This window comes from Vulpes vulpes, chromosome 4 (assembly GCF_048418805.1).
Source record: "Vulpes vulpes isolate BD-2025 chromosome 4, VulVul3, whole genome shotgun sequence".
Taxonomy (NCBI): Eukaryota; Metazoa; Chordata; class Mammalia; order Carnivora; family Canidae; genus Vulpes; species Vulpes vulpes.
In genome coordinates this window covers 97,993,674-98,115,569 of record NC_132783.1, presented here as the reverse complement: position 1 = coordinate 98,115,569, position 121,896 = coordinate 97,993,674, and the positions used below count along the sequence as shown (strand labels likewise).

At 45.9% G+C, this 121,896-nt stretch overlaps 2 protein-coding genes across 12 annotated transcripts; one reads left to right on the top strand and one right to left on the bottom strand.

Moving 5' to 3' along the window:
* The first annotated feature begins 347 nt into the window (after nt 1-347).
* BNIP1 (BCL2 interacting protein 1) lies at nt 348-53,192 on the top strand. 11 transcript variants are annotated; one of them, XR_003236257.2, is made up of 8 exons: nt 374-498; nt 2,491-2,583; nt 6,318-6,409; nt 9,205-9,306; nt 10,109-10,227; nt 25,047-25,157; nt 51,313-51,429; nt 52,888-53,052. XR_003236257.2 is itself a non-coding variant. In XM_072756577.1 (8 exons), the coding sequence occupies exons 1-7, from the start codon at nt 415-417 to the stop codon at nt 51,348-51,350; spliced, it is 639 nt and encodes a 212-aa protein (XP_072612678.1). In that variant the 5' UTR covers nt 374-414; the 3' UTR covers nt 51,351-51,397; nt 52,888-52,974. The 11 variants fall into 11 exon arrangements, 10 of the variants coding, with proteins under 10 accessions (XP_025862753.1, XP_072612678.1, XP_072612677.1 ...); XM_072756577.1 differs by having other exon boundaries at nt 51,313-51,397; nt 52,888-52,974; XM_072756576.1 differs by lacking the exon at nt 51,313-51,429 and having other exon boundaries at nt 52,888-53,148.
* Nucleotides 53,193-61,104: 7,912 nt separating this feature from the next.
* Nucleotides 61,105-66,747, bottom strand: NKX2-5 (NK2 homeobox 5). The gene is made up of 5 exons (XM_026010305.2): nt 66,490-66,747; nt 65,783-66,357; nt 64,708-64,793; nt 63,971-64,572; nt 61,105-62,200 (listed from the first exon to the last, which is right to left on the bottom strand). Exons 4-5 carry the CDS (start codon nt 64,299-64,301, stop codon nt 61,563-61,565), a joined length of 969 nt encoding a protein of 322 aa, XP_025866090.2. The 5' UTR covers nt 64,302-64,572; nt 64,708-64,793; nt 65,783-66,357; nt 66,490-66,747; the 3' UTR covers nt 61,105-61,562.
* Between the last annotated feature and the right edge of the window lie 55,149 nt (nt 66,748-121,896).

Sequence of the window (121,896 nt, the reverse complement as noted above, 5' to 3'; positions counted from 1 at the left end):
TCTCTCTGTGACTATCATAAATAAAAATTAAAAAAAAAAAAAAAGAATGCCTTTTAGGTAAAAGATGGGGAGAGGCCAATGTTAAAACGCTCTCTATACTCCCTCTCTTCTTCTTGTTTTCTTTTTTTTTTCAATTTTTTATTGGAGTTCAATTTGCCAACATCTAGCATAACCCCCAATGCTCATCCCATCCAGTGCCCCCCTCAGTGCCCGTCGCCCAGTCACCCCCACCCCCGCCCGCCTCCCCTTCCACCACCGCACCAGAGGCGAGTCCTCCGGCCTCCTCGCCTCGACCCTCGCTCGCCTCAGGTTGGTCCCTAGAGGGCGCTGCCGAAAGCCCCGACGCGGAAGGAAGGTGACGCAAAAACGAGTTTAATTTGGGCCCCGCCGCTGCCCGTAGCCGGCGTCCTCAACATGGCGGCTCCCCAAGATGTCCACGTCCGTATCTGTAACCAAGAGATCGTCAAGTTCGACCTGGAGGTGAAGGCGCTCATCCAGGTACTAATTCCCGGGACGGCTGCCGGGCCCTGTAGCCCTGAACCCAGGCTCCACTGGCCTCCTGTGAGCTCTGCGGTCTCAAGTCTGGGAGGTCGCTGGTCCCGCCCCACGGCCCGCTACCCCCTGGCGGCCCCCTCTGGTCCCGTCTCCTGGGCCGTTGGCGTTGATCCTCCCTCCGCGTGCTGTTGTCTTGCCCTCTGAACGCTCCCGCGTCCCCTCGTCCTTGGCCAGGCTTCCGGTCTGTGGCCGCACGGGTCGCTCCCGCACACTTGTCGACTCGGACGACCTGTCGCCCCGACGGGCCCCGCCTTCTCACGCCTCCCTCCTGCGCTTGTTGGCGCCCGGAGGGCCGCGAGCCCCGCCCTCCCCTGGCCGCCGCCCCGGCGGAGGTGCCCCAGGGCACCAAGGGCCCCCTCGTGCGGGAGGCCCCCGGCAACCTAGATTGTAGCTGCGACTTTGTAAATGAGGAAAAAGGCTAAAATGCCAAGGCCTGAATCAGAAGGCAGGGGGTGGCAAGACTGCGACCGGACAGGGAAAGTCAGCCTAGACGAGGGACTTAGGGGGTCTCTGAAACTTGGTTTAACAGAGGGGGTACCGGACACTCCTTGCCTTGAGCCACTTAAGGGTAGAAGGCAGCAGAGCAATAACCGCTTGGCCTAGGCAAGAGTTAGGAAAGTAGAAATGGTTCCTTGAATTTAGCAAAAAGAAACCAAGAGTTTTAAACTCTTTATTAGTAGTTTTATTTTTTTTAAGGTTTTATTTATTTATTCATGACAGACACACACACACACACACACACACACACAGAGAGAGGAGAGAGAGAGATACGGGCAGAGGGAGAAGCAGGCTCCTTGGGGGGATCCCGACGCGGGACTCGAGCCTGGGTCTCCCTGGGCCCAGGGCAGGCGCTAAATCGCTGAGCCACCCAGGGATCCCCTAAACCTTGGCTTTAGGCAAGTCATTTCCTCCGTTTCCAAAAATGTTGCTAAGCATTAGATGTAGACTCAGATTTTGCAACTAGCTGTGGCAAAAAGCGAAGGAAAGTAGGACTCTCCATGGAGACCAGATGCAGAATAAACCAAAGTAGTGCTTTATCGTGGTACAAGGAAGTGTGATTTAATGAGTAAGCCAGAGAACAGATGAGAAAACTTGATGCAAACTGTTAAACTTCTTCAACTACGCTTATTCATACACATTGCAAAACTTCTGGGCTGACTTTAAGAAAATAAATTTAGGATTCCTATAAAAAGATTGCCTTTTCACATAATCTAAATTGCTTAAGCCCTTCTGTACTCTCTACTATTGGGGTTCTCATGATATACCTAGATATACTGTGCTCTTAGTGTGTTCCAGCTCCTTTGCAACATACTTTGCATACGTACGTGGTCTATGTGGTAGGTAATGTGATGAGAAAAGTGAGGCACAGAGAACTCGAGTGACTTTTTGTTATCCAGCCAATAAATTGCAGCTGGAGTTTGCATCTACATATTTTGGCTCTAGAGCCTGCTCTAAAATCTGACCCCAGTAATTTTGAATGTCCAGAAACAAATTCTAATCTACCCTTGAACAGGTCTGTAAACACTGTGATTTGTAATAGATGATTGAAGTTAACCTTGCCATATGATGCCAGGAATTGAGCATCCTGATTTTCAAGTTGTATCACTTTTGGATGTCCATTCTTGTTGGACATATGATCTGCTTTAAGCCTTTTATACTGACTAGGTGGCATTTTGTTAAACTTTAGGAACTAATAGGACAGTTGTGTTTCTTTTTATGCTTTTATACTACCTGCTCAAAATTAAAGAGGTTATGAGAGAAATGTAAATGATAACGTTTTTGCTCGTGTTGCAGAGGTAAAGAGCAAAGATCAGGATGAATTACAGACAGTACGCCAGCCTAGTGGTGGTTCAAGCCAACTCCCCCTGTACAGGTGGTTTCATTTCATGTCATTTGCCTCAAGAAAGGCCCCTTCACCTCTTCACTGTCTCCTAGGATATTCGAGATTGTTCAGGACCATTAAGTGCACTTACTGAACTGAATACTAAAGTGAAAGAGAAGTTTCAGCAGTTGCGGCACAGAATACAGGTGAGTAGCTGTAGAAATGAGATGGGGAGAATGGGTGACAATGAGGAGGCTCTATCCTGGGAGCCTCTGCTTGAGAGCTGTCCAGGTTCTTTAGTAAGTGTTTTGACAGTGAGGGTAACTGTACTAACATGCTCTCAAGATAAAAGTGAGGGGGATCCCTGGGTGGCGCAGCTGTTTGGCGCCTGCCTTTGGCCCAGGGCGCGATCCTGGAGACCCGGGATCGAATCCCACATCGGGCTCCCGGTGCATGGAGCCTGCTTCTCCCTCTGCCTGTGTCTCTACCTCTCTCTCTCTCTGTGACTATCATAAATAAATAAAAATTAAAAAAAAAAAAAAGATAAAAGTGAGGAACTTTTGAATGTATCACCAGTGTCTCCTGGATTTTTTTTTTCATGCTATGCTTTGCCTAGTCTCTTCCTGTTTCTGAGGTCTCTAGTCACTTCATATGCACATATAACACTCCTGAAGCCAACTGTGGTATAGGTGCTATCTCAAAAACCACTGGAGTGAGAAGTACCCATTTGTATAGCCTGTTTCTGCTGCTGTGCCCTAGTGAGAATGAGATGGGTGCATGGATCTGCCCATCACTGGGTGGGTCCTGGGGCACCCCATCTCAACTGCTTATGATACTAGGATTTAAAGACCAGATGCCAACCAACAGCCCTATTTGTTGCTTAACAGAAGATGGTCTCTTTCAAAGCTGGAAGGAAAACTGGCCATTTGGACCCCCTGAGAAGTAGTATGTCTGTGTCCCATGTGTTGCCTTTCTAAGGGATTTTCAAGGGCAATTGTGAAAATAAGCAGTTCTTGTCATAGAAGTTCACTTTAGAATTTTAGCAATATCACTGAACCTAGCTGATCTTTTTGCCTTCATCTCTAGCACTGATTTAATCATTTAATTTTTTGAAAGGCTATTACGTTCATATATTACGTATTTATCATATCTATGTGTGTAAATATGGGCGCATAGTGAAAAGTCTCACGTACCAGTCTTATTGTGTTTCCCTCCTCCACACAAGTAACCACCTTTGTTACTTACGTATCTTTCTGTGGTATATATACTCAGATAATAGAAAAAATAAATATATTTTCCTATTTCCAATTTCTCATCTAAAAGGTAGCACACAAAACACCACTTTTTAAAACTTAATATCTATTGGAAATGCTTCCATATCAGTATTTCTTTTTAAGATTTTATTTATTTATTCATGAGAGACACAGGGAGAGAGGTAGAGACACAGGCAGAGAGAGAAGCAGGCTCCATGCAGGGAGCCCAATGTGGGACTTGATCCCGGGACTCCAGGATCAGGCCCTGGGCTGAAGGTGGTGCTAAACTGCTGAGCCACCTGGGCTGCTCCCATTTCAGTATTAGAGAGTTTCCTCATTCTTTTTTTATAGCCATAATTTTTTTTTTAGCCAGTTCTTTTTTTTTTTTTAATTTTTTTATTTATTTATGATAGTCATAGAGAGAGGGAGAGAGAGAGGCAGAGACATAGGCAGAGGGAGAAGCAGGCTCCATGCACCGGGAGCCCGACGTGGGATTCGATCCCGGGTCTCCAGGATCGCGCCCTGGGCCAAAGGCAGGCGCTAAACCGCTGCGCCACCCAGGGATCCCCTTTTTTAGCCAGTTCTGTATCAAAGGGCATTTTATTTGGATTGCTTCTCTGCTTTTTGACTTTTTTATTTTATTTTATTTTTTTTTGCTTTGCTTTTTAAAGCTAATGTATTCCCTAAAAGGTCTTTCTTCAACTCCCATGACTTCAACTCTCCAACCACACCCACCACCTTAAGTATTTACATGTTCTTTTTGTTTAAGTATCTAGGTGCTGACTCGGTGTTTATTTCCTTCACTAATTGAAATTACTCCACTGATATATTTACATATTAGGTCCCTCTCTCCCAATCATCACCTCCTTGAGCACCAGAATATCCCTGACACCAATTAAGGACCTAAAAACACATAATTAGTGAATGAATAACCCCATCCCAGTTTTAATCTGCATTTCCTTAACATTTATACCAGGAAATGTATACAAGATTTCTTTTTGATGTTTTTAGCTCTTTACGTGAATGACTTCTTTGTGTATTTGCAACGAGATTGTGTGGTACTCAGAGACTTGACTATGTATAAATACCTGTGTAAATGTCTTTGTGTATGTGGTGCTCCAACTGGAATTTGAGAACTATTTTACCCCTTTCTTTTCTTTTGGAACTATCTGGGTCTCTATGACAGAATTTCTAGGCAACCTTTTATGAGGAAACTATATACCTTTCTTCCTTCTTTCCTTCCTCCCTCCCTTCTAACCATACATCCATTCTTCTGTTCAATGGTTTGGTGCCTAATAATGTTCTAGGCACAAAGAATATGTATAGTGAACATGAGGTGTAAAATTCTACTTTCCTGGAGTTCACAATCTGGCAAGGAATCTAGATTTTAAATGAATAATTAAGCAAGTAATAAACTGACTACATTTGCAAAAATTTTTCCTTCATGTTTTTTTTCTGTCTCAGAATATCTGGGGCCATTAATTGGAAATCATCTCTGAGCTGCTGAAATGGTGGATACAGACACATGTTCCTGACCAGCCTGTGCAAATTAATATATAAATGAGTATATAAATAAATAAATTAGTATGTAAGTGAACTAATACATTGTTTTAGCATCAGCAGCTTGATTGAAACTGGAAATTGTTTTAATCTGCAAACAAAAAATACGACTTGATTCTTGAGGTATAATGACATCTTTAATTAGAGTCAATCTGATACTTGCATCATCTGAAGTTCTCAGGGGTCTCACATTGCTGAGCTTATGTCCATTGCCTGGTGTTTGGTTATTTGGGGCTGTGAGCACTCCTCTTTAGCAGACCTTATGTATGGGATTTTTGTGCAACCTGGACTGAAAGCAAGTCTCTTCAGAGGTTTTTGGATTTGCTTTTGCCATATCTCGTGGGATTATAAGTCTGGGAGCACATTTTATGTTAACTTCTCCTCATGGAGATTCTCAGACCTTTCTGAGAGAGTGAATTATAACTCCAGATCAGTTTGAGGGTAGCTCCATGGATATACATTACATTCTCAGGAAATATTTTGTATCCCTATAGCCAACAAAAAAGGACAAGCTTCCATTCTGTCTGTGCTGGCTGACAGGCATGTACGTGACAGGCATGGACACTGAAGGTGTATCCCTTTGTGAGTTCTGGATTTGTGGCTTCCAGCCTCAGATAGCTCAACACTTTTTATGCCACCCGTATGTGGGCTTTCAAACCTTCCAGCTGTTTGCTACCAGTCAATAATGAAATAGGTACAGAGATTGAGAGTGAGCATTTAGACATGTGTAGCAGTTTGATATTTCCATGATGTCTCAAAGTAGGACCAGGGGCTCCTATTTAGTGATTTTTATTCCCTTTTCATTCCAGGCAGACCCCCTAGATGACAGGAGTGAATCTCCCATTCCAGAGCAGCTGAGCATCAGTCACAGGCTGACTGCTCTGGCTCTCAGTTCACTTCTCACTTTGGGGCCCTGGAGATTATCCTTACTTTCTTGCACATCAGCTATATACTTATGGATGTTTGTTATATTTACCTGACATTCCTGAGTGTTCTCTGTTAGGAGGGTTTTCAAGTGCTATTGTATAACCTGCCTAGAAAGAGGAGTAGTTTGGTTTTTATATTGGCTTTTTTTTTTTTTTTTGGCTTTTAAAATCATTTTAATATAGAGCTCTTTTCCCCCAAAGGAGCTTGAGCAGTCAGCTAAAGAGCAAGACAAAGAGTCAGAGAAGCAAGTTTTGCTTCAGGAAGTGGAGAATCACAAAAAGCAGATGCTCAGGTAGGTGGGGCCTGCGCTGGGTCACCTGCTCCCTGGGCGGCTTGTATAAAGGTTTGCCTAACAAACCTAGCTTAATGATTTAATTGTGTCATTTCTACACAAACTGAATGTCCTCTCTAGATCAGTAGTTCTCAAAGCAGGGACAAGCACGGGTTGTTGGTAGGTCAAATTGTATATAGTTTACAAAAGCATATTTACCATTATACTATATTTTATATTTTTAGGACAAAACCAAAAAATGATTGCTTTTGTAATACAGCATCTTTTTCTGTAAGGAAATTGCTACCAGAAAAAGTTCCTACTTAAGATGGACCAAAATTTAGAAAGCTTTGAGTGGGACTTTATCTTAAAAAATGAAACAAAAAATGTAAATAAGATTATGCTATGTTAAATAAAGTGGTGGTTATCATTGTAGCAGTGGGCTAACCTTTGGTTATATAATTGAAGTATGCACTATTTCTGGATATTGGGGGGGCTTTTCCAACAAAATTATCTGATGGCATGAAATAGCACCTGTCCCTTCACATGTGACTTTTGTATCATAATCATAAAGAGTGTTGTTGTGACAAAAATATATAAGGGCTCAAAAAAAAAAAAAAATTTAAGGGCCCCATCAACTTTCACCATCGTCTGGTAGCCAGGTCATTCTCTTTTGAAGCCCCTGCTAGTCATCATCCTCCTAGGTGTTGCTCTTTCTCCTTATTAATTTGCTCTAATTCTGCTGGATCTCTATGTCTCTGGTTTTGCTTTCAATGTGAGTAATTCTCCAGCATCATCCTTGGCAGGCAGCTACTGTGTTTATGACACCCAGCCCTCAGGAGGTGACTGACAAACATGTGGGCATGGTAGAGGCTGGTATAAGTAGGGAGGGATGTGTGCGTGGTCACCAGTGTTAAAGTGCTTGGCTCAGTCGGAGTACTGGAGTACTTTGTGTCATGATGGCGTTCGCTTCCCTCAGCCACCAAGGATACATTACAAACACTGAGTAAAGAGGACCCCTTGTATAAAGTAGAGTAAGTTACACCAGATAAAATGGGCTTAGTTAGCATGGCTAGGAGTTGAGAATGGCCATTCATGATGTAGAGTTACAGGGGAGAGAGAAAGCAGTAGATGAATACTTTGGCAGTTGTGTGTGAAAACAGTAGTTGCGCTTGCCTGGATTCTCGTGCTTATCACACCATTCAGCAAATATTTGTTTGTTTGTCTTTCTCCCCAGTAAATGTGAGCCCCTTGAGGGCAGCCACTATGGCTCATTCATCTCTGTGTCACAGGGCCCAGCAGAACTTCCTTGCTAACAATTAAAATATGTAATTGATTCTTTTAAAATATCAGGTGTGAAATGGCATAGCAGATGCTGTTCTGGTGGCAGAGAGCTCGTTTTACATTTTAAGCACAGAGGTACTCTTAGAAAAATACCGCATCAGTTCACATTTGACTTTGGTAAACATCTCAGGGGTTAGCACAATTGATGTGAACCAGCTGCCTAAGAGCTCTAGTGCTTGAGTTTGATTCTCCTAGGGGCCCAATTAACATTTTTATAGTTCATTGACAAAGGCTGCACTGCTAACCCCAGGGAGCTGTTCATCAAATTTGAGTTGTCTCTCATGAGGGAGATCAGGTAAAGAATGTAAATAAATCACATCAAACTGCTAATACAGTGTGTTTATCTCGCTCATGATTGGTCTGAATATGTAAAGAACAGCAAATCTTAAAGAAATATGGAGCAAAACCAAAGTGTTAAGTTACTATATTGTACACCTGAAAGTAATATTACACTCACTGTATGTTAAGTAACTGGAATTTGTTTTTGGTTTTTTTTTAGATTTTATTTATTTATTCATGAGAGAGAGAGAGAGGCAGAGACATAGACAGAGGGAGAAGCAGGCTACATGCAGGAGCCTGATGTGGGACTCGGTCCCAGAACTCCAGGATCACGCCCTGAGCCAAAGGCAGACGCTTTAACCGCTGAGCCACTCAGGAGTCCCACTAACTAGAATTTAAATGAAAACTTAGGGGCACCTGGATGGCTCAGTAGGCTGAACATCCAACACTTGATTTTGGCTCAGGTCATGAGCTCAGGGTCCCGAGATCCAGCCCTGTGTTAGGTAGGCTCTGTGCTGAGCATGGAGCCTGCTTGAGATTTTTTCTCTCTCTCCCTGTGCCCCTCCTGTGCTCTCGCTCTCTCTCTCGTGCTCTCTCTCCAAAATAAACAAATAAATAAATAAATAAATAAATAAATAAATAAATAAATAAAATATTTTTTTAAATAAAAACTTAAATATTGAGGAAAACTGCCTTCCTATGATTTTTCTACTTCTCATAATATCTATTGATTGGCTAATGGGCCAGAGACTGTTGTTCTAGGTACTAGTGATCCAAAAATGAGTAAGACACGGTCCTCAAGAAATGGAACCAACTAGGACACAAGGTAGAATGTGGTAAAATGGTAAAACGTTAGTGGTAACTGGACAGAACAGGGCCTCAAGTGCCCAAGGCGAGTTTGAAGTCTGAAGCCCTTGCCCGGCTGTAAGCACAGAAGTACTGTGGCCAGACTGCTCCCTCTGGCTGCCCTGGAGGGAAAGGGACAGCTACAGGCTGCTGGGCAGGGTGAGACCAGAGGTGTAGCCTAAGCTGGAGCAGTTGCCGGGGCAACCAAGAGGAGGAAATGGTGGGAGGCAGAGATGGATGACCCTGTAGGCCACTCTGGGAGGCCTTTCCCATCACTCCCTTGCCAGAAGGAAGAACTTATGTTCTTTGATCTGACAGAAACTCATGCAAGACCCTTCTGATTCCAGCAATCAGACCTCATGGAGGAAGGCTAATCTCACTTGCAAAATTGCTATCGACAATCTAGAGAAAGCAGAACTTCTCCAGGGAGGAGACCTCTTAAGGCAAAGGTATCTGTCTTTTTGTCTTTCTGGGCCCTAATGATAGAACAGATAGCAATTGGCAAGGTGCAAAACCCGTGTAGGGAAGCCCTTCTTGTTTTCAGTGTAAAACTGGTACTTAATTTTATTATATAGGTAATATTTTTTAAAGTATGAAAGAAATACTGGCTTATTTGTAATAAATTGGTAAAATAAAGGTGTCGATGACAAAATGAACTATACTGTGATTGTGTTGCACACATTTTGATATATATTGTGTCCTCCCACCATTTTTTTTTTTTTACAAAGTCAGAGTCCTACCGTATATAAAACTTAGCGCCCTGCTCTTCACATAGTATTATAGCACAAAGACTTGCTTGTTTTAGAAAACTCTTTAAACAAAGGTTCAAGAGTACTTAGTATTCCCTTGTATTGGCTGATCCCCCGTTTGTGTGTGTTTGCATTTCTAGTTTGTCAGTATTGTAAACAATACACAAGGGCACACCTTAGGACATAAGGCCTTGTCCACATTTTGGGTATTTCCTTTGTAGAGATTCCCAGGGATGACATTATTGGGCCAAAGGCATGAATGTTTCTAAGGCTCCTAATACTATTTCCAGATTGCTTTATAGAAGGCAGTACCAGTTTGCATTTCTACTAGCAGTCTTTAGGAGTGTGGTGTCAGCATACCCTTGCTGGCATTGACTGTGATTGTTGATACTTAAATATATATGCTATTTTGATAGATTAAAAAAATGGGATCGCATTTGAAGACGGGAGTTGTCTTATAGCCAGCTTTTGTTGACATGCCTATCCCACTCTGGACTTTTAGGAAAACCACCAAAGAGAGCCTGGCCCAGACATCCAGTGCCATCACGGAGAGCCTCATGGGGATCAGCAGAATGATGTCCCAGCAGGTCCAGCAGAGCGAGGAAGCCATGCAGACGCTAGGTAAAGCCAGATCAGGAGTTAGAAACTTCTCCCAGAGACTCCAGTTCCAGAGCCCTTGTCCTGGCACCTGCCACCATGCTCTCCCACCTTTGTCCCCATCCCCACCCTCATCCCCAAGCTTACTGACTTGTGTGGCTTCTCACTTCTTCAACACTGTGGTATTGCCCGGGGTGGGGTATGTTGCTCTTATTTCTCTTTTTGGTTTTTATAGTTGTACTACAAGATCTGCACACCCCCGTCAAAATGTTTCCCCAGCAGAAGCACTCCCAAGGTCTCATGTGAAAAGCCGAGATCCCCAGGCCTTCTGGAGAGTAGGTGCTGGCAGGACTCGGGGAAGGGCCTGGGCATCTGTTTTTTTTTTTTCTCTGGAGTTCTGTGGACCCATGTGGCCAGGCAGGTTGGGGAATCATTGCTTGGGAAGATATTTTAGTGTATCGGCTGCTGGCTAGTCTGCAAGGGCCTCAGCTTATAATTAATACTCCCCAGTGTTATTTTTACTGTAAGCTCCTTTTAAAAGATGCAGTCAGAGGCCACAAAAGAAGGTGCTTGAGCATCTGGTTCTCTCCAGCAGCTTTCCCATGGTGTCTCCCTTGTGATACAGAAGAGAATTGGCCCTTTTCAGGGTCCTCTGCATAAGAAAACAGAAGAGAGTGTTTACTCTCTGAAATAGTTTTGGAAGATTTATAAAGAGACAAAAGTGTCATGGTACGCAGATTGCACGAACCCACCACCCAACTTCAGCAGTTGTCGTCAGTTCATGGCCAGTCTTGTTTCAGCTCCACCCATCCTGTGCCCCCATCTGGATTTCTTTGAAACAAATCACAGGCATCATCTATAAATATCTCAATATGTCTCTTTAAAAGATAAGAGACTCTTGAAACAAAAAACAAACAGAGCCAAACCACGATACCATTATCACCCCTAAAAAGAATCTATAATTTTGAGCCACTTTTTTTTTTTTTTTTCAGTGCACTATTCAAACAGGCGGAAGCAAAAGGAGAACAGGCAGCTTGTCCCTAAGGCCAGCCCCCGTGTGTGAAACTTAACTGGGCATTTAGGCTCAAAACCAGCCAGTCACCTCCTCTACATACGTGCTGGGGGCAGGACTCAAGCCTTGGGATAGGCCTTGGAGAATGTGCAAAATAGGAGGCCACCTAGCCTTTGAGTTGAGGACTTTTCTGCTTTGATGCTGGTGACAGGATACCCTCCCCCCCCCACATACACATACATACATATCAGAAATAGATGATACAATTAAGTGGTGAGAAGGGTGCACAGATGCTGATGGCTTCTGGGGTGTTGAGGGCTGTTCTTGAGGCCCATTTTGTAGGAGAGAAAGCTGTTAAAGAAGAATGCAGTTCTTAACCCTTTCCTTACAGCTCTCAAATTCAGCTTGATTTAAAAGCCTACTAGGACTACAGTTGTTTTTTTTTTTTAAAGCATATTAGGGATATGATATCTGGAATTTGCTGAATTGGGTGGACTAGTATGGGGACAGGAGTGCCAGGGAATTGGTGGTTCTTGGGTGTGGGTGTTGGGCACAAGGCATTTCACAATACTATTCTGTCTACTTTGGTGATGCTTTAAAATTCGCTATAATAGGAAGTTTAAAAAGAAAGACCTATTATATCTTTTTGAACAGGTTCTTAGGTTTTTGGAATGGCAATAGGCATGGAGAAAGGGCCAAGAAAGATTTTTGTTATCTGAGTGTTTATTTTTCCCCCTCATCTGTCTTTATATTATAGATGCTGCTCTGTTTCCTCTGATAATTTCTTTTTACTTACTTACTGACTTTCAATTTTGTGAAAAGGTAATATATATTACATGGTTAAGGAAAAAACCTCCAGGCCTGCATTGTCCAGTAGAAATATAATGTGAGCTACATACTTAACTTTAAATTTTCTAGTAGGCCCGTTAAAAAAGGTAAAAAGAAACCTATGAATTTATTTAATCTATTACATACAATATATTACCTTTTCAGTATGCAATTAATATTAAAGACTATTGAGATATTTTGCCTTCGTTTTTTCATACTAAGTCTTTGAAATCATGTGTGTATTTTAGACTTACAGACACCTCAGTTTGGTTTAGCCACATATTCTTGCTCAAGTGCCACGTGTGTTTAGGGGCTGTACAGCCCTGGACAGTACAAGAGAGAAATTGAAAGATAGCTCTCTCTTCAGACCTCCCCTTAACCCCTGGCCATCAGGTCTATTCCCCAGGGGCAATCACTGTTATCAGTTTCTTTTATGTCCTTTTGGGATCCTCCACAGATGTATAGCACAAAGCAAATTAAATATCATTTATCCCCCTCTTTCTTACATAAATGGAATTTTCAGTATGGGTTTTCACACCTCACTTTTCCACTTTTCCGCTTAACAGCACATTTTATTCTGTGGATGTTCTGATACTAGGCTTTGTGGGAGAATCTCGCCAGGTAGACCTACTTATTACCCAAGTGTCAGGCTCAGATACTCATACTCAGAAGTAAATTTGACTCCTTAAAGCACATGTACCTCCCCTTAGATTTCATACAGTGGCCAGAGCATAGATGTGATATCTTTAAAACTGCAACAGTATCCCAGGACTGAAGCACTGATATGTGTGAGGGCTTGTGGCAGGGCCCAGCCCAACTTGTTATGATCCCACGTAGAGCAGATCTGGCTCTCAGGTGTCCTGGCAGTGTACACCTCAGGTGGAAAATCTTGGTAACTCCTAGCTTCTGCCTTCAAAAAAACCTCATAGTGCCTGGCAATAATCACCCAGGTTCATTTTGGGGCTGGTGGTTCTTCTCACCTGCCTACTTTAGAAAACTGAGATTGATGGTCAGGAAAGGAACTCTGTTCTTTTTTCCCTAGTGATGTTCATGTTGGAGAATGCGTAGTAGTGGCCCTATGACATTGTATATAAACCACATCACACAAAAAAAAAAAACAAAAAAAAAAAACACATCACTCTGAGCTGGATGGGATGTAGGGAGGTGCTTTCCTTATAATATGCTTGTTCTTTGCTCCTCTGGATTATCTCTTTTTACATCTTTGCTTATGGCTGAGGGGAACTTGCTACAAATTGCAGTGTTTTTTGCTGGTAACCCAGGCAGCAGAGCAAAGTCTTTGGATTTGGTGCTCTACAGTCTCTGAGTCAGGCTCCCTCCCTCTTTTGTTCCAGCCAATTCTTCCCGGACTATCCTGGATGCAAATGAAGAGTTTAAGTCCATGTCAGGGACCATCCAGTTGGGACGGAAGCTTATCACAAAATATAATCGCCGAGAGCTGACGGACAAGCTTCTCATTTTCCTTGCCCTGGCCCTTTTCCTTGCTACAGTCCTCTATATTGTAAAAAAGCGGCTCTTTCCATTTTTGTAAGATCTGAATTTACCAGCTTTGGCCCTTTACACTCCAGAGTCAGGATCTGTCCATGCTCCTGAGCTCTCCCCCAGGCTGCCAAACTAGTATATACCTCTGTGGCCTGCTCCAGTTGCTCAGCAGGTTGATTGCAGACTCAGCCCTCCAGCTTTCTCCGGGCAGCTGGTTGGCCTGTAAAGGGCGAGTAGAACAAGGGGAGGGAGGCCTGTCATTGGGACACCTACACGACACAGGGACTCCAGGAGCCATCACAGTGCATATGGCTGTCACAAGGGGCACACAGAGGCCAGCCTTCAGGATTTAATCCCTCTCTACTTCTGCTGTAGCCTTAATGCTAGATCTGGTGGAAGAAGAAAGAAGTGGGGAGACGGTTAAGGAAAAATCATGTCCATTCCTTGAATAAACTTGACTATATTTAATAGAATGAAATGCATGTGGATTTATAAGGTATCCTCCTGGGAATTTGTGTCCTGTTTTTGATGTCCAGCTATCTAGGACATGAACTCAGATCATTTATTTGTTCATTCAACAAAGGATTATTAAGCAACAGCCACATGCAATGTATTATAGACACTGCTGACTGTTACAAATACTTGGTAAAGCAGCTGTGGTTCCGCCCTCAGGGAGCAAGAAGAACAAGATCTCATAGGCTCTAAAAAAGCAAATTACAAAAAACCCCCACTGGAGGTGGCTGACACCACATCTGAGAAAGCTCAGGAAGACATCCTTCTCATTCTATGTACAGTGATGGGCCTGGCCTGGGGATGTGCCATGTCTTGGGGGCTGGCCCATGTCTTTCTCTTTAGGTCCAGAGCTAAATATAACCATGAGAGTGAGGCTAGTGATAAGCTGAGGCCTGTCTGGGCCTGAGTTCTGTTGAGGCCTGCGGGATACTAGGGCTCAGGCTGGGAGATGTTAGTGTCTCCTTGTGCTATAGGCCTGGCTGGTCTCACACATGAAATCCCAGCCTCCCCACTATTTATAGCCCCAAAGGCCCTGGGAGGTATAATGTGGAGGCAGAGGGGAAAGCAGAAAGAACATGGAATTTGAACCTTGATTTTGAGTCTTGGCTCTACTAAGGGACCATGTGACCATGGGCAACTTCCTTTTGTTACTAAGCCTCAGTTTCCCCACCAGTAAAGTGGGGATGATAGTCCATATAGATATTTGTAGAGTCAACATGAGAATCAAACGAGAACGTAAAGGAAAAAGTACGGCTTCTGTGTGACTGAACAGTGGGCTTCCCAAATGGGGTCACCTCCAGGACTCTGGGCTCTGAGGTTCCCTGCAGCAAACAGGCTTCAGTGAAAGCTGGCCGGGCCATCAGTTCTGTTTAGATCTGTTTGAACAGAAGGTGTCCACAGTTAAGACTTTAGTTATGAAGTGCCAGATCACCATGGGACCAAGTTTGTAAGATATTGGCTGCATACTCAGACTGACTGGTTTCATGAGTAGAATATAAGTTAAAGTGTGTGTGTGTGTGTGTGTGTGTGTGTGCGCGCGCGCGCGCGCGCGCGCACACGCGCGCACACATACACACTTCTATATATACGTATATATATCATCCTTAAACAATTTCTGGCCTCAGAAGGCAATGTAAAATGTGCATGCATGTGTCTTATTTATAGTCAAATTAAAGCTGAGAATAAAGCACAGATGGGAAATTCCCACTCAGATTCCAGCTGTAAGCGCAGCAGATGGATGTTATCAATTTAGGATTTTCTTGTCTTAACATTTTTCTTTACTACTTCCCACTAATTGTCAACATCCTCCTTACAATATGGGAATGTGTGGGCTTTGTACTCCTTAAAACATCTCCCTTGACTATTCTTTAACTTGCTTCCTTCTGCAAATAGGTTGAATTTGAAATGTCATCAATAGCATTGTATTTTGCAACCCCAATCTGCCACCAGGATTCAGTCATCCCCTAGTGGGCTGACTGGGCAGAAAGCAGCCATCTCCATATTCAACCGTGAGGGGTCAGTGTTCACACTTGCTCTATGGTCTTGCTATGTTTAGGACTCTGTTAGTCTGTATGGAATGCTCTTAAGGATTTTTTTTTTCCCCAGTTACCAGACTTAAACAAACAAACATAACAAATGTACAAAGCTTACCTATATAGTCTCTGTAAGATGTTTCATAAATGATTTTAATTTTCACTGCTAACAGTAAGGCAAACTTGTATTCTACATTTTGCTTAGATGACAGTCAAGGAGTTAAAAGTATAAAGCAGCTGTCAAGACATCATTCATTCAAGTATTCACTGAACACCTACTTTGTACCAGGCACTGTGTTGGGTACACTCCGTGAAAAAAACAACGATCCTCTGTCATCTTGGAACTTACAATATGTGGGGGGAGGGTGGGCAGATGATAAACAATTAACATACTAAATAAGCCATTCATTCTGTTAGAACATAAATGTTTTTAGGGAAAAGTGAAACTGGCTAATAGAGACCCGGAATGTCGGTGTGGGGATAGGTTTGCTATATTAAGTAGGATGTCAGAGTTGGCCTCATTGAGGAGGTAAGGTCTGAGCAAAGTCGTGTTGGGGAGGAAGATACTTTAGCCATGTGGACTTCTGAGGGAGGAGGGTTCCATGCAGGGGCCAGCTAGAGCTAGTACAAAGGCCTATAGTGGGAGCATCTGTGATGCTGTGATTTAGAGTCAGAAATATATATTTCTTTTCCCCGGTCCTGGCACAGAGCTCCTAAGACCTTTGGACTTTCCTGCAATGAGAGTGATAAAGGTTTTTTTTTTTTGTTACATTCCTGAGGCAACTTTTGGAAAGCACCAAGATTGGGGCTGGTTGCCAGTGGATCTCAGAGGAGGGGAGAGGGGCTGGAGATTGAGTTCAGTCACCAATGGCTGGTGATTGCATCAGTCATGCCTGTGTAATGAAGCCTCCCAAAAACCTCCAAAAACCCTAAATCTTCCAGGTTGGTGAGCATGTGGAGATTGAGGGAGGGTGGCACACTTGGAGAGAGCAGGGAATTTCTGCGTCCTTTCCTCATACCTTGCCCTGACATCTCTTACATCTGGCTGTTCCTGAGTTATATCCTTTTGTAATAAACTGATAATATAGTAAATACAGTGTTTCCTTCATTTCTGTGAACCTCTCTAGTGAATTAATTAAACCCAGGGAATAGGTGCTCATGGGACCTCCCCCATCTATGGCCTGTTGGTCAGAAGCACCCGTGACAACCTAGACTTGTAAGGGTAGCTGAAGTGTGGATGGGGCCACAGTTTTGTGGGACTGAGCTCTTAACCTGTGGGATCTGATAACCAGGTAGACGGTGTCAGAATGGAGTTGAATTACAGGACACCCAGCTAGAATTGCTTGTTGATGTCGGGAATAAACCCATACATCAGAAATGCATGCATGCACTTGAGCATGACAGATGGGGGAATAGCAAGGAAGCTAGTGTGCTAGAGCAGAGTGTGAGGAGTGGTAGAGAAGTAGCCTGGGAGATCAGACAAAATTACAAAAAGTCTTGTAAGTCATTGGAATGATTGAGCTTGTTCTCTGAGGGACATGGGAGCTATTGGAGCAGAGGAGTGACTTGATATGACCTGTGTTGATAACTAAGTGAATGAGACAAGTGCAGAGCGGGGTGGCCAGTTGGGAGGACAGTGGCAGAGGTTGCAGATGATAGTGGCTTATACCTGACTGAGCTGTAGAGACGATGAGAAGTAGTCATATTCTAGATATATTTTGAAGCTAGAACCAATAGGGATAAGGTTTCTTGAAGGAATGAATATCATTCTTGAAGGAGTGAGAGTTAAAACTATGAAATTCCTTTTTAAAAAATTTATTTTTGAGTAATCTGTACACCCAGAATGAGGCTTGAACTCACAACCCTGAAATCGAGTCGCACGCTCTACCATCTAGTCAGAGCCATCTAGTCTCACTGGCTCTCCAGTGAGCCAGTCTGGTGCTCCAAAACTATGAAATTCTTGGCCTAAGTAACTAAAGGAGGAAGAGATCAAGAGTTGGGTTTTGGACATGTTGAGATGTCTGTTAGACCCCCTGGTCAAGATGCCAGGTATGTATGTGGTTATGTGTGAGTCTGGGGTTTGGAGAGCAGTCAGGGCTAGAAGTGTAAATTTGGAAGAGGGCACATAGATGGGATTTAAAGCCATGAAGTTGGATGAGATCACCCAGAGATCTGAGTATAGATAAAGAAGAAATAATGACAAAAATGAGGAACCTGCAAATGAGACTGAGGAGGAATGCCCAGAGACAAGAGGAGGCACTCTTACTGGTCAGACTTCTTAGGGAGTCTGTTCTTTTAATCCCCCAAACAGGAGACTTTTTGATCTACAAGAATCTGTGTTTTTCATTATTGTCTTCATCGTCATCATCACTGTCATCATCACCAAAAACATCTACTATTTGTCAAGTTCCCACTGTGTGTTAGATAACCGAGGACTACGCAGACATGTAGTCCCCTGCCCCCCTTGCCTTTAAGGACAGCACAGAATGAAAATTGTGCCTGTGCACTGGCTGCCATAGGGGACCTGTGGAGGGAAGGAGCACCTGGGACAGGACATGGAAGAGTGTGCCTTCCCCATTGAACCACAGCTCTGTCTTCTTTTTACTGCTCAACTTCTGTGACATGGTCTGTTTCCTCACCTCCCACTTCCCGGTACACTGCACCCTGATTTCTGCTACAGTCACTCTCCCATCAACAAGCACCACTGGGGGGCCTCATTTACCTCCAGGCTGCTCATCTGAAGGCTGTTTGCCCCCCTATCCCTACCCCATCCTTAGCAGTTGTTGACCATGGTGGGTATTGATTCCTTCCAGAAACCTCCTGCTTCTGTAAAACCATACTCTTAGTTTTCCTCTTATTCTCTGGCAAGTCTTGCTCACTCTTCTTTTTTAATCTTCAGCCTTAAGTGCTGGCTTATTAGAGCTTCTTCCCTCTTTTCTTTGTATATATTCTCTCACAGACAAGGTCATCTATATCCCCCACAGTTTAACAATCATCTAGATAATCACTGTCAATAATTCCAAAATTCTGTCTCCATTAAAGACTCTCAGGTGAGCTCCAGATCTCTATCATCGCCACCTTTTATCATCTCCATTCAGGTGTTTCTGTCTCTGAGACTCTTCAGGAGGGACCTCTCCCTCCCAGGTCTGGCTGAACTCTTTCCAACTTTCCTGTCTTCCCTGACACACCTCCCATTTCCCCTTCCCAGCTTCCTTTTCCCTTCCTCAAGCCCATCTGCTTGGATACCTCTTGCCACTAGCCCAGGAGAGGAGACTTCATTCAATATGGTTCTGAAGGAAGGCAGATACATTATGCTGGTGAATTTAGGAAGCCAGAAGTCTCTGTTGGAGGCAGTTTGGCAGGGTGACCCAGTTTGGATATTTTTCTAAGGAAAAACAATAGTTAAAAAAAAAAAAAAAAAAGATAGTAAAATGTAAAGTAAGCTTGCTTTTCTTCCTTAACTAATGGTGGTCTTCCCTGGGGCCCTGACTGAGGGCTTGCCCAAGCTTTGTTTCTTCCCTAAACAAGAACAGAGTAAAAATAGCTGGGGGCTAATCTAAGAGATACCAGTGTGGAGTCTCAGCAGTTGTCAGGAATGAAAGGCTGCAGGCTGGAGTGAGGGAGAGGTGGGGTGTTACCAACTCCCACCACTCCCACCCACCCCAGTCCCCAAGAGTAGAGCCTGAGGGCCTGAAGTATTGGTCAACTTGCATTTTCAATGGGCTATAATACACAGGGCCCCAGATCTGCCCTTTGGTGGCAGAGAGGCCTGGGTTCTAGTTGCAGTCTTCCTGGCCATATATCCCTGAGTGGGGATCACCCCTCTTGTTTTCTCATCTGGAACACAGGGACATTCAAGAGCATTGACCTCTTAGGTGTGCTGGGAGATTAAAGAACAAAACTCACCCAAGAGCTCACAGGTCACCCTGATGACCACTGCCTTCATTCCCAGAAGAACATGGAGTGACCTCATTCCCCTTTCTCTTTGGGGCTTTATTTTGGAGGAAATGGTGGTTAAGTAAAGATGTTGCTGGAATTGGCACGGAATCAGGCCCAAGGATAGAGTAAAGTTTCTCAAATGGCAGAAAGCTGAGTGGGGCAGAACAGGTGGTGGCAAATTGGTCATCTTTCCCAAACCATCCAGGGGGAAAAGAAAAAAAGTCAATGGGAAAAATTAGCTCAATATAAAATGTTTTTGCTATTATTAAATCTTTGTTTCCTGTCCCCACCCCACCCCCACCCCCCGCCCCAGGCAGTCTGGCTCACTGGCAAAAAATGCTCCTAGATAAAATGAATCAATAAAGTAGCAAATGGGGCAGCCTGGGTGGGTCAGCGGTTTAGCACCCCCTGATCCTGGAGACCTAGGATTGAGTCCTATGTCAGGCTCCCTGCATGGAGCCTGCTTCTCCCTCTGCCTGTATGTCTGCCTCTCTCTGTGTGTGTCTCTCATGAATAAATAAATAAAATCTTAAAAAAAAAAAAAAAGTAGCAAATGAGTATGGACTGGAAAATGAGGAAATGGTGAATCAATTTTAATCTGTTTGGTATGAAAAACAGGAGGGCTCCTGATAGAAATGTCATAGTTTCTAAGAAAGGAGTTCTTAGTTTGCAAGAGATGGCCCTGCCATTGCATTCTCTGCCATTACCTGAACAGATTTGTGAACCAGTGGATTCAAGGACCAAGGGGCGGTGTGTTGTTAGACTCTGCAAGCTCCCGGCTGCCTTGCTGAATGACCTCAATCCACTTCACCCCCAATCCATTCCAGAATTATGCTGCATAGGTGCTTCAGCTGCCCTCTGTGTTGGGCACTAACGACAGAAGAGTAAGATTCCACCTGTCTTGTGGAGCCCACAGCCTGTTGGAGACAGACCTGGAGCTAGATAGTTCCCCTAGAGGATGGTAAGTGTCCTAAAGAGAGCCCCAGGGGTCCTGGGGAGCACAAAGTGACTACTTTTTTAGACTGTTTAGAAGCAACAAAATGGTAGTCAAAATAAAATTAATAATCAATTATAATGAGGTCCAAAAGCAGCTCTTGGTGAGATTTCAGTAGGTGGTGATGTTAATTTACCGAGTGCTTACTGTGTGCCAGGCACTGTGCATTATTTCACTTAATTCATGAATTCTACCAATAGTTTTATTACAGCTGAGGCAGTTATGACCCAGAAAGGTCCAGAAATACACCCAAAGCCACACAGCTAGTAACTAGGGTTCAAACCCAGACCACTAGGCTCAAGAGTCTCTGGATTCTCCCAACAGTAAGAATAAGAGGCCAATAAAGTTCTGGGGACAGAGGTTCCTCAATGCAGACCCCACCCAGCAACTGTAATGATCTAAAGGGGAGGGTGGAGATGGTGGAGTTGAGGGTGCAAGGTTAGAAGATCCCTGTGTGAGGATGCCTGCTGAGCTTGGTCAGCACTGGGGCTTCAGGAACTACACAGCCACAGGAGCAAAAAGAAGGAATTCACTGTCACCTAGTGGTAAGGTCTTTAGACACAGCTGGATCTAGGTGCTCTAACAGAAATGTGAGGAACTGGTCTCCTTTGATCTCTCCCCTGTTTCCCTCCACGTACCTTTCTTCTGAGATGGACTCTGACCAGGTAGCAGGTTTCCCCCTTCCTCCATGGGCAACTTCAGATTTATATCCACTCAGCTTGGAGTCCCTGAAAAGCCTTTCCCCTAAGAGTTCCTGAAAATACCTCAGTGGGTCCCTGCACTAGTCCCTGTGGCCCAGGGAACCAGGATGTCCTGATTGGTCAGGCCCTGGTCACATGCCCAGCATGGGCATTGAGTCAGCCCTGCTTGAACCAACCACAGAGTCGAGGGTGGGAGGGGGTGGTTCCTGCAAGGAAATAAGGGCCCTTAGGCTGCCTTTTGCTAGGACAGTGGTGTGACCGCAGCAGGCTGTATGAAGGCCAGGGCTTACTTCCTTTGTAGGAAGGACCATACTTTTGCCAGTGGATTCTCTTATTGTGAAAACAATATATGTTCATTGCAGGGAATTTAGAAAACATAAACCGCACAAACACCTACTTCCAAAGATACACATTTATAATCTGATCTAGAGAGAATAGCCAGAAGCATTTGGGAGTGGATGCTGTATCTTTTTTTCCTTAATTTTCTACCTTCAACAAGTATGGGATCATGTTGTATATCCTGTCTTTTTAATTTAAAAAAATAGTTGATCGAGATATATTTTATAATAGACTTCACTATTAAATTGTACAGTTTGATTATGTTTGTCATGTGTACCACCACAGTGAAGGTAATGAGCACATCCATTACCCCCAAAAATGTCCAAGTGACCCTTTGTAATCTTTAGTATATGTGCTACTGAAATGAACACATGACCTTTTGTAATCTGTTTGCCACCACTGCTCCCCTACCACTCCTGTGCTTTCTCCAGGTGACCACTGATATGCTTTCTATCACTATAGACTAGATTGGACTTTTTAAATCACTTTATATAAATGGATCATATCATATATAGTATGTGGGGCATGTGGCTTTTTTCACTCAGTATAATTATTGGCCTTTTACCTCAGTATAATTATTTTGAGGTTTATTTGTGTTGTTAAATGTGTCAATAGTTCCTTTTTGTTGTTGAGTACTATCCTATTATTATGAATGTGTCGCAGTTTGTTTATCTGAGCTGGATAATGGACTTGCACACCCATGGTCATAGCGGCATTACTCACAGTAGCCTAGAGGTGGAAGGAACCCCAGTGTCCCATCAGTGGATGAATGGATAAACAAAATGTGGTTATACACACAGTGGAATATTACTAAGCCTTAAAAAGGAATGAAATTCTACCACATGCTACGTGGATGTCGTACTTTGATGACATTATACTGAGTGAAATAAGCCAGACACAAGAGGGCAAATATTGTATGATCTCCCCTATACAAGGCACCTTTTGTAATCAAATTCATAGAGACAAAGTAGAAGGGTGTGGCTGTTTGTGGAGCGGAGAGTAAGAAGGGACAATGAGGAGTTGCAATTTAAAACTTAATAGGGACAGAGTTTCAAGTTGGGATGACTCCGTTTAGGAAGAGTTCTGGAGATGGATGGTAGTGCTAAATGCCACTGATTGTATACTCAAAAAGGGCTAAAATGATAAATTTTGTGTTATGTATATTTTACCACACAAAAAGATTATTTTAAAGGAGAGAATAGATTTCCCAGCAACCCACTGAAGTGGCTCCAGATCTAAAGGAGAGCTGTTGGAGCCTGGGGCATTCTGAGACTGAGCCCTGAACAAGTCCTGACTCCAAACACTCATGGTCCTAGCACTGTGTCCCCCAACTCTGCTCTTCTCTGGGACATTTCATCCTCTCAACCTGTTCTTGGCAGGACACATGACCATTCACTGCTCTGGGATTTAAGAAGACAGAACTTTCCCACATTTAGTAAGAAAGATACTAGGGAAGGATTCGTGGAGCGCAGACACCAGAAACCTCAAAGTCATGTTCAAAACTCCCGTTTTCCTCTCCGTGTTATTACCTCCTAGAGTGTGGCCATTCTTTTCCAAAGTGAACTTTCCTTTGGCTCTCCCTTTTCCTACTGCCCCAACTGGACTTGGGCTGGCTTATTGCAATAACTTTCTTTTGGGGGCGGGGGTAGGGAGGGTAGAGGGAGAGAAAATCTTAAGCAGTCTCCATGCCCAGTGCAGAGCCTGACTCAGGGTTTGATCTCAATCTCATGACCCTGAGATCATAACCTGAGCCAAAATCAAGGGTCGGATGCTTAACCAACTGAGCCACCAAGGTGTCCCATGCAATAACTTTCTGAATGGCCTCCCTACCCTAGGCTGTAAGTGATGGGCTTATTTAAGGTGAAGAAACAGCACATTTCAAGAATGTGAGGATGAATGGAGAGGTAAGTAGGCAAGATCATGGAGGAGGTGAGGGGAGAGGGTTCACTTTGGGAACAGGATTCAGGTTCCCTTGAATGTAAGAACATTTCGAGAGAGTGTGTATATGTGTGGAGACATCTGCTATCTCTGGTTTCTCTTTCATGAGGGTTCAAGGTAAGGTTAGGGGTGCTGAGAAGATGGACAAGACAAGGTCTCTTAGGGTGGTGGGTAGGATGACTGGTAGTGTTGGAGCCTTGCAGAGTTTCTGGGAACTTTGGTTCAGGAAACCACTGTGCAATTGCTTTAAAAGATGTTTGCAAATTTCTTGACATTCTTCCCATCAAAATGTGTAATCTAAGTCCTCTCCCCTTGAATATGGGCTGACTTAAGTGATATGCTTCTAATAACAGACTGCAGTGGAAGTGATGCTGTGTGACATCTGAGACTAGATCATAAGACAATATAGCATCCATCTGGCTCTCCCTCAGGACACTCACCCTTATAATCCAGCCACCATGCTGTGAAGACACCCAGGCCATGGGCAGCTCAGGTGGCTCAGTGGTTTAGTGCTGCCTTCAGCCCAGGGTGTGATCCTGGAAATCTGGGATCAAGTCCCACGTCGGGCTCCCTGCGTGGAGCCTGCTTCTGCCTCTCCCTGTGTCTCTGCGTGCCTCTCTCTCTCTCTCTGTCTCATGAAGAAAGAAAGAAAGAAAGAAAGAAAGAAAGAAAGAAAGAAAGAAAGAAAGAAAGAAAGAAAGAAAGAAAGAAAGAAAGAAAGAAAGAAAAAGAAAGAAAGAAGGAAGGAAGGAAGGAAAGAAAGAAAGAAAGAAAGAAAGAAAGAAAGAAAGAAAGAAAGAAAGAAAGAAAGAAAGAAAAAGAAAAGGAAAGGAAAGAGGGAAGGAAGACGCCCAGGTCGAACAAGGAGGCCACCTGCTAGTGTTGGAGCCCACATGAGGTTTCCGCTGACAGCCAGCTTCAAATGCCGGGCATGTGAATGATGAGGGCTTCAAAATGACTCTGCACCAGCCGCCTTCTGACTGCAACCATGTGAGCATGAGAGGCCCCAAGGAAGAAATGCCTGGCTGTACCCCACAACACAAATAACAATGGCCAGGTTGTTGTTTGGCACCACTGTATTTGGGATGATTTGTTACACAGCAGTAGATAGTTGGAGCATGCTACCAGACTGCCCTCAGAACATCAGCTCCTGGGGTTGGCATTGTCCTTATTGAATGAAAATTCTTTTTTTTATGGTAAAGTGATTCATTTCATGGTAAAAGTGATAACAGGTTCCTGTGAGAAAATTTGGAAAACATTGGCAATTTCAAAGAAGAAAAGATGACCTGAAAACCCACTACCCAAGGTCATCCCTAGCACATAACAGGCACTCAATAAATATTTACTAAGGAAGTAAATGAACCTGATGACTTGCCCACTAACCCCCTCCATTTTTGGACATTTAGGTTGTTTGCAGGTTTTTGGAGTAGTAGGGTTTTTTTTACCTCTGGAGTTCACTGTGCTGAGCAATATGGAAGCAGGGCACAGAGAATAGGTTGGGCAAGCCATTCTCTAAGGTTTGTAATCTTAACATTTGTCTCTCCCAGGTAGAAAAGCATTTCCTGGAGCCTTCAGCTTCTTCCCATTTGGGGTATTGACTCACCCCAGCTCAGAGATCGTAAACTTCTTCCTTCTGGAAAATGGATTTACAGAGGAAGGTGAGCTTTTAGGGATAATATTTATATCCATTTTTCAGTTGTGCTGCTCATGTTACTTAGGGTCATGCTGACTTCAAACACTTCTGTCCAGCAAGTATAGGCATTGCCATCAGCTATTCTCAGGAACAAATGTGGTTGTGTAATCCCAGGGCCTACAGAGAATGTGGCAGCAACTGAAACCAAATTATTTCACCATTTTCTAAAACAAAAACTGGAAAGCAAATAGTAGAGGTACTTTTGAGCAGATAATATTAGTGACCCAGAATTTTATCAATCATCTGACCAAAATACATCTAGTTCCTTCTGACTTGAAAATGGCCACTCATAAGGTTGACTTTTTTCCTTCTGTATTTTAACACACTCAACATTGCTTTCTTCCCTAGTGTCCTGCAGTGATGTAACTGTTACAACCAGTGCTTGTAACTGGTACAAGCAGAGCAGAGTTTAAGGGGGAGGCCTCTCTGGCTAACCAGGAGCACTTCTCTCCTTTATTTAGGGATGGGAAGTAGGTGTAGCTTAGCACAGATGAAGTTATTTGGTTGTGGTAGGAAACCATCTGGAAGAAGGACCCATATTCCTTTCCCTTGGGCAAGGAAGGGATGTCCCTCTTGCCCAGCCTCAGGATTGAGAGGCAAAGACCCTGTGGTGGCCATCTGCTGTGTCTGCTTGTCCTACATCTATTCCCCTTCATTTTCATCTGGAAATACCCTGCCTCTGCCAGTTTTTCTTTGGAGGACCACCCTTCCCCACTCTTTAGTCCATATGGTTAGAGTGGAGCTCACTCAACCCTTGATCCCAGGGTTAGAGATGTGACCTGGACAATCAGGGTCAGATTAGCTCAGTGATTGGCCCATATAACCAAAGCTAGGCTATGAAGCAGTCCTAGGACATTTGCTGGAATTCTGCAGAAAGAAACATTCTCTTTTGCTGGGATTGCCAAACTCCTAGGAAGGATCCCGGAACTCCTATCTTCAGAGGAGCCTGTCTAGAAAGAGCCAAGAGACAGACAGCATCCTCCTGAGATAACTTAAGTCCCAGGATCGAGCTATGCCTAAAACCAGCCGTATCTCTGATCTTCCTATTTAGATCATCCCAAATTAACGTATTTACTTTGGGTTCTGTCACTTGCAACTCAAAAGGTCCTTAATCATAGAGCCCTTATGTATTGGAGGAGAGAGAAATTAAGAGGAAGGGAACTGGCAGGCAAATCCCTGTCCCCAGAAGGCCTCCAGACAGGGGCCCTCCACATCAGTATGGCCTAAAACATAACAGTTTTTGTCTAGAGCTTTCCCTATAAAGGCCCCTGGCCCCATTGGCCTTGTGGTTTACTTTGACCACCAGTTGTTCAGTTGACTGTGAACTGGTCTTAACCCATTGCTGGGATTAACATTGCCCCCAATGGGATTAACATTGCCCCAAAGTCTGGAATTTGGCCCTTGACGTTAAGCCTGACCCTTGGCTTATCACAGGGAATGAATGTGGGATGCCTGCTTGAATCTGACCACTGACCAAGGATAAAGAAATTGGATGTCAAAAGCTTTCCAGCTCCACTGGTGTTCCCTATTTGGGTTGCAACCTCATTACCTTCTCACAGCTTCCCTACCCTGTCACTGGCCAAGCTGGAAACTCAACGTCCTTCCCATCTCCTTTGTCTTTATTACCTCTGACTTGTCATGAGGCTCCTACTTCCACATAAATACTTGATATGGAGAAATTGTGACCATATTAAAAAATCCTATGAAGTTCTTACATTATAATTGCCAAATAAAAGAAAAAGGAGGTTCTTTAAATGTAGTTTTGACCACTGTAAATTTTTTGAGATGACAAAACAAAATTTTCCAAACCATCTTTTTCAAACTACTTGTGTTATAAAAGCAAAACTTCTTGGCAGTGATGACTATTAAGAATTTGAAGCACTCAGGATGCCTGGGGGGCTCAGCGGTTGAGTGCCTACCTTTGGCTCAGGGCATGATCCTGGTGTTCTAGGATCAAGTCCCACTTTGGGCTCCCCGTGGGGAGCCTGCTTCTCCCTCTGCCTGTATCTCTGTCTCTGTCTCTCTCTCTGTGTCTCTCATGAATAAATAAATAAAATATTTTTTAAAAATCTGAAGCACTCATCATTAAAGAAGAGATTGAAGGTGGACATCACCCTGCAGGCTGACATGAAAGGTACATTCATGGAAGGAAATTCTCATTCAGATTTTTGACAATATTTCATTCAAATTTCCTATTAAGTAAGTTTCCTCTTTTTTATAATTTATTTTAAAATCAGAATTATGTAATATGAAAGTGTGAATTTTTTCCCTAAGCCCATAGAGAAAGGTCTAAAACCCCCTTGTCTGCTGCAGCTTGCCATAGCAACATGGTAAAACTACTTTCTACCCTTTGGTTGTCTGATGTATCTCTTTAAAAAGTCTGACAACAAGGAATCCAGAAGCTTAGATCTAACATCCTTACTGTCATCATCTTTCTAATCCAGACCCAACACCCACTTGTATCTTCTCCTCTGTACTCATCTCAGGACCCTACTGAAAGCCTGCAGCTAGTCCACTAATAGAGTGAAAGACAAAACCAGTTTAATATCACTGTGTGAGGAATAGAGGTGTGATGCCTATCGTTTCTCTACTTTTCAAATTGGTTAGGAGAATAGCATGATTATCTCTTGAATAAAACTGACACGTAGAAATTCTCTCATATGCAAATTCTCTATGGAAGAAGACCCATCTCCAAAACGTATGTGAGAACAAGATGATGTCTCTTTAGAAAAGTGAGTCCACAGTGTGTTAAAACACAAAATCTGAAGTCTTTGCAGATTGTAACTCCTTGGCAGATGTTTGCCAGTTAACAGAAAAGCATAAAACCACATGTTCACTTGAGCATTTATCCCAGAGAAATGAAAGTTTACATCCTCACAGAAACCTGTAGACAAGTGTTCAGAGTGGCTTTAATAGCCCCAAACCAGAAACAACTCAAGTATCGTCCAGTGGGTGAACAACTAATCAAATTCTAGTACATCCTTACAATAGAATACTCCTCACAATAAGAAGGTTCAAACTGTCCATATGTACAGCAACCTGGAAGGGTGTCATGAGAATGATGCTTCATGAAGAAAGCTGATCTCAAAGGTCTATGTGCCTATGAGTCCATTTATATAACATTCTCAAAATGACAAAACTAAGCAGATGGAGAACAGATTAGAGACTGCCACAGGATGGGGGGGGGGGCTGTGGCTGTGAAGGGGTAGTATAAGGGACTTCCTATGTGGGCATGGAATGGGTCTGTCTTGATTGCAGTGGTGGTTATACCAGTCTATTCATGGGATAAAATAACACAGAAACACACACAAATGAACATGTGAAAACTGGTGCAGAGTAAGGCCGGTGGTCTAGTTAACCATAGTATATCCACATCAGTCTCCTTTGATTTTAGACTATGGCTCTAAAAGATGTTACCATTGGGGGAGGCTGGGTGAAGAGTCGATGGGATCCTGTGTACTATTTTTGCAACTTTCTGAGAGTCTAATGATTTCCAAATACAAAGTTTTTAAAAACCCCAAACATTAGGGATACTGCAGATGAATATAAATCAGAAAAGAAGGTTTCTTGCTAGACTCTGGGGTTCATTTTACTTGAGCTTGACTCACTAAGTACTGTTCAGGAGCTCAAGTCCAAGTGCAGAGTGTCATGTGTTCTATGTGCTTGTGAATTTGACTTGTCTGTTCCCCACTAGAAAAGATGAGGCTGCAGCTCATCAAGTGAAATGAGATGTGGCTTTAATTCCTAGACTCTCGGTCCCCTCCAGCCCCACAGTCATCCATTTGGTTGGGGACCAAAGGTCACTGATGGGGGAAGTGCTTCCCTCTTGTCTCACTTTTCACCCCTCTGGCAGTGGCCATGGCTCTTTTTAACAGAGTGGTCCTTCCAGGGTGTGGCCTCCTGTGGCCCCTGTCTTCCCCTCCTCACTGGGTGTGGTGCTCACTCAGGAGGCCATCCAGTGCCCCCATCACTGGCTTCAAAGGCGGCCCTTTCAAGGAAGCAGACAGCTCAGCTGTCCGTGCCCTGTGAATGGTTATGAATTGAGGCGGGAATTCTAGAGAATCACGAGCAGCTCTGATTCCCATGCGTAGGGCCACTCAAACCACCTGGGTTTGAAGCCCCAGCTGGGGTGTCTGTGCAGCTTCCAGCAGAGCAGGGTTCAGGGAAGGAAAACAGATGGCCGAGTCATTAGTGGAGGACGGGACAATATCCTCAGGCCACGAATCCAGGGCTCCGGATGGGTTTCAGCATCCTCTGGGAAGCTCTGAGCCTCTGGAGAAATAATCCAGTGATGCCGCCAGCCTCAACAGCACCTTTGGGGAGTTTGAAAAGTGTGCCCCTCTGAGGGGGTCACAGGTCCTCGGCCAGTTTAGCACAGATGGCCAGAGGAGAAGACTGGAAGGCAGCCTGGGACAGGCTGTGAAGAACTTTAACTTTCATGCCAAGGGGTCTGAACCTCATTCCATGCTTGAGCAGAGAGCCAGGTTTTGTAAGTCAAGTAAGGTATACCCCAAAATCTAGACCTGAAGGAAATCTTGTTTTCTACCCAGTGGACGTAATTGACGGTGGTGGTTTTGAAACACAGCCATGGGTCCATTGACACTTCTCTTTTGGAGGCATTGTCTCCATCTACGTCCATAGGCTCCATGTCCTTCCTCCTTTTTTTTTTTTTTAATTTTTAAAATTTATTTATGATAGTCACACACAGAGAGAGAGAGAGGCAGAGACACACACAGGCAGAGGGAGAAGCAGGCTCCATGCACCGGGAGCCCGACGTGGGATTCGATCCCGGGTCTCCAGGATCACACCCTGGGCCAAAGGCAGGCACCAAACTGCTGCGCCACCCAGGGATCCCATGTCCTTCCTCTTGAAACTCTGAAGGCTTGGGACTGTTTTGATGAATGGGGTACGGTGGAGGTGATTCTATATGACTTCTAAGGTTAAGTGATGAAAGGCCGTATAGCTTCCACCTGGTTCTCCTGAACCCTTGCCCTTGGAAAACTGAGCTGCCATGTAAGTTCAACTATCCTGAGGCCACCATGCTATGAGGATCCCAATCCATGTGGAGAAGCCAGTGTAGATGCTGGCTCTCAGTTTACTTTGGGGCCAGTCTTTGGGTCATCCCAGCCCAGGCAGTAGACAAGTGAATGAAGAAGGCTCCAGGTGATTCCAGCCCCTGGATGTTGCAGTCTCCCAGCTAGGGCTCTAGATAGAATAGAGACAAGTCATTCACACCATGCATCATCTGGATTGTTGGCCCACAGAAGAGTTAAATGATTGTTGTTATTTTATGACACTATGTTTGGTTTGACACAGCAATAGATAACTGGAACATTATCAATAATCTGAGTAAGCCCCAGATCTTAACCTTATATGCTTTCACTTGGGCAAGGCATGAAGTAAGATTGTGGGAATGGGGCCTAGTGAGTGAGTGGTGGGGCCAGCAAAAACACTGTACCTGGCAAGGAACACCCACCTGATGGCCCTGGGGTGAGGCCTTTGTGACATCTGTATTAAACCAGTAACACCTTGGTAAATGTGAACGAAGAATTGAGGCACACCCCAAACCAACTATTTGGGGTGATCTCAGAGGCCCAACTATTGGATAGGACTATAGTTTGTGATGCATAAGCCTCCTCTATTGTGTTGTGCCCATCTAGAGAAACAAGAATGTGATTGTTTCAGCCATGAGGATAGTAAAGAGCTGCCCCCGAGGCCTCACACTACCCACCAGCTCTGTCCATCTTAGAGGAGTGGGTCCTCACCTCCCTTGCCTCTGGTTCCAGTCTCACCCACAAATGCCTCTTCATGATGGTAGTGCCCTTGTCCTGTCACCTCTGACCCAGACTCTTCACCACCCTGCCTACTACCCCCACCTCTGGGCCTCCAGGCCTCCACATGTGTCCCCAGGACCTAGCACAGTATCTACACATAGTAGCTGCTCATTAAGTATTTGACACATGAGTAGATGCCTTAAAACAACATAAAATTACTGTTGTACAATTCTAGAGACTAGAAGTTTGAAATCAAAGTATTGACAGGGCTGTTGCTCCCTCTGAGAGCTTGACAGGAGAATCCTTCCTTGCATCCTCTAGCTTCTGGTAGTTGCCAGCAATCTCTGACATCCCTTGGCTTGTAGATGCATCGCTTCAATCTTGGCCTACACCACCACATGGCTGTCTGCTCCCTCTGTGTCTTCAGTCTTTTTCCTCTGTGCACATCTATCTCTGTATCCAATTTGCCCTTTCAATAAAGAGACCAGAGTCATACTGGATTTGGGCCTACCCGAATGACCCCATCTTTTTTCTTTCTTTCTTTTTTTTTTTTTTTTTGTAAAGATTTTATTTATTCATGAGAGACACACAGAGAGAGGCAGAGACATAGGCAGAGGGAGAAGCAGGCTCCTTGTAGGGAGCCCGATGTGGGACTCAATTCCGGAACTCTGGGATCACGCCCTGGGTGGAAGGCAGATGCTCAACCGCTGAGCCACCCAGGGGTTCCTTGAATGACCCCATCTTAATTAATTACATGAGCAATGGCCATGTTTTCAAATAAGGTCACATTCTGAGGTATAAGGTGTCAGGACTTCATGTATCTTTGTGGAGGGCAAAATTTAACTTATAACAGCTTGGATAACATAAGTCCAGCCCTGAGATAAGGATCTGCTCCCAGGATGCTGATCAAAAGCCTTCTGAGGGATCCCTGGGTGGCGCAACGGTTTGGCGCCTGCCTTTGGCCCAGGGCGTGATCCTGGAGACCTGGGATCGAATCCCACGTCGGGCTCCCGGTGCATGGATCCTGCTTCTCCCTCTGCCTGTGTCTCTGCCTCTCTCTCTCTCTCTCTCTCTCTCTCTCTCTGTGACTATCATAAATAAATAAAAATTTAAAAAAAAAAAGCCTTCCGAGGGGCACCTGAGTGGCTCAGTAATTTGAGGGTCTGCCTTTGGCTCAGGTCCTGATCCCAGTGTCCTGGTATCTAGCCCCGTGTTGTGCTCCCTGCTCAGTGAGGATCTGCTTCTCTCTCTCCCTCTGCCTCTCCCCCTGCTTGTGCTCTCTCTCACTCACTCCCTCTCAAATAAATAAATATATAAATCTTTAAAAAAAAAAAAAAAAAGCTTTCTGAGCCAGCAGGATGAGGATAAGAACCCAGTCTGAGGGGTTCACCCTGTGACCAGTGGAGCATCCACACAGGGTGCTGAGATACCCTAGTGTATCAGCTATACCATGAGCTTATCATGTCTTGTAAATGTACCCCCTTTTTTTCCTTTTAGTACATCTCTTCATAGGGCAGCACTCATTATCACATATAATTATTTTATTCACTATAAGCTTGAAGAGTGGCAGAATCCTTATGTATCTTATTAACTCTTATATCCCTAGTTCCCAGCACAATGTCTCATTAAATATTGAGTACATACATGAATGAATAAATGAATAGTGACTTGTTGGAGGGGAGAAGGGTTTCAGAAGGCTCCCTTTGAACCACTGTGGAGAGACAGAGACTGAACTGAGGGACCAAGGAGGTGGGTGCAGCCATCGGCTGCAACATTGAAAGCATTTGAAAATTGATTTGTGGAGGTTTCAACCTGAAAGCAAAATTGCTGCCTGTCCTTCCAGGAGATGAAGCACCCATATCCAGTGGTCATGGCCTCTGGGAGCCAGGATGGTGCTAGGTTGGGGTCAGCACATGTCTAGTGCCATGGACAGACCAGTAGGTGGGAAATATAGATCAGCATGAAAGCAGGCAGTGGTCTGGCCCTGGCTCCCTCCTTCTCAATGGTGTGATGATCAAATATGACCCAGTGAGGCTTGTTAATCCACCCCTTCCCAGACCTATCTTGCCCATTATACCCTTCCTTTCTGGTCTGCAGCCAAGGTGACCAGGGCAGGGATAGCAGGGCAGATGAATGCACTTAGCAAACCCTCTTGCAAGAAACAGGCATACAAATCCAAACCACAATGAGATACCACTTTACACTGGTGACAATGGCTAAAATTAACAAGACAGGAAACAACAAATGTTGGCGAGGATGTGGAGAAAGGGGAACCTTCTTACACTGTTGGTGAGAACACAAGCTGGTGCAGCCACTCTGGAAAACAGTATGGAGGTTCCTCAAGCAGTTAAAAATAGAGCTACTGTATGACCCAGCTATTGCACTACTGGGTATTTACTTCAAAGATACAGATGAGTGAAACAACGGGACACCTGCACCCCAATGTTCACAGCAGCAATGTACACAGTAGCCAAGCTGTGGAAGGAGCTGAGATGTCCTTCGATAGATGAATGGATAATGAATATGTGGTCTATATATACAATGGAATATTACTCAGCCATCAGAAAGGATGAATACCCACCATTTACATTGATGTGAATGAAACTGGAGGGTATTATGCTGAGTAAAATAAGTCAATCGGAGAAAGAAAATTATCATATGGTTTCACTCATATCATATAAGGAATAGTGAAAGGGACCATAATGGAAGGAGGGGAAACTGAATGAAAAAAAAAAAAATCAGAGGGGACGCCTGGGTGGCTCAGCGGTTGAGCACCTGCCTTCAGCTCAGGTCGTGATCCCGGGGTCCTGGGATCAAGCCCCACGTCGGGCTCCCTGCATGGAGCTTGCTTCTCCCTCTGCCTGTGTCTCTGCCTCTCTCTCTCTCTCTCTCTCTCTCTCTCTCTCTCTGCCTCTCATGAATAAATAAATAAAATCTTAAAAAAAAAGAAAAAGAAAAAATCAGAGAGGGAGACAAACCATGAGAGATTCCTAACTCTGGGAAATAAACTGAGGGCTGCTGGAGGGAAGGTGAGAGAGGAGGGGGTAACTGGGTGACAGGCATTAAAGAGGGCATGTGATGTGATGAGCACTTGGTGTTATATGTAACTGATGAATTATTGAAAACCACATCTGAAACTAATGATGTGTTATATGTTGGCTAATTGAATTTAAACAAAAAAAAAAAAAAGAAGAGAAGAAAAGAAAGTCATACTAGCCAGCTGCTAGCCCATGAATAGACAGAAAACATTATAGTAGCTTTCTGTTCAGACTACAGTATCTTTCTGTTCATACAAACCCCACTCAGCAATTTCCAAACCCTTTAACTAGTCCCGTCCAGTGAGTGCTTCCATGTCCCAGTGTCCACACACAGCAGCTCTGTGAGGCAGGACCCAGTGTCCACACACAGCAGCTCTGTGAGGCAGGACATCGTTGTGCATACCCCAACGACGCACAAGAACCTGAAGTGCAATAGAGTGAAGTGCCCTGACCAAGGTCACACAACTGGTAAGCGACACCCAGGCTGTCTGTATCCAAAGCCTGTCCTCTACCCACACTGCAACCCAACCTCCAGTTCGATCCACTTGGGATCATCTATGAGGAAACTCAGCTTTGGGGCCTCAGACTGAAACTACCTCAGGCCCAGTCTCCTGCTTGAGGCAGTAACCCATGGAAAGTGGGGAAGGGAACTGACATTTGTTGAGAGCCTGTAATCATTCCATTTTATACTCCTAACAATGTGGTGTGGGGGGCTTTAATAGCCCCATTGAAACAGGGAAATGAAATCAGGTGGTTTCATGATGCTAGAGCTAGGTCAGGTGGTTTCATGATGCTAGAGCTAGGTCAGTGGGTGCTAAAACCAGTGCTTTTGCTACTACCCCATGATCCTTTCCAGAAGAAGACCTCCTCACACATCCCTGTGTACTCCCCCAGACAACAGATCCTTGTCCATTCCACAAGCCCTGCTTGTCTGAGGCTGTAGGATACGGCCGGTCCTCCCTCAGGACTGGATTCTGTGGAGAGAAGAGGATAGGGACTGTAGTGCCGGGTTGGGCTGAGTGTCATTTAGGGATGGGAACAGCCCTTATGCTGGCCAAGGCCCAGCTGGAGCGAGACCCCAGGTGACCATAGCCCTCAGGAGCCTTTTTCTTTTTTTTAAAAGATTTTATTCATTTATCAATGAAAGACAGAGAGAGAGAGAGAGAGAGAGAGAGAGGCAGAGACATAGGCAGAGGGAGAAGCAGGCTCCTTGTAGGGAGCCCAATGTGGGACTTGATCTCAGACCCTGGGATCCCAGCCTGAATCTAAGGCAGATGCTCAACCGCTGAGCCACCCAGGCGTCCCTCTCAGGAGCCTTTCTTACACATTCAGAATAAGGATAGTTTGCAGATAACTGATGAAGGTTGACAAGGCCCTGGGATGAGATAGCCTAAGAGATAACCCTTGAGCTCCAATGGCCTACCTTGTTCGCCAGATGTTCACCCAACCCTGGGCAGAGGGGAGGGGAAGGGAGGAAGGGAAGAAGGAGGAGAGGGCAGGTACAGAGGCTGAATGCTTGGATTCTGAAGTCAGACCACCTAGGCTCACATTCTGGCTTTCATTGTGACGCTGCCATCACAACATTTGCCATGTCCTCTCACACTGGCTACTTGCAATTCTTTCTGTATCAGCTGACTATGGCCACAATAATGCTGCATAACAACAACAACAAAACCACTGAGCCTTAGCAGCACTCAACAGTAAGCGTTAAATTAACTCTATGGCTCTTATGAGCCTGCTGCATCTGGTGAAGGGTAGACTGATACAGGCCAACTAGCCCCACTGTATGTTTCTCTCTCCTCTTTCAACAACCAGAAGGCCAGCCTGGGCTTGGTGTTCTCAGGGTGAAGGCAGAAGCACAGGACGACAAGACCAACCATGCAAGTGCCCGTCCAGCCTCTGCCGCTATTTCATTTGCTAACATCCTATTGGCCACGCAAGTCACATGACCAAGTGCAGCCTGAGGGGCCAGGGGTATCTGCTCTGCTCATGGGAGTAGGCGGATGAGAGCAAACATATGGAAATAATAAGCATATCCACCACATATCCCCTCCATACCATGAGTTCCGGTGGGATGCTTATTGCTTGCTGGATTTCTAGTCCCTGTTATAAGGGCTGGACACAGAATAAGTTCTCAACAGATGCTAATAACGAGAGCTAATATTTAAGAGACCTTAAATGTAAGAATAAGAAGACTTACTGTGTCAGGCACTGTACTAATAGCTTTACTTCTATGTTCTTATTTAAATGTCCTATTGTGATGTAGTTCCTCATAGTCCCATTATACAGACAAGAGCACTGAAGTCCAAGGAAGCTAAGTGGCCCCAGGTCACATGGCTGTGTGAGAGTCAGAACACAGCCTAGGCAGCCTGGCATAGAGTCTGAGCTCCTATAAACCATTAAATGAGCCCAGGGGAGAGAATGCTGAGCTTAGCTGGGGCAAGTGGCAGTGGCATGATGGAGGAGGCATACTTTGCCCTAGATTTGAAGAATGAGGAAGACTTACCAGGGAGTCAGTTTGGGGAGGGCATTCCAGACACAGGGAGGGGATTATGCAAAGGTGCAGGACAGTGATAGTTTGTGGGAGAGCATATTTCTGATGCCTACAGGGGGGAGATGAGGCTGGAGAGATGAGCAGGGGTAATTAGATGGAAGAAATTGCTCATTCTCTCCTTTTTGTACTGTAACAGTTTTTCGGTGGGCATGAACATAGATACCAACTTATTTACCTCCATGTGTTAGGCTTCTCTGCAGCTAGGTAGGAATGGCAAACTAACTGCTTTCAGATAGTGGGACAAGAGTTAAAGTTCTAAGTGAAACTTCTAGATTGTGTCCTTAAAGGAAGACAAGGGCCTCTCTCTACTATTCCCTCCTCCTCCTGACTAGAATGCAGATGGGATGGTGGAACCATCTCAGAATGGGAGGTTGTTGCTGCATATTGAGAACAAATTGCAGACCAAGATAGAAAGAGCCCAGATTCCCAATACCATCAAATCATAAGTTGGAACAAACTTTGCACAAAAGAGAAATAAACTTCCCCTTTGTTTAAGCCATTCTAGTATAGGGGTGCTAGTTACAGCCACGTTTTAACCTAACTATCGTACCATGCAATTTCATAGTACCCTGCAGAGGAGTTTGTTCTATCCCCAGATCAGGGGTTACAAACTCAAAGGCTTATAGGCACCAGGCAAGCCATGCTCATGAGTAAGGCAGACTGGGTGCTTCTTTTCACCAAGAAATATCTTCTCTCCTGTTTGAGACACAGGATCCTCTTCACTCTTCACCTAGCTTTAATTTTTCCGAGTTTGCAAGACAAGGACATAAGAAATCCTTCTCCGGCCTTTCCAACTAGGGCCCGGCAGAATGGCTCCCGCAAAGAAGGGTGGCGAGAAGAAGAAGGGCCGTTCTGCCATCAACGAGGTAGTACCAGAGAATACACCATCAACATTCACAAACGTATCCATGGAGTGGGTTTCAAGAAGCGTGCCCCTCGGGCACTCAAAGAGATCCGGAAATTTGCCGTGAAGAAGATGGGAACTCCAGATGTGCGCATTGACACCAGGCTCAACAAAGCTGTCTGGGCCAAAGGAATAAGGAATGTTCCATACCGTATCCGTGTGTGGTTGTCCAGAAAACATAATGAGGATGAAGATTCACCAAACAGGCTCTACACGCTGGTTACCTATGTACCTGTCACCACTTTCAAAAATCTACAGACTGTTAATGTGGACGAGAACTAATCGCTCATTGTCAAATAAAGGTATAAAACTGAAAAAAAAAATCCTTCTCCATTCTCAACTCTGCTCTAAGAGGAACAGCTGGTGCCCCTCATTGTTGGGAGACAATAGGGAGTGGTGAGGACTGTGGTGAATTGGAGGACAGATGCCTCAGTCAGGGAGCAGCTGCTGCTCAGCCTCTCCTAGGGGCCACCATGTGGGAGCATGAACCCCCATGACCAGATAACTCCATTTTTCAAGTGTAATAATCTGAATTTTTAAACTTAGCACCATCTGTGTAGTGGAGGAGCACAGAGCCTCCTGAGAAAGCAGCCAAACTCAGAGGCTTCATTCACGTGGTAAGAGCTCCGGTCCAATGGACATTCCTGCAGCTTCTCCAAACAGTAGCATGAGGCCAGTGCACAGTAGACCACCTGGGAGCAAAATGGTGTGGAATAAAAAGAAGATAGTCTGGACCAGCACCGTCCTGAGCTTTGCCATTATGATAAGGAAGAACTACAAGGCATTTATTTTCCGGGCTCTTGGCATAATCTTGACAGGTGTTACATAAATATTCATGAAAATCACATACATGGCATTCATTTAAAAAAAGAGAACCCTGTGTGGGCTAAACATTCAGTTTACAAATCTCAACTCTAGTGACTGGAAAGCATGATAGAATTTTGAATGAGGCCCTTGTGGGAAGAGATTTATGTGGAGAACCGACAGGAGAGTGAGAAAGAGCGTCAGTGTCCCAGGCTGGTTGGAGGCAATGAGCCTGATAAGATGCCGACTGTGGGCTGAGGGAGGACAGGCCAGAGCCCAAGGCCGCTGGTAGGGAGGGGAGTGGACTGGCCTCTTCCCTGGCTTGCATCTGGCTGTGCTTTGGGAGGAGCTGGCTCCATGGTGCAGGCTCAGGAAGGTTTCGGGGGGGATGCTGGCCCTGCAGAGTTACCTCTCTCAGGAGCCTCATCCCTGATGCGCTGCAGCCCACCTAGAGCATCAGCAACGCAGTTTGGAAGCTACACAGGAGCTCGGAGGGGAAAGGCAACATTTCCCACGGTGTAGTTCCCACGGTGCGAGCCTTGGGTCCCTGGGGGCGTGAAAGACTATTTTACATGGTGTACAGAAAATGTTTTGTGTTTAGTATTTTGTACTTATTTCCACGTATCTTTAGGAAACGTGACTGCTGTTATCAAAGCTGCGGTTTCACAGGTATTATTGTTCAGGATAAGACAACGAAAAGTAATGAGTTACTGAAAGTGAACTCAGGGAAAATGTGAATAACCACCCGAACAACAGGGTGAGTGGACTTGGGAAAGATGCTAAAAATGAGGCTTGAAGGGTACAACGGTCTTTTGCCTTTGGTTGTTTTGCGTAGACCGGATACAGGCTCAGTGTGTGTGTGCAGATTGGGTCACTTACTGCTCACAAGCCTGCCTGCTCAGTCTTTTTTATCCTCATCTGAGATAAGAAAGACCAAATTAAAAAAAAAAAAAAAAAAAAAGAAAGACCAAATGTCAAGTACTGGCCTGGACACTGACTCTGAGATCAGTGTCTGGCTGTTGGGGACAGTGTGACAAGGGGGCCATTTCTCTGCAAAAGCTCTAAAAGGCTGGGCTAGAGAGGCGGCTCCCCTGGCTCAGAGGCTGACCTTGGTCCTCCAGGGAAGAACATTCACCAAATGCTGTGTTGAGCACATACTAGGGTTGTTCTGAGGACCCTTACGGGGACAGCCAGACTTTGTTTTGCTTTCAACATAAAGTGTGGGGTTTTCCCAGTATTTCAAGGAAATATATGATCATTCCCAAAATTCAGAAATAAGGAAGAAAACAGACACACATAATCCCACCAGCGATGATCACTGTTAATGATAGCTAGACATTTGGTCCAGGTTCATAATCTCAGAATCTAGGGGAAAGCATCTTTTCTCTATAAGAGAAATGTCTCCCCATATGCCCTATTTTTCTGGTTCTCCATCACAGTGGCTCCCAAACATCAACAAAATTTGACAGGCCCAAAGACTTTTCTTTTTCTTCATCTAATAGAATGTTCTGGTTTCTACTCGATTTCTGGTGTTCCCACACTGTCATGCCCTGTTGTCTCTCCTCTCTTCTGGCTGTCCTAACCCCATCTGTCCATGCTGCAGTCCACAAAGCTTGACTTGACAGCTTTGGCATTGAAAACACCTGATTTTCTGGTGCCCTTTGAGGACGGCGATGCTACTAGCACAGCCCAGAACAAAATACAGAGCATTCCTGGTAAAGAGATTAGGAACATAAAAAGGAGCAAGTGTCTGGGCATGGGAGCTAATTGCTCGGGAGGCCTTGCCTGCCGCAGGCCCTGCGGCTCACCCCACACTTGACTCTGGACCGCAGGTCCCAGAGGCTGCGGATGAAAGAGCAGAGAGGATGAATTCCAGCATCTTGATTTCAGCCCACAGCTTGGACAGCTGCATGAAGCAGGCCCCTGGCTCTGCAAAGGGAAGGCAGCCCAGCCATCTGGTTGGTGGGAGTCAAGGGCACAATTAGCTTCTTCTAAATGCCGTGCTTAAACCAGGTTCTCTGGCTTTGAAGATGATTCCTGCAGGACCAAAAAGTTCACTTCCTGGAAGGGAAACACTGTCAGATTTAAAAGCCATCATTCTTCAGTGAGGCCGGGTGGCTCTCTACTCCTCTGTAAACACCGTTAAGGAGGGGCTTGGTTTCTGATCTGACAGCTCCTTGACTTTTACATTTAATGGGAACAGGGTGGCACAGGGAACAGATGGGCAGTGGGCTGTCTATGGCCCCCAATTTGGTCTCGTCATGTGTGCGTTTTGTTTCAATCAATGCAGCTGTGCTCTCTGTGGCCTTACTACTGTTCTTACAATCAGGGCACGCTGTTCTCAGCCCTGGCACCTCACCTCCAGAGAACACCCATCCATTTGCCATTCACTTATTCAGCAGCTACTGTGCGCCAGGCCGTGTGCACCAAACAGAGCAGTGGAGTCCAGAGGATAAAATAATGGGCTCTGGACCAACCCAGCCTGGATCCTGGGTTGAGTCCTGGCCTTGTCCCTTACTCTCTATGTCCTGTGCGCTAAGACTTTGGGCCTCATCTGTAGCAGGAAGATAATGATGGTGTCTATCTATGGGGTTGTCATAAGGATTAAGCGTGACATTGCAAATGCAGCCTGATGCTTGGAAATGGCTCAGTGAGTCCAGATAGTGATTGCATAGACACCATCCTCCATGGTGCTTAGTGTAGAAGGGGCAACAACGACAAATCAATGTACTTGCATATGTGCAGAACAGACGGTAAGAAGGGGCACTAAAATAGTGGACGTGGAAACACCCATCTTAGACGAAGGCTCAGTGAAGCTGCAATGGGGAACATGTGAGGCAGCCGGAGACGTGGCCAGGCCTTGGTGCCAGGCAAAGAGTTGAGGATCACCTGTAGGGTCTTGCACAGGGAAGTGACAGCATCCAATTTCTGGATCGCTGACACCATGTGGAGATGAGACCATAGGGAAGTGTGTGCGTTTTCTATTATGATAGATTCAGTGGCTTAAAACAATACAAATTTACTATCTTAGAGTTCTGGGAGTTGGAGGTTCTAAAATCAAGGCATCATCAGGGCTGAATTCCTTCTGGACGCTCCAGGGAGAAACTATTCCTTGCTCTTCCTAGTTTCTAGAGGCTGCCTGCCTTCATCCCGCTGCCGGGTGCATTCACTGCAACCTCTGCCACCACTGTCACATTTCTTTCTCTGACTTTAAACCTCCTCCTCTCTCTTATAAGGACCCTGGTGATGACACTGGGCCCACCCAGATATTATCCAGGAGAATCTGTTCATTTTAAGACCCTTAACCTAATTATACCTGTAAAGGGTTTGTTTTTGTTTTTGCATCTGTTTTGTTTTAATTTTTTTTGTTTTTGTGTTTTGTGCCATATGAAGTAACATTTTCATGGGTTCTGGAGTTTAGGACATAAACATTATGGCCATCATTGTGGGAGACTGTTATTTTGTCTAACACAGGGAGAAAGCATGGAAAAGGGGAGACTGGCTGGGAGGCCACTGTGATCGTCCAGGTGAGAGAGAACAGTAGCCTAGACCAGGTTGGGAGTAGTGGAAGCAGAGAGAAGCAAGTGGAATTAGATTTACTGGTTGCCCTGGCAGAGGAAAAATGAGTAGTGTTCTGGCTCTGAAAGCTTTCATCCAGAATTAGCATGTTAATATCACTTCTGCTCACAAGTGCCATGGCCATGCTTAACTTTAAGGTGGTGAGAAAATGCAGTTATGTTATGTGCCCCAAGGAAGACAAATAGAGTGTGTGTGAACCACCCTTAGGACTGCTACATCTGTCGTAGAGACACTGGAGCTAAGGACCATCTAAGGCAGCATTCATCCAGCTGGCTTCTCTTGCCCCTTGAAATAAAATCCCAACTTCCTACAGTGTCTTCATATTAGTTAACTATATCCAAAATAATGCTGTGAAACAATCCTGTTCCACCAATCCAGTGACTTAAAATCATCAGGTGTTTTCTTCTTTCATCCATCTTTGGGTTGGCTGGAGCTTGGCTGAGGTTGGGTGGGCTTGGCCCAGGCTCTAGGCTAGGTCCAGGTCCACTCCAGAAGTCTCTCATCCTCCTTGAGCCAGGGGTCTGGCGGAAGCCCAAGACAGCAGGTCCCACCAAGGAAGCAGATGGCAAACCTTGGCCTCTGTCCTATCTGCTAACATCTCCTTCACCAAAACAAGTCCCCTGGGCAAGCCTAAAGTAAGAGTCAGGGAAGTTCATGTACAGATGTAATACCATCCGGGGAATGAAGACTCATGAAAATAAATGGAGACCAAGATGTGAAAACAAATTCTGAAAGAAAAAAAAAAAGACTAGTTTGGGACTTTGTCTTAAAGAAATGAAAAATTAGGAAAATAGATTCATCTAATAGTCAACAAAAATTGTTAGATTGGAGTTAATTCTTACAAGAAACCAAAATGGAATCAAATGTTGATTTTTGGGAAAGATGCGATTTTTCTGGCCAAGTTGGCCACATCCTTCACTTTGCGTTTGATTTCAGAGCCTGGGCCCCTGGGGGGTGCTTTCCCCGGGGCCTCTCTTTCCTCTCTGGTGTGTTGAATTGTTCCTATTTGAAGCTTCCTGTCTCAGCATTTTCCCTCTCATGTTTCTCTTCGCGGATGGTTGTCCACTCGCCTTCCCTTTCAGACCCCAGTTGTCCAGGACTGAGCTGGGATCCATGAGGCTCTCTGATGCCACTGTCCTCAACTTCTTGACCTCCTGCATCTTTTGCAAGACTTGTCATTTTATTTCACTCTTGATTTGCATGACCTCCTCAGAATGCTTGTCAGCCAACTCAAAAGATTAGCAAGATTATCAGTGGCCTTTCTGGGGACCAGGGGATGGGTCTAGGCAGGTAGGGCACTTGCATCAGGGTGAATTTGATACCTGATCTGTTTCCCTGTGCCTCAGTGTAGACCTACAGGGCAGACTGTCTGTGGTTGCTGTGTCTGGGGCTTAGGGCATGGATGAGAGGGCGCGGGCTGCAGCTGGGAATGGAGAGAGGTGAGCCCTGCTGGCTTTATGTGCCTGCTTTTCCCTGAGGGAAACAGGAGCCCTGAAGAGTATGAACAGGGTGAGACCAGGTCAGATTGGACTATAGAAACCTCCTCCTCTGAGACAACCAATTGGCCTGGAGGGTGCAGGGAGGGATGTGGAGCCCCAGCCAGACCGAGGCAGGAGCTGCCCTCCCCCATGGTGGCTGGTGGCCCAGGTGACCTCATGCAGCCTCAGGTTCCTCTTTTGTATGGCTGGATCTGAAGGACAGATAGATGCCCACCATGCACTGAGAAGGGGCTCTTCTAGAATCAGGGACTGTCAGAGTAAGAGATACAGAGAAGTTGGAGTGGGGGTGGATTATTTTGGATAGGATGGCCAGAGAAGCCTCTCTGTGGAGCACTTCTTAAATAGGAGACCAGAAGGTTGAGAAGGGACCAGTCAGGCAATGGATATGTGAAAGGAGTTCCCGGCAGAGAGAATAGCATGGGCAAAGGTCCTAAGGCAAGAAGGGGCTCTGCTGGCTCAAGAGACAGACTGCAGATCTGTACACCTCATGCAAGAAAGGGATGGGCTAGGGTAAAGCTGGATAAACAGACAGGGGCTAGAGTAGCAGGCACAAGAATTTGGCCCTAAGTTTAAAGAGAAGTCATTTGAAGGCTTTGAATTAGGGGAGTGATATGATTTGTGTCTTTGCAGGATTCCACTCACTAGAGGGAGGCAGAAGGGAACAGGGAGACTGGAGCCTGTGGCTAAAATCCCAGTGGCACCGGACAGTTACTTAGCCCATGCTAGTGTCAGTAGAAATGGAAAAAAGTGAGCAAGGGCGCCTGGTTGGCTCAGTCAGTTAAACGTCTGCCTTCACCTCAGGTCATGATCCCTGGGTCCTGGGATCATGCTCCATGCTCAGCGGAGAGCCTGCTTTTCCCTCTGCCTCTGCTCTCCTCTTGCTTGTCTTCTATCTCTCTTTCTCTCAAATATGTAAATAAAATCTTTTTTTAAAAAAGAAAAAAGTGGGGATGCCTGGGTGGCTCAGTGATTGAGCATCTGCCTTTGGCTTAGGTTGTGATCCTGGGGTCCTGGGATCAAGTCCCACATGGGGCTCCCCACAGGGAGCCTGCTTCTCCCTCTGCCTATGTCTCTGCTTCTCTCTGTGTGTCTCTCATGAATAAATAAATAAAATCTTTAAAAATTAAAAAAAAAGTGAACAGCTGTGAGATACAGTTTAGAGGGTCACCCAACTGGACCTTCTGATGTGTGCCCCCAAATCTGTTCACGTCTCAGCTCCGCTCCTCCTCTCACCTCTGAGGCAACAGAGTGTGCCAGAAACAGCATGAGTTTCAGAGTGAGATAGGCCTAGGTTATACTTACTCCAGAATAGAGCCAGTCCTTCCACCTTTTTGAGACTTGGTTCTCTTATCTGTAAAATGGCAACAACATCCTCAAAAAGTTAAACACAGAATTACCAGATGATCCAGCAATTACATTCCCAGGTATATACCCAAAAGTATTAAAAGCAGAGGTTCAAACAAACACCTGTATAGTCATGTTCATGGCTGTATTATTCACAATAGCCGAAAGGTGGAAACAACCCAAGTGTCCATTGACAGATGAGTGGGAAAACAAAATGTCATGTAGACACTCAGTGGGATCCTATTCAGTCATAGAAAGGCATGACATTCTGACACCTGCTACAACATGGATGAACCTTGCAAACCTTATGCTAAGTGAAATAAACCAGACACAAAAAGACAAATGCTGTCTGATTTCACTTATTTAAGGTGTGTAGAGGGGGCAAATTCATAGAGACAAAGTAGAATAGAGGCTACCAGGGGCCAGGGTAAGTGTGAATAGAAAGTCATTGCTCAGTGGGTACAGAGTTCCTGTTTTTGATGATGAAAGGCTCTTAAAATGCATTGTGGTGATGGTTGTATGACATTGCAGGTATGCTCAGCAACATTGAATCATACACCTAAAAATGGTATACTTATTCTTATGTATATTTTACCACACACACACACACACACACACACACACACACACACACAAACTAAACAAACCATGGAGTGCCTAGCTAGCTCAGTCAAAAGAGCACGCAACTCTTGATCTCGAGATCTTGAGGGTCTTGAGTTTGAGCCTCACATTGGGTGTGGAGATTACTAAAATTAATTAACTAATTAATTAAGAAAAAGAAACAGCAACACCTACCTGGAGGGAGTTTGTGAAAAGTCAGAGAGGCCCCCAGCCCATCACCTGCTACAGCCCAGTGAGGGTGGGATGAATCAGGAGAGGCCTCCCCGTCCAGCACATGGAGACCGTGGGCACCCGGTGCAGGTGAGGATGCCCTGCTGGGAGCCTTCATCAGAGCAGAGAGGAAACAATGGAGGCAGATCTCATGATAAAGATCACATTAGTTATCAAAGCAGATGATGGGGTAATCAAAATGGGAATGGTGGCAAGAGCACACCAGTAGGGTAGAGGATGAGAGAGGATTATCTTTGGTATCTGTCTTTTGGAAGAAACTTAATGGGGCTCAGGTCTGGATCTAAAAGGCAGAGTAGGGTTAGGCTTTGACCGGCTTGCCTGGAGCAGAGGGAAGGTGCTCCCCAGCATCAGGTCAAGGGATGCCTCTACAGGCTGCAAAGGTGAGTTGAAAACACTGAGATGCCATTTGCTGCTTGGGAGGTGGATGAGATGAAACTGGATGCACATGCAGTAACACCTGGTGCAGGCCAGGAGACTCCCCCATTCCTGGAGGAAGCATCATTGAACTGGTGCCACACTCTCCAGGGCAACTTGGCATCACACAGGCCCAAGTTTTAAAACTGTGTCTAGGGGTTCTCCTTCAATATATCTATAAAGATGTTCATCACAGGGTTAGTTATGAGAGAAACAAAAGGACCCTACATATTTTTAAATTAGGAGGCTAGTTAAATTATGCTGTATCTGAACACCAAAATTATTTACTGCAGCCAATAAAAGCAGTATCTTTCTGTTGTGCAAGAATATTGAATATTATGGAAAGATGGTGATATGAACACATACTACACACCAGATACTGTTCTATGTGCCTTATTTTTTAAAAGATTTTATTTATTTATTTATTTATTTATTTATTCATTCATTCATTCATGAAAGACACAGAGACACAGGCAGAGGGAGAAGCAGGATCCTTGGGGGGAGCCTGATGCAGGACTCGATCCCAGGACCTCAGGATTACGACCTGAGCCCAAGGCAGATGCTCAACCACTGAGCCACCCAGGTGCCCCTTTATATGCTTTATGTAAACAACCAATTTGATGCTCCCCACAGCTGAAGACATAGGCACTATTATTATCCTGTTGCACTCTTGAGGAAAATAAGGCACAGAGAAGTTAAGTAAGCTGCCCAAGGTGATATGGCTGTAAGTGGCAGAAACTGGATTTGAAATCAGGAATGCTGGATCCAGAGTCGCAAAAATATTCCTGGTGTACTGTTAGGGGAAGGGACATGCTTGTTTTGCTTTGTTTTTTTCTTAAAAAACAAAACAAAACAAAAACAAAAACAAAACAAAACAAAACAAAAACCCTAAAGTTAAGACGGAAACATGCGTAGGACAATCATTGGAAGGGAAAAATGATGTTGCCTGGTTCTCTCTGGGTGACATCATGGGTCGTTTTTATCTCTCTAGCATCTTCTAAATTTACTGCGATAAAAATGTATTAATTTTATAATGAACATTTTTAAAAACAGGGATTTTGCTTTTTAGAGCAGTTTTAGTTTCACAGCAAAATTGAGTAGAAGGTACAGAAAGTTCGCAAATATCCCCTGCCCCTACACACATGTGTAGCCTCTCCTACTATCAAGATATGGCACCAGAGTGGGACATTTGTTACAACTGATGAACTGACACTGACATATCACGATCACTCAAAGACCATAGTTTATATTAGGGTTCAATCCTGATGTTCATCTATGGGTTTGGACAAATGTATGATGACATGTCTCCAGCATTATAGTATCATACAGAAGAGTTTCACTGCCCTAAAAATCCTCTGTGCTCCACCAAATCATCCCTCCCTTTCCTAAACCCCTGGCAACCACTGATCTTTAATGTCTCCCTAGTTTTACCTTTTCCAGAATACCATAGAGTTGGAATCATATAGTGTGTAGCCTTTTCTGATTGACTTCTTTTGCTTAGTAATATGCATTTAAAGTCCTCCATGTCTTTTTATGGCTTGTTGGCTTATTTCTTTGTAGGGATGAATCATATTCCATTGTCTGGGTAGATTACAGTTTATTTATCCATTCACCTACTGAAGGACATCTTGGTTGCTTTCAAGTTTTAGCAATTAGGAATAAAGCTGCTGGGACGCCTGGGTGGCTCAGCGGTTGGGCACCTGCCCGAGGCTCAGGTCGTGATCCCGGATCCTGATTGAGTGCCACATCGGGTTCCCTGCGAGGAGCCTGCTTCTCCCTCTGCCTGTGTCTCTGCCTCTCTCTCTGTCTGTGTCTCTCATGAATAAATAAACAAAATCTTTAAAAAAAATAATAAAGCTGCTATAAATATCTGTGTGCCTGTTTTTATGTGGACATAAATGTTCCAGTTCTTTGAGTAAATACCAAAGGCACGGATAGTATAATGAGTGTGCTTGGTTTTTTTTAAGAAACTGCCACACTATTCCAAAGTCGCTGCACCATTTTGCATTCCTGCCAGCAATGAATGAGAGTTCTTTTTGCTCCACATCCTCACCAACATTCAGTATTGTCAGTGTTTTGGATGATGGCACTTTCATTTTTTTAAGAAAGAATAATGTCCTTGCCAGGCACTCCTTGGCCACCCCAGTGGCCCTTTGAGGATTCAATACTCCACTTGGTGGTAGGCGCTGGTTGATGGGGCTGACTGGCTCGTGCTGCTCCCTTCTCTGTGAACAGCTGTAGTGCCCAGGGTGGTCCCTGAATTGCCCCTGGTCCAGTTATTGATCCAGGGAGAGAAATCATACCTACCTAGGCCTGTCAGCTGCTCTCCCAGGTACTCACCAGAGCTCAGATGGAGCTTTTGCAGGCTGCGGTCACTGGGGCTAAGTGGCTTTTTAATAATGCCCTCTATAGAGCAGGGCTGTGCTATGGACTATTCTTCCAGGCAGGCTTTCAGGTTGCACTGGTTCTGCATCTCCTAGACTTTGCTGTTTGGATCCTCCTTCATAGATTTGATGAGCTGCTCTAAGATCTGTTCAGTGAAGTCCTCCCTTGGGTTTATTTAGCCAGAGCTGGTTTCTGTCATCTGCTACCATAGAACCTTAAGCCAATACCATTTCATTTCTTGTAACTGCAGCTAAATGATAAAAGTTATTACAGAAATTAAAAACCCTTCAAATGCAGCTGTAATTATGAAACATGCCTTCTGTGGTTGTAACTTGAAAAACCATATTAAAACACACGATCAAGAAACATGTTGTGATAATATAGCAGTTGCCAGAATAAAAAAGAAAAGATCTTGGGGCACCTGGATGGCTCAGTTGGTTAAGCATCTGACTCATGATCTCAGGGCTGTGAGCTGGAGTCCTGTTTCCAGCTCTGTGTTTGGCAGGAGTCTGTCTGAGATTCTCTCCCTTTCCTTCTACCCCTTGCCCCACTCACGTGCGTTCTCTCTCTCTCTTTTCAAATAAATCTTTAAAAAAAAAAAAAAGAAAGAAAAGAAAAGATCTTGAGGCATGGTGGCAAAATGTCATCATTAAAAATCTCTGATAGGGGATCCCTGGGTGGCGCAGCGGTTTGGCGCCTGCCTTTGGCCCAGGGCACAATCCTGGAGACCCGGGATCGAATCCCACGTCGGGCTCCCGGTGCATGGAGCCTGCTTCTCCCTCGGCCTGTGTCTCTGCCTCTCTCTCTCTCTCTCTCTCTCTCTCTCTCTGTGTGACTATCATAAATAAATTAAAAAAAAATAAAAAAAAATCTCTGATAGATATAATCATACAAAATGGCATATTAATAAAGTTATTCACTGTAGCATCATTTGCAAGACCAAAAAGGCTGGAAACAACCTAAGTATCCATTAATAAGTAACTAAATAAATGGTACATCCATGCAATGAGACAATATGTAGTTATAATACTAAGAATAAGGTCTTTATTGATTGGGGCAATCTCCAAAAAATATTCAGTAAAAAACCTAAGGTGCAGAACAGCGAGTCCAAAATCTGCCATGTATGTAAAGAGGGAAAAACAAAAAACAAAAAAGAATCCCATGTATTTGCTTGTTTTTACATCAGGTCTCTCTGCAAAGATGTAGTTTGTCACCATCTATCCTTTCATGATTCGTGAAATTTTTCTAAATATTTAAAAAATGAGTCTCTATAACAGACATAATGAGGCATAAATCACTTATGTGCAGTTTTACTTGTCATAGTAAAACACTACCCATGTAACTGCCACCCAGGTCAAGAAATATAACATTGTTGAAAAAATCTCCAATTGACCAAAACTCCACCCTTTTTCTGGGGCTTCACACTCCTTAAATCCATTTCACTGCTCCTGATGGAAAAGTTACAGTTGTCTGGTATGGGATTCTATCCCCTCCTTTGTCATAACCCCACACCTTACATTCAGTGTTTGCTTGTATTTGCCCACATATTTACATCTTTCTTTGCTTTTCCTTGTCTTGTATCTCAAACCCCATATGAGCTTATTGCAATTATTAAATGAATTAAAAAGTATTTTTAAAAATTATCACTCTTAATTTCTAATATGATAAATATCAATAAATATAACCAACCCAAACTAAAGTTCTTTGGTGTCTTCAATAATTTTTAAGAAGTGTAAAGTGTTGGGATGCCTGGGTGGCTCAGCGGTTGGGCACATCTGCCTTCGGCTCAGGGTGTGATCCTGGGATCTCCCTGCATGGAGCCTGCTTCTCCCTCTGCCTATGTCCTAAATAAATAAAATCTTTAAAAAAAAGAAGTGTAAAGTGTTCCTGGAACCAAAATGAGAACTGCTGGTCTAGTGAAAATTTTTTTAACTTTTGGGACTATTTTTTAATTTTTTATTTAATTGAGAGAGAGAGAGAGAGGGAGCAAGAGCAAGGGGAACGGCAAAGGGAGAGGGAGAAGCAGACTCCCCACTGAGCAGGGAGCCTGACATGGGGCTTGATCCCATGACCCTGAGATCATGACCTGAGCTGAAGGCAGACGCTTCTGATGGAGCTACCAGGTGCCCCATTTTAACTATTTTTAAATGTATAGTTTAGTGTCTTCAAGTATGTTCACATTGCTGTGCAACCATCACTATTACCCATCTCCAGAACTTTTCATATTCCCAAACTAAAACTGTTCCATTAAACACGAACTCCCCATTCCTCTCCGCCCCCGCCCCGCCCTTGGCCACCACCACTCTATTTTCTATCTCTATAAATCTGATGACTCTAGGTCCTCATATGCATGGAACCATACAATATCTGTCCTTTTGTGTCCGCTTATTTCACTTAGCATAATGTTTTCAAGGTTCATTCACATTGTAGTATGCAGCAATACTCCCTTCCTTTTTAATGCTTAATAATATTTCATTGTATGTATAGATCACATTTTGTTCATTCCTTTATCAATAGACACTGAGGTTGCTTCTCTTAGCTACTGTGAATAATGCTGCTATGAACACTGGTGTACAACTGTTTGAGTCTTTGCTTTTACTTCCTTTGGATGTATATCCTGATGTAGAATTATACATCAAATGGATATTCCTGTTTCAGGTTTTGAAGAATTGTCCTACTGTTTTCCATAGGTGCTGTGCCATTTTACATTGCCACATTTCTCCACACCCTTACCAACACTTGTTATTTTCTGTTCTTTTCATAGTAGGCATTTTAGTGGGTAAGAAATCGTGTCTCATTGTGATTTTGATTTGCATTTCCCTAATGATTGATGAAATTGAGCATCTTTTCTTACGGTTTTTGGCCATTTGTATGTCTTCTTTGAAGGAATGTCTATTCAAGTCCTTTGAGCATTCTAAAATTGAAATCCTACATCTTTTGTGTTATTTATTGTTTCTTTTTATGATTGAATAGCCTTAAAAAGTTGCCCAGTGCTGACGGATTGCTTCTGAAAGCTGCTTGGGACAAAGACCTTGACGGGATGGCTGTGATTCTCCTGGTACACTACACATTTGCAAGAGTTTCTCTAGAGTATGTACCTAGATGTGGAAATGCTGTTTAAATCAGGCCTACTTTTTTTTTTTAAGATTTTATTTTTAATTAGTTTCTACACCCAGTGTGGGGCTTGAACACACAGCCCTGAGATCAAGAATCACATATTCTACCAACAAAGGCAACCAGATGCCTCAAATGAGGCCTACTTTTTCAAGTGGTTTGTTCATTAGTCATTATTTTTATTTTCTGAGGACTTATGATTTCTTATGAAAGTGATTGGGATAATGAATACTTAATGAAGAGGGCCCTAAAAATAAATAAATAAATAAATAAATAAATAAATAAATAAATAAATAAATAAATAAAAGAGGGCCCTGGTAGAGTGTTGTGGGATTTTTGTCTGTTTGTTTGAACTAGTCTTCTGAAACACAGATACCTCTCACTTCCTCTTCCCAAGGCTGAGCATCTATCTCCTGATTCCAGGAGAATTAAGGCTGAAGTCCCTGGAAGTAGGACTCACACCCCCAAATCTTCCTCAGGTTTCAGCACAGACCATGAGCAGTGCTGCTGGAATATTGGGATCAGCCTGATTTCCCGGGCCTCATCTTGGAAATGGGGCTGAATCCGAATCCCTATAAGGAGAGGGATCTGGGCAGCTCAGCATGATGGTCAAGTTTAGGAAACTGAGAATGAATGTAAAAGTACTTAGTGGTCAATATGTAGTCCAGTTATACCAGAAGCTGTTCCAGACACTGAGAATTCCAACCTCCCTACCCCTCATGGAACTTCTGCTGTAACAATGGAGACAGTGAGCCAAAGCACCGTGCTGTGGTTTCTCTGTCTGGTCTTGATCTTTCACAGTTTCCAGTCCTCTTGGTGAAAGGGCCTCCACATACTGGTGTCTATTTACATTTTTCAACTTTGATTTTGTTTCTGATGCTCACTGCGGTAGACTTGGAATATAGAAAAATCAGAGTCTATATCTTACATTGGATATAAATTTGAGTCACATGCTTTTGGAGTAGTACCAAAAATAATCATTTCCCTTAAGTGAAAGACTTGATACATGAATTGTACTTTCCATTTAATCCTATTGCAAACCGGATTTGAATTATTTGAGGTCCTCAGGAAGCCTTCCTGGTATAAAATATAAGGTTACCCCTGGCCAGGCACATAGTGGTGTATTCCCTTCCCTCCCCACTTCCCTCCACAGCACACCCCCATCTGTTGTAATGGAGTGGGGAGGGTTTCAGCCTATAAGCTGAGTGACTTGCTTGATTCACTTCATCTCTGTCTCCTCAGTTGAAATAGTACCTGGATCCATTTTACAGAATTGTCTGGAGGCATGAATGGGCATACAATTCTAAGGGGCTAAGTGAACAGCAGACTAAATAACATTCGACAACTGGAAAACAATGATCACCAGATAATATAAAATAATATATGTAACAGTATACCATGTAAAGTAATAAGTATATGTTATTTTTTTTACAGACTCAAGATCCTCCTGGAAGCACAGTTTTCATCTTGCTTTCTTTCTCTTGGAAGTATATCTTGGGTGGAGCCTCCTTATTCTAAGGCTAAGTTCTGAAGTTCAAGAACACCATGATTGATTTTGGGGGTGCACTTTAAAATTGTCAAATATATTATGTTATTTACATACACACACAAAAGATATTATAATTTGCAAAATTTAGTTGACCATTTAAGATTTATGTTTTCCTGTAAGCCATATCTAAACTGAAAAGTTAAATAATAGTAAAATAAAAATAAAGAGCATATATATGTATAGTTTAAAGAATAATAAAATCACCCAGACCAAGAATACTTCACAAGCCCCCACTGAAAGCTCCCACCATTTGCATTCCTCTTTCTCTCCCCCAGAGGCAACCACTATCTGAATTTTGGGTTAGTCATTCACTTGCTTTTCTTTCTTTTTTTAGATTTATTTATTTATTTGAGAGAGAGAGAGAGAGAGAGAGAGAGAGAGCACCCATGTATGCATGCAAGCAGGCGGCAGAGGCAGAGGGAGAGAATCTTCAAGCAGACTCCCTGTTGAGGGCAGAACCTGATGCAGCAGGCTTGACCCTGCTGGAGCAGGTTCTATCCCCCAATCCATGAGATCACAACTTGAGCTGGAACTAAGAGTCAGAGGCTCAACCAACTGAGTTTTGTAGGTGCCTCACACTTGCTTTCCTTTATAGTTTTGACATCTAGGTATATATCCTAACTAATACATCATTTGTTTCACCCATTTTCACCATTATGTAAATGGATCTCATTGTCTCTATTCTTCAGTAACTTGCTTCTTTTGCTCACCTTTGAGCATTGATTCATCTTTGAGATTGATTCATGTTGATAAATGTGATATTTTCACACTTTCATTTTCACTGTTGTATAATATTCCATTGTGCCAATCTCCTACATTTTATTTGTCTATCCAATTGTTGATAAGTATTTGGGTTGTTTCTAGTCCATATTATTACACACAAGGCTATTTTGAACTTCTTTGCATAATTACATATGTCTCCAGGTGCACATATATAAGACTATCCCTGGGATATGTGCCTAGAAATAGAATTGCTGGATCTAGGGTGGGCTCATAGTCAACTTTACTAAGTTGTGCCAAACTCTCTTCTAATGGCTTCTAGAGGAAGTCACACCTCTTGCACGGGAATAATTCCCGTTGATGCTTACTCTCCCAATTTCTGGTACTCGTGGCTAATTTTTGCCAGTCTGGTGGGTGAATTATAGTAACTCATGACGACTTTTTGTTTTTCTAATTAATGAAGAGATCAATCGTATTTATATATTTTGAGGCCATTTGTACTACCTCCTCCATGAAATTCTTGTTCATTTCTCTTATTTACTCTTCCCTTTTGGATAATTTGTCTTCATTCATTCATTTATCACATTTTATTAAGCATCTACAAGTGCCACTCTTCTACATGTTTGGGATACATCACTGAACAAAACAGTACATTAAAAGGTGATAAGGAGGGACGCCTGGGTGGCTCAGTTGGTTAGGCATCTACCTTCAGGTCAGATCGTGATCCCAGGATCTTGTGATCAGGCCCCATGTCAGGCTCACTGCTCAGTGGGAAGCCTGCTTCTTCCTCTCCGTCTGCCTGTCACTCTCCCTGCTTGTGTGCGCACATGTGCACTCTCTCTCCATCAAATAACTAAATAAAATAAATAAATATTTTAAATAATATAATAAATATTATATATAATATATTTATTATAAATAAATAGTGACAAGGGTTAAAAGGAAAAAATAGGGACTGCCACAATTATGTGTATGGGGGTACAATTTTAGATAGAGTATACAGATATATATCATATACATGATACAGACATTTGAGTAAAGACTTAAAAGAGGTGAGGCATTAGCCAGGAAAATATCTGGGAGAATGTCATCCCACACAAAGAGAACAGCCAATGTAAGGACCCTAAGGCCAGAGCATGTGCCAGCTTTTTGTGTGTAACAAAAAGCAAGGAAGCCAGAGAGGCCTGGAGTACAGTATTGCAGAGGATTTTTAGGATTTCATTATATATTCTGCATACTCATGTTTTGTTGGCTACATGCTTGCAAATATCTAATGTAGACAATCTTTTCCTTTGAGTTTATGGGTTTTTTTGGTGTTATATTTAAGTAACCTTTTCCTACTATAAGGTATAAAATATTTTCCTACATTGTCTTCTAAATGTTATATAGGTTTGCTTTTCACATTAACCCTGATTTAATTTTTGTAAATGGTCTAAGGTAGGGCTCTAATTTCATTTGTTTGTTTTTTGTCTAATGAAACACTATCTTATAGAAAAGTCTACCCTTTTCTCGCTGATCTTCAAAAATAACTGTGTTATGGATCATGTATGTACAGATCTGATTCTAGGGGATCTGTTCTGTCTCATTAGTTTATTTGTCTGCCCTCGTGCCAATACCACACTGGGTTAACTACCATAGCTTTATAAGCCCTGTTGCAGGGAAAGAACCTCCCTATCTTGTTTTCCTTATTGAAGAGTATCTTGGCTTTTCTTTACAGTTCCATGTGAGTTTTCAAATCAGTTTGTCAAGCTATACTGTACACATACACAGCACTAGCATTTTGATTGGGATTACATTGAATCTATATAATACTTAGGGACCTTTTAAACTGTCATTTCTCTATTTACACGTTTTAAGCTTCAAATCTTTCCAAATGGCTCTTGAGATACTTAGCTAGGTGGCTAAGAAATCTGGATCATGGAAATAAATCAACCACCAGTGAGGACACTGAGCATCATAGTTTGCCTGGTGTTGGAGAAAAGAGGGAACTATTCTTTTTTATTTGTAAGAAGAGAGCTAAACTAAGGTCATCAGCAAGATAGGTTTATCTATTTATGCACAAGGATTTATGAAGGGCCACAGAAGAACAATAATAAGTGATAACTGTCGCATTCATTGACTATCCGAATTCCTTTCCACATAGAAGTTTTTAAAAAAGACCTCCCCTAGGGGCAGCCCCAGTGGCTCAGTGGTTTAGCGCCGCCTTCAGTCCAGGGCCTGATCTTGGAGACCGGGGATCTAGTCTCATGTAGGGCTCCCTGTGTGGAGCCTGCTTCTCCCTCTGCTTGTGTCTCTGCCTCTCTCTCTCTCTCTCTCTCTCTCTCTCTGTGTGTCTCACGAATAAATAGATAAAATCTTAAAAAAAAAAAAAAGACCTCCCCTAAAAAGTTGAGGACAGAGGAAACCAGTTTGGGGTGGGGTAGAGCTATTGCCTGTCAATGCTGCAATTGAGATTTCTGTAAGCTGGAGTTTGGATGAGGTGGAAATAGTTGAGAGTATACTGAAAAGAAAAGGGTTTGGTGTTAGAACTCGGCTACTTCCTCACTATTGGAAAAGGGCAACTCATAAAACCCTTTAAAGTTCTCACTTTCTTCATCTGTAAAATCGAGCCCATGATGCTCAATTAATTGTGGGGCTTCGGTGGCCTCATGCAGACTGAGAGTTGGCGGAAAGCCTGGCACACTCTAAACCCCTATGGAGGCTGGTTTCCCCTGACTCCCCTTCCTTTGGGACCTCAGTGTGGAACTTAGAATCTGGACAGAACAGATGGACTGTTTCTGAATAGTCCTCCCACTCTTCTCTCCTGTTGCAGTACTGGCAGGCATTGGGTGGTGTACCCCACAGGGATGGCTTTGTGGTCTGTGCCAAGACCAAGTACCTCTCTCAACCTCTACTGCCTTGGTTTTACCCCTTTCTGCCCTCTTCCCTGCTCCCAGGGTCCCCAGAACTGCCTGGCTTGTGCGGTAGCCACTGTCTCACAGCAAGCACACCGAGACCCTGAGATGGAAGAGTGGGGCCAAAGAGAGGAAACCTGACTCCAGTTTCTCCCAGACCCTCAAGAGCCAGAGTCTGAATGGTCTGGGGCCTCTGTGAGTTGTGGATCTGCAACTTGCTGGATGATGAGAATCACCTGGTTATAAAATGCAGTTTTCTAGGCCCAGTCCCTGGGAGTCCAATTCAATGGAGGAGTTCAGGCAGGCAGGGATTTGGGTTTGGCCAGCCTTCAGCAATCTGTGCCTTTAGGCAAGTTGGAGAACTGCTGAGAATGGTTCAAGGCCAGGGCTCTACAGGCATCATTCAAGCACAGGCTCCCCTAGTCTGTGCTACCAGAGTGGCCTTAGATAGGCAATGTCCTTAACTTCTTTGGGTTTCAATTTCCTCCTTGGGAAAAAACAAAATGAGATTTGCAGGTTTAGCATAGGCTTGGCACAAAGCAATTGCGAACAGATGTTAGGCAATAATCTATGTTGTTATCCCGTGCAGCTGTGGGTTGGAGCAGGGTAGGGAGCCTGTGGTGGTTCTGGGTGACCAGCCTGTGAGGGGTGCTCATTTTCCATCCTGTTCTGCCGTAAAGTCTCCTGAGATGCAGGAGAGTGCAGCAGGGTGTATGTAGGGGGGCACATTGTCCCCCTAGAACCCCAGCTGCTATGCCTCCCCTCACTGTGAGATTTTGGGTGGGGTCATATCTCTCTGTGCCTGTTTCCTCTTCTACCCAAAGTGAAGAATAATTATGTCTGTCTCATAGGCTTGTTATGCCTGGCACATAAAAGTCTTCAAAGAATTGTTAGCGAATATTATTACTGTACTCTTTAATCAATTGGCAAACATTTCTTGGTGCCTTCTCTTGGAACTGGGGATGAGATGGCACTGAGCACTCAGGCTTTAAGCCAGCCTGCCTAGGATTTTAACCAAGCTCTGGCATTGATCAGCTGTGTGATCTTGGGGGATTTACTCCTCTGTTTTGAACCTAAGACTGATTCTTCCATCTATTTCCTCAGTAGAATTCAGAAGTGTGAAAGAGGATTAGATGGGTTCACTCTGTAAAGAGCTCAGAACAGTGCCTGGCACAGGGTAAACTCTAGTAGTGTTAAATAAATGAAATCCAAGCCATAGGCCCCCTTTCCAGGAGCCCAGTGTAAGGGGCAAGTAAGCAAGACTTGGGGACTAAGCCTCCTGCACAGCTGCACAGGCCCGGGTCCCAGAGGAGGCAGGGGCACTGCCCAGGAAGGGTGTGCTTGCCAAGGAGCACAAGGTGTCAGTTGGCAGCGAGCCCTGAGTGCTCTGTGCGTTCTTTTAAACACAGGTATTGAGATACACAACATGGCGTTGATTGGCGTTGATTTACCGTGTATCTATACAAAATAAGATGGGAGCTATTCTGATTTGGCAACAGCTTTATCTGCTTGGCTGGGAATAATGCAAGGAGGCAAGAGCACATCCGGGCCAGAGTCGGGCCTGATCAGGAGGGATGAGGTGTCCTGGCCTCTCTTTGGGGGGGGGGGGGGGGGGATGGGGGGACACCCAGCCGGGTTTCTCCTCTGCCAGCCTGCGCAGGGCCGGCGCCTGGCTGCGGGAACCACTCCACCCCAGCCTGAGAAGCTGGCTTTTTTTTCTACTTGGTATCACGGTGTATCTTTCATTGTTTTTTAACCACAGGGTCGTTGTTTGATTTTTTTTTTTTTTAATTAAATATAACTGCACTCCCCCTGGTGGTCCGGGAACGCGGAGCCAGCCTGCACCACCCCATCTCTGCACACTTTGCCACCTCGGAGGAAGCCGCACTTGTTCTCACTGAGCGCTGAGTTATGTAACAATTGGAAAACAACCACTACCGATTTAACCTGGGAATAGATCGCTGTGTAAATGAGGGTGTTGTTAGTTTAGGATACTTCTGACCCTGCAGTGCCCCCACCTACTGGCTCCTGGATCGACACCCTCGGCCAAGCCAAAGCAGTCCGTGCTGCTTCCCAGAGCTCTTCGCACTGTAATTTGCCCCATCATGAGCCTAAATATGAAGCCTTGCACCTCATCCTACTGATGAGAGAGTGGGGTAGGCTGTGTGCCATGCCCAGAAGCAGGGCCCCACTGCATCTTCCCGACAGAGAGAGCAACACAATGTGGCACACCACCCGCTGTGCCATTTAGGAAAGCCTGAAGGGTTTCCCAGCTGCACGATAGGGGAATGACCTTGACCATTACCATAACCTGGGGTCCTCAGTTTCATGGTTTGCAAATTAAGATGGATTAGAGAACTCCTATAAAGCATTTAGCCTGGACTCCCCACACTTGGTAAGCCCTGTGCCAGCCAGCCATTGTTACCCATTTGTGAAAGACATTGGGGTCACTCAGCTGGTCCCAGAAGGGACATGACAGAGAGAGAGTCATTATAGAAAAATCCTGGCGAGGGAGTGCCAGGCTGGCTCAGTCTGCACTGAGCGGCTCTTGATGTTGGGTTGTGAATTAAAGCCCCATGTTGGGGTAGAGTTTACTTAAAATAAATAATTTTTTAAAAGAAAAATCCTCGCGATATAATGTTAAGTGACAGAAATATATTTTTTTTAATGTCACCACAGACGTGTGTAAGATGAAAAAGGCCAAAGGATGTGCAGGACCCCAGGGAGTTGTGGGCTAATCCACTGATCTGATTAACAGTGAGAACAGGGGTGAGCTCCAGGTAGAAGAATTTCCAAGGGTGTGTGAGTTAGGCCACCTGCAAGCCAGGGATGTGCCAAGAGTGCCGTCTGGTTGCCTGCTGGAGCTTCAGTGTGCCCCTCTGTGAGAATGGGACCAAGGCGTGCATCACCGAGAGGGATAGACAGCATCAAATGAGCTGGAGGTAAAGGCTTGATTCAGGGACCTAGGCCTGGAACAAGGAATGCTGGGACTGAACTCAACACATCTTCCTCCCCAGGGCGCTGGCCAGCTAGCTTGGACCTTGCAGCAGAGGGAATAAATCCTGCGGCCCAGACCCAAGCCCTGAGCTCAGCCTTCTCCCCTCCTTCACAGAGCCGAGTACATAGCCCTGCCAGGGTCGACCCCATCCTCCCCGTGGCAACCAAATCAGCACCTTGCTCTGTTCTGGCAAGCAGTAGCTTTTGGAACCTCCTGATAACCTGTGGCGAGCCTGGGGGCAGCACTTACCCAGAGACAAGACAAGCCCTGGCTGAGCTGCCTGGGCCACGGGTGGCAGCAGGAGGGCTCTTAGTTGCACCAGGCCTGGCTAGGTGACTCTTCCCAGCTTTTAGAGCACATTAAGTCGCCTTTGGTCTCTGAAAGCCACAAGCATCGTTTTGGCTACGATCAGGAGCTCTAGGCCAAATGGCTTAAGCCCCAGGAGCCAGCCTAGCCCTTCCTGGGGAAAATCTCAGAAAAATCTGTATTCCACACAAGCCTAAAGCTCTGACTCCCTCCCACTTTCACCCTTTTTAAAGAAGCACAATTAGTTCCTCCTGGCCCTGGAGACTGGGGATGGTGGAGCTGGAGGTCAGGTCTGAGCCCCTGTGTACTGGTGGGACCTGGGCTCAGAGCAAGGTATTCTTGTTATCCTCATTTTACAGATGGGGGTGGGGTGTGTGTGCAGAGAGCAAGTCTCACAGCAAGCAGATTTTTAGCTTAATTTCCCTAGCCTGTTTTCTCATCTGTAAAACCTGAACAGTAGCATTCACTGATCAAGACAACGGCAAAATTTGTTACATGCGGAGAGGAGAGGACAGCCGTAGGGTTTGGGCGGGAGGTCCCCTGACCATGTGAATTCTTGTGGCCAAGCCACAGATGAAGGCACAGTTGGCAGGACACCTCTCAGTGGATTCCACCAGCTGGTGAGGCTGGGGCCATGGGACCCCAGGCCCTCTAACCTAGCTGGGCTGCGGAGTTTAGGGAAGTTTGACAAGAGCTCTGGTTCTAGGTTTTTCCATTTGTTTGAAGCAGGATGAATTATGATGCATTCCAATTGCAGAGGACTCAGGTCCCTTTGCTCTCCATTTAATGCCCAGCACCTCAACTGTGCCTGACAGGCCAGGCCGTAGTTTTCAAGGAAGTAAAGTTGGTGGCTCTGGGCAAGTGTCCTCTGTCTGTGAGGTAAGACCTGAAACAGAACCTTTTATCCACCACTATTGGCTGTTTGCTCAGAGACAAGTTGTCATTAAACCTCGCCCGGCCTCAGTCTGCTAAATTTTAAAACAGGACATCTTTTTTTGGGAGTGATTGAAGATTACCAGAGACAATGCCAGGAAGTATCTAATAAAGGACCCCGGGCAAGTTTATTATTATCCATTTGCTCAGTGAATGCCTGTACCTTCAACACAAGATCAGCTGGCAGGCGGGCTCTACTTTCTAAAATTCAATTTGAAGCGCCGGAAGCTGAAAGAAGCACACATGCGGGATCAGCGCACTCTCTTTAATGAGAAGGGAATTCCCATTTCTTACAGCAACAGGTAAAAACATAAATACGGGTGGGTGGGCTGGGAGGGCGGCGGCAAGGCGGCAAGGGCCCGGGCGCCGGGCCCAGGCTCGACGAAAGGTGCACCCGGGCTCCCAGTCCCAACTGGCCCAGGTTCAGCCTGTTGGGGGTGCCCGTGGGCGTTTGGAGGCCACTCTGGGGGCGATGGCTAAGGCACCAGGCTGCGGGATCATTCGCCGCAAGCTCTGTAAACGCGGCCACAAACTCTCCCGCGCTTGGGGACAAAGGCGCACGGGGCGAAACGAGCTCTGAGGCCCCTGCGGGAGTGAATGTGAAATCCAAGGGACGTGGAGACACGTCGGGGTCCTCCCTCCCCCGAGACTCAGTGTCCCTCTCTAGAGCTGGGATCGGTCGGGGCGCCCCAGGTCCTAGGGCCCTTTCCTACCAGGCTCGGATACCGTGCAACGTGGACACTCCCGAGTTGCCCTGCGGAATCCCGGGGCTCTGCACCGCGTTCAAGTCCCCGACGCCAAAGTTCACGAAGTTGTTGTTGGTGGCGGCCGTAGCCGCCTGCGCCGGGGCCGGACCGGCTGGGTAAGCGGCGGCGCAGCTGTAGCCGGGGCTGCAGGCCGCGCTCCCGTACCCCGGGTAGGCGGGGTAGGCGTTATAGCCGTAGGCGTTGAGGCCCACGCCGTAGGCGGGCGCGTAGGGCGCCGAGTCCCCCAGGCAGGGCTTGCCGTCGCGCACCAGCACCGGTACCGCGATCCTGCGGGCGGGCGGCGGCGGCGGGGGCAGTCCCACCAGCTCCAGAGTCTGGTCCTGCCGCTGCCGCTTGCACTTGTAGCGCCGGTTCTGGAACCAGATCTTGACCTGCGTGGACGTGAGCTTCAGCACGCTGGCCAGCTGGTCGCGCTCAGGGGCCGACAGGTACCGCTGCTGCTTGAAGCGCCGCTCCAGCTCGTAGACCTGCGCCTGCGAGAAGAGCACGCGCGGCTTCCTCCGCCGTCGCGCCCTGGGTCGCTCCGCGCCGTCGGCCTCCGGCTTCTCCAGCTCCACCGCCTTCTGCAGTGAGCACAGCTCTGCGGGGAAACAGAGGGGCAGAGGGGCGCCGGGTCAGGCCAGAGCGGCCCGCTCCGCGGGGCGCCTGCCGGGGAATCCGCCTGGTGGGTGCCACCCCGTGCTGCCGGGAGCGCCCGGCTTGGCTGCGGCTCGCGCCACCCAGTGCACTGGGCGCCGCGGACAGCTGGGACCGACCCGCGGCCCGTGAGCGTTTGCTGCACGCTTACTACGAGCCAGGCGGCCCAGGGCACTGGGGAGCGACAGCCGGAGGGGTCCCTGCCCGCGCCCGGGAGTTCGCCTTCTGGTGAGGGAGGGAGACGGACGGTGACTTAAGATTTCAGGCTGAAAAGAAGATAAAGCCAGATGCTGCCCCGGGGGTGAATTAGATGAGGGCTACAGTGGTTTGGGAATTAATTAATTATTTTTTAAGATTTTATTTATTTGAGAGAAAACGAACGAAAGACAGAGGGAGCACCAGACTCTCCGCTGAGCGGGGAGCCTGGCGTGGGGCTCAGTGCGAGGACCCTGGGACTAGGACCTGAGCTCAAGGCACACGCTCAGGCGACGGAGCCACCGAGGCGCCCGGGTTTGCGACCAAGGCCTCACCACAGGAGCAGTCACACTGTCTCAAAATTATGGAACCCAGAAGAAACAGAAGGGGAAGAGCTGTTGGTTTGCTGATGGAAGACGCCCGCGCAGCCGCCATGGGGTCTGTCCAGCACCCAGGAGGCCGCCTGGGATCCCGCCCTGCCCGCCTGCTCCAGCTGGATTCGAATCGGTAGCGGCCCGCGGAATTGACCCTCCGGCGGCCGTCCCGGGGCCTCCCGTCTTCTCCCAGACAAACCTCTCTAGGCCAGAAAGACCCCTCCTGGGTTCCCCGCGGCCCTTAGCTCCTGGGTTCCCCGCGGCCCTTAGCTCGGCGCCCCCAGCCTCCTCGGAGTCGCGCAGATCCCGGCCACGCGCCCTTCCTGCCGCCCCGCCCGCCTCTCCCCTCTCCCCAGACTCCCGCTGCTTTGCGCGGCGACCCCGCCACCTTCCACGGTCTCCTTCTTCATTGCCTCTCGCCTTGAGTCGCGCAGCATTTTCTAACTTTTTTCCAGCAGGAGAGAGCCCCTCAGTCCCAGTAGCGTCGGGAAGCTGGGCCGGAAAAACAAAGCTGCTAACTAGATTCTTGAGAGTCCGCAGTATCTCACTTTTGAATCAAGGCCTTTGTGCCCAAAGATTCCACTGTCCTGGTACAAGGAGGAAAAGCCCCAGATACCCGGGCTGCGGGTGGGCCATAGAAGGTCCTGGACCCTTCTCCCTTTGTAAGCAAAACCCTGTCCGGTGTGCGGCATTTTAACTTCTGTTTAGGCGCTTTCGGCAGATCCTGAAAAAGACCCTTAAATCAAAAACAAAAACAAAAACAAAACAACCCAAAACCCTGATATGGAGAACCTCTCTTTCTACCACAAGATCGCTAACTTCAGCAAGGCTGCTGCCTCCTGGGGCTTTGTTAGGCCAAATAGATATATCTATATCTATATCTATCTATCTATAGATAGATATATCTGTATTTCTTTTGTCTCTTGGTTCTGATCATCTCAGTCCAGCATTTCCTCTAAACCTCCGATTGGACGCGGGGCTCAGGAGCCCTGGCGACGACCTGGCTTCTCACACTCCCATCCCCCTGTGTTCTGCCCACAGCCCAGGCACTCGCGTCTCCTCCGCCCAGGCCAGAATTTCTCGGCGGCGGCTGGGGACACAAAAGCGACCCCAGGAGGGAGAAGAGGCTTGTGTTTGCTCCTCACCTTTCTTATCGGCTCGAGGGTCCTTGGCGGTGTCGGGGTCGCCATAGGCCCGCGGATAGAAGGCAGGGGCGCCTGGAAATGCAGGCGCACACTTGGCTGGCGAGGGCGCGGGGCCCAGCTCGGCGCGTAGCTCGGGGAGGGCGGGCGCAGCGGCCTCAGGCCCCGCGTAGGCCTCGGGCTTGAAGGCGGCCAGCATGCAGGAGGCGGGCGCCAGCGTGGCCTCCAGGCGCGCCGAGAGCTCCCCGGCAGCCAGGCTGCGCTGCTGCTGCTCCAGGTTCAGGATGTCTTTGACCGAGAACGGCGTGGGCGTGAGCGCGGGGCTGGGGAACATGGTGGGTGGCAGTGCGCGTCTCACAGCGCCAGGTGGGCGGCAGAGAGCAGCGCTGCCCACGGCCTTTGGCAGCCTCCCCGCATGGTGCCCGCCGCCCGCCCGAGCACCCGCCTTCCAGCTCGGGTTGTGGCCCGGCGGCAGGTAGTGCGGAGCACCAGGGGCAGCAGAGGCGGGACCAGGCCAGAGGAGGGGGACTCAGCTTGCCATTGGGCCAGGGGCCCCGATGACAGGAGCGATGAGCAGTTTCGTGTCACCTAATATAGTCATACGGCTCAAAAAAAAAAAAAAAAAAAATCCTGCTCAGCTTTTTAAAGGGGCCGCGAGGCATTTGGAAGGCTCTCCTATTGCTCCCGCAGCCTGACATTTCTCCGTAGTACTAGCCTGAAAACCCCATCGAGGCACTTACCTGGGAAAGGACCTGATTCTTCAGATCTGGCTGGCCTCTGGGCTGGGCTGAGTGGATCTGGGATTTGAAGAAATGTTCCCCATCACCTAAAACAGAATGGGAGAGTGAAGACTTGGTGGGGGTGCTGGGGGAGGGGAGTCATTTACAGAAATCTTAGAGGCTTTTTTATGCAGAGTGTGTCTGATTGGAAAGAGTTTGTATAAGAAGAGCAGCCTGCGGGAGCTTTGCTCTGGGGTGATGATAGGATGCGGAGATTCTGGAAAATTTGAGGGTTCCGTTTGGCTTGACTTACAGGGGTAGTCATGCCCCAGTAGTTCCCCCTTCACCACCAGCCCAGACCCTGGCCACAAGGTGGGTGGTTATGGGGTGGTGGGTGGCCACCTTCTATAGTAGTACAAGTTATATACACATACACACAACTCCAGGGGGCGTCAATGACGATCAATCTCCTCTCAGAGAAGTGACCCTCCCCTTAATAATGAAACAGATCCAGAATCCCACCCAATAAGCTCAGCTTCTTACAAGAGATCTGTTTTCTAGAGTATCCTAGCTTCCAAGCTGCCTCGTTTCTCCTTTTCTGGAACCTACCATTCCTGCCTCTCACTTTCCCCTGCCCTTTTTGCCTAGTAGCAAGGCCTCCAAATGTCTGTGGCCCTAGAACTTCAGGCCCTGCCCAGGTTTAGCTCTCAGGCTGGTGGGGCTCCCCAGAGCCCATAGGGGCCAGGATTTCTCAGAGGTCTCTGGGCCAGCAGGGAGTAGGGAATCCCACTGCACAGTGAGCGGTGGGTCCAGGTGCAAGGCCGAAGGGCAGGGCAGAGGGAATGTTAATTTTTAGCCCCACGGTTAGTAAAGGAGGGACCTCCTATTAGACAAATCTGCCAATGTTTCAGGAGCACAAGCTATTGGGTCAGAGACTGTGCTGGTCCACCTCATCCCTCTGGATCCCTTGGGAGATCTGATGAAAGCTTGGGCCATGGCCTCCCCCAGGACACTGCGGAGGGGCGCTCTATTTTGTGTAGTTTCGGGATCCAGCAGACAGAATGGCCCCCTGGGTAAAGTCCCTGCCTTACTCTACCTCTGGGGTCGGCAGGCTTGTGCGGGGAAGCGTCGATTTTCCCAGGCCGCGGCGCAGGCTTGTGTGGGCCAGGAGCCGGCGGGGCGCGGGGGCTTGCAAAGGACGGAGACTTGGAGGGCTCGGCTCTGAGTGAGGGCGAGCTGGGGAGTAGGGAAGAAGCGCTGGGGTAGAAGAAAGGCGCGCGGGGCAAAGGCAAGCCAAGGCCACCGCTCTGACCCGCCACTGTAATTCGCGCTCAAAGCGCCGAGGAAACGCACAAAGCAAAGGGACAAGGTGGCGTATGTCCTGAACATGGACCTTTGGGTGCTCAAGCGGGACGGTGAGCCCTCGGGCAGTGCCGCGGGGAAGGGTGCGATCCGAGTAAGCACAGGCCTAACACTGGGACCTTTACGCCGCTCATCACGCCCACGCTCTCCGGACCGCGGTGAAGGCCAGTGGGCCACCGCGCGCCCTCGGCGAGGCCCGGAGCCCTCGGGCCCGGACTGCCGGGAGCCCGGCCTGGGCCTTCGCGGCGGAACCCAGCGTCGGTTCCTCCAGCCAGAGTCTACGCGCGGTTCTGGAATGGATAGCTGAGTCTGCGGAGAGAGGGCTTTTTCAAATGTGTGTGTATGTGTGGCGGGATGTGGGGGGGTGGAGCTCGCCAGCCCCAGGAACCCTCCTCATCCCTCCGCCTCCAACCCCCCAACTCGGGTTCCCCCTCGACAGACCTGCAGATCGGCGGCCTCTCCCGCGCTTCCTCGCCACGCTTTTGGACAATGTTAGTTATTGCCGTCGGCTAACCTGGCTTGGGGGCCTAGCTCGCCTTTGAAGATTTTGGGGGGAGTGGGAAAGAATGCCTATCGCCTAGGCGGTGACGTCTGGAAACGAGCCACATCCGATTCAATTAAATGTCTCATTCATAAGAGCTCCGAGCGAGGGTCCTGGGAGCGCTGTTAAGTGAATGGGCTGGTCGGGCGGCTTGCGATGACAGTTTGAAAGATTAGTGTGAGCGGACGCCTGAAATATTACCGTTTAATGGGGGACATCGAGGCTGCATCCGGGATCACTGCTTTTAGGGTTCTTTCTTTCTTTCTTTCTTTCTTTCTTTCTTTCTTTCTGTGTGTTTAAGAGATACAGTTCTAGCGGAAGAAGGAAAAAAATTGACATTTCCTTTGCAAAACAAGGCAGTTAAGATTTATCACTTATTTTCGGCTATGGTTCCCAGGGCTGACAGACCCTGTGGGTCAGGTGTCATGGAAAGGGGAGGAAAGAAAACCTCCCTATTCGGACGAAGTGACTTCTTCACTCCCTATACCTTCGGTGAATCCGGTAATATTTCCCCTTGACTCTAAAACAGGCCTAAGCATTGTGGGAGGGAGGAAATCCGGGCAAAATTGAAATTGGGGCTAGGGACTCCGGTCTCCACAGAGAAATGTCCAAGAGCAATTGCTAACTCTTATTTGCAGTCCTCACTTTCTGAGTGAGTAAAACTTTTTGTTTTCTTTAAATAGAAGTTGCAGTGGTTGGGGGTGGGGAGGTAGGAAACTTGATTCTCCAGCCTCACCAGGGACACATCTTCCTTCCCAAGGGCGGCTGACCCAACCTGGCCGCCTCTCTAAGCCGTACTTTGGCCAAACCAGCAGGACAAACAAACAGCCTTCAGCCTAGAGAAAAGCAGAGAGAGAGAGAGAGAGAGAGAGAGAGAGAGAGAGACACGGAGGCAGAGAGCAGAGATCGAAAATCTGTCCATCTATTTCCTTGCCTTTTAAAGAATTGGGGGCATTAAGATGAGCCAGATTCCAGAAGACTTGAGCGCATTCTCCGCGCATAAAATATTATTAATTGAGAAAGCGATCGGCACGGCTCGAGCCGGCCCCTCTTTCCTGCAATCAGCACGGCCCGCCGCAAAAGGTATATATGATTAATTGAAAGATAAGCTGGAACTATCACCGGGAATGTCATTAATGCGCCGGGGAGACGTCCATCGGAGACAGGCGGCGTTATCCGCGGCTTTATCTTCAACAACGCCTCGCTCTCCGCCCGCGCCGGGGAAACAGATGGGGGTTTCTGTCTGGGACGCTCGCCCCGTGTTTATATTTTGGGAAGAATCGCAACTCGTGGGAGTCCCCGGCGGGCCCCCTGATAAATGAACATTAGCACTTTTTCGGACTACTGTATCAACAAAGGGGCTGCGGCGCGGCAATAATTGGCGAGAAAGCAAACAGAGGGCGGAGAGCGCGCCTCTGCTCTTCGTCCGGCTGATGGATGAGCCGCGGCGGCTGCGGGCCCGGCTCCCGGCCCTCGAGCCGCTCCGGGGTCTGGCCGCCCGGGCCTCCTTCCGGGCCCGGGTTGGGGGCGGCGGGGGGTGGGGGCGACCCTGAGGGCTGCCGCCCGCGTCCCGGGCTCCGGAAGACTCCAGGCGGCCTCGGCGGCCCTGGATTTTTCCTGCAGCGGGAAGCTCCTCATTCGGGTGGCGCAGCGGGCACCACCCTCCTTCCGCCGCGGTTCCTGGAGCTGTCGCCGGGCGAGCCGCGCGCTCTCACCTGTGTCGTCGCGGCTCTGCTTCTCTCGAGCGCTGCGCGGAGGAGAAAGAGGTTCAGAGAGGCCAAATGACTTGCTCACGGTCACAAAGATGGAAAGGGACAGTGCTAGGATTCAAACAAAGGACTCACTACGGGGTCGTGAATGTTTGCCTTTATTGCACGCCGCTGCCTCCTGGAGCCGCGCGGCCCGGAGAGGAAGCAGGACCCCCACACTCCCCGCACCCGCTCACACAGACTCACTCCCGCAGCTAGAGAAGGGGCAGAGCGCCCCGAAAACCTTCATCACCCAGGGATCACCCAGGGCCGAGGCTTCCCGCATAAGATCCCCTGAGACAGAGAAAGAGAGGGAGAATTTTTTGTAAAAGATTTATTTATCTTGTTTATTCATGATACACACACACACACACACACACACACACACACACACACAGAGGCAGAGACACAGGCAGAGGGAGAAGCGGCCCCATGCAGGGAGCCCGATGCGATCCGGGTCTCCAGGATCGCGCCCCGGGCCAAAGGCAGGCAGCAAACCGCTGAGCCACCCGGGGATCCCCTGAGAGGGAGAATTTTAAGATCCCTTCTCCTCCTCTTCTTTGGATAACAAATTCACTAAGGTTTAATAGATGTAAATCACATACTATACAATTCATTCCTTTATAGTATACAATTCAGTGGTAAAACCACAGAGTTGTGAGACCATCACACAACTGATTTCAGGACATATTCATCACTCCCAAGAGAGACCTGTAGGCTTTAGCCATCACTCCTGATCTTCTCCCCCATATCCTACCTCCTCAGCTCTAGACAACCACAAATCAGTCTACTTCCTGTCTCCGTAGATTTGCCTATTCTGGACATTCCATACAAATGGAATCATATAAAATGTGGCCTTTTGTGACTGGCTTCTGTCACATAGCATGTTTTCAGGGTTCACCCATGTTGTAGCACGTACCAATACTTTGTTCCTTTTTATGATAGAATAATATTCTATTGTATGGATACACCACATTTTGTTTCTACATTCAGCAGTGGATGGACATTTGGTTTGTTTCTCCTTTTTGCTATTACAAATATTGTGAATAGCAAAACCCCCAGCCCACTTTACCCTAAAATGGAAAGCTTTAGAAGGCTCACGGACTCTTCTCTCTCCAACCTTGATAATTCCTGTGCTCTGCTGTTACTGTCTTGAAATTCTTGATAAATTTTGAACAAGAAGCGCCATGTTTTCATTTTGCACAAGGCCCCACAAATTATGTATCTGGTCCCTTGGGCAGTTTGAACAGAGCTCTGGAAATACTATCTTCATGTTCCCTTGTTATCTGTCTGGCTTTTGCCCTAAGATCAGCCCCTTTGAGTTAGCTAGGACAGGCAGGAAGTCCCCTGCAGTGTTTTAAGGGTTGTCTATCCAAAGTTGCTTGGCCATAGGAAGGGCCTGAAGCCCGCAGAAAGGGAAGCAGGAAACAGATTTACCTGGCTAGTGGATATTGTGTATGTATATGTATGAGTGTTTGTCTTTGAGAGGGAGGGGAGGGCAGTGAGGGGAAAAGCTAAAAGAGTGGGCCAGAATGTCCCTCAGCCTCAAGTGACTCCATAGTAGGCAGTCACTATCTGACGCTGGCATGTTTTCCTGTGTTTCTTCTCCCACACTGACCTGGTGCTCACTATGCACCAGAAGCAGGGATTGCACAGCCCAAGTCACACGGATCCTGAAGGAGGCAGACTTGTACCAGAAAGAACACTGGACTTTGAGCCAGTACTGGGTTCTGGTCTTGCCTCTCTCACTAATTGGCTGACTCTGAGCACATCCTTTTCTCCTCTCTGAGCACATCCTTTCTCCCTCTAGTTCCCAGTTTAATGTTTTTCTTTTGGTGGTATTAGGTGTACCTAAGGTCCCTCCCCAAATGTGCTATTCTGGGAAGCATCCCAGGTTGTTAAATGGACTCACTTGGGCAGTGGGTCCAGTGAAGAGGCATGTTCGTTGGTGACAAAGTAAAACTGGTCAGGATGGGAAATAAGGTCCCTGACAATTGTGATGTTACACTATTTTGGGGAGTGTAGTACACATTTAAAATAAAGTTAAATGGATTATTCTTACACCAAATACATTCCATTCCAGACAGGTTAAAAATTTAAACCTAAGAATTAAAGCACAAAAGTGCTATAGATGATTAATATGATAATTTTGGAGTTTGTATATTTGGGAGAGTGGTTAAGGAGAACTAAAGACCTAGAAACCATGAGAGACAAATTATAAACCTGATGGCATAAAAAGAAACTTGTACACAGCAAAAACAAACAAACAAAACAAAAATAGAATCAAAGAAAAAAAAAACATAGGTTAACTGCTAGAAAAAACGACAATAAAAACTAATTTCTACAATATGGAAAGAGTTCCCGTAAATCAATAAGAAAATGATTTAAGAGGGCAGCCTCGGTGGCGCCACCTGCAGCCCGGGGTGTGATCCTGGAGACCCTGGATTGAGTCCCCCTTCAGGCTCCCTGCATGGAGCCTGCTTCTCCCTCTGCCTGTGTCTTTGCCTCTCTCTCTCTCTCTCTGTCTTTCATGAATAAATAAATAAAATCTTAAAAAAAAAGAAAATGATTTAAGAAAACATTTGAAAAATTGGCCAAGAGTAGCAGAACCTTGGTGATAATATGAAAGTAAGAAAGAAAGAAAAGATGAAAGGAAAGCAAAATCAAAAGTTTGATAATTACTCTGTTCAGTTACTCTTTTACATCGTTGATTGGAAATGCAAACTGATAAATCTTTTTGAGGGAATTTGGTACTATCAAAATAAAAAATGCGTAAGCCCTTTGAACTAGCATTTCCACTTCTAGACTCTATTCTATAGGCAATACATGTAAGAACAGTATTTTTTTAAAAGATTTTATTTATTTATTCATGACCGACGCAGAGAGGCAGAGACATAGGCAGAAGGAGAAGCAGGCTCCCTGCAGGGAGCCAGATGAGGAATTTGATCCCAGGACCCTGGGATCACGACCTGAGCTGAAGGCAGATGCTCAACTGCTGAGCCACCCAGACATCCAAGAACAATATATTTTTTAAAGGTTTATTTATCCATTGCTTTAGAGACAGAGAAAGAGACCATGAGTGGAGAGAGGGGGAGAGGGAGAGGAAGAGAGAGAATCCTCAAGCAGACTCCCCACTGAGTACAGAGGAGGAGAATGTGGGGCTCAAACCCAGGACCCTGAGATCATGACCTAAGGTGAAATCAAGTGAGATGCTTAACTGACTGAACCACCCAGGAGCCCCAAGAAAAGTATTTTTGTTGCAGTTTTAATCTTTTAAATAATCAAACCTTCTTAAAAACTTCAATACATCTATCTTAGGGAAATAGTTAGAATCAAGTTATATTCACCAGTAGAATACAATACTAGCAGCCACAAGAAAGAATTACATTTATATGTATTCTTTTTTTTAAAAAAAGATATTATTTATTTTAGAGAGAGAAAAAGACAGACAGCAGAGAGGAGAGGGAGGGGAAAAGAATCTCAAGCAGACTCTGCCCTGAGCACAGAGCTCCGTCCCTCCTACCATTCCGATCTCACAACCCTGATATCATGACATGAGTGGAAACCAGGAGGCCAGTGCTTAACTGACTGAGCCACCCAGGTGCCCCTAGTTACATTTATATGTATTCTTATGGATACATTTTGAGGTACGTTAAATATCAAACTGGGTTGCAGAATTTGTATTTTATACATGGGCATATGTACATATATATGATTATATGGATTTTTTGGGGAAGGATAAACAAAATGGTAATGAAAGCTTCTGGGGCAGTGGGGTCAGGAATAAATGACATTTTCCACAGTACATTTTTTTTCAAAAAAATATTTTATTTATTTATTCATGAGAGACACACAGAGAGAGGCAGAGACACAGGCAGGGGGAGAAGTAGGTTCCCTGTGGGGAGTCCGATGTAGGACTCAATCAGATCCCAGACCCCGGGATCACGATCTACGGAAGGCAGATGCTCAGCTGTTGAGCTACCCAGGCATCCCACCACAGTACATCTTTTAAGATAATTTCCTTCTTTTGCTTTTTGTTTTGTTGTTGTTTACCATTAGCTTGTATTGCCTTAAAGAGATTTAAAGGGCAGCCCTGGTGGCTCAGCGATTTGGCACCGCCTTCATCCCAGGGCCTGATCCTGGAGACCAGGGATTGAGTCTCATGTCAGGCTCCCTGCATGGAGCCTGCTTCTCCCTCTGCCTGTGTCTCTGCCTCTCTCTCTCTCTCTCTCATGAATAAATAAATAAAATCTTTTTAAAAAGAGAGATATAAAAAATCCCAATCAAGATAAGCCCCAAAAGTAATAGATAAAGTGATGCCTTTATAGAAGGGAAGAGTCTCGGGTTGTGGAAATGTCTAAGTCAGAATCTCCTGTGGCACATGTTAAAAGTGCACATTTCTGAGTCTCACTCCTCAACTTGGAGTTTACTAATCAAAGATGTGCACAGTTTGAGCGGCAGTCCTAATGGCAATCTGGTGAAATCCTCAGAAAGGGACTGCAGCTAAGCCATCAGTGGCAAGAAATCTGAATGTGGTGGTCTGCAGAGCCCTAGAGAGAGGCGAGTGGGATGGACTTAGCCCCACACTACCCAGGGACAGAACCTCAATGGTTCTGACAGCTGCTCAGCAAATTTGCCCTCATGACTTTCCCCTAACCAGTCCCAGAAGCAGACCCACATCTTGAGGTCACTGGGAATGCAGTCTCCTCCCATCAGCCTGCACATTGACTTGCTGGTTGAAGGTCCTGTGGGTCTGTGGCTGAGTAGGGCCGCAGATGAGGCTGGTGGGTGGACTTGGTAACCCCACTCAGGCCCTGTCCCTGGGCCAGCAGAAAAGTCTGGCAGTTGCTAGTTTTACTGGCCCCTGTTTTTTTACCCACTGTTAGATTGTCTCTTGGGGCCAGCCTTCAAAAACCTTTCTGAAATTGCTTTGAATCTGAAATCTGTCCTAACAAGGCCAAGTGACTCTAGGGCATTAAATGCAGGGGCGGGACCCTTGCAGCTACTGGTCCCAGACTGCCTACCCTACGGAGAGTTGGGCCAGATAGAGCCCTGAAACTGTGGACTTGGTGGCACATAAGTGGCCAGACCCCAGACCTCTCAGGCCACCAGGGACCTTACCTGCTTTGCTTCCACCCTGGACAGGTCTCCAGCACTGGGGGCTTGGCTTTCCCACCCGCCTCCACCTCTTTGTTCTAAGCGGGATCGCCTGCTGCTGCCGCCGCATGAGCCGGGGCACATGGTCCAGGAAACGCTCCCCCCTGCTCCTGTGTCTTTCTATAGCATGTGTCTGTGGCCCTCCAGCCCTGAGAGTCCTCAAGGAGATGACAGCCACTCATACCACACAGAAGCACCGGAAAAGTTCTGGGTGTTCGTTTTTTGTTGTTGTTGGTGGTGGTGTGTTAAACATATGACTAAAAACCAAAGAAAGCAAAGCTGAACATTAAAGATATCGCTCCTTCCAAAATATTTTCTGGGCTTGGACAGAGCATGGTTTTTTCTTATCCCTACAATGGGTGTACAAGCACCTCTGTTTTTGCTTTTGTTGGCTTCTTTAACAATTGTTTTATATATACATCACCGAATATCCTAATTATATATTATCAATAAGCATTCCAGCATAAACACCACAACAAAACCCAAAACAAACAGGTAAAAAAGGCAGGATGTAAAGTGTCCTATGCCTCTCCCCCAGCCCCGCAGTTTCCTTCCCTAAAGAAAGGCAAAGTTGTTAGAGGGTTTATTTATTTTTTAAATCAACTTTATTAAGGTAACATGTACCTAGAACAAAATGAACACAGTTTAAGTGTACATACAGTTGGATGAGTCTTGACACACGGACAAGCCCCTGTTAAGGAGGGCCACATTCAAGATACAGAAACATTGGCATCACCCTAGAGGGTTTCCTCTTCTCGGTGGATTCCTATCCCCACTCAGGTGGTCACCCGCTTTGAAAACATATGTCCTAGAGACATTTCCTGCAGATTTCCATATTATTATTTACGTTGCTGTTTGTTTGTTTGTTTCCTACAATTTTCTAAGAGCAACTCCCTTGCATTTTTGCCATGGACAGGTTTCTTGTTGGAATCTCTGTGTAAGCCACTTTCTCCTGCTTTGGCGGGGGAGGGAGGAAGGTGTTTCCAAAACCGAATTTATCTTGCATCTGTAGATCTGACCCGCTTTAAAACTCTTGTTAGGGTTTGCTCGATCTCGGGGAGTCGTTTTGGAACTTCCGTCGTCGTTTGTGTTAATTTGGTCGTTTCTCCTCCTTGTTCCTGCGGATCCCCCCCCCCCCCCGCCCCCACGCCCCACCGATGCAAACCGCTTTAGCGGAAACAGCGCGCCGAGGCGGAGAGAGCCCGGAGGCTCGAATCAGTCCCTTAGGGTCCAGCCACTGAAGGTCACAGCTGGAAAAAGCAGGTGACATCAGATGGACGATGATTCGGAACACCACCACGAGGAGGGGGGTTTTTCTAGGCACGGCCCACACCAGCCTGGCGTGGGTGCAGCGCGGGGAGCGGCGTGGGAAGGAGCCTGGGCGTGGGCGCGCAAGGTTGGGAGAAGCGGAGCCGGGCGGACGCCCCCGGTTTTTGTCCAAAGCGCCAGGGGGGCCGGGAGGCCGGGGGGCCCGGGGCCCGGATCTGTGCGGGCGCCTCCGGCTCTGGTGCACCCCCGGGCCCCGCCGCGCCCGCAGCCTCCGCCCCTGGAGCTGCGGCCCGGCCTGTGTTGAGTTTCAGCCGGAATTAAGCGAGCGATCGAACCTTCCTAGGGCGCCACCCTCCTTCTGGGCGTCCTCCCTGCCGTCTCGCGGGCGCTCCTCCGGGTCGCTGCGAAGTCCTCGCGGCCGAGCGCCCTGCCCAAGCGTGGACGGCAAGGCCACTCGATCCCGTGCGTCCGGCTCAGCCTTCACGGAGGGCCTCCGCGGGGCGCGGCTCGGGAAACCCAGAGGCCAAAGGCTGCGGGATTCGGAGCAGACTCAGTGTCATTAGGGATTTCGCCGCCGAGGACGCTGGAAGGCCCCAGCGAATTGGCGACATGCGGGGATTCAGACACAAAATGCGCACACTGTAAAGGGTTGTGTTGACACCGCTCCACATTTTAAGTGCACACGGGACAGTTATAGCCTGTACGATGGAGCGTGTACGTGGGCAGGTGTGTGGACGACATTCCCAGCAACCAGGAGCCCGCGTTCAACGTGCTTACTGGTGCGCTTTGAAATGCGCCGAAACGACGCGCTACACATTCTTGCACTTCAGAGGCACAGTCACTTCCTTTGTGTGTTTTACGTGCACGCGCTCCAGAAGTTTCAGAGGGTCGGAGGAAGGTGGTGTGCGACGCCCCTGCTCCCTCGGGCTCCCGCTGCCCCGCCGAGGGCTGTGGGCGCGCGCGCGCTGGTGCGCTCCGGGGCCGGTGGGTCCTGCCCTCCCTGCGCGGTCATCGCGGGCGCTGCTGCGGGCCCTCCGCGGTGTGGGCAAGGCTGTGTCCCCGTATCTTTAGGGAGGGAGCATCTTTTGTCTCTCGGCAAGAGGCTTTCCTCTGGGAAAGATAAAGTAATCGATAGGGTCTTTTAAATAGCTCCGCGTTTCCTGTCGGGAGAGGAGTATCAGCGCGCGCACCAAATCTGCTCTGGTATGTCACCTTATCTCCCGTCCCCGCTGTTGTCCCCAAACGCCGCCTGTCAGGGGAGACGCCACCCGCATTAGGACCCAGACTGGGGCCCTTCCGCTCGGGGTCACGCGCCGCGCCCTTGGCCAGGCCCCGCGGCCCCTGGGGGGGTGGGGGGGAGGCAGGGGGGCAGCGTGAAGGTGTGGGGGCCCCAGACTCCCAACCCGGCCGGAGAGGAAACTAACGAGCTGAACCAGACGCGTCTAGGGCAAGCCTTGGGCTGCAAGACTTCCTTTCTTCCTTCACCGCGGAATAGTTGATCTGCGCTGGTGGCGGCAGCACCCTGGGGGCTTTGCTGGACCGTGTGGGGGGTGTGTGTGGAAATATCAGGTGTAGGTGGCCTCCAGGAGACTTGTGTCGGGTCGGGGAGCGAACTCCCGAGCCCTAAGGGTCGGCGAGACCACCCAATCTGGCCACCGTGGGAGCCTCCTCTGGAGGCTTCACCTGCTCGGGCTGCAGCAAGCGGGATGGGGCGGACGCCAGCGGGGCCCCGGGGGCAGGGTGCAACCTCGGTTGCCGACCTCAGCGGACCGTCCCCTTAGAGGATCCGTCCTCGGGGATCTTCTGCAAGCCGGCTGTGCACAGAGCTGTTCCTAGGTGTGGATACACGCTGGGCCTCCTGTCTTATCTAAGCACTGTTAACCCTCATCGCCTCGTTTTTCTTTTTCTACATTGAAGTCGGTTGCATCCAGCTTTTAAAAATATTTTTAAAGAAAAATAATCTAAAAAAAAATAAAAATAATCTAAACAATACCAAAAAGCTTTCGACCTCCTTCTCCTCCTCCTCACCGGATAACCACGCGCAAAACCACCAACCATCTGGATGAGGCGGGATCCAGTCTCCCTTTATTTCCAGCCTCACTACTACCCACAGGTTTTCTTTCTCCTGGGAAGCTGGAGGGGGGAACAAGATTTCTTGGCTTCAATACAGACTTGCTCCCTTCCAAGTCGCCCGGGATCATCTGGATTATTCCAACTGCTGAGAGAGGACCACCCACCAAAACACATCTAGGGGAAATACACTGCCTTGGGAAAATGTGGGTTCTCATTTATCAGGGTTTATTTACCCAAATAGGAACTCCTGTGGGGGAAATTAAGTAGGGAAAAACATCACCTTTCTCAGAGCAAGGAGGCATTTCTGAATCTTCTCATCCATTAAGGCCTTGGTCTAGGCCTTCCTATTCTTTTTTTTTTTTTTTTTTTTTTTTAAGATTTTGTTTATTTATTCATAGAGACACACAGAGAGAGAGGCAGAGACACAGGCAGTGGGAGAAGCAGGCTTCCTATACAAAGCCCAACGTGGGACTCGATCCCGGGTCTCCAGGATCACACCCCAGGCTGCAGGCAGTGCCAAACCGCTGTGCCACCGGGGCTGCCCTAGGCCTTCCTATTCTCTGTGGCCCTTTCCATATGATTTCAGCCTTAATTAAAAAAGTACTGAATTTGATTATTATTGATAAAAAAGATTGCTGGCTGTGAAGGAGAGACTCTAGCCATGTTTTCTTGCAGGGTGGTTCCCATGTACCATGTGCTGTGTTGAAACAAGCAGAATGTGACGGGATGTTGCCATGCCCTCTTTGAACCAATGGCTGGATGTCCTTCATCTCCTGGCCATTGAAGTTACCCTGCTAACCTGGTTATTCCATCCTGGGTAGGCCAGGAGATAGCCCTCCAACATGGGGACGGCTGCCTCCTCCATTCTTCCAGGGCAGGGGACCTCATAGAGGACTTTTTCTGAATGTACACTTTGGTGCTTTGTTTCTTTTCTTCTAACAAATACGTGGGATGAGAGATAGGAGGTTTGGGACATTTAGAATCGAGATGGGGTGCCTGGGTTGCTCAGTGGTTGAGAGTCTGCCTTTGGCTCAGGTAGTGATCCAGGGGTCCTGGGATCGAGTCCCACATCAGGTTCTCCACAGGGAGCCTGCTTCTCCCTCTGCCCATGTCTCTGCCTCTCTCTCTGTGTCTCTCATGAGTGAATAAGATCTTAAAAAAAAAAAAAAAAAAAAAGAAGAAGAATCCAGAGTGGTTAGAACATCTAGGGGAGGAATCAGGTCTGGACCCCAGTACATTACCCTTCAATACAGAAGGGTATTGACTTGCCAAGATGTGGCAAGTCAACTGCTGGAAGCTCTCCGCCCTTTTCCTAATGGAAAGCTGTACTTCTTGTTCATTACAAGTGGCACCAGGTGGTACTGGGAACAGTTCTTGGTCAGTGACAGGACCTGAGTGACAGGATCCTGAGTCTGGCAGTGATTCTAGGAGACCTTACTTGGAGTGAGAAAGTGAGCTCTGCTTGTTCCTATGGGTCACTTAAGCCCCTGACCCAGGCCCGCTGTGCATTTACTCACCCTCACTGAATAGGAGTGGCTTTGTAGCCTTCCTAGTTTTTGGAAATGTTTTATTCCAGCATAACACAGAAGTGCACAAAATAAAAATGAATGGCCTGGTGAATTTTCACAATCAACACAGCTGCGTCACTGGCACCCAGTTCAAGAAGTGGAACATTACTGATACCTAGAAGCCTCCTCCTTTTCCCCCTGTAAAATTACTCTTCTGGCTCCTAACAACAGATTTTGAACTTCATACATAACGAATCATACAGAATGTAGATTCTTCATGTCTGGCAGTTTTTACTCTGTAAATGTTTGTGAGATTCTTCTACATTGTTTATAGTTGTGGTTAGCTCCTTTTAACTTTTGTGTAACGCTTCACTGTATGAATATACTACTACTGACCCATTCTCTCCTGATGTACATTTGAATGGTTTCCAGCTTTTGGTTGTAGTGAATAGTGAGTGGTATTGCAAACACTTATGTATCTTTTGGTGAACATGCGCACATTTTTTTATTGGGTATATATCTAGGAATGGCTCAGCCACAGGATATTCATAAATGCAAGTAGATTCTACTTAACAGTCTACCGATTTACAATTGTACCAACTTTTACTGGCAGTGTATAAGGATTACAGTTGTTCCACACCTTTATTGACACTCAGTATTGTCAGCTTTTAATTTTAAGCCATTCTGGTGAGAGTGTAGGTCTATCTCAGTGTGTTTTTATTTTGCCTTTCCCTACCGACAAATGAAAATAAGCACCTTTCCCAATATTCGTTGGCTTTTAAAATATCCTCTGGTGAAGTACCCATTTAAATTTTTTGCATTTTTCTTACTGATTTTTGGGAATTCTTTGTATATTGAGATATGAATCCCTTGTTGGATATATGCTTATTTTGAGTATCATCTCCTAGTCTGTGGTTTGCATTTTTCTCTCTTAATGCCAAAACACCTGTTGTTGCCTCTGGTCTAATGACATGTTTCTGACCTCGAGGTGGTAGCAGAGCTAGTTTTTATATCTGGGGTATTTGTGGCTGAGGTACCTTCTTGGGCTCTGAGCAACGAGCCCTTCTGTCCATGGTAAATGCCTTGAAGACAGAAGCTGGGTCCGATTCTCCTTGCTTTCCTCACATATGTGAGAGAAACGTCTTTTCTGAGAATATTTCACTCATTAAATAGGGGAAATTCCAATAGGAAGGCTCTGGATCTGAAGGAGGAGCTGAATATGTGATCATATATCCCTTCTCATACATTGTGCTAGGTCAAATATCAACAGAACAGTTTAAGCAGAAGAATTTAAATGCCAGGAGTTTTTCAAACATAGTGTAAATGTAGTACTGCAGCTGAGACCTCCTACCCCTTTTTAAAATTTTATTTATTTATATTTTTTCCATTTTTTTTATTGGAGTTCAATTTGCAAACATCTAGCATAACACCCAGTGCTCATCCCATCAAGTGCCCCCCTCAGTGCCCGTCACCCAGTCACCCCCACCCCCCGCCCACCTCCCTTTCCACCACACCTTGTTCGTTTCCCAGAATTAGGAGTCTCTCATGTTCTGTCTCCCTTTCTGATATTTCCCACTCACTTTTTCTCCTTTCCCCTTTATTCCCTTTCACTATTTTTTATATTCCCCGAATGAATGAGACCATATAATGTTTGTCCGTCTCCGATGGACTTATTTCACTCAGCATAATACCCTTCAGTTCCATCCATGTCGAAGCAAATGGTGGGTATTAGTCATTTCTAATGGCTGAGGAATATTCCATTGTATACATAAACCACATCTTCTTTATCCATTCATCTTTCGATGGACACCGAGGCTCCTTCCACAGTTTGGCTATTGTGGACATTGCTGCTATAAACATCGGGGTGCAGGTGTCCCCGCGTTTCACTGCATCTGTATCTTTGGCTCCTACCTCTTTTATAGCCCCAGCCCAGCCCTGCCTCCCCCAGGGGGTCTTTCCTGACTGCTGCAGCTCAGGAAGAGCAATTGTCCTCTTGGAAAGGCAGTGAAACAGGAACGAATATCATTTTGTACATTCCTTCTGGAAAGCAACCTAGGAATTCTCATTTTAAAACCTTTGCAAATTGAACACCAATAAAAAATAAATTTATTATTAAAAAAAATAAAACATGCATGGAAAAAAAAGAAAAAAGAAAAAAAACCCTTTGCAAATATATACAGTGAAATGGCATATTATAATTATTATTATTTTCAAATGTCTAATCCACTTGTATTTTTAAAAAATATTTTATTTATTTATTCATGAGAGACACAGAGAGAGAGGCAGAGACACAGGCATAGGGGGAAGCAGGCTCCATGCAGGGAGCCCGATGTGGGCCTTGATCCGGGGACCCTGGGATAATGCCCTGAGCCAAAGGCAGATGCTCAACCGCTGAGCCACCCACGCATCCCTCCACCTGTATTTTTTTAAACCTATCATCTTCTTGCATCTGCTGTTTATCTACTGAGATCTTAGTTTTGTCTTGTTGATTTCTATGAGCTCTTTATATTAGTTAGTAATCCTTTGTTATTTTATTTTATGCCACAGATATTTTTACCATTTCCCCATTTGCCTTCCTAAAGCATTCATTTGTATTTTTAGGTACCTGAGAATAATGTATAGGGGGGATACTCAAACACTGGTGAAATTTTGGTTCCCAATTGGGACTGGCCATGGGTCAATGGCAGAGTGAAGGCTGGGCACCATAGCACCATAGCAACTGCCCTGGGGCAGTGGGGATTCCACAGGATAAAGGTCACTCCTACTCTGGCCTAATGGAACGTGAAGAGCCCATAAGTAACTGACATTAGAAATTGGCAGAACTCAGAGTGCTGCCTTTCTTGAAGTTTCCATCCCAGACCCTGAGGCTGGTGAAGAAGATGAGATGGAAGTGGGGACAGAAGGAGATTCAGAGCAGGTAAACCAACAGAAAGAGGTGAGGAAAGAAGGGTCATAGGATTTGGACTGGGGGGAGTGGGGCAGGTCCAGAACAAGGAGGGCATTAGAAATGATAGGCAGTGAGTCATGTGGGCAATGATTTGGAGCTCAGGCTCTGGAGTAGGCTGCTTGAACCTCAACGTACTCATCTGTAAAATGGGGATGTAACTCCTACTTAAAAAGTTATCATGTGGGAATGAAACAAGATAGTGTTATAAATCATAGCCCCAGATTATTAGACGCTCTTCCCATTGAGAGGTGGGGTCTATATCTTTGCCCTTTGTATATGGGCAGGTTTGCCACCACTTTGACCAATAAAACAATAATATACATACAGTGACACCATGTGACTTCTGTAGCTAGGTCAGAAAAAGCTATTTAACTTCTTTTCTATTTGCTGGAGCACTTGCTCTTGGAGCCATGAGCTACCCATCTAAGAAGTCTGCCTACCCTCAGGCCTCTATGCTGTGAAGAAGCTTCAGCCATGTGAAGAAGCCACGTACGAGCACAGTGGTTGACAGTTCCAGCTCAACCAGCCTTCTAGTCATTCCAGCTCAGATGCCAGACCTGTGAGTGATGAAGCTTCCATGAAGCTTCCAGATGAATCCTGCACATAGCCGGTCCACTTTTCATAGCTAAGGCCACAGACTTCATAGAGCAAAGATAAACCACCCCTACTGTGTCCCATCCAAATTCTTGACCCACAGAATCAGTGAACATAATAAAATGGTATTTTTTTTCATACCACTGTGTTTTGGGGTGGCTTGTTATGAAGCAGCAGATATGTTATTCAGGCAATTATTCAGGCAAAATGGCTTGCATACTGTTTGCTTGGTACCAAGTGCTTAATAAACAGTGGCACTTAGCAGTATTATTGGCCACAGAATTGTCCAAGAGTGGAGAACACATGGCTTAAGGGATAAAAAGCAGAGAGGCCTGCTAGAGGAAAGCTGATCCAAGATGATCTTAGGCCTTCCACCTGGACTGTGTCTTTATTTTGGCTCTAATCTTAGCTCTCCTTCCTCCTACCTGCAGAGTCGGACACTGCAAATGGCCCCAAAAGGAGGTAGTCAGAGGGCCTTAGCATTTTCTCTTTTTGTATAACCATCCCTTTTAAGAACAATTTCTTGTTGGCTAGGGCTGTAGGCTGGAGTTGGAGCTTGAGGAATGTGCCGATGGGGTGCAGAGCATGTGTGAGAAGCTATTTTGTTGCTTAAACTCTACAACCATAGTAATATAGTAGTCATAATAATAATCATGAAGAATAATGGCAGCCCCTCACCTCTGTGTGCTGCTTTTTAGTTTAAGTGCCTGTCTTCCTGTGCATCACCTTGTCTTCATGCATTCGAGGACAGAGAATACCTTCTTAGGCCACTTCTGGGCTGGGTGGACAACAGATGCTTGTGGATTGATAATAGGAAATACAAGGCGCAGTGACTTTATAGCAAATCCATGCACCGTGGGCAGTGCCTCCTGCGTAGGAAGGAGCTCTTTCTGTGGCTGTGATCCAGGTTTTCCATGGACCCTGTTCAAGTTCCCCTGCTTGCCTCTCCCTCCCCAGGGACTCAGGGTCACATCGAAGGGACATGGCATCTGGGGTCTAAACCTGCTGCAGAGGAAGCCCTGAATGTAGCAAACGTTGTAGAATTTTAAGTGGCAGCAGAACTGGCCTTTTACTCCTCTTGGGAGGTGTTGTCCTAGCCCCAGCAGCATCCTCTGGGGTTTCGGGCATTTGAGGAGAAGTGGGCCTGGGACCGTGTACCAGATCTTACTTCCCTGGAGCACCACCCAGCACTCCGGGGATCCAAGAGGCTTTTCCGCCCTCTGAAGACCCGCAGGCAGAGCGGCAGAGGTTCCAGAACATCTGTACAGATCCGTTACTGAGGGCCATGCCCTCCGCTCCTGCGCTTGATGAGCACACTCTCCTCTCTGGCGTCTCACCCTGGCCTTCTGTCCTGGGGAGGCTGCCCCAGACCCTCTGGCCTGCCCTTCCTCATTCTGCTTGGCTGCCTTCTCTACTGGTTGCTTTTCCTAGAGAAACCAAGAGGGAGGGAGAGCGGTTGAAAAACTGGAAGAGAGGGCAGCCCGGGTGGCTCAGCGGTTTAGCACTGCCTTCAGCCCAGGGCCTGATCCTTGAGACCCGGGATGGAGTCCAGCGTCAGGCTCCCTGCATGGAGCCCGCTTCTGCCTCTGCCTGTGTCTCTGTCTCTCTCTCTCTCTTGAATAAATAAATAAAATCTTAAAGAAAAAAAAAAAAGGAAAGAAAAACTGGAAGAGAAAAGAGAGTTTGAGAGGAGATAGATGATAGATAAATAAGTAGATGATAGATAGATATGATAAACAGAGCTGGTGCCATCAAGGAAAAGGGAAGTTTCCAGGCCCAGGGAATGTGCCCAAGGGGCCTGAGAAGGCGGTTGGGGTGGGGAGAAGGAAACCAGTTAGCTCTCACAGCCACAAGGAGACTGATAGCCGCCAGGTATCAGGAGAGGAGAGCGGGCATCAGATTATTAGAGGACATTTAGCTTTGATGAAAACCTTCATCTGCTTGTTTATTGTGAGGCCTTTCTTTAATCAGCAAAATGTGGCTGAGCGTGCGTGTGTGTGTGTGTGTGTGTGTGTGTGTGTGTGTGTGTGTGATGCAGGGGCGGAGCACAGCGGAGGGATCCAGGGGATAACTGGTCTCTCACCAGCTCTTCCAGCCTGCTGGCTCCTGCCTTCAGGTGTGACCTGGGAAGAACAACACCACCACCTTCTCTGCGTGTTGTGAAGATTAACTGTGACCCCTGCTACATCCCTGGCTGGAGACCAAACACAGAGAAAGAGCTTGGTACCCCTTAGTTTCCTCCTCCAACTACCGGTCTCTTCACCCTCAAAACATCCTGTCATTTTTGTAAAACAGGCATAATCATACCTGTCAACTTCACTGGTGGTTGAGATGGTTGGAAGGCTCAGTTGCATACAAAGGTGTTATATACACGTAAGCAATAATTTTTCACGATTGACAATATGTTTTTGAAGAAATTGTGCCCCCCTCCACTTTAAACATTGAATTGCTGTTGGATTATTTAAAAAGAAGTAGGAAAAAACATGCAATAACCAAAACCAAATTCAAATAGACACAAGACCTCACCCTGAGGGAGAAACTTCTACCCCAGATGTCCCCATGTCATCTCTTGGATGGTGGAAACAGAAATGCCTTTTGTATTCCCAAACAGGGACAGGGGCTAAGGGAGGGCTCCCATCCAGGAGGCAGGGCTCTCTCTGATTTGGAGGGTAGACACAGGGCTAATTTCAGATAAGGCAGTCTTTACCAAGGGGTGGCCTGCTTCTTAGTTGTGGGATCTGGAAGCATCATTCAGTAAGTATTGTGAAAGAAGAGTAGCCTTCCTCTGGGTTCAGGGAAGGGCTGTTTGGATTTCCTGTCTTCCACCACTTTTTGTCAGCACGATTCTGTGTAGAATCAGATTCTAGCCAGGAATCTGGCAGTGGAAAGTTGGCTAGAAGAGAATGATATCCCTTTGTATCTTGGTTGGGTTTAGAATTTCCTTGGAGTTTTTGTGTATTGCAGATTTTTGTACCCTACCTCACTAATTCTTATTTTGTAGGGCTCAGGGAGTCTGCATTTTAAAACTAGTGCCCCTGGTTATTTTGAAACACTGGTTTTCCCATCTGTACTTTGTCAGAGCTTCTTTCTGAATATTCTAGAGCACTCACTGCCTTCTCATGAAAGCACCATGGCTTCCTGTTTCTAGATAGGGAAGCAAGCAAGGTGACCCTCAGGAAGCTTGCTGTTGGCTTCTGGCTGTGCTAGTGCAGTCCCAGGGTCAGGCAGCCAGGCCCTGGGGCTGATGGGGATCAAATTTTTAAAAATGCAAGCACTCTTTGCTGATGAATTGATTTGAATACTGTGTTTCCTCATAGCTCATTTATAGACTCTTGGTTTCATATCTCATGTTCTGGTTCCTTATTCTTAAAATTCCAGATTTTTATTGTTTTATAAAATTACATGTGTAAGTGAATATATTCTCACTATGACAGTTTCTTTTTTTTTTTTTAAGATTTTAAAAAATCTATTTATTCATGAGACACACACACACACACACACAGAGGCAGAGATACAGGCAGTGAGAGAAGCAGGCAGGGAGCCCGACATGGGACTCAATCCTGGGTCTCCAGGGTCATACCCTGGGCTGAAGGCAGGCGCTAAACCGCTGAGCCACCCAGGGATCCCACTACGACGGTTTCTAATTCTACACAAGTCACTTTGTTTCCTTAATCCCAGTTCCCTCTCCAGAGATAAGTCTAGTTATCTGGTGTGCATCCTTCTAGCCTTGATTCACCTGTTCCATAATACTGTAGCTATAAGCCATATGTGGCCACTGAGCCCTTGAAATGTGGCTAGTAAGAATTGAGATTGCTGCAAGCACAATTTTAAGTTAAACTAAAAACGTAGTTAGTACATTTAGTTTTTATTTAATAAAATTAAATAAATTTTAATATATTAAATAATTAGCTTTTATTTAATAAAAACTTAGCACTAAAAAGTGAAATATCTCAATAATCTTTTATGATGATTTATATATTTTGGATACATCAGTTTACATAAAATAAATTTCACTTTGTAAAAATATGGATTTAAGAAAATAATAAACTACATATGTGACTCGTGCTATTTCTATTACACAGTGTAGCTCTAGACCTTTCTCTATGCATTTTTATACATGGATCTGCATGTCTACCTGTAATTACAAAGAAAAGATCACTGGGATCACTCATGTTGCATTGAAACAGTTTACTTTTTCTCTTACCAATCTGCCTCGGAGATCTTTCCATGGCAGTCCATATAGATGTACTTTTTCTTTTGAGTCGGTGCATAGTATTCCATATTGAGAAGCCTTGATTTATTAAACCATTTCCTGTGGATGGACATTTGGCTTGTTTCCAAGTTTTTTGTGTTACAACCCAAACCAATGAACATCATTGCTTATTGGCTTTTTTAAAAAATTGAAGTATGTTTGATCTCTTTGCCTTTTTAATCGCTGCATGTCTTGGCTTGCAGGGTTACCAGCGGTTTCCCAGATTATTACCAAAAAGCATAGGCAGTGACTGGGCCAGAGATAGACTGACTATATAGTCTATTGTCCAAACATGGACTTTTGAGAGGGAAAGGCAGTGATATCAGTAATGATTCTGGGATAACAGGAGGTGCAAACTGGGACAGTCCTGTGTAAAGCAGGACATACGGTCATCAGCACCATAGAAGGAGTCCCAATATATGTCTTAATCATGGATTACTTTACAAGAGGATCTGAAGCCAGTCTAAACCTTGGTCTCAAACAAATGCTAGACTCTAGTGTCCAGTTCCACCCCATCTTTCTATCTGATAATCTGTGGGTACTGGGGTCATTGTCTGAGACTGGAGGTAGGAAATGGATCAAAATTTCTAAAGAGAAAACTCAGTGAATGGGGAGACCCATTTGCTGAAGGCTCTGCCTCACATAAACTCTTTGTACAGTAAGATGGTGGACAAGTTAGCAGAGGGTTTGAAGAGGTTGATTTCATTCTTGACCGCTCATCACTAACTCAGGGACAATCTGAGCTGCGGTGACCTCGAGGTGAAACACCCCAGATCTTGTTACTGGTTCCTTCAGGAAACCTCCATTGTCTTCCTGCCCTTCTTTCTGTGACTAATTTCTGAAATCTCTGTAACTGAGAAGGCATTGGATGAGGTTTCCCACTCTGGGAGGGCTGTGGGTGTCAGACTGGGCCGGGGGGTGGTGATGGTGGGTGAGGGGTAAGACCCCTATGTACATCACATGCCATCCCTCAAGAGCAGAAGCAGAGGCCTCCGGATTGGGTGGCAGCAGCTGGTGGGGTGTTGGGATAATCTTGCTGATGACTGGGTAGATATGAACCTCTTGTGTTAGTGGATTCCAGAAAGCAACATGCTCCTTGATGAAAAGGCCATGGTCATTGTCTTGTGGGATCTGCCTGGCCTGGCTCTGACAGTTCTCAGCTGCTCCATAAATCTCCCATCAGTTCCATCTGGCCAAAAAGATGTCATCACCATTCTCTCATAGCGATGAAGAGGAAAGGTCAGCAACGAAACAGCTCTGCCACCCCTGTTCAGACCAAGGAAGATGAGCTTAAATTTTTCAGTGGAATGGGAAGTTAGTGTTATGTTGGATTGTTTACGCTATAGTGATAGTTTATATTCACGCATTAGAGATGATGACAATGAGGGTGATTATGGTTTAGGTATTACTGGATATTCTGGGCACCCAGATGCTTAGTTCACAAGAAACTTGGAATCTGAAAGTTTGAAGGAACATTAGCAGTCATCCTGCTACTTGTTTTCAAAGTTTTGCTTTAAAGCAATGGAACCCGTACTGCAAATGATTTTTTATGCAGAATCCCAATTCATAAGACAGAAGGACTGAGTGTAGGGGAGTCCTTCTGTTCTCATGATGCTCCTATTTGGAAGCCATAGTGTTGAAGTTCTCTACCCAGTCCCCAAGTCCCAACTAGAGCACTCCCAACTATTGTTTGTTTTTTTTTTTTAAGTTTTTTTTTTAATTTTTATTTTTATTCATGAGAGACAGAGAGAGAGAGAGAGAGAGAGAGAGAGAGAGGGGCAAAGACACAGGCAGAGGGAGAAGCAGGCTCCATGCAGGGAGCCCGGGTCTCCAGGATCAGGCCCCGGGCCAAAGGCAGTGCTAAACTGCTGAGCCACCCCGGCTGCCCCCAACCGTTGGTTTTTAATGTCCTGGCTCTGGCTGGCATAACTCCGATGAGAGGAGCTGGGTGCCTGGGGAAGCTGCCTGTCCTATGCCAGGATCAGGCCAATGGGAAGACACTTAGTTTAATGCCCATAAAGTCTTCTTACCTCTTTGTCTCCAAAATCTGCCTCCAGGAGGTCCAGTAGCTCATTTGGTGTCCACCCTGGAAATGATGAATCTCTCAGGCTGCTCAGCCATTTCTGTGCTTGAACAATGACTGAATCCTTTTGTTGGACTATGTGGTTTGTCAGGGATCTAGTCATGTTCATCTTGTCTCAGATTGAATGGACATTGTAATGATCCAGTGGAGGTCACACATCCATGTCCTTAAAGAACCTGAGGACTGGCTCAGGGTAGAGGGTTGGGGGATGGAGGGGGAAGGTGGGAGAGGCTCTGAGCCCCATTACTCTCCCCTTCTTATAGTAACTTCTCTGGTTCCCAGGGACAGCCTTGGCCTCAGTGTTTCCCGGTGGAGCACTCTCAGCTGGAGGTATTCAGGTCATTTCCAGAATAAAAAAAAAAAAAAAACAACAACAACAAACCAGACACATAGTCATTAAGAGTAGCTTGGGAACTTGACTGTGTCCTACCTCTGCTTTTGCCTTGCAGCTGCAGATGATATTGAAAAACAAGGATTTTATTATGCTCTGTGTACTTATAGCTGGCAGTCACCAGTAGTGGTCTGGTTGGTCTGATTTTACTTCTTGATCAATGATATAAATTTTTTTTTTTTTTAATTTTTTTTTTTAATTTTATTTATTTATGATAGTCATACAGAGAGAAAGAGAGAGGCAGAGACACAGGCAGAGGGAGAAGCAGGCTCCATGCGCCGGGAGCCTGATGTGGGATTCGATCCCGGGTCTCCAGGATCGCGCCCTGGGCCAAAGGCAGGCGCCAAACCGCTGCGCCACCCAGGGATCCCTGATCAATGATATAAATTTAAGTTCTGGTCTGAGGATAAAAAATTCTAAATGGGCTCTGCTAGTTTTTTTTTTTTTTTTTAGCCTTTAAAAAAACCTCATTATTTTAACATTAACATTTTTTCCCCTGCTAGTATTTTCAGTAGCAGAAACAAACAAACAAAAAAAGCCCCCTGGTCCCTCCCTTCCAGCTCCTGAGGAGGGAGGGCTGCCTGCGTTCCTAACCAGTGTAGGCTTCCCCAAGCTTCCCCTCCCACCCCTCCTCCCATCCCCCCTCGCGCCCTGTCTCCTGCCCTGCCTATGTTGGTCAATAGCTGCCACTCAGGTTCCTGTCCACCTGTTGACCACTGCTGTGTTTCTGTTGGGAATGTAAGGATTGTTCCTAGGAAACTCCATCAGACAGAGCTTTGTCCTCAGGTGAATGACCAGAAACCCAGGGAGAGGTGGACAGAGAGAGGGAGAGAGGTTTTGGCCTCCACCAACAATCAAGCTGATGTCCTGGGCAGGCGTAGGTATTTGATGAGATTGCTTACTTTTAGGCCCATGGTTCTTAAACCTGAATGAGCTCCTGAATCACCTGGAAGACTTGTTAATACACAGATTGCTGGTTGCCACTTCTCTATTTCTGACTCAGCTGGATTGGGCAGGGCTTGAGAATTTGCATTTCTAACACGGTCTCAGGTGATGCTTGTGCTCCAGGTCATGGGGGCCACTCTCTGAGAACCACTGGCTTAGAGCTGTCTCTGAGTTATGGAGCTCCAGTGGAAGCATATTTAATCTTACTTCTTGTAGTAGATAATTTACTAGTCACAGATTCCTCCCATTCTAGTATCCACACCGCTTTGAATGTGACTTTGCTGCTCCTCCCCAGCAGAGGTGGAGTCTATTCCATACTGCCTACAGTATCTGGGCTAAACTTCTGACTTGCTTTGGCCAATAGAATGTGATGGAGGCCACCTCGGGTGAATTCCAGAGCCCAGATCTCAAGAGGCTTGCAGCTTCTACCTTCACTCCCTTGGGACTCTGTCCTGAGACCATGATGTAAGGAAGCTGGTCTGGCCTGCTGGGTAGAGGACTAGAAGCTACATGGAGAACTGACGCCCCTAGTCAATGGACAGCACCAATGCCAGATGTGTGAGTGAGGGCATCTTGACTTTTCCAGCTCTGCTGACCCTCTAGCTTGGGTTTCTCAACCTTGGCACTATTGACATTTGGTTCCAGATAATTCTTGGTTGTGGGGGGGGGGGGCTGTCCTATATACCATAGGATGTTTTTGCAGCATCCCTGTCCTCTACCCATTAAATGAAAAGAGTACCACCAGTGATGTCTCCAGACATTCCAAATGTTCTCTGGGGAAGGTTCACCCCTGGTTGAAAAACCTTGTTCTAATTGAATGCAGCCACCTAAGTGAGTTTAGGGGGAACCAACAGAGGAACCATCCAGCCAACCCACAACATCATGACAAATAATAAATTGTTGCTTTAAACTGGTAAGTTTTGGGTGGTCTATTTTGCAGGGATAACAGAGATCCTTGTTTTCTGGTCATTTCTTCCAGAGCTTGTGGCACCATATCCTAAAAATAATAATTCTTTTTGTTGAAGTGTTTGCTACTTTTTCACTCTGCTATTGTATTTATCATTTGACTTTACTGAAAGTAGTTTGTCAGACATTGAAAAATCTGTCCCTAGTAGAGGGATGAAATGAAAAGCAGGACCTTATGTAGTAAATACTGAAGGTCATAGAGCTCCTGGGAAAAGCCAGCCTTTCTGATTCTTGGTCTAGTATAAGCCAGCCCCCAAGGTCAGGCTGGTACAAACCTTACTTTGTTACTTGAGACAAACACAGTCTTGGGCAAGTCACTCAACTTATCTGATCCTTGTTTTTTTTTTTCACCTATAAAAGGAGGCAAGTAATATCACTTACCTCACAGGTTCTTAAAATTTTTTAATTGAAAAATTTCTTTTTTTCCCCTCTTGTGTTTTTTCTTTTTAAGATTTTATTCATGAGAGACACACACTGAGAGAGAGGCAGAGACACAGGCAGAGGGAGAAGGAAGCTCCCCGCACGGAGCCCAATGTGGGACTCCATCCCAGCACCCTAGATCACAACGTGAGCCAGAGGCAGATGCTCAACTACTGAGCCACCCAGGTGCCCCCACCATGTGGTTTCTATGAGGTCTTAATGAGATAGAACGTAGCAGGTTGGTACAGCTTTTCTGTAAAGTACCAGATAGTTAATATTTTCAACTTTGCAGACCATATGGTTTCTGCTACAACTCAATTGCTGCTGTAGGTGAAAGTAGCTATAAATGGTACACATTCAAATGGGCATGGCTGTGCTCCATGAAGACTACATTCCTACTGTCAGGGTGTGGGCCAGGTTGGGCCCATGGATCCTAGCTTATGGACCACTGAAAGAGAGCATGGAAAGATCTTGGCCTCTGTCCAGTATAAGTGAAGCATTCAATAAATGATGACTATTATTGTTACTATTATATTCTATGGGCTTCCCTTTTATTATTTATTTTTTGTACTTTATTATCACTTTGTTCTTCAGCAGTCTTGTTCTTCTGCTTTCCATTTTTGTGCTTTCTCTTTCAGCATTGTTAATTGGTTCCATCTATTGGGATGTGAGGAGAAATTCAGTTCTATTCTGGCCAACTGTGGTAGCCAGCTCCCAAGCTGGCCCCCAGGCATCCTTGCTTCCTGGTATTCTGGAAGGATATGAGGCTGTGCAGAGAAGACTTGAGCACCACCTCCCCTCCCACAGTGGATAGGGCTGACCTGGTGGCCAAGAGGGTATTGTAGAAATGACTGTATATGACCTCTGATGATTGGACTTGAAAGATGTTGTGACTCTCTCCTTGCCTTTTTTTTGAGAGCACTTGTTTTGGGGGAAACCAGCTACCCTGTTGTGAGGACACTCAGCCCCGTGATCTATGTGGCAAATAATTGAGACCTCTTGTTAACAGCTACCTTGAACTTGGTGACCATGTGAGCAATCTTGAGAGTGAATCTTCCAGCCTCAGTTAAGCCTGCAGATAACTGCAACTGCCTTCAATCTCAGGAGATACCCTAAGCCAGAACAACCCAGCTAAGCTGCTCCTGTATTCCTGACCCAAAAACTGTATGAGATAGTAAATGTTCATTGGTTTTTAAGCTGACAAGATTTGGGGTAATTTGCAATGCTGCAATAGATAATATACCAACTGTAATAAGTTGCCCTATTTTAGCTGATTGCTGTTTAGCTTGTGTAAGAATAGAAGCTGGCTCTCAGGTGAGAGTTTGCTGATCACCTAATGCTTTGGGTGACAGGCTAATTAGCAAAGCTGTGATCACTTGGCCACTACTGCTATAATTTTGAGGATCCTCTGACCTCACAATCTGACTCCAACCTGACCATCTAGTTACATCTTCCAGAAACTTCTCATGCAACCCATATTGTAGCCAAGCCAATTTATTAAAACTGTTGTTAATTATATGTATATATTTTATACATATGATTATATATAAATATATATTTTAAAGTAGACTATAAATAGGTTAATTACATATATATTACACAACATATGTAATATATGTACATATTTAAATATATATTTATTATATACTTAAATATATTTATATATCATATATAATAGACATAAAATATATTTATACAATATAAATATATGAATATATTTATACAATATGTAAATAAATAATATATATTTAGATATAATTATATATTTAAATATGTACTTATATAATTTTTATTATTAATAAAATATAAAAATTATAGATAATATAAAATATTCTAATTCTATAAGATTTGTATATATAAAATTATATATATTATATATATTTATTTGAAGTAGGCTCTGTGTCCAGTTTGGAGCCCAACATGGGGCTTGAACTCATGACCCTGAGATCAAGACCTGAGGTGAGATCAGGAGTTGGATACCCAGGCACCCCAATTATACGTGTATTAATATCAATAAAACTACCATTTGTTGCATACTTGCAGTGTGCTATGCCTGTTCTCATTCAACTCTCAGAGGACAGCCCTAAGAAGGATATACTAGTATTACTTCCATTTACTCAGCTCAGGAAACTACTTTTCAAAAGATTACAGAGCTAGGGGCTAAGCTAGAGTTTGAACTGAGCACGCCTGCCTTTAGGGTCTGAGCTACTCAGACACCCTATACTTTTTGTCTTTGCTTCTCTGTCTTTGCTCATGTAGTTGGTTTCCTCTTCTGGGTGTTCCCTTCCTCCCTCTTTAGCAGATGAACACTTACTTATATTTCAAGACCCAGCTCAAATATCACCTCCCCTGTGACACGTTCCCTGACATTCATAGCTAGTGACACATATTTCTTGAAGGCCTGTTAAGTGATAGCCACTGGTCCACAGGCTGGGGATGCACCAGTAAAAATAAACAAACCCCCAAAAGAACAACAGAGTTCCTGCATTTAAAAAGATAACATTCTAGTGGAAGAAAATGAACAAACAGATTCAAATAGATAGATAAGATCATTTTTTGGCAGTAGAGCCCACTGATGTGCTGATAGATTGGTTTGGAGGGAGAAAGGAAGAAGACCTGAGGCTAACACGTCAGTACTAAGTACCTGGCTTAGGTGACTTGTATCAGTTCCTGAGGTGGGGAGCTTGTCCGCCTTACCTTTTATTTCCTAGGATGTGATATGCATAGTTTCTTGGAAGCATCTGATCACTTTAAAATCCAGAGCCTCTGTGGATCTGTTTCTATTTTTTGTTGATTTTTCTATTTTTCCTTTTTAAAAAATCCTTTGTGCCTTATTATTTCTTCCTGTGTTTTGGGCATTGTATTTGAAAGTTGCACGCAGGATTAATTTGAAGCTTCTGGTGATATTTTCTTCCCAAGATTGGTGTTTGCCTCTACCAGGCTCTGGGGGCACTGAGGATCCAGGATTACTTACATCTAATTTTAGGGCTTTAGAATACTTGAAGCAGAGCTGCAGTCCCCGCAAGCGCCTGTCTTCTTCTGGTTCACACTTCCTTGTAGAGAGAGCATCCTTTCGGAGTTCCAATCCTTTCAAGTCCCAAACTCTTGGTAGGCCTTAGATAGGATCTCTGCCCCTTTATCCCTGTGAAGCTGTCCAAAGTGCCACTCAGCCTCTCAGCCACCCTTGGTAGAATTAGCAAATTCCCCCATGTCTTCAAGCAGCTCAAAGAATGGACTAACTTCTTCTGGGCCTCTTTCTTCCTTTGGATCCTGGTTGCTAATTCTTCATTATTTTGTTAGCTCTCTGTTGTCTTTAAGCAGGTTTTTGTTTTACTCTGAATAATCATTAGTTCTATTTTTTTCATTAGTTCTATTAAAAGCATAAAACAAATGTTCCTAAACAACAAAGTCAGATGACAGTATATTTCACTGGATTTATCACTTTTCTTCCTCAAAAGGTATTCTGGCAAACAAAATTCTCACGAAGAAGCCACTTCCCAAAAAAGCACATATAGATTTTCTTTCTGTTTATTTTACCTTTGCATGCCTTAGTGATAAATCTCCACCTCTAAGGCAAAATGATCACTATTTAGGACTACTACTACAACTACTACTACTACTAAATACTTACTATTGCATTTACTTAGAAGAGTGGCTTGGTAATGTCATTCCTGCCTGTGAGTCTCTTGATAATCTCCCGGTTTAAAATGTGCTGGGGAATGTAACAGGACTTAGCAACATCCCTCTTCTTTATATGTTCCAAGAAAATGTGTGAATTTCCATTTGTGCAGTTAAGGATTTGCTGTTTCTGCAACTTTTATATTTGTCCTCAGCAGAATGGGGTAGGGTCCAAATTACCCAGCCTGTTCTATAACTATTACCTAGCCTGCTATACTACTGGTGACAGGAGTTCACTCTTCCAGGTTTTGGTTCTGGTCTCCGCTTGGTCATGAATTATTTGCAGGACTGTGAGTCCTGTGTACTTCGGCTTCCTCATTAGTTAGAAGGGGACAATAACTCCGGGCTTACTTGCCTTGCAGATTACTGTGGGAGCAAACAAGATAAGCTACACGGAGACCTGGGACCCAGTACAAATGTAAAGTGTTAACAACCATTTCCCCTTGATCCTCATCCCAGGATTTCCAGAGGCATCTGAACTCCTTGGGAAGGAGGGCCCTGCTGACCCCCAGCCCTGGGGGGTGGTGCCCAAGGCAGTTTGCATCAGGCAGTCCCTCTGTGGCTTTCTAAACCTCAGGCCGGTTAATGGTACACTGACTGTTCATTACAGCAGGGAAACCTTAAATCTGGATCATTGGGTAAATTTTTATACCTTTTCTCACTCTTTTTTCTAATTCCTTGCTTTTCAGGAAGCATCTTTCTCTTGTTTTGTTCCTCATAGCTTTCCCTGAGCAGACCCACAGTGTGCAGCAGCCAGGGACCTGGACCCAGCTAATGGAGAGCCCCAAACCTTGACCTCCCTTGGCCAGCCACCGCCTAGGGCCCCTCTGGGTCTCACTTTTTATTTTGGCCTTTGTGAACTGTGCAGAGCCAGGGCTGACCCTGCCGATCTGTGGATGTGTGGCCGAGACAGGTCCCAGTGTCCCTGCCGGGGCTGTGCGTGTGAGGGGAGTCTGCGATGCAACGTGATGGCATTTGTGACAGGGTGAGGGAAAGAGATTGCTGGCTGGGGCTTCAAGGGGTGCGATTAGATTACAGCTGGAGTTGCCTGTCTGGCAGACATGGAAGACCTGGTCCTGTTCATTCTGCATGCGGTGGAACCCGTATTTACAGACTCGCCAGAGGGGTTCATTTCTGGAGCAGGAGGCACCAACCCAACAAGCACAGAGCCAAGAAGCTAATTCCACAGTGCTGCCCTGTACATTTGCTTTTTATCCTGCACTTCATTTCCTTATCTGGCTTTGTTTATCTAAGCTGATGTGTTTCTCCCCACTGCTAAAATGTCTGGTGAGAAAGATTGTCAATTACCTGAAATCTTGTCAATCTCAGCTCATCTTCTTGTCCCCTCCTGGCTTTCTTTGCATATACAAGCGCCCTTTCAGAGGCAGGGAGCAGTGTGGTTTGATCCAAAGACTTTGGGCTTTGGCTTCAGATTCACCAGATTTGGATCTTCGCTCAGCTGCTTCTATCTGGGTGACCTTTTATGAGTTAGTTAACCTCTCTGGATCTCAGTTTTCCCATCTGTGAAGTGGAGAGTATGATGTTTCAGTTGTTGTGGGGGTGGCATTACATGAAATACATCCTCTTTTTCTTTCTTTCTTTCTTTCTTTCTTTCTTTCTTTCTTTCTTCTCTTTCTTTCTTCTTTCTTTCTTTCTTCTTTCTTTTCTTTCTTTTTTCTTTCTTTCTTTCTTTCTTTCTTTCTTTCTTTCTTTCTTTCTTCTCTTTCTTTCTTTCTTTCTTTCTTTCTTTCTTTCTTCTCTTTCTTTCTTTCTTTCTTTCTTCTCTTTCTTTCTTTCTTTCTTTCTTTCTTCTCTTTCTTTCTTCTTTCTTTCTTTCTTCTTTCTTTTCTTTCTTTTTTCTTTCTTTCTTTCTTTCTTTCTTTCTTTCTTTCTTTCTTTCTTTCTTTCTTTCTTCTTTCTTCTTTTTTAAAGATTTTACTTACTTATTCATGAGGGACCCACAGAGAGAGGCAGAGACACAGGCAGAGGGAGAAGCAGACTCCCTGCAGGGAGCCCAGGATCATGATCTGAGGCAAAGGCAGATGTTCAACCACTGGGCCACCCAGGCATCCCCATCCTATTTCTAATATAATTTTTGGCACACAGTGTGTGTTCAATGAATGCTGTCTCCCTTCTTTTTTCATTCTCTCAGTTTTTGGGTTCATTTTTTTGTTAAATATATATAAGGAAAAATTTTTTGATGGGGAGTAGGAGATTTGGCTATAGTTAGGATGCATCATAATTACTGTGCCAACTGTTATCTTTGGTCTCAGTTCGGGGAACCATTCCCAAGGATTGATAGGGCATGAGCAGTGTCTGGACCAGGGCTGAAGTTCACGGGATCAGGAGACTCCAGATGGAACCCATGGATTTACCTGGGGATGAATAGTGACCTCAGAGTTGCCCTCTGCAAGGGGCCTACTGAGCTGCCATGTGCTTGTTGTGAGGTCTGTCCTTCTCTCTGATTCTCTGTGTGGACCCCCTGCGTGTTAGGAATCTTAAGAGTGGAAATGGGTTCTCCCCTACCAGATCAGACATGTGTACATATTTTTCACTTAAAAAAAATAACACACTGATTTAGAGTTTCCTAAGCTTCAGTGTTTGTCATATTTAGGCAAACTCTATATTATTTTTTATTTAAAATTTTAATTTAAATTGAATCACTTTTTTCTTTTTAACTTGAAAACTTATTTTCAGCCTTGACTTAAGCAATCTTATCTAAGAAGTCATGGGTTTCTCTAATGCACAGGTGACTGTCAGGTCCTATGCCCCTTCTTTAGAAGGGTAAGAAATTGGGGGAGAAACCCAATTTTCTTTCACAAGAAAGAGGAAAAATTATAATCTTACTAAGCAATGAAAAGCATAGACTGTGTTGAGGTGTGTGGCTTTCCATTATAGTTCTATACGTATACTTTACATGACTGAGATGACATTGTATGCAATTCCTGTCCAGATTTGTACTTAGTATAGCATTAAAAGCATTTCCCCCTGTCATCGAATACTCTTGTCAGATTTTATCTTGGTGGCTGAAGCTCCTGTGGTGGCCCAGGGTGGCATTTCAACCTCACATGCTCCTCTTTTGACATGGTGGGTTGAGGGGACTCTGAGGTGGGCAAACCCTCCATTAACTCCATTTGCCACCTTCAGCTTGAAGCTCAGAGATTCATGCAGCTCATGGTTTGCTTTTCACTGAAATATTTGTGGCTGATCCCTATGACCTTGTTAGGGGTGGAGAACACTGTGACTTTCATCTGTGGTTGACTATATGGAGCTCTAGTGTGACAGAGTGACATGAAACTCCAAACAAAATAACATTCATAATGAGTTGGGTTCTCCAATCTAGAGAATCAGAGAACAGCCTCTCAGAAACCAGTCAGAGGAGTCTTGTTCACTGCCAACTCCTAGAATGTGTGGAGATGACAAGCGATTCCACCTCCCATTCTTTCTGGTTTGCTCTGGAATGTTCCTCTCCCCTTTTTCTCTGTATACAAAGAACAGTAATGGCAGCTCTGTAGGGAATCAGCTGTCTCAGGTGCTCATTGAGGACATATTTCTGAGCCCCCACCCTTGCTTCTGAGTCCCTCTGTGTCCTGGTCCCATCACTGTCCTTCCACAGGTGGCCCAGCCCGAGCTGACCTCATGACTGCCAGCCTGTGTCTGAGTTGTCTGAGAGAGAGCATGCCTTGTGACCTGTCAGGAGGGATTGGAGTGTTCAGGACCCTTCAGAGGCTCAAATGAGGAGCCAGGACAAAGCAGAGTGTGAGGAAAGACACGAGTGAAGGCTGGAGATTGCTTGTCTGTCAACTGGCAGCTAGAGAATCAAGGAACCTACTAAGTAGGACAGAGGAGGCCTGAGCTCTTTGCACCATCTCAACAAGCTCTAATTAAATGTCTCGTTTGAACAAAATGGCTGAAGACAGCAAGCCCAGCAGATTCTCCTGGAAGACTGGTGGCTGCAGCCCATCTCATGGAAGCATGTCACAACTGAGGTCAGGAGCCTGGAGCCAGTGGCCACAGGTCCACTACCTTGGTACTTGGAGCCAGAATGTGGAAGAAGCGTGGGAGAGGCCTCAGTCCTCCCAGGCTATAGGATAGTAATAAGACCAACAATGATCACAATGCCTGGAAGTCAAACAAAACAAACCCTCAAACTAGATGATTCCATGTATATCATCATATCTCAGCTGAAATCAGGGAAACCAACTTCATATTGCTGCAAGCTCAGAATTTCCATGGTGCTTCTAGAAAACTCATTTCTTCCCAGGCAGGGCAGCGATTCGAGGTGTTTTTCATCAGGTCTCTCTCCTCCAGTTGCTCTGTGCTCCCCAGCTTTGTTCTGGCTTACACTCTCAGCCCAGGCCACCCAGGGGCAGTGGGTTGCTGATGGGGGCAGCCCAGCAGCTGCTGCCTCCAAATTCTCTGGGATTCCAGGCCGGGCGCTGGGTGATTACACCGCTGTTATCTGGGATTAGCTATTTTCGCTCCCTGTATTTATATCATGGAAGCTGCAGCGTGATGCTGCCAGATGCCAACACAGGCAAACTGTGCCTTCCTTCTGGACCCACCTGCTGTTCTGCTCACACCCGGCAAGGTGGCAGTTGGTGGGGACCAGACCTGCCAAGGCCTCCGCCTCCTCCGCAAATGTCCCCAGTGGAGAACTGAGACCTAGGGAGAGGCTAGGTTTGGCAAGCTGGACAGTGCAGGGAAGGCTGGCCCCGGGCGAGGGGGAGGGGGCGGGGGCTGGCAGCGGTCTCTGCACAAGACGCCTGTCACTTCCCTAATCCCCTGAAGTCTTGGAGTCTAGGAGCCCTCTTGCCTGCCCCCACCCCTGCTCCACTCCCACCCCATGTGTGGCTTTCCAGCTTGCACGTGAGGAGTGCTGAAGGGCCCTCATTTTAGGCTGCCCAGAAAAGCACCAAGTGCCCAAGCCTCCCAAACTTAAGTGCAGGGGGATTAAAAGGCCCTGCTCTGTTTAACTTGGTCCATCTTTGTTTCAATCCCTTTTCCCTCTCTCTCTTTCTCCCCCTTGGAGGGGGTGGGGAGGCCCTAGCTTGTCAGGTCCTCTTTCAGGGAATGAAGAGGTTTCTGGAAGATATGTTATGTCTCCCTAGGATTGGGCCAGATGACCTCAGCAAGTGACTTAAAAGTGCAACCTGTTATTTAGTGATTGGGATTTGCTCCCGGCCCTGCTGCATGGTGAGTGGGGCTTCTTTCACCATGCCTGAGAAGATTGTTGCAGACTCATTCCCTTTCCTGGGTAAGAGTGGACTATGCCAATCCCCAACCTTGGGAGCTCCCAACCAGGGTCAGAAAGATGTCTCAGTTAGAGGCAGGTGGAATTCTGCCCCGACAGAATAACTGGGGAAAGCAGTACATCGAGTGTGGTCTTCCGGTTAGATGCCCGTGTGGTGTCTCACCTCTGTCTGTGTTTCTCTGCCCAGGCCTACCTGTCAGGATAGGACTCTCAAGGGTGGCAATGAATATCTTTCCCAGATATGTACTAAAGCATCAAAAAAATTAATACCCCGATGTAGAGTTTCCTAAATGTCAGTTGTTTGCAATAGCTAGTAAGATACATAATGTGTAGACACATACAAATAATGATAAATGAACATATCAAGTACATAATATATTTATTGAAATAATATTTTTTGAAATAGATGTACTTGGTTTTTATGTGAACACATATTTTAGCTGTGACCCAAGTAATAATATCCAATAAATCAGGGTTTGGAAACCCTAGTTGTATTTTATCTAATGACACCAAAAAATCAATTTCGTATTTTATCTTAATATATTTTGTAAAAGTCAGTATTTAGTAATTTTTAAAAATCCAGGTACTACCATGCATTGGAAAATTCTCATCTGACTAAAAGAACAATGGAAAAATGGGGGAGAATTCTGGGACATCTTGTGTGAGGTGGAAGGGGAGAGGGACAGATCTAGATGGGGCTTATTGGTGGGCAGGGGCTGTGGGGGGAAGGAGAGGTGGAGGTGGCAAAGCAGACACTTCTTGAACCAGAGAAGGTAGAAGAGCATCTTGTTTGAGGAATACTGACCCATTCCTTAGGGTGGAAGGAAGGAGAAAATGAAAGCTCCAACCCAGTGATACAAAGGCTCTGATGCGGCTACCTAAACCTGAATGGTGATTTCCCAGCGCCAGCTATACTAGACTAAGATCATCAGGGGAGCAAGCTGAACAGAAGAAAAGAAACAGCAGCCTCAGGGCCTGGAGCTTAGGGCTTCCTATTTCCAAAGCACTGAGTGTCATATATAAATGATGAGTCATTGAACTACTTCTGAAACTGATACAAAACTGTATGTCAACTAACTAGATTTAAAAAAAAAAACAAAAAAACTAGCTCACTGTTGTCATTTCAAGAAGCAGAAAAGAAGAAAAAATAATTTGACAAAAAACATTACCAGTATTTAGTTGTGTTTTCCATTCACTTTCTATACCTGTTTTACTTTTTTTTTTTTTAAGTTTTTATTTATTTATTCATGAGAGACAGAGAGAGAGGCAGAGACACAGGCAGAAGGAGAAGCAGGCTCCATGCAGGGAGCCTGACGTGGGACTCCATCTCGGGTCTCCAGGATCATGCCCTGGGCCAAAGGCGGCGCTAAACTGCTAAGCCACCCGGGCTGCCCTATACATGTTTTACATGGCCAAAGACACACTGTATGCTATTTCTGATCTGATTCTTCTACTTAATATAAAATTATAAGCATTTTCCCATGCTGTTAAATGCTATCTACAAAGACAAATTCTATTTACAAATAGTCTTGATAGCTGTTTCCTGTTTTTTTTTTGTGTGTCAAGGGTCCCCTCCTCCTTTTAAACTATTATAAATAATGCTGCAGTTGATATCTTTGGCCATACAGCAAAATCTCTAGGTATTTTTGAAGAACAGATTCCCAGAAGTGGTACTAATATGGAGGACTGGATGTAAAATGTGGAAATCTATGTTTTGTGTAAATAAGATGCAAATATAAGTGTCTGTATTTTTGTGTGCATGAAGACATTGAGACGTTATCAATAATAAATGAGTAACAATAGTAAGCTGGGGGCTGAGAGAGGGGTGGGATCTGGCCCGGTAAACTTAGAATCAAGGAAGACTTCTCAGGGTATACATTTTTGCATATCTTGAGTTTTGAAGCATGTGTACACATTACCCATAAAAACTAATCAGGAACAAAGCCTAATAGCTACTTGATTGCGGAACTGAAGCCAGAGTCCCTCTATAACTTGCTCCTGTGTTTTCCTATCACATTCTGTGCCACGTGCTCACGGTCAACAGTTGGATTGTATGGGCTGAGGACTCTTGGTAGCTGGGCCATGGGACGGGAGGCTGCTGAGCTCTACTAGGTCATCTGGGGCCGCAGGTTCCTTCTGTCTTGTTGGTCATCATGTCCGTGCACCAGCTTGTGTGATGGGGGGAAGAGAAAGAAAGCAGGAGAGAAAGAAAGCAGGCAGTTTTCTTTTGGGGTGGTGATGTGGAAATTGCACACATCATATCTTCTCACTGTCATTGGTAAGCACTTGGTCAGCAGCCACCCCGGGCTGCAAAGGAGGCTGGGAAATGTGGCCTCTGCTTGGGGAGCCAAGGTGAGGGCAGGGGTTCTGTGATTAAAGAAGGGGAAAATGAGATTGGTAGATAAGTAGTGGCTTCAGCCCACAGGGAGTTTATTTAAAAAGAATGACTAGAAATTATTGGCTGTACAAGATGATTCTGCAGTCTTTTACTTTAACCAAACCCATAAAACTCTATTACTGTGGAAGCAATGAAAAGGATGTCACAGTAATGGTATTATTCAATGGTATTATCTCTATTTTCCTGTAATGATCCCTCAGTAAAATACCTTCTTTCACATGAGCAGCCATAATGGAAGTTGTAACCACCAATGATTCAGTTTGGTAGCTTTGTAAAATGATACTTTTTCACATACTTTGCTGGATGCTGGGTGGGTTACAAAAGGAGCAAGGACCAGCCTCTGCCCCTCTCTGGCTTCCAAGATGACATTCATGCCAAATAGGGGGAATGAGAAGGGACCTCCCGTTTATTTACTATCTACAAAGACATTATGTCCTTATGTACTAGGCAGGGCTTCTTTTTTTTTTTCTTTTTCTTTTCTTTTTTTTTTTTTTTTTTTTAAGGAGAGACAGAGCCAGAGACACAGGCAGAGACAGAGCCAGAGACACAGGCAGAGGGAGAAGCAGGCTCCATGCACCGGGAGCCCGACGTGGGATTCGATCCCGGGTCTCCAGGATCGTGCCCTGGGCCAAAGGCAGGTGCCAAACCGCTGCGCCACCCAGGGATCCCTAGGCAGGGCTTATTAACACAGAAGAAACTGAGGCCAAAGAGGAGAAAGAATTCACCCAAGGTCAACCTTCAAGCTTGGAAATGGCAGAGCCAGGTAATGGCAAAGCCAGGTAAAACCAATGTCTTGATTTCAAAACCAATGCACTTAAAACAATTTTAAAAGTTTTGTCAAAATTATCTTGCCCTATCTCCCACAGCCTGCCCAACTGATGCTGACCCACTTTCTCCCAGAAATGACATTTTTTTAACCCACTTAACTGTTTATTATTGCATTTGTTTCCAAATAATATGTATCTCTTGATTCATCAATTTGACTATTATTGCTTGACTGCCAGTTATGGAAGATTTTAGCCTACTTATATCTTCTTGTCCTTTACCCCCTATATAATTTATCTCAATATTTTATAAAAGCTTTATTCAGTACTTAAATTATTATGACATTGTAAACATTATTTATTGTTGAATCTGATAGTCTACTGTGATTAAATTTCCTGTCTTGTACAATTTTTTTGTCTTCTTAGTTTTCTTCCAGTATCTGACCAGCCATGTCCTGCTCTTGAATAGCTCTGTAAACTTCTCCATATAATTTTCTGTGTGGTCATATTTATCAGGTAATTCATCAATTCAGTAGTTTTCTCAAAGCCCTCCCTCCTTCTGCACAGCTGTTGGCTATCCTGGCATTTCCTTTCACTGCTACTTGGATATCCATTTGCCTCTCATGTTGGTTCCTTTTCCCCTTGATCCTCTGTCTTCCTTGTTTTCTTGGAGAAGGTCCTTCAGCAATATTCTTAGAAAAAATGTTTAAGAGGTGAATTCTTGAGATCTTGCAGGCCTAAAATGTTTGAAGTTTTAATCTTTTCATTGGATTTATAGTCTGGTTGGATTTAAAGGCTGAAATTTATTTTTCTTAAAAATTTGAAGTCATTTCTCCATTTCTCTCTAGCTGTTGAGAAATTGACTACCATTTTATTTCTTGATTTCTTTGTATGTGACTTGGTTTTTTTTCTCTGTGGATGCATGTAGTATCTTTTCTTTATACTCGGCTGCTCTGAAATTCCAGAATGATGTTCCTTGGTACAGTTATTTTATCATTTATTGTTCTGGGAACTTTGGGGGCTTTTAAAACCTAGAGACTCATGTCTTACAGTTTTTTGAAGTTTTCTTATAATTTTTTTGGTGATAATTTCCACCTTGCCATTGTATTTGCTCTCATCTTTCAGAACTCTTATTACTTGGATTTTCCTGAGTTGATTCTCTGATTTCTTTTTAGTTTTTTCTCACCTTTTTCCATTTCTTTGATTTTTCTACTGGGGGAGGATACTTCAGAGAAGTACACCTAACTTGATTCTCCAATGCTTTTACTGAAGTGGTTTTTTCAGCAATAATTAAACAAAAAAATTATTCTGAGAAATTTCTTGTTCTTTGGCTTTTCCTTTAGTGTGGTATGCTGCTCTTGTTTCATCAGTTTCATGGGAGCAGAGGATATTAATTATCAATCTTTGAAATTTTCTTGGGCCTTGAATCATTTCTGTTTGCTCTGAGTTTCTTCACTGCCTTCATATGTCTTGGTCTGTGTCTTTCATGGTCAAGGTGTTCTTCAAGGTTCTGGTAATCCTTGCCTCTCAGTTCATGTTTGTTTGTTTATTTATTTATTTATTTATTTATTAAGATTTATTTATTTATTTATGATAGACATAGAGAGAGAGGCAGAGATACAGGAGGAGGGAGAAGTAGGCTCCATGCCGGGAGCCCGATGCGGGACTCAATCCCGGGACTCCAGGATCGCACCCTGGGCCAAAGGCAGGCGCCAAACCGCTGAGCCACCCAGGGATACCCTCAGTTCATGTTTAACTCAGAAACTGAGTGTAAGCCCTGTGTACTTTTTTTTTTTTTTTGAAAAAAATGAGATATAATTCACATACACAAAATTTATCCCTTTACTGTACAATTCAGTTGCTTTTAGTATATTTATAAGGCTGCACAATCAGCACCACTAATTCCAGAACATTTTCATTGCCCCAAGGAGAGAAACCTTGTCCCAACTTTCCCCTCCTCAGGCCTTTGGGCAACCACTAGTATTCTTTGTCTCTATAGATTTGCCTATTCTGGAATTTTGTACAAATAGAATCATTCAATATGTGATATCTTGTGTCTGGCTTCTTTCACGTAACATTATTTTCAAATTTTATACATATTGCAGCTTGAATATGGACTTCATTCTTTTTGATGGCTGCATAATATTCCACCACATGGCTATATCACATTTTGTTTATCTATTCATCAGTTGATGGGCTCTGTGTGCTCTTTAAACATATTTTTCAAACAATTTCTATTTTTACTCCCTTTTCTACCTCTATGTTGTGTGATAACTTGATGCCTCCTACTCCCAAGCCTTTTTGGCAGTTCCATAGAACAAGTTATGGGTTCCTCCACCACACCCTGCAAGCCCTTGAGTCTGACATGTTTCTTCACTCTTAGGTCATTTACATTTCTCTAGGTAGCTGTGGTTTTATATATTGGGCTTAAGGGTTATAGATGTTTTCTGGTTTCATTGAAGATGCAGTTTGTGCACGTTTCTTCTTATCCTTGCACATTTTTTATTCTTTATTTTTGTTTTTTTATTTTTTAAAGATTTTATTTATTTATTCATAGAGACACACAGAGAGAGAGGCAGAGACACAGGCAAAGGGAGAAGCAGGCTCCATGCAGGGAGCCTGATGTGGGACTCGATCCAGGGTCTCCAGGATCACGCCCTGGGCTGCAGGCAGCACTAAACCACTGCACCACTGGGGCTGCCCCTTGTGCATTTTTTAAAAAGATTTTTTATTTATTCATTTGAGAGAGAGAGAGAGAGAGATGAGATCAAGCTAGAGAAAGAGTGTGAACTACAGCATGAGCAGGGGGAGGGTCAGAGGGAGAGAGAGAAGCAGACTCCAGGCTAAGCAGGGAGCCTGACATGGCACTTGGTCCCAGGACCCCGGAATTAATAACCTGAGCCGAAGGCAGACGCTTAACCAACTGAGCCACCCAGGCGCCCCTCCTTGTGTTTCTAAAGAGGGAAATTTTTGTTTCAACATTTTGAAACTGGAAGTCAATTGATGCACCTTTCATTAGGCTGTGCAGCTTGATTTAAAGTATAGTGTGGGGATCCCTGGGTGGCGCAGCGGTTTGGCGCCTGCCTTTGGCCCAGGGCGCGATCCTGGAGACCCGGGATGGAATCCCACGTCGGGCTCCCGGTGCATGGAGCCTGCTTCTCCTCCCTCTGCCTGTGTCTCTGCCTCTCTCTCTCTCTGTGACTATCATAAATAAAATAAAATAAAATTCTTAAAAAAAAATAAATATAGTGTGGATCAGATTGTAGTGCTAAAGAGTCATTCATTTAATCAATTCTTTCAACAAGTATTTATTGATCACCTATTACATTTGGGCAGTGATCCATGTCCTGGGAAATTGGGGACAATAAGAGAGGTGTCCTTACCCTCCGGGAGAGCACGTGTTAATAAGAATCTAGACAAGGAAATAGACAATTGCCGCACAGTGCCAAGTACTCAGATGGTAAGGTCGGAGAACGACCTCACCACGCGGGGGAAGCACCCAGCCCCAGCTTGGAATAAAGCTCTAACTTTCCAGAACATTTTCACACGTTCAGAAGAATCCCAGTTAAGTTCAGAGATGAGAAAGCAACCCTATGTCCTGCTGCCATCCAATAGCATCTTCCTGTGGTGTGGAGAGAGCTCCCTCATGGTTCCAGCTCCCTGCAGCCTCTGGGGAGATAAAGATACTTAAAACGCCAACTCTGCCTCTGTGGGAAGTTGGCCCAGGGCCAGGTCCTCCCCTGGATGCCATGAGGACTCAGTGAGAGTGATGATTGTTGGCAGAGGGGTGTCGGAGCTCCTAGGCAGGCCTGGCTCACGTGGTACATGCTGGACACGCAGACAGAAATGTGTTTTGAACCCAGCCCTATTTGCCCCATTTATTTTCAGTGCCTGAGTGTGCCAGAACAAGATGGTGTAGAGGCTCTGGAACGGACACCAGGACAAAAGGCCCCACTGTGGAAAGGCTTTCGCTGTCAGTGAGAATGAGTCGGGGGGTCAGAAGCTAAGAAATCAACAACAAGCATCTCAAACTGGGAGTTGCCACTTTTCTAAGGACTCCAAACACAGCTGTCCTTCTTTTTTTCAATATGGTACCTTTCCTGTCTTTCCTCCTTATCCCCCATTTCATCAGTGTTAGTAAAAGCAATCCTTTTGCATTAATACTGGCCCAGGTCAGGCAAGTGGCGGGGCCCGGCTGGCCACCGACTCTCTGTTCTGGGCTCCTAGGGACTGGATGCTGAGCATGGGGGGGCCTCCGGGGGGCAGGCAGAGGGCTCCAAGGGCGCAGGTGCTCAGCTTGGAGGCACTGCCAGGGGAGAGAGGGACCGGCTTCATTCTGTCTCTCTTCCAGGGCAGAAATAGACGTGGGGGAGGATGTATGTTGTGCGAGCCAGATTTAGCCAAATATCTTAGGAAGACATTTCTGATCATTAATGTCTTCATGAAAGAACAAACGGTCTCATGGAGCAAAGATGGCTCGTTCAAAATTGAAGCAGAGATTGGGAGTCATTACAGGATGTTGGACCAGGTCACTTTGATCTTTCCAAGTCTGGGCTCTGTGGTCTCAACAGTGGAACTAGGATCTGAGTGCAGACCGTGTGTCGCTTTCCATACATCAACTTATTTAACTCTCATAACAACTTGATGTACGTTTCATTATTTTTAGCCCATTTTACAGATGAAGACTGTAAGGCTCACAGAGGCTCACAGAGGTTGCTGTGTTTTTGTCTTTGTTCTCTTTACCATCTAAGTGGTGTGGCACAGTGTAAGACACTATGCTATAGTAGTTGAGATCTTAGGCTCCATGGGCTTGGACTCCGGAGTCTGTCACACTTTCCTAGCTAAGTGGCCTTGGGAAAGTTCCTTCCTGTCTTTGAGCTTTGCTTTTCTCACCTGTGAAATAGGTATGAAAATAGGGCTTCCCTTGCCAGGACTCTATCTAACATATAGACCTTAGCTAAGACCAAGTCTACCCCAACCCAAAGTATGTCCTATGAGAAATCCTTTCTTTTGGCATATTTTCAGGTCAGCTGACACTGTCTTCATGGGCTCTGGTCAGGTGAGTTCTAGGGAAATGTGGTTTGAACCGAACTGTTTGACCTTGGAACTTTCACATACAGGCAGAACTCTGGCTTTAGGTGCCAGTGGGCTGTGTACTCTCAACTGTCGATGCTAAGAGGCAGGAAACCCAGACAGAAGGAGCAGCTGAAAAAGCCGAGTGGAAACCAGGATCCACGAGCATCTTCTGAAGACCCTCCCCTGCACAGCCGCCTGCCAACCAAATGCTTTTCTTTAATCCCAGCAGCAAAAGTACCCAGAAGCTGCTGGCACACAGATGTCATTCATGTTGCCATTGGGATGAAGACAAGGGTCTCTGGTGGAACTTTTTGCCTCTTGCTTGGTGTTTAAGGCCAAACCCAGGTCCTGCCCCCCATAGAGCCCTGCTGGGTGTCCTCTGGCTATGTGCGTGTGTGGTAGAAGGAGCATGGGCTTTGGGAAGTGACACATCCAGGTTCAAATCCTGCACACCAATAGGCTATGTGAGTTGGTGCAAATGGTCTCTCTCAGCCTCTATTTTTCATCTATAATAGGAGGAAAGTAACACCTACTATCTCATGAAGTTGTTTAGTGCACTAAGCAGGAGAACATATATGAAGTGCTGGTGTACTGCTTGGCACCTAGGAAGTGGGAATGCTTCATAAATGGCAAATTCTTAATGATGATGACACAAGCAGGAGATAACCTGGCTCTGCTCAAATAAGGGGGTACTATTCCTGAACACTATCTCCTTCTGTTGTCTTCCATTCTCTTCCCCTTGTGTTGAAATTCTGCTTTTCCAAAGTAAAAAGAGCTAACCTATGAAACACACAGTTCTTTTTTTCCGGTGTGCCTAATGAACCATGGAACAGTGCTTGTCCCCTTCTCCTGGCTGAACATTTTCTTAGCTACTCTCTAGAGCCCATTTGTATCTTAACCCACAGGAGAACCTCCACGGTGGACGTCCAATGACTTCAGTGGCCAGATGCACCAGGACTGTGGCATCACAGAATCTGCCTGTGTTCTGCCCCACTGTGCTGCGCCAACACCCACTAACAGTCCCGAGTATTCAAGAAGGGACTGAACAATATGAATGCCAAACTGAATATATGAAAAAGTAACTTCTAGTCCTGTTACCTCAGCAATTCCATTTCCTTTGCTTATTTCCTACAAGCATATATAATTTTCAGATGGCTACCATATATAGACCAAAATTTGCATCTTCTCTCTGTTTATGTAATTGCCCCAAGTTGCTGGATAATATTTATCGTTAGAATTCAACGTGTCCATTTAAATGGGTGTGCTGTAATTGACTTAGTGACCATAATTATTTGCACTGCTTGCAATTTTCTTTATTATCCATTGCTAGGTATGTGAAGGTGCACATAGCTCCCCGGGATCTGGCCTTACTTTTTGTCTCCTTATCTTCTGACACTAGCTGGTACTACTTTTAGGGTTAGGACATTTCATAGCTTTATTCACAGGTAGCAAGTAGCATGTTTCTTTCTTTTCTTTCTCTTTTCCCTTAAAAAAAAAAAAAGATCTTATTTACTTATTAGAGGGAGAGAAACAGAGAGAATGAGGGAGAAACAAGCAGGGGAGAGGGAGAGGCAGGCTCTGCACCAGGCAGGAAGCCTGATGCAAGGCTTGATCCTACGACCCCGGGGTCATGACCATGAGCTGAAGGAAGACGCTTAACTGACTGAGCCACTCAGGCACCCCAAGTAGTATGTTTCTACTTTGCCTCTAGAATCGCTCTCAGAGAGCAAAGAGTAGCTCGGGCTGGAGTCTGTGATTTGGCTGTGAGGCTGGAGAAGAGACTGGGGAGCGCGCCCCGACGCGCTCAATGAAATCCGAAGCTCAATGTTGCCTCCAAGCGAGCATATGCGGAACTGCAGGTTTGGGAGCCGGGGTCCGCGCCTTGAATGGGGGACGCTCTGGTTTCAGATACAGAGTTGAGAGAGAGAAACAGAGTGTCCTCTCCAATTTTGAGGAGACACCGATCTGGTTCAAAGATGGGCCTGGGGCAATTAGATGACAATTGCCAGACTAGAGACTTTCTGCATTCAGTTTTCATTCCATTCAGTTTTATGATTGATTTCCTTTCTAGAAGAAGATAATAATGGTAATGAGTATGGTCACAATTAAGTGCCTATTACATGCCAATCTTTTTGTTAGGTGGTTTGTGTACACCAATGCTAAGTTTCATAACGAAGCTCTTATACCTGCTATTTGCAAATGAGAAGACTGAGGCTCAGAGAGTTCAAGTCTTTTACCTAGAGTCACTGAGCTGTCAGATGCAGAAGCCAGGTTCAAAGTCAAATCTGTTGGGTTCTAAAACCCTGCCCATTTTATTAGAGCGGGCCAACTGCTGGTGAGCCTGTTAGGGCAACACTGACCCAAGCCCAGGTTGGACTGGCAGATCGCAAGGTCGTACCTGTTGCCTTTACAACTCCATGGTCTGGTTATTCTCCCACAGTTCTGTTTCACAGGCCCTGCTGGGAGGCTCCATTTCCTTCCCTTCCCTTCCCTTTCTTTTCTTCTTTCTTTCTTTCTTTCTTTCTTTCTTTCTTTCTTTCTTTCTTTCTCTTTCTTTTCTTTCTTTCTTTCTTTCTTCCTTCTTTCCTTTCCTTTCCTTTCTTTCCTTTCCTTTCCTTTCCTTCTTTTTTTCTTTTCTTTCTCTTCTTTCTTTTTTTTAAAAGATTTTATTTATTTATTTATTCATGAGAGACACACACACAGAGAGAGAGAGAGGCATAGACACAGGCAGAGGGAGAAGCAGGCGCCCCACAGGAAGCCTGATGCGGGACTCGATCCCTGGTCTGGGAATCACGCCCTGAGCAGAAGGAAGATGTTCACCGGCTGAGCCACCCAGGTGCCCTGGAAGCCCCATTTTCTTTGTCAGCAGGCCGGAGGTCCTTCCTAGTTAGGACTGTAGCACCGAGCTCAGTACCCAGTGGCCCTGTCCTGGTTCCTCAAAGGTGGCTATCAAAAATCAAATGGTGCCGGCTTCCCAGCAGCTCAGGGTGTCCTGGGTCCTGTGCTCCCGGGTGCAGCTTGCCATCCTGCCCTGGAGAGGAAGGGGCATCCTGGAGCTCACCTTTGCTGGCTGCTCACCCCTACCCTGGGGGCTAAGAAGGCAGGGCCAGCAGCAAGACCCGCACTGCGCTCTCCTCCTCCTTTATAAACAGTACCGATTAGGTAAAAAAAAATAAGAACAGGTGAAAAAGGAAAAGCAAGCAAATAAAAAAGTTTCCACAAATCCTAATCCAGACCACTCTTGTTAATTTAAAAAAAAAAAAATCAATACATTCCAATGGCCAAAAAATAATTCAAACAACACCGAAAGGCAGAAAAAAAAAAAAAAAAAAGTAAAGCTTCTTCTTCCAGAGATAGCCTTAAAACAGCTACTTGGACTTCCTTTAAGAATTTTCTTCTGTATGGTCTGGCTGATAAATAATACACACGCTTATTTACGTGTATTTAAAATTTACACAAGTGAGGTCACACTGTGCACGTGTTGAACACTTTGCCTTCTTTTGGGACTCTCTGCAAGACCAGTATGGTTACCCCACCTCATCAGCCGGTGCTGGGATGACCTGCTGGGAGGAGCCAGGCGGGGTTGGGGGAGCACCTGGTGGAATCTGCTCCCCCAGCAGCAGCCTCCTGACCCAGCCCTGCCCGCCTGAGGTGGGTGGAGACCAGGAGATGCTGAACTGCTGCCCCCTTGTGGCCCGGCAAGGGGGAGCCTCTTGCTAACCGGCTGCGTCCCGGTAAAACCGAATCCCACCTAAATCCTCTGCGTGGAACCTCATTCCATCAACCTGTTCTCGGTTCTCCGTGTGAGGGAGGGAGGAGGAGAATCTTTGGTCCGTACCTCTCATGACTCACCCATACGTGTGGCTGAATCTAGCACCCTGTCTTGGAACAAGGATGCTCAGCTGCTACTGTGCATGGGCAGGAATATTTGACAGTGATTGGGTGCCGGCAGTGTGCCTACTTTGGGTGCTAAAAAACAGGATCTCCTTTATGCTCAAACGGAAAAGTCTTCTTGGAATCAGGTAAGCCTGGGTCTGCGACTGACTTGCTGTTTATTCCATGCAAGCATCCATCCATCCTTTCAGTCATTCAACATTATTTATGGAGGCCACTGTCTTGAGGGCTAAGCTCCAGGGCCTTAGACCAGTTACTTCACCTCTCTGAACTTTAGTTTCCACATCTATACATTGAACATACTGATACATTTTTTGGTTTGTATTTCTTTTAAAAGTTGTACTTATTGATTGATTTTTAAAGATTTTATTTATTTATTCATGAGAGAGGCAGAGACAGAAGAAGGCTCCATGCAGGGAGCCTGATGTGGGACTCGATCCCAGGACCCCAGGATCATGCCCTGAGCCAAAGGCAGATGCCTAACTGCTGAGCAACCCAGCCTTCCCTAAAGGTTTTATTTTTAAGCAATCTCTATCCTCAATGTGGGGCTCCAACTCACGACCCCGAGATCAGGAGTCTCATGCTCTTCTGACCGAGCCAGCCAGGCACGAACTTGAGCATACTGACATTTAAATCATGTTGGGAAGATTAAATGACATAATGTAGGTAACACACCTGGAGTATAGTATGGACTCAGTCACTGATATTTAGTGGATCTGAGGATTAGGAGATGCCTCACCTTCCAGAAGCTTACACTTGAGTCAGGGAGACCTGGTGTCGGTACATAAAACAGTCAGGGACTTGTAGCAAGTGCAAAATACTGTTAAGAGCATTGCATGGGTGTGTGTGTGTGTGTGTGTGTGTGTCCAAACTGTAGGTAGGCCTGTGGACTGAAGCACTGCAAAGTTGCGGGTGGACTGGGGTGGGCTTTGAAGGCTGGAGGTTGCTAGAGAGTGTGTGCCAGGGAGAAGGGACCGCACCAACAAAACTACTTTCTTCCACGGAAGTGCCCTGCCATGGTTTTACTGCATCTCCAGTCCATTAGCCACAGCATCTGCCCCTAGAACAATGGTGGGCCTGTCAGGACAACATGTTTCCCTGGGGGGCAGTGAAGCAGCCAGCCTATTCCAAGCTCAGAGTCAGTTACAGCCGTTTCTTATCACCCAGATCAGTCAGTTGGTCACTAAATGCAAACAGCAGCATTGTCTCAGTAGCCCCCCGTCTCCCACCCTCTGGGAATCCAGACAGACTTTGTTAGAACTATTACACTCATTTTCAGAGGAAGAGACTGAGGGTCAGAGAGGATAAATGACTTGCCCAGAACCACACACCTACTAAGTGTAGAGTCAAGATTCTAACAGAAGCCTCATTGGTTTCCCCCTCTATTTCCTCTGTCCTCCCAGACTCTCTCCTGCAATTTAGTTCTAGGTACAAATTGGGTCTTCTGTGTTGTTGGCCTGAGTCTCCCTCCCACCCCGGGGAGGATATAAATGGCCTCACCCTATCCAGAATGATTGGATGGGACTCAGGAAATACCCAGGGGCTTCCCTGTCTTGAAACGGTAACTCTAAGCATTAAGCTCTGAATTTCAATCCTAGAGTCTTTTAAATAACTGCACACACAGTATTGTGGTAAGTCATACCTTTGTGGGTCGCAGCGATGTTTTTATTAGTTTGTGATGTTTGCCTTAGGTTTCTTCACTTTTTTAGGTAAATACATTTAAAAAATTAAAATAACATTAAAAAAAGCAAAGGAAACTAAAAGACCCATAATTTCACCAGTCCTTCCAACTCTAAGAACCAGCCATATAGAAACATCCCCTGACCCTGCCCTGCTCCCTGGTCAGTGACCAGAATTACAGGTACAGGGATACTCCTGGTGGCTCTGCTTGTGTTAGCAAAGCAGGTTGGAAGCCACATCTATCTACAAGGGACTGCTTTATTTATTTATTTATTTATTTATTTATTTATTTATTTATTTTTAAAAAAGATTTTCTTTATTTATTCATGAGAGAGACACAGAGAGGCACAGACACAGGCAGAGGGAGAAGCAGGCTCCACAAAGGGAGCCCAATGTGGGACTTGATCCTGGGTCTCCAGGATCACACCCTGGGCCAAAGGCAGGCGCCAAACCGCTGCGCCACCCAGGGACTGCTTTAAATATAACAAAACTCAGGGCAGCCCTGGTGGCTCAGCGGTTTAGCGCCGCCTTCAGCCCAGGGCCTGGTCCTGGAGACCTGGGATTGAGTCCCACGTCTGGCTCCCTGCATGGAGCCTGCTTCTCCCTCTGCCTGTGTCTCTGCCTCTCTCTCTCTCTGTGTGCCTCTCATGAATAAATAAAGAAAATCTTAAAAAAAAAAAATATAACGAAACTCTGTGGCAACATTAATAAGAATGCAGTTGCATATGCTAACAAGGAAGGACCTCCAAGGTAAGTAAAAAAGGTAGCTGTAAGATACATCTGATTCCAGTTTTATAAGCAATATGCTCTGCATAATTTCTGGTTTTATTTGTAGAAATAATTACTTGGTTGATATACACCAAATTATTTACGGGCATGTGGGGCATTGTGTTCCTCTTCTATATTTTAAATATTTCTGTGTGTCATGTGAGAGGCCAGCCTGCAACATCTACTGGCCATCTACTCCCATCCATCCTGGGAGGTATGGAGACGCAGTCAGTGGGGCCTTGGGGTATACTGGTTCCAGGGCATGTGTTTGTCTTGGCATCCCTGGCTGTGTGCATGGAAAGGTGGAAGGTGGAGGGAGAAGCTGTGAGATGGGCTGCTGGCTGCATGGGGTTGGGGCTGCCTCTCTTCTACCTATCCTGGCCGGCTGCAGGCTGGGAACACCTGCGCAAGGTGGCTCCCATGTCTGTGAGGTGCCTTATCGTCTACCAGGCTTGGTTCCTGCATCCTTTTCATCCAGGCACAACCCTGCAACACAAAAATTATTATCATCTCTAATAGATGAGAAAACAGGGCCCCAAGGTGTTTAAGTGACTTGTTGAAAGTCACACGGCTGCTGGTAGAGCCCAGACAGGAGTCCAGGTCCTTGGACCATGGGGTTGTCTCTCCAATCTCTCTCTCTCTATCTCAGTAAATTTTCTTTGAGTCAATAGTTTTTTCTACATTTAGGACTGAGCAGTTCAGTGCAAGTGCCAGAAACCCAGCCCTATCTACTTTAGGAAAGAAAGAGGTGCAGAATATAGTGAGTTATGGACACTGAAAACTACAGAGATTAGGGTTTCAGGTACAGCTGTATTCGGGTGCTCAGATGGTTTTACTAGAGATCTGCCATCTTCATCTCTCACTTTCTCTTTTCCCTGCCCCGGCTCAGACCTCAGGTGGGCTCTTTCCACATGGTGGCAAGACTGTCTTCAGCGTGCCTCAATTTCTTTCTGTGGAAAGCTTCCTTAGAGAGGGAAGAGGCTGGACTTCGACTCAGACCGAACTGCAGTGAAGCCAGAGCTGGGACCAGTGAGTCAGTCTGCATCGAGACTCCAAAGTGGTGGCCCAGAGAGGGGTTGGCACAGTGTTTTTATTTACTTATTTATTTTAAAGTCTTAAAATTTATTTATTTTGCACAGTGTTTTTAAAAAGCTTTGAGTTACTTGCCAACATTTGAAAATCAGATTTCATGTTACAGTCATATTTCCAGCTCCTTTTGAAAAAGATTGGAGCCTGCATCCCTGTTAGGGGGCACATTGGCTGGCGGCTGCCCCCTCTGGTCTGGATGGGCTGTCTCCAGTACATGGCGGTCCCCACTGCTCCTTTGTGTGTCCTATACCTGGTCTGCCTCATTCACTGACTGAAGTAAAAGCCATAGAAATAGTAGTTAATAGCATGGACTTGCGCCAGGGTGTCTGGGTTTGAATTTTGCTTACTGGCTGTGCAACTTAGACCAGTTAGCTAACTGTTTGCTGCCTTAGTTTATAAACTAAGGTACAGGGATACCCTGTGAACCTATGAAATAGGGACAAGAATAGCACCTATCTCACAAAGCTGTTTTGAGAGGCCTAAATGAGTTAATATATAAAATGTGCCTGGTGCCTTGACATTTTATATGTGTTGACTTTCATTATAATTGTTTTCTGGTATTTGCATTTTTTGGACTGGCTTTCTTTTAAGATTTTGTTTATTTATTCATGAGAGGCAGAGACACAGGCAGAGGGAGAAGTGGGCTCCCTGTGGGGAGCCCGATGCAGGACTTGATCCCAGGACCCCGGGACCACAACCTGAGCCAAAGACTGACACTCAACCACTGAGCCACCCAGGCGCTACTGGACTGTGGCTTTCCCCTTACGGAGACAAACATCTTTTCCTTCTTAAACTGTGAAACCATCTTGATCCGATCTGATAGGATGGTTTGCAGGGAGGCTTATGGCTTTGGCCGAGGTGTTGGCTGGACCAGGCAGCCGGAGAGAGCATGCCAGTGTGAAGGTCCCATCGTGGCTGTGCCTTCGGGGGGCCGCGCTTGGGCCAGGAACCTGCTGTGACCCGGGAGCCGCTGAGCGGGCTGTCACTCAGCGTCCCCGACGCCCTGGCCTGTCAGGCGGAGCCCAGCCCCTTCTGCTCAGCACCAGACACCTTCAGACCCTGGAGTCGAGGAGTCAACTGCACCAAAGGCGTTTATCTGGCCCCGCTCTCCTGCTGCTCAGCTGGGCTGCTCGGCCCTGCTCTGGACAGGCTCAGATGACAGAGGCAGAATTTAGAGCCCTTTTTGGATGGCAGCTGGGATTCAAGCTGTCATCCGGAGGCGAGTCGACACAGTCCGGCTGCAGAGACGCGGCGGGCGCGCGGAAGGGCAGGTGATGCTGTGCAGGTCTCCTGCCCCTGCGCTTTCTTCTATTTATAATTCCCCTTGATAATAGGACACATTCATCCCCCTGCAGGCCACTAATTGCTCTGGAGCGAAGGGATGACAGCCTAATTATTCACTTCATAAAAATTAAAGTTGGGCCATGTCAACAAAGTCCATCCGCTGTCACCCAGATGCAATTCGTTGCCCTTCATTGGGGCAAAGGGCAGTTAGAAAAAACCCTCCCAGCCCCTGGCCTGGTTCCAGCACCAGCAGACTTTTATTTTCTGGCCTCAAATTATCTCTGGTTCTGCTTTGAGGAGACAGGATGCCTCTTCCTCTCGGTCATAAGCTGTGGTCATCCGGTCACTGCTCCTCTGACAGGAGGTGACAATTTGGTCCCGGGAAATAAGGCATCAGAGAAGGAGCAAGATCAAAATTCAGAGAGAACCGGGCCTAGTTCAGCCCACGGATATGTTTTATTTGGCTGGCAGAGTGTTTAAAAAACTGAAAACAAAGAAACAAACAAAAACTTAAAGAATTGAGGTAACATTCACATTACATAAAATCAACCATTTTGAAGTGTACCATTCGGTGGCATTTAGTACATTCACAATGTTGTACAGCCTCTACCTGTTTCCCAACCATGTTCCTGACCCCAGAAGGAAACCCCAGCCACTCCCTATTCCCCCCTTCCTACCTGCCCGCTTTTTACCTGCTATTCTGGATATTTCACATAAATGCGACCAAATAATAGATGGCCTTTTGAGGCTGGCTTCTTGCACTTTGCATCATTTTTTTTTTTTTTTTTGCATCATGTTTTTGAGGTCAATCCGTGCTGTGGTGTGTATCAGTTCTTTATTCGTTTTGAGGCTGAATAATTTTAGAGAGATTTGCATTAGTTTATAACAGCCTTCTTGAGATGGTCACCTACCGAAGCATACAACTCCATGCATTTCATGACAGTGGGCACAATTCGCAGAGGTGTTAGCCATCACAATGAAATTAACTTTTTTAAAAAATAATTTATTTATAATTATTATTATTTTAAAGATTGTATTTATTTATTCATGAGAGACACACACACAGAGGCAGAGACATAGGCAGAGGGAGAAGCTGGCTCCCTGTGGGGAGCCTGATGTGGGACTCAATCCCCCTGAACCTGGGATCACGACCTGAGCAAAAGGCAGACATGCAACCGCCGAGCCACCCAGGCGTCCCAAAATTTTACTTATTAGAGGAATAGAGAGAGAGGGCTTGAGCAGGAGGAGAGGCAGAGAGAGAGGAAGAGGGAAAGGCCGACTGCTTGCTGAGCAGAGAGCCTGACGTGGGACTGGATCCCTGGGATCAGGACTTGAGCCAGAGGCAGACACTTAACCATCTGTGCCACTCAGGCACCCCTTAAATTAATGTTTAACATGGAATCATCAGGAGTTTCACAGAGTGCCTAGGAAAATCAGAACATGTAGTGACTTTGGGCCCCCAGTCATGGCACAAGACTGGAGCCCAGCCCTCGAGATGTGACTTGTGCTCACTCCCTGTTGTGTGGAATCAGCCACTTTACTCATTTGCTCATAGCCTGGTCCTCGAGGCATGTGAGTGTGTGAGCCTGTCCAATGCCCTGCCTGGACAGGTGAAGAAGCCAAGACCCAGCCAGGCCAGGCTGCTTACTCAAGGTCATGTGAGATGAGCTGCGCGTAGAACGCAGGCCTTCCAACTCCCAGCCCCCACACCTCTCCTGCTACTGCATGACTCTTTCCACAGGTGTTGAAGCTAATTGTCAGAATCTCTATCTTAAGGGGGGTGTGACCCTATGTTTGTGACAGCCTTTATGCCGCCTTATTCGATGAATGTGTGTGCTGGGGATAACTGCCATTTCTACCTTCCTCTGGTAACTGTTCTGCAAGCTTGCTTTGGGGAAACACCCCCAAATAATCCCATGGTTCTGTTGGGGAAGGCCCTTAGCACCCCCATGTTAGGGGAGTGCTTGTAACTCCTAAGCCTGACAGTCAGACTCTTGTCATAGTGTTTGGATCAGGGCTAAGGGACCTTTGTTGGATTACTGGAAAAGGGAAGTTCTTTCCCAAGTAAAGGTCCTGAGATGGTGAGATGTGGGTGGAGTTCTGCCGAGGGATATCTCAGCACCATATAGAAAAAGCCTGCCTGAGACTTGAGCCAGCATAGGGAAACAAGAACTGAGAGATGGAGAAAGCAGATCCTCAGTAACAATTGAACACCCTGATACAGCTGTGCCTGAAACCCTAATCGTTTCAGTTTTCAGGGTTACAACTTGATCTATTTTGCCTCTCCCTTTTTTTCCCCTTAAATTAGATTGAGCTAGGTTTCTTGCACTCGCATTGAACTGCTCCATCCTAAGTGTATGAAACACTGTTCACTCAGAGAACATTTATCGAGCGCTCATTCCATATCATGAGATCGTGTATGTGGAAACTCTGTGAGGTAGGTAGCTGCAATTATTTCTCATCTATGGAGGACAGGATGGGAGGGCTAGGGAGGTGGCTTACCCAGAGATATTCAGACTGTGAGTGGGTGACCTGGGCTTTTAACCTCATGTTGGAAGCTCGTTCCTACACCACAGCTCCCCAGTGCATCGCCGGAAACACTTGTCATTTTTCAAAGACCTTAAACATATTTTCTGCCCCCACAATAAGTGGTAGAAAAGTTGGAGCATATAGAAAGTATATGAAAAATTCTACCACACACAAATAACCCTTATGAACATTTTAATGTATATAATGTGTCCAGGTTTTTAAAGTACACTTTTGTAAAATATGAAAGTTTGTGGAGAAAGAATAAAAGATCAGCTGGTACGTGCAATCTCCTATTCTGCCTCTATCATTTAAAATGACGTCGTGTAAGACTGAAGACAGCTTTCCTCCTGGGTCAGAGGGAAGAGGCAGCGGTCAGGAGGTCAGAGTTTCCTCCTGGGTCAGAGGGAAGAGGCAGCGGGCTACGGCTTTGGGGTAGACCTGGGGCTGCCCCGGACGGGCCTGCGCAGAGCCCTGCGTGGCACCTCTGCGCCCCGGGGGCGGCGGGGCCCTTCCCAGCCCGCGGTCTGGGCCTCCCGGGAGGGGGTGTCGGGGTGGGGGGTCGGGTGCGGAGGGCGGGCACCGAGGGGCCAGGCGTCAGCTGCCAGCACCGCGGGGGACCCCAGGGCGGAGGAGGGGAAGGCTCCCGTTTGTGCTTCCTCCGCGGGCAGGGGGTGCTGCGGGGTCAGAGCCGACAGGCGCCCCTCGCGGGGGCGCGGCGGGCCGCGGGCTGGGTGTGACGCCCGGAGCCCTCCAGGCCCGCCTTTGCCCCCTCGATGGAACACGCGCTGTGCGCTCCGCGGCCGCCAGGTGGCGCTATGGAATAGGGAACGACCTCGCGGCTCCCGCTACGGGAGAGGGAACCCGGCAGAGCCAGATGGGGTCTTCGGAGCCAGGAAGGAAGCAGGCTGACCGCGTCCAGCTACCGAGGGTGCACCAGGCAGGGCGAGGAGGGAAGGTGAGGTCCCAGACAGAAGTGGGGACACACCGGGGAAGGAAGGTACAGCGGGAGTGAGAACATGTCATTGGAATGACGGGGAGCTGATGTAGAGGGCATTGCTGTGGGTTGTGGGGTCCCGCAGACTGGGTGCGTGCGGATCCACCTTCAGGCACTTACTGGTATCATCGTAGCAAGTCACTGTTTCTGAGCCTGAGTTTCTCCATCTGTAAAAGGTATGTGAGCCTACCTCTGGGCTACAGGGCAGGCGAGAAAAGGTGGAAGGGGGCTCTTGTCGGGATGGCTACCATTGCCTGTTGGGAAGGTGTGATCAGCTCAAGGTTCGCCATGGCACCTCAGTCTTCAGTGTGCCCACTGGAGCTAGGAGGCTGTCGTTCTTGCACAATGCCTGACCTGCTGCCTTGCACGTAGAAAGTGCCCAGCGCATTGTGTATTATATTGAATCAGTTCAGTGAATGTATGCTACAGAACATGACCGTGGGTTTCAAGTTGTGAGAAGGATAGTGGATCCCGATCATCAGACAAAGGGGCCTAGAAAGGTTTCCTGGAGCATGTGAGGCTTAGAAACAGGGATGGATTGAATAGGGAGATGAGAATCCCAGCGTTTGGGGCTAGGGGGGCAGCATGAGCAAAGGTCCTGAGGTGGGAGTGGGGGAATGGATGCAATGCAGGAGGGAGCTGCCTTGCTGGTGCTGGGAGAAGAGTGAGGAGCTGGAGCAGCTAGGATGGAGGGATGCCATGTGGAAGCCCTAAGAGCCCACCTGTGAAGTGCTTGGATTTGGCTTGGCAGGTGCAGGCAGGCCATTGGACAGTCAGGTCCAGGTCTCTGGGCTAGTCACCAAATCAAGCCTGTGTTGGTTCCAGACACTCCTGCCTTGCCAAGAGGCTTAGGGCCTAGAGGGGCTGCTGTCTGTATAAGCACCTACCAGCTCTGAAGGGTGTCAGTGCTGACAGGTGGCATGGATGTCCAGTTGAGGTTCAAGGCTTCCTTCTCTCCCTCATCTGCAAGGAGCGGGGAGGAGAGGTCAGGGGGCTCTTCTGAGTAGACCGACATACTGTCTTCCATTGGATGGCTTCCGGGGAAATGGCAATAACTACGACAGACAGCCCTCCTCCTTGTGGCGTGTGGGGCAAGGACCAGACAGACATCAGGCCCAGGGGCCCCAGACCCAGTGAGTGCTAAATAGGACTGTGTAAACTGCAGAGCTCTGGGACCAGGAATGAGCCGGAGGATAGATGTGTGCTTTGTGCTTGTTAACAGGCAGCTCCCAGACCCTGGCTGAGGATGTGTGAATCCAGGGCTTTGTTGTAAGGACCTCAGTGCTTCTGATGCAGGTGGCCTGTGGACTTTACTTGGAAGAAAATGTGTGATTGACTTGGTAGGACCTCTTGAGAAGGGGAAGCAAATTTAGTGTGTACCTATTTTGTGCCAGGAATACATACATTATCTTGTTTAACTCATTTTAAACCCTGTGAATTAGGTATTATTCACCTCATTTTGTTGCTGATATGGGGCTCAGGGAGGGTAAAATGACTTGCCTTAAATCACACAGCTAGTAAATCACCCAGTGACCCAGGCCTGCCT

Bases quoted from the DNA above. Each gene is read 5' to 3' on its own strand.
- BNIP1 (XM_072756573.1), top strand. From the start codon at position 415: ATGGCGGCTCCCCAAGATGTCCACGTCCGTATCTGTAACCAAGAGATC. The intron at 499-2,490 runs GTACTAATTCCC...ACTGTCTCCTAG, and splicing joins AGGTGAAGGCGCTCATCCAG to GATATTCGAGATTGTTCAGG. The intron at 9,307-10,108 runs GTATCTGTCTTT...CTGGACTTTTAG, and splicing joins GGAGACCTCTTAAGGCAAAG to GAAAACCACCAAAGAGAGCC.
- NKX2-5 (XM_026010305.2), bottom strand. From the start codon at position 64,301: ATGTTCCCCAGCCCCGCGCTCACGCCCACGCCGTTCTCGGTCAAAGAC. The intron at 62,201-63,970 runs GTGAGGAGCAAA...GTTTCCCCGCAG, and splicing joins CCCTCGAGCCGATAAGAAAG to AGCTGTGCTCACTGCAGAAG.